General features: G+C 49.4%; 3 protein-coding genes across 3 annotated transcripts in view; 1 reads left to right on the forward strand and 2 right to left on the reverse strand.

Moving 5' to 3' along the window:
- The first annotated feature begins 10,832 nt into the window (after positions 1 to 10,832).
- On the forward strand, positions 10,833 to 51,756 carry JPH3 (junctophilin 3). The gene is made up of 4 exons (XM_014942606.1): positions 10,833 to 11,729; positions 32,518 to 32,642; positions 38,015 to 38,934; positions 50,767 to 51,756. Exons 1-4 carry the CDS (start codon positions 10,885 to 10,887, stop codon positions 50,845 to 50,847), a joined length of 1,971 nt encoding a protein of 656 aa, XP_014798092.1. The 5' UTR covers positions 10,833 to 10,884; the 3' UTR covers positions 50,848 to 51,756.
- Positions 51,757 to 56,694: 4,938 nt separating this feature from the next.
- Positions 56,695 to 85,804, reverse strand: KLHDC4 (kelch domain containing 4). The gene is made up of 12 exons (XM_014942563.1): positions 85,585 to 85,804; positions 84,129 to 84,220; positions 83,038 to 83,116; positions 81,981 to 82,079; positions 78,801 to 78,937; positions 71,247 to 71,339; positions 70,142 to 70,301; positions 62,754 to 62,835; positions 60,548 to 60,756; positions 58,845 to 59,247; positions 57,567 to 57,683; positions 56,695 to 57,283 (listed from the first exon to the last, which is right to left on the reverse strand). The coding sequence occupies exons 1-12, from the start codon at positions 85,681 to 85,683 to the stop codon at positions 57,108 to 57,110; spliced, it is 1,746 nt and encodes a 581-aa protein (XP_014798049.1). The 5' UTR covers positions 85,684 to 85,804; the 3' UTR covers positions 56,695 to 57,107.
- An 18,789-nt stretch (positions 85,805 to 104,593) lies between these two features.
- The window catches only part of LOC106888268 (large neutral amino acids transporter small subunit 1), a 40,606-nt gene continuing 2,807 nt past the window's right edge, over positions 104,594 to 142,392 (reverse strand). The window contains exons 2-10 of the mRNA XM_014942373.1: positions 131,467 to 131,592; positions 119,158 to 119,263; positions 118,371 to 118,415; positions 116,797 to 116,920; positions 115,597 to 115,700; positions 114,768 to 114,864; positions 114,272 to 114,421; positions 112,947 to 113,124; positions 104,594 to 110,904 (exon numbers count right to left, since the gene is read on the reverse strand). Of these exons, the coding sequence (XP_014797859.1) occupies positions 110,849 to 110,904; positions 112,947 to 113,124; positions 114,272 to 114,421; positions 114,768 to 114,864; positions 115,597 to 115,700; positions 116,797 to 116,920; positions 118,371 to 118,415; positions 119,158 to 119,263; positions 131,467 to 131,592 (986 nt within the window). The 3' untranslated portion in view covers positions 104,594 to 110,848. The remainder of the gene's footprint in view (positions 110,905 to 112,946; positions 113,125 to 114,271; positions 114,422 to 114,767; positions 114,865 to 115,596; positions 115,701 to 116,796; positions 116,921 to 118,370; positions 118,416 to 119,157; positions 119,264 to 131,466; positions 131,593 to 142,392) is intronic.

Here is a 142,392-nt window from a genome sequence, read left to right on the forward strand (position 1 = left end):
ACAGCCCTAGCTGGTCCTAACAACCCTCCGAAATTAATTAAAAAAACCCCAAAGCTATGAACTTTCTTTATGAAGCATCTTGATGTGGCACAGAAGATGCTTGCAGTGCAACAGTGGCTAGCGGAGAGCAATAACTGAAACATCATTGGACCCGCCGAACATAGAGAAATGAATCAAAATACTAAACGAAGATTCTGGCCAGCTTCATTAAAAATAAATGATATGAACTCATGGTAATTACTTATCTCACTGGAACATGCTGCTTAGTTTCAGGTACAGCTCAGGACAGAGGAAGAAGGATTTTAACCCCGGGGAAAAGTACGGGAGATAGAAATTGCCAGGCAGGCGTAGACCTCAGCTCCATCTTCTCGAGCATTTTGTCCAGTGTTGATGCTCCAGGGGATGGTGTAGGACCCCAACCTTGGGGCGATCTGACCCCCTTACACACCTCTCCCTGACCCAGAACAGGTCCTGAAGCACAATTTTAATATCCTTTCACTGGGGATGCTGGGGTGGGTTACCCCGGGGTTTCTCATGGCTTTTAATGCAAATCTCAGGATATTTGCATGTGATTTGATATCCCATGGAGCTCCTCGTGGTTGGGTGACATCTGCTCCTGTAGCTGAACGTTTTTTTTTTTTTTTCCTTGAAGCTCCAGCTTGTGGAATCATGTGATTTTGCAAGATTTTTAGCTTCATTTTTGAAGCAAGGTTTCCGCCCAGACTATTGCAGAAAAGTCATTCTTACAGGCTTGGAATCCAGCAGACGAGAGCTAAAAATGCCTTCTGCTTAAAAATGCCTTGATTTTAAAATGAACCTGATTAATTTTGAATGCTTTGAGTCAGGTAACACTGATGTAGATGAATGATCTGTATTAATGTAGGCACGACTTGAAGATCCAGAAGCCGGGCAGGATGGGGATGATGATGGCCTTAAAGGGGGCAACACTCTGCTTTAGCATCTGTCTTGTGAGATTTGGCACTTTTTGCCTGTTTTGGCTCTGGCTGTGGCATTGATTGAAATCCTGACCAGGAAAGGATTTTTTTTTGCAGGAGTTTGCAGTAGTTACAGGAGGCTCTTGATGCTAGTTTGCCCCTGCAATGAGTTGTTTAACTTACAATTGATGTGTTTGACTGTTAACAAAAAAAGGGGAGCTTGGAGAAAAAAAAAAAAATGCTTGAGTGCCCAATGTTTATATTTTGGGGTTTGCTATTGGCTTTTCACAGAGAGGTTTTGGCCTTCAAATCAAAAAATCCTTAAAAATTGCAATCGATGCATGAAGATTCCCTTAGAAGAGTCACTCCCAAAATTATCCCCTGAAGAGGTTCCACTTACTCTCAGCATACAGCAGAGCATCATGAATTTTCATGAATGAGTGAACAGCCAGAGCAAGATCCCTAAGTTTGCAGATACTCGCACCCAGATGATCTCTAGGATGATGTGATTTCCTGCTCAGAGCATCGCTTTGGGTCTGCGAGGTGTTTCCTGAGGAACTCAGCCTCATCCCATGCGTTTGAGCATCTCCCACCCCTCCCAGGGGATGCAGCCCTCCAAAATCCGGTGCCGGCACACGGCGCCGTTTGGGAGCGCCGGAGAATCTCAGCCCTTACTTGTGTGAGCTCTGCTGAGAAATGGGGTGAGATCACAGAGTTTGCAATGAGGATTAGAGCGCTGGAGGATTAATGGGCTAAGCATTAGCCCGATTTCACTCTGCTTTGTAAGAGGAGCACATTAGCCATAATAAAGGTGCTGAGCGATACGTTAATGTGTTTCGCATCCCTCGTGCTAAAGCTTCATCCCAATTTTGGACCCCGTCGGTGGCCGAATCCGCAAGGATTCAGCTGCCCTGGGAAAAACTATGGGCCCTGTTTCACCGGGGAATGATGCTCCCTTGACTTTCCCAGTGCTTCCCATTCCCAGGAAAGCTAGAAATTTCTTTCTTTGGTTCTTTCCTTCTGAAAAGCTGTATTTCCCCTGACTCCAGGACCTGGCTCTTTAAGAAGAATCGTGACCGGCCTGAGATGCATTATGAGCCCCATCAGAATTAGTGATGCTGAGATTTGATTGTCATTATAATGGTTTGAAGTATTTCTCCAAATGCTGGCTGGAAAAGGCAATTACAAACGAACGCAAACAGGCTCTGGGAAGTGGGAGATACAGAAACAATGAGAGGGAAGAGGGAGGGGATGCTCAGGACGGACTTGCATTTTCCTGCACATGGTGGAGAGCAAATTGAGTTTTTCCCCTTCAAAGCAAATAGCCAAAATGCCTCAGAAGCAATTGTCGGGCGAGACTAAACGTAGTTGTGGGTCTGGGAGGATGCTCCTCTCGTGGGTGTTATCTGAGCTGAATTTCCATATGTGCTTTTTTTCTGGAGTGGCTTCTCCTTAATATTAGAAGGGCAGGTGTTCATCACTGGCCAGTCGCTGAGGAAAATGGCTTAATTCCTGCAGCTGGGGTTATTTTCAGAGGTAGGGCATCAGCTCTGGGGCTCTGCCCCATTCCTAGCCCTCCTGTAGGTGTGCTGTAGGCTGTGCAAAGCCACTTGGTGCCCTCAGGAGAAGGAGGCACACACATATCTTTGCAATACCTTGGTGCACATTAACGTTTGCCAGCAAGGGAAGTAGCTTTATTCTGCTGATCTTCTCGTTGCAGAGTGTCTCTGGGGCAGGCATCATGGCAATGAGCATAGAAGGGACTCCCCATGTTTTGGATGGGGCTCATATGCCCCAGATGAGCATCCTCGCCACACGTGAACCTACCTTTCAGATGATTTTCCCTATGGAGAATGCTTGAGCAATCCCTGTTCCGTGGTATTTCAGCCTGAGTTACTTTATGTTGTTATTTGCATCCACAGGGGAGGAGGCAGATTCCCTGGCTGTGGCGTGAGGCTTTATAAATCCATCCCTTCTCTCCAGCCCCCAGCTCTTGCTCCTGCAGAGGTGCCCGGAGAGGCACAGGCTCTGCCACTGCCAGCCCTGTGCCCGTCTCTGCCTGCCTGCAAAGCCATCATCTCCCACTGCACATCATCTAAACCCAACAACTCCACTGCTTTGTTTCCTTAGATGGAAGGTCCCTGCCATTTAGCTTTTAAAAGTGCCAGCTAACCGTGCTCATAGGAGCTGTGGACTTGTAAGGATTTATTATTTGTTGAGTCCCAGCAACAGACTTAATGCTACCCAGCGCCCCGGCAGTAGCAAAGCAGCCCATGGCAGCTCTGCTCTAGTCCTCTTCTTCTCTTCTCTCTTCTCCCTTCTCCCTTCTCCTTTCCCTCTTCCCCACCCTCTCTCTTCTCCCTTCTCCTTTCCCTCTTCCCCACCTCTCCTAGAATGCCTAGACCTCACTGTGCCCATCCTGGATGGATGTATCCAGCCTCGCATTAAGCAATATGACTAACATCCATCACGTGTTCGTGCCTGCAGATTATATTTGCATACTCAAAAATCCATACTTTATTTCTTCCCCTGTGTAAGCAGTTACCAGAGCATATTTTTGGCAAATTAGCAGCCACAGCAGAAGCATCTGACTGTGTTTTTAGCGTGGCTTGGCGATAGTCAGAGGCATGGAGATCCTTGGCAGGGATGGGGGGGGGAGGCAATTTGCCGCTGATGCTGTGTCCGTGCAGCATTGTCCACGTGTGCCATCACTGATTGCCACCTTTCACGGCTGGCAACGCAGGTGGCAAGTCCTAGCCCTCCATATCATGCCAGTGTGGGATTTAGGTGAGCTTTTGGGGGATGATGGCAGCTCTCTGCCTGGCAGCTGGGGATGAGGGAGGGAATGCAAGCCACCCAGCCCAGTGCCTTGTCCTGCTTCCCAAGGGTGACTCTTGGGATGTCTTGGCAGCAAACACACACCCATGTGCACACTCAGGCACATGCAGGCAGCATGTTTGGGAGGACCTGTACATGCAGGCAGAATGTCTGGGAGGACATATTTTTACCAGCAAGGCCCCCTGACTGCTGGACATCAGCTGTGATGGCCAGCAAGGATGTCCCCATCATCACACCCTCAAGGCTGAGGTTGAATTAGCATCTTCCAGTTCCCTCTTCTCTCTCACACATCTTCTCTTTGGGATAGATGCTGCTGAGATGCTAAATGTGATTTTTTCATGGATCCACCCTGGGCCTTTCTGATATCGAATAGCTGGAAAGTGATATCTGTAAAACTTGCTCCTTGTGTTGTAATTCAAAAGACCGGCCTAATTACTGCCATTGGACGTCTTTTAATTAATATGCTGCAGATTTCAGAGATAAGAGGGGAGATGAGCATACCAGGAAGGATCCTTCCCGAGATAAACTAGCAATTTGCAAGGTCTAATGACTTCTGCTCGGGTTTTGAAAAGTGGATAGGCAATTCGGACCACTCATACCTCGTTCCCCAACGTTGCTGCGTGGCGAAGGTGAGCTGGGAGGTTTGGGTCACTGCTGTTGCCAAACACAGTCACCGTAAGAGGCAGATCTGGCTGTGCTTCAAGAATGGGGCAGAGGCTACAGAGAAACCTGCCCTTTGAAGCCTGCTGCTCCCATGTCCTGTGAAAGCCTGGGTAGCTGCCCCCACGTTGCTGATTGTTTTAGTGAACCTGGAAATACCTTGCATTGACCCATCACAGTGGGTTATTTGTGATTTTTTTTACCTCAGCGTTAGTGATGGATAAGGACTATTTTTCTCAGCGTTTGACTTCTTCCAAGGTCATGTTGTCATAATAATACGTGTGTGTCCACAGGCCTCAAAATGCTTTACAACATCCTAAATAACTGCTTGGGTTTCTCTGCGTTAAGAAGCTGAAGCGGAGCAAGGCAGGGCAGGTCTGTGCAAACCTCCCCGAGTGCTTTACCCCGTGTGTTTGCCAAGGGCTTGGTCCTGCAGGACACCCAACCGGCCGTCTCGGTGCGGGAAAAGCCTGGGAGCAGCCTTCAGCCCGTAAAGCTTGTACTTAATGGTGTTCCTGGACAGGAGCCAGAGGGCTCAGCAGCCTGCAAAATGCCAGATCCTTGGGTATGGGGGAAGTAGGGGGGGGGAAGAAAACACAGCCATTCCAACCCAAAAAATCCTGGCTTCTGTCTCCTTCCAATGCCATGGTGAAGATGGACCAGGTTTATATCTAAGTGAATGATCCTACCTTGGGCCAAGGGAAGCCCCATGTCTGTTGCTGGGCTGTGAGAAGCCCATCATCCTCTCTTGGGGCTTCACTCTGTATCGTTCAAAACCCACCTATTGCTCTGGCATGCCCTAAGGTGCTGGTTATTTGTCTGAAAGCCATGCTCCCTCAGGCATCGTTGTTGGTCTTCACCATTTCTCCATAAGCAGGAGAGGAGCATGGGTGCCAGGCAGCCCCTCAGCTCAGGGTAGCATGTGGCAAAACTAGCCACTTTCCATCCTCCAGCATTTCTCACCTTCACCTGCCGAGTGCAACACTGTTGGCCACCTCCATCTGGGCCAGAAAGGCCATTTTCTGGATGCGTCAGTTCTCCTTTCCCTCTCCATCCCTCTCTTAAGTGCAAAAGCCACCTGGTACGGAGACAAGAAGCATCAGTGAAGTGGCTTTTCTTCTTGCCAAAGGCTTCATCCCAGTGGGCTGCATGTGGGAAGAGCAAGCCATGAGTTGGTTGCCTCTTCCCAGCCATAGTGAAGACCTCATCTGCAAGAGCAAGCAGCTCCCTCCATGGTCCTGGGCCCGCAAGCACCCATGTGAGCCCCACCACCACAGCTGTATCCCCAGGAGATGAGCTGGAGCTGAGACTCCTCCTTCCCTGCTTCCCAGGAAAATCCTCAAAAAATCTTTGGCAAAGGCAAGGGAATGAACGGAGACCTGTTGGTCTTCCCAGTATCTGTAATGCTTCAGATCATCCCAGAGCACTTTGCAAATAGGAGCTAATTAGTCTTCCCAATCCCCAGCTGAATTGAATTCCAGCAGGGAACACAGCGGCACAGAGGTTGTACCCAACCATCTCACTACTGGCTTTGCCCGGGGTCCTGCTCGCCTCCCATTTCTGCAAGTGCAAACCAAGGCAAACCTTGATTTCGGGGATTTTGGCATTACGGGGACAACAGGAGGAGCCCTGCAGACTCTCTGCTCTCTTCCCAGAATGAATTTTAGCCTCCGGAGCCAAATGCTGAGAAAGCGCTGAATAACTGCAACAAATTAGATTACTTTTTGGTACCTGTCATTTCTCAAAACGTATGATCTTCTGCTGGAGCATCAGGAACGACGCTTTGGAGGCCAGTGACTTCCCGCTTTCTGCTTTCAGCCTGGCTGGCTCCAGCCAAGGATGGGGCTCCGCACGGTCCTCAAGGCAATGAAAATTCCTGCAGGAGTTTTAAAAGCCATTTGGAAACCACCCAGCCTTGCTCCAAGGGGAGCCAGCCAAAAAAGCCCAAAACCCAGGCTTAAAAACACAAGTGGCCAACAATCACATTGCCCATTTTCTTCCTTCCGTGTTTCCATCCCATCCTGACTTTCATAGTTCTCCTTGCAAGCCCCTTCCCTTTCTTGCTGTTTCTGAAAGAGGAATATTTTCACCAATCCATCTTTCAGGATGACTTCAGTTATTTCTCCCAGCCTCAGGTTATGCCCTCTCCTTATCTCTGCTCCAAAAGTGTGCACGCACCTGGCCACATCCCCACCCTCCTTGGCATCACCTTTGTCTTGCTGGAGCAATGACACCAAGAGTCAAGAAATCTTCCCTGGGGTAAAACCATGGCGAGCAAGAGCACAACCTGCTTATTCCCTCAGGCTCTGGTTTTGCTGCCGTTACAATGAATGGCAAAATTCCTATTCCCAGGGCAGGATCAGGCCCTTTTTTCGGCAGGGCGGTAGCGGTGGCTGAGATTTCTTGGCTTGGCCATCCAGCGCTCTCCCATCATCCATGATTTCCACCCAGCCCCAGCCCTGGCCGCACGGCTCCGCTGCCTGCACGATGCTGCCCTGAGCACATAATGGATGCTGCATTTTCCCCGATGCAATCACTCCATTAATCTCATGCAATTAATGCTTCAGGAAGCATTTTGCAAATATTGACAGTAAGGGAAGAGCTACAACGCAGAAATGGCTGCTGCTTTGGTTGTATTACCGTAGTAAGTCACAAATTACCTGGCTCGGGAGGGTTTTCTTTCCATGTCCAGGACTTTCTTGGCTGCTCTGTGGCCTTTTTTCCCAGTGCAAGGGGGGAGATACTTGTGGCATCTTGGAGGCATCCATAAGAGGGACCTGCATGGCTTGGGGAAGAGGTTGGCACATTTTACTCCCCAGCAATTCTCCATCCCAGCTTGTTCCCTGCTTCCCATCCCAAGGAGGGCATGTTCCCCTCTTGCACACGGTTTAAAGAGGGCGTCTGCTCTTCTGCCACGACCCTGGGAGGTGCTCAACTCTCTACATTGGCACCGAAGTCCTTGAGAACTTCCGTTCAGCACCTCAGCAGATCAGTCTGGGGACCTTTTGCATCCGACGTGCTCGTCCTGTTACACCCAGCCCCATCCCACGCTCCCCACTGCACGGGCTTCCCGTTGCGCGCTCCCTTTTCAGCTCCCTGACTCAGGAACAGCTACAGCCCGTCCATCCTGGCACGTAAAGTGGAAAATCATAAAATCCTGTTTCCTCTGCGGGGAGGAAGAGTCTCCCAGCTCCTTGTGAGATTAAGCTTTGTGCATCTATCTGCAAGTGTTAGGGGGCAGAGGTTAAGCTGAGCAGTGCAAGGGGAGGAGGTGACAGTGCTTAGCAATGCAGATCAGATGGCTCTGAGACCTTCCAGTATTCATGGCCAAATCCTGGGATATTTCGGAGTTTAAAACGTAATGAAGTCAGATGAAGGAAGCAGTGATGTTTGGGTGAGGGAGGACGGATGAAATCAGCTCCTTGGAAGGAAGCGCTTTGATCTGCTGGTGGCCTTGAAGTTGCCAGATGTCTTGGTGGCCATCAGGGAGGAAGCAATCCACCCTCCTGCCTCCAGCAGGGAAGCAATCAGGAGAGCAACGGCCCCCATGAAAGCAATACCTGGGGTTTGGGTTTTGCTCTCTGCTGGGAGTTGCTCCACGATGCTGGGAAGGGAGAAGCAGGACGAGCCAGCTGGGTGGGATGGCTCCTCAAGGCCTTGCGTCCTCTGCTCAGACAGATCAGCCTTGCCAAGGAGATGCAGTGATTGCTCCTGGCAGCCTTGCAATTCTAGGAGTAGGTTTTAAGGCCGTGCAGAGATGACAGCTTCCCGGGCACCTCTGCCTTGCTGGAGATACGCTGCAGCTGTAACCTGCTGTGACCAATTTGCCGCCCCTGCTCCAGCTGAGACGCACTGTCAGCCTGCTCTGGGAGCGCTTTGTTCTGCTCTTCTGCCGCTGCCTCTGGTTTCCAGTAAAGGGCTGGGCTTGCTTTATGGTTCTTCGATTTAATCCGTTGGGGTTTTTTTCAGCTGCAGATTTGCTAGGAGACCAGGAGGTCAAGGGACCTGCCTGGGGCCAGGGACTGAGTCAAGGGATGCAGCCGAGGGAAAGGGAGTCCAGGACTTGGGCAGGACAGGTTCTGATGGATCTCATGCAGGACCTTTTCTCCCTGTCCCCTTGCCCGCACTGACATCTTTCCCTGAAACCCCCTGAATCCATCTCTAGAGGAAACAGGAGGCTGAGCACGGGGTGAGGACATCCCAAGCTGTCTTGGGGGCTCCCTTTGCAGGGGTGCTCGGAGCGGTGGAGGAAACATCTCTCACCCAGCTGCTGCCCATCACTCCCAGTAGGTTGTCCTGCTGAGATGCCCTGGGAAGGAGCCAGAAAGGGGAGCGAGATGGTGCCAGGTCTGCAGGGGATGGATGGATGGATGTCCTGGAGGTCTCTCCCCTGCCACAGACACTGTTCCAGGGTGCCACTGGGCAAGGGGAGAGCCGTGGGTGCACAGCATCAGTTGTTGCCTGGTTTTGGGGACAGCAGAGTGGGCTGCAGCAGAGCAAGCCCGGCTCATGGCTGGCACCCAACCACAGGACATGTCTGATGTCTCCTCTGAGCTGTTTGCCAGCCGTCTTGCTGGTTGTCCCCCATCTTTCTCCCCACTAGCACTGTCACCACCTCCTCGCCCTGCCCTGCCCGGTGCCTGCCATAATCCCAGTGCTCTTCCTCCCTCCCCGGTGCTAATCCTATAAACCCTCAGAAAATCCTGCCCTCCTGGCCTTGCCTCTATGTCCTTCTTCGAGAGAGTCTTCCTGGGGTCTTCCAGCTCGGGGCTGGCATTGTTTCGGGGTGCATGAGGCTGTCACCCAGATAATGTAGCACCTCTGGGGGTTGCTTGCCTCGGAGCACCGGGAAGGATGCCCAAGCCTTGGGGGATTTGTGCAAAGCGCTGGTGGCTGTTAGATAAGAAAGCTGATGCACCCCAAAATGCACCTCAAAATATGTCCAGGTGCTGGTTTCACACTCTTGGGAAGCAGTTTCCATCCTCAGCGTGTTCCAGCACATACCTATCTCCAGAGCTACCCCTGAGGTGGTGGAAACCCCTAAGGGAGTCCTGGGGGTGGGATGGGGATGAGGAATGAAAGGGAGCAAAAGGATGCGTGGCTGTTGGGTTGGGATCACTCCTTGCAGCGAGAGCAGGGTTTATCTGGGCTGGGGACAGGGGTGGCCAGCACAGCCCATTTTAATAACCCTTTCCACTGGGCTGTTGGAAAACGTGGAGAGGGAACGCGCCTCAGCAAGGCGGAGAGGTCTCGGCGGAAAATATTTTTGCAGCCCAAAGAGCCAGCTCCAGGTGGACCCGACGGGTTGCTCGTGTCTACGAATCGCAGGCTGATTGCTAAGAGCAAAGAGCATCTTTGGGGATGGAAAGTCTCTATCAGATGGAGCTGGTGGTAATCAAACGGGGCTGTTTTGGTGTGATTCCCACAGGGTTCACTATTTCAGCAAGTCTATTTTAGGACTCCCTTGGTCTGCAGGAGCGGGGCTGGTGGTGCCGGTGCCCATCCCGCTCTTTGCATCGCCGGCCGGGGATGGGATGCAGCGGGGCAGCCCCGGGCTGGGACGGGCCCCAGCATCCCAGCAGCACCAGTGCCAGGCTGGGGTGGCACCGTGCCGTCCTTCGGGCTCATCCATCCACCCGCGAGGGCTTAGGCGGGCGGTGAATCACTGCATCTCCAGCTAGTCCAGAAAAGATTAAGCCGACCTAAGAATAAAAACAAGCCCCACGGTTCAACCACCCGGGATAAAATGAGAAAGCGTGCCAATCGCCGAGCTCCAGGAGGGGAAGGGATTATAAACCCCGGGCAGATTACCGGCACGCACTTCAGTGCACAGGGGCAAGCTCAGGTTGGGCTTCCCAGGCTGGATGGGTTTCTCGTGCCTCCATTCCCAGGGATGAGGCCCCGTCTGCTTTTCACCCTGCTAATGACCAGTTAAGCAACTCCAGTTAAGTGCCCACGCAAATGTAGGAGTTCAAACAGGGGCACGTTTCCAAGGGGAATAACCAAATGGATCTCTCCCCGTGAGGCCTTTATTTCTATAGAGCTGCTCCCTTCCGCTACGTGCTGGATGAAAGGCGCTATGTGTATGTATAATATATGTATAATAATGTATAAATGCATTGTAATATACCATCGGCTTTGATCACTGCCAGTGGCATGGACCAGATCAGAATCTGCTCCCGGATAACGATTCTCCTACCCCATATCTCCCCTCCCTACTCTTTCAAATTAGGCGTTGCTCTAAGGGGCAGTTCCTTGGAGCATCTCTCCCTGCACACTTGTGCCTTGGCTGGTTTCTAGTACTTCTGCTGGAGTGCACGCCTGCCATCCCACCAAGAGGCTATTTTTTTCCTCCCACAATGTGACATTACAATCTTTGTCACAGAGGTGGGACTGGGATCCAGAGCTACACTTCCTTGCTCCCACTCATGAAGGGCTCACGGAGGGTTGGATGCTGTTAGCGTTCCACAGGATGCCGTGCCATGAAACCCCTCTTTGCTTTTGTCTCCTCTTCCCAGGGACATACCAGGGCCAGTGGGTCGGAGGGATGCGCCAGGGTTACGGCGTGCGGCAGAGCGTTCCCTACGGCATGGCTGCGGTTATCAGGTCACCCCTGAGGACGTCCATCAACTCCCTGCGCAGCGAGCACACCAATGGCACGGCGCTGCACCCCGACTCCTCGCCGGCGGTGGCCGGCAGCCCTGCCGTCTCCCGGGGTGGCTTCGTCCTCATGGCCCACAGCGATGCCGAGATCCTCAAGAGCAAGAAGAAGGGCATCTTCCGGCGGTCGCTGCTGAGCGGGCTCAAGCTCCGTAAGTCCGAGTCCAAGAGCTCCTTGGCCAGCCAGCGGAGCAAGCAGAGCTCTTTCCGGAGCGAAGCCGGGATGAGCACGGTCAGCTCCACCGCCAGCGACATCAACTCCACCATCAGCCTGGGCGAGGGCGAAGCTGAGCTCTCCGTCATCGAAGACGACATCGACGCCACCACCACCGAGATCTACGTCGGGGAGTGGAAGAACGACAAGCGGTCGGGCTTCGGGGTGAGCCAGCGCTCGGACGGGCTGAAGTACGAGGGAGAATGGGCCAACAACAAGCGCCACGGCTACGGCTGCATGACCTTCCCCGACGGCACCAAGGAGGAGGGCAAGTACAAGCAGAACGTCCTGGTCAGCGGCAAGAGGAAGAACCTCATCCCGCTGCGGGCCAGCAAGATCCGCGAGAAGGTGGATCGGGCCGTCGAGGCGGCCGAGCGGGCGGCCACCATCGCCAAGCAGAAAGCAGAGATCGCAGCGTCCAGGTAAGGTGGTCACCGTCCCGATGCGGTATCTTGCCCCGGGGCCCTGCCCCGATGGCTGTGGTTTGATGGGAGAAGTGGGATGGGGTTTTTTCCGGTCAGAGGGGTATTTTAGGGAAGCTGCTGGAGGCAGGCAAGCGTTGAGGTGGTGCTATCTGGATCCAAAGTGGGAGCGGGCTACATCCTGGAAAGCCAAGCCGCTGGGCTTGCCCAAGCCGCATGGGTGGTGGTCAAAATGGGGTGGATCCAAGAGGAGTTGTCCCTCTGCTAACTCCAAGTGGGCTGTGGATGTGCAGCCTTCCTGAACCAGCCGTGGAGGCCACGCAGGGTCACCCAGAGTGGGGCATTTGCTGCAACCTCTGCCGGGGGGTGGTTGCGCTGCAGTGGGACTGCACTTGTGGGTCATGGTGTGGGGCTCACAGGCTGATAGCTGTCACTTAGCAGGTACTGGGTTATTCACCCCATTTTCTCCCCAGCCTCTTTAATAAGAGGGATGATACCCTTAGGGGAAGAGCTCCTGAGATGCTGTTTGCCTGTATCCTCTGTCTGACTTATAGCCAAGAGGAACCATCCCAGGGTTGGCCTGCGCTGGGAGGATTCCCAGCTATTTCTGCTCCCAAAAGAGGTTTTGAGTGGAAGAGCAGTCAAATCGCTGGCTGCAGCTGATGCCTGGGAAGGGTTTGGCCTGCCCGAGGCTCTGCTAGAAAGCAGCAGATCTGGGTGCCCAAATAACCCCTACAATCCTTAAGAATCCCCCGCTCCCCGGGCTGGCTGTAGCCATCGTGGAACTGCTCAAGGATTCAGAGCAGGGACCTGATCGGCTGAAAACCGGCAGGAGGAGGGGGGAAGAAGGGATCGTGTCTAATTTCGGTTAAAATAGGGTCCAACTCCGAGCTCAAAGCAGGGCCAACTCAAACGCCTTCTAAATGGCTCCCAAAAACGTGCCTGGAGCTTCGTGACTTGCAGCGAGCTCCCAGACAAGAGGTGAGCCGAGGAGGAAAGTCTCCTCTGCCAAATTCAGGGCTCTTCCTATCACTTTTTAGGATTGGTTTCATAGAGCGTGGCCGTTCCTTTTTGGTTTCTGAGCAAGTGCTACACGTAGCAGCCAGGCTGGGGAGAAAGGGCTGGGGATAGGGGGGAAAAAGCCAGGTACCTCCTCAGTCGCCTGCGCTGGGTTAATTGTTGGGTCTGGATCATTTGTATGCAGAGTCACACTTGAAATCTTTATCAGCATGTCTGCCGATGACTTATCTGCAATGTGAATGAGACTCCCAGGCCTGCTTTGGGAGCATATTTGGGTTTGATGATGTTTTCGAGCTGATGTTGTACCAAATTGTTGTCAAAGCTTTGGGGAAAAAAAAAAAAAAAAGAAAAAAAAGAAAAGAAAAAAAGAAATCCCTCTAGATTGCCAGGTAGGAAACAGACTGCAGAGCAGTGGAAAGACCAGATCTTTCCCTGTGATCTGGGGATGTGAATGCCTCAACACAAAGATCTGAATCCTGGAAATGTGGAGCTCTGGTCTGCCGTGGGATACTGGGTCTGAGAACCTGAGCATCCTCTCTCCCCAGGTGGCAGTGGTCCTAGAAATCCACAAAGAGTGGGAGTTGGAAGAGATACGACCCCTCCATGCTGGAAATACTTTAATGAGCTCTTGACGTATAATGTTGCACCTTCTAATTATGAGAGAGAAGGGAAAAAAATCAAATTAGATAGCAATGCGAGGGTGTGAATACCTTCCTCCCCTGTACCAGTAACGTGGTCCTGAGCTCTGCCAGAGAACAGCAGCAGTGCTGGGAGGGAGGATGCAGCCTGTGACCATGCCTGTGTGTGGAGGAGGAACAAAGCTGTGGGTTTTGGGGACTACCCAGAAGACCCCTTTAATATCAGTCAAGATGCAAAGAAATAAATCAATGGGAGGACACGGCTTTGAGGATTCTGTCAGGGGCTGAACCTGATCCCACCAGAAGATGCTCCGTGAGCAACCTGGCGTCTCCATCCTGCAGCTGGGCTCCCACCACGGCTTGCCCTCGGTCCTAACGGGTTTGTTCTTGAGTAGACACATGTGGAAGAAAGCAAGCACCGGGAAGCCAGGGCTTTGCTCTTTTCATGAGCACAGCCACAGCCTCCGTGAGGGTGTGTGAGGGCTGCTGGCGTGTTGAAAAGCCCTTTATTGATCTGCCCATCGCTCACTGGGGGAGCCAGGGACAGACGGACTCCGACGTGATGTGCCCTGTGCATTAGTGCTGGGTTACCAACCCCGGGAGGATTTGCTGCCTGTGTTAATGGCTTTCGGTGAGGAGGTGAGGTCTCCTCAGTGTTCAGAACCAAAAGCGGGCAAGGTTTCACAAACCTAGAACCAGCTAGAAAGGCCCTCGTATAATAAGTCCAATTTATTTTAAAGCTTCTAAATGAATAAACACACTACCCTGCAGTGCCCACACCAAACTGCATCATCCAAACGGGAAGAAATGCACAGAATAGGCAGTGGGGGCTTTGGTGGAGGAATCCAAGATGCTCATTTCGGTGGCTTTGGGGCTCAAGGCTGCAATTCCCCATCTAATACCAACGTGAGCTCTGGCTCACCAGCACCTGGGGATTTTATAACAGCACTGGGGTGTTTCTCTGTGTGTGCCTGTGTCTGTGTATTCTCTTCTGTCTAATAATATGGCTGAGTTCACTCTGCAGCCTTTCCCTTGGTGGGGGAAAATATGTGCCCACCCACGTATTTCATTAAATTTGTAAGAATTCAGTATTTTTGAAAACTCTACCGCTCTGTCAGATTTGGATGGAATTGGCCAACACGTTCAAATGTTATTAGTGTGGGAGTGATGGCATATAGATATATAAACAGCACAATCACATAAGTAAGCCCCATTTCCTGAGGAAAGTAGGCTAAAAACATAGTGTACTGAAGACAAGTAAATTGGATTCTTAAAGTTGTTTCAGTCTGAAGAGAGCACAATGTTATCTGTGACACAGAAAAGTAAGCTCATTTAAGGAATGGTTTTTCGGTTCGGTAGATGATTTTCCTAAATTTTCTTCGATGCAATTAAAATGAAATAACACTTTCCTTCCTCTTGTGTCTCCCATTTGCTGAAATTGTTCGTGTAAAGTCAATGGGCGAGAAGGGCTATGAATCAAGTCTGAAAAACTGCCGTTGACACCAACTATAGGTTTTCAGAGGGAGCCGGGGAGGGAGGCCTTTTTCAGCCTGTTTAAGGTGAAGGTGCAGGGTGTCCTCTTTGTGTTATGAGGTGCTTCATTCCCCCCTTAAATGAGCCAAGAGCTGTCACTCTTTCTGCTGCTGCCCTGGAAGGATGAAGGATGCACTGGAGATGCCGGCTCCCATCTCATCGGTGGTAACGTTCATACCTAAGGCAAATTGTCCATAGGCACTGGTGTGTCATGGTCAACTAAAATACAGTATCCAGGCAAGAGAGGTAGCCAGAAAGCTCATCCTTGGCTTTCAGCACAGCTGCTGGATGTGGGGGACAGATGCATGTGGAGCATCAGGGGAAGCTCAGGATCAACTCCAGCTCTCCATGACCGATGATGGCAGTTTTAATGCAAAGCAGACAGAACCTAATTCTCTCCAGGGTTTCCTTCTGCTACCATAATCCAAGGTTTTATAATTAGTGGCTGGACTACTTATAAGAGGAAGGGACGTCCCCAGTGCTAGGGATATGAGTCCCAGAGACGGGTGGCATTTGGCAAGCACTCACCTCCTCTCCAGCGCAAGCTTCATGAGGCCCCATTGTTCAGCACCTTAAATAATAGCTCCTTGGAGCCGCCAATGCCCTGGCACCCCAGAGGGGATGCTGTTCGCAGGTTAGTCCTAAGTAATGCACTTCCAGGCATAATTATAGCCAAGCCGTTCAACAACGATGAGAAAAATATAATTAAGCTCAAAAGTCTCAGGAGGAGTCGGGCTACAAATTAGCAGAGTGTCATTCAACTTCAGGAAGGGAAACTGGAGAAAAAAGAAAAAGGAAGCGAATAAAGACAACCTGGCAGTGAGGACGGGTAAAGGAAAATGTTTGGACTCAGCATGGATGCTTCTCCAGGATGCTGCAGTGAGGGTAAAGCATCCGCCTGCCATTGACATACAATGGGGAGCAGGAAGGCAAGAAAACCCCCGGAGAGCTGAACAGCAAAGTGCAGGAGGTTGTTGGAGCCAAACAGGTATTTTCTACAGAAAAATGGAAACGCGGCCCAGGCAAAACCCACAGAAAAGAATAGATTCTGCAGTTCTGATCCCAAACATTTTAAGTTGCGGTAATGTCACTACCGGCAGTACGCCGAGCCATAATAATGCTGCTTAATGCTCTCTCAGACCTGTGCCTGCAGCTTTGCAATTGTACTTAGCTGCATTTGATTTAAGGTTTCTGCTGGCTTTTCTGATGCCTGTGGGAGGTGGCTGCGGGGCTCCCGCATTAGTCTCACCCTAATCCCCGCCTCGAGCTGCCGGAGGGGCTTTCGCTGCGGATGGAGAAGGGGGAGGAAGAGGGATGTGAGTTAAGGGGAATGCCGTGGCCCCAAACGGGTTGTGTGTCCCCTTCCTTGGGTTGGGATGGCAGGGAGAAGCTGGCAGCTGACTGAAGCCAAAATGGGTCACAGTTGAACAAGCTACAGGGATGGGGCTCAGCAAACGCTTCAGGGATCACACCAACCATGTCAGGGCCTCCAGCCCCTCTTGGGACACCTCTGAGTCCAGAGAGGGTTCCTCTACTTCTGGCCCCTTGGAGAAGTGCTGTCCCTGTCCCCGCTGAGGCCATGCAAGCCACCTGGAAGCTTGGGGCTGTGCAGGAGTCACCTCTACCCATTAGTTGGGGACTATGGGGTCACTGGTGGCATCACCTGGTACTCATTGTGCAGGGAGAGCATGCGCCCTCCATCGTCTCTCCATCCTTTCCTTGAGGGGTGCAAAGAGACAGGGAGGAAACCACAGAGGGGGCGGGTGGAGGCGACTCAAAGGCTGAGATCAGCTGGGACAGGAGGTGATTCTCTTCGTTTTTTCTTTTTCCTTTTCTTTTTCTTTTTCCTTCCTGCCCTCTCTCCCCCCAGACAGCCCCTGTGCAAAGCCCAGGGCTGGCAGCCCCTAGTGGGCTTTATGGTTGACAGAGAGCTGAGCTGTGGCAGAGGACACCGACCATCCCTCCTGCCACCTCCTTCTCTCTGCCACCTCCCTCCCCTCCTCCTGCCCGGGCACGAGCTCCTGTGCCTGTTGACAGGGGTCAGGTGAATCCTAGAGATTAGGATCAGCTGTTGTTCCTCCCGTCCCTCCCTGTGTCGCTGTCAGCCGGGATGACACGGGTACCTCTGACTCATGGTGGCAACCACGGTTCCCACCTCTCATCCAGGACACTCGAGGAACGGCGGGGTCCCTGGATGGCACATCCTAGAGGGTCCCATCCTTACCCCATTGCCAGCTCTTGCAGGACCTGCCGCCTGCACCGTGAGTGTTTAAGTCCCCCTGCCATGCCAATTTAATAACTTCCTGCTCAGACAGGACTTAGGGCATTAAGCCCTTATTGCGGCCGTGTCAAAAGTCAGGGCTACCCGGCACGCTCGCCTGTCCCCGACTGCCACCCCGCTGCCTTGCAGGGGTGGAGGGGGGGCATCCCTGCACAGGCACGAGCAGGCTGGAAAATTAAGTGCCGGGGCAGATCCGGTACCGGCTCCACGGTGGCTTTTGCAGCAGGAGCAGATGGAAACGGGCAGGGATGGCCCTGGCCAGGAGCGAGGCAGGAAGGACGGGAGGGTGATTCAATCCTGGCAGCCGCCGCTTCCACGGGAAAGGGCTGCCCCAAAGAACTGGGCAGGAGGCGAGGGGGGGTGCGGGGAGCTGAAGGGTTGGCTGCCTTGTCTTCCTCCTCCTTTTCCTCCTCCTCCTCACCTCCAGCGTCACACAGCAGCCCGGATCATCTGCCTGGTCTCTAACCCAAGCCTTTGACTGGCTTAGAGCATGGGCTGAGTGGCTGGCACTGCTGTCCCACTGCAAAATCATCCCCCCCTTGGGAGATGGTGCAGAGTGATTTCAGCCTCCTGAGCTCTGCTAGATGCCCCCCCAACACAATACCCTCCTGTCTGCCCTGACCACCTGCACAGCACGGGGAAGAGGGATGGTGGAGCCTGGTCTTCATGTTGGTGCCCACTAGCTCTTGGATGGAGCAGCCCTTCATCAGATGGGAAAAAAAAAAAAGAAAAAGCCAACAACAACAACAAAAAGCCAGTCCCTGATTTTCCTTTCTGCTGCTTTTCCTATTCAACGAGCAGAAACTGCAGCGTTGCTTTTCTCAGCGATCTTTGGGAGGGAAGGGAGAGATCCTCCCCCAGCCTGCGCAGCTGCCTGGCAGGCGGGCTGGCTCCCAGCCCCATCGCTCTCCTCCATCCTCATCCTCACCCTCCACAGGGTGCAAGGAGACTGGTGGGGCTACACGCCAACCCCCAGCCAGGCCCAAGGGCTGGATGTGGGAGATGCTGACTGGAGCATCCCACCGCCTTGCTGCCCATGTCCCACCACCCAAAACCCCCTGGCTGTGTTTTGGGAGCTGCTGCATTGTGTCCCTGCCTGCACCCCAGCAATGCTGCACCCCAAAGCTTTGAGGGGAGCTGAGGGGCAGGTTTGGGGTCCCTACACTGCCCTCCAATCTCACGAGAGAGGCCTGCATGCTTTTTTTCCTCTCCCAGCTCCCGTTTTGGGTTTCCTGGCATATGTTTCTCTGGCTGTACAGCTCCCACCCCAGCCGCCCACCCGCCCGCTTCCCTGCAGCTACAGCCCCAACACCCCCATGCTCCTGTCCCCCCCCCAAAGCCCTTCTTCCTTGGAGAGAGGCGAAAGCAATATCAGGAGCACAAAATGCAGAGCTGGGCAAAAACATGGAGTATTTTCCTTGCTGATGTCCATGAGCATCTCTTCCCCCCTGCAGTCAGAGACTGGGATGCTGGGGGAACTGGCATCACCATGGGGGGAGTGCATTGGCCAGGCTGGGGGCTCCTGATCTCACCGTGCTCTCGCAGTCAGTTCAAAAAGCCTCGAGCAATGAGGTTTCTGTCGCCTGCTCCACGCAGGACAAAAGACGAGCTGTCCTGGCTTCCTAATCCAGGAAATTAAAGGATTTGACCATAGACCCCGCTAAGCGAATTTCCCCCCTGAAAATCCCAGGGGGATTTAACCCATGGATCCGACCGATTATCCCTTTAAAGTTGTGACTAAGAAAGGGCCCAATTCTCCAGGGTGCTGAGCACCCTAAAATCCTATCGTGGCAACGACGTGGCCATGCCCAGAGCTCAGCCGGCCATCCGGAAAGAGCTTCTTTTCCATTTTATCCCACCTCCACCCCTCCTTTCCAATGGTGGGCAGCAACCCTTTGCTGCCTGCTTGCTGCCAGCTGGGACACCAGAGTCTCACTGCAACCCCAGTCTGAATCCACCCCGTCCCATCCCCGTGTGTCACATGGCACATTGGTTTTCCTGGTTTGGCGTGAGGAGCAGCTCCCATGGTAGATGGGCTGGGTGCAGCCCGATGGGAGATGGGTGGGCTCCGTGCTGGCAGCACCTTGATGGGCCTCGATGGCAGAAGGGAGCATGGGACCAGGCCATATAGCTTTGTTGAATTTCTTCTGCTTAATTAAAACATGTCTTCTATCCATCCCCAAAGCAAAACCTGCCGGAGATGGGGATCCCAAGCAAGGCTGGGTGAGCGGGCACCCTGCCATGAAGCATCCTTGTGAGCCTCAGTGGCTTGATGACACCACCCTGAGCCCTGAACAGCAGTTCCTCGGGGTTGGACTCCCTTACAGAGAAGAAGTAGGCTTGTGGGCTCAAAGCTGGACACAGCAGTCACTGTGGCTGCCCCATAGCCATCCCACTGGCAGGCGGGCACGGCCAGTCCCCATCCAACACAACATCCCTGGGGAGCTTCAAACATCCGTGGCAGGTGGTGGCTCTTCCCCAACCCTTTGGTCCTGGGGACAAACCCTCTGGGAAAGCAGTGGCAGAGAATGATGATCAGAAGGTGCTTTTCCAAGGGGAGGAGGTGTGGGGCAGGATTCAGGCAGGGGTCGGTAGCCCTCCAGCTCACCTGGGTCGTATAAATGGCCTCTCTGGGGAAACAGGCTGCAGCCTCCTCTCTGTTATCTGGCTGTGTCTCTCCGTCTGATCTGTCTCTCATCACCATAACACTGAGGTGAAGCATAAATAATTAAAAGCCCAGATTCTCTCCTGGCAGAGCCAGGCTCTGAGTCCCTTCCCCTGTTGTGCTGCTGGCTGCTTAAGTGGAAATTTTCATGGGCTTTGCCTTGGAGGCAACACAGACCTGCAAACCCAGGGCCGTCTGCCGGCCTCGGGGCACGTCGGCATTTGGGGACCAGAAGGGGCACCTGCCACCCCAGCAGGTCCCCACTGGCAGCATCCCATCCAGGGGATCCCACGGGATGCTCAGGGTGCATTGGGATGACCAACACCCACCAGCTGAGGATCAGATCCAGGTGCAGGGCTGAGCAGCAAACCCAGCAGCTCATGCGTGGCCCCCCGTCTTGAGAAGCCTCATGAGAAGTGGGATATTTGAGGGTGCAGGCTGGCTTTTGGGCTTCTGGGGGCTTAAAACCCCCCAGACGACAGGGAGGAGAAACCCATGCAGGCCACAGGGATGAGGAAAGCAGCTCCTTCTTGGTGGACTCTGAAGTTTGAGGCAGGCAGGAGATGCTCGTTGCTGTGGCAACCAGGATGGTATATTTCTTTTTCCCCCCACAGTTGGCAGGGCTATGGCCAGTGCTTGCACTGCAGAGGGGTCTGCCCACCCCTACCTGGCCACCCAGGGCTGAGAACATCCCTGCAGGCACCCCTAAACCCTCTCCCTCCTGCTTGCACCCATGGGGGCTCCAGGGGTTGTGGGGGACCAGGTGACATGAGCCGTGGGGCCGGGTCAGCCCCGTGCAGTGCTCAAAACAAGCAGAAACTTCGCCAAACGCTCTTGTCCCCTCCATCCCTCCCCACAGGGACTGGAGCTGCAGATATCGGTGACAGCAGCCTGGCACTGAACATATTCCTGCAGCATTTTAACATCTGATGCTGCTTTTGGTAGGGCCAATTTGGTGGGTGCCGCTTCCAGCTGAGATTTCCGTGCAGGTCTGTGTCCAACCAAACTCTACGCAGGGCTTGGATGCATCAGGGGATGGTGGTACCTTGGGTTTGGGGCACTGCCAGGCATGGTCCTCATCCCCACTTGGTACCTTCTGGGATGGCATTAAGCAGCGGGGTTAAGGACATGTCTGTGGCATGATTTCTTTTGTTCTGGGTTGGCATTTTCACTCTGGGTTGGCATCTTCTTGTCATTTCCTGGGGGCTGCTGGTGTGCAGACACAGGAGCTGGATGTGGCGGTGGGAGACAGAGATGATGCTGCTGTGCCTGCATGTGGCTGTCTCCAACCAGCTGCTTTTGGGTCTTGTTGCCCCTTACAGCAGAGAGAAGCTTCCCTATGGTCCAACCTGGTGAGGCTGGATGTGGCAAGAGGTGGACTGAGCAGTGCACACCTCCAGCATCTCCTCCCAGCTGTGTGGAGCAAGACATGGGTGTATTTGCTTGCCAAGCATCTCCTAGGGCCCTGGTGGTAGAAATGCATTTTTCCATCGCTCAGAGGACCAGATCCTTTTAGCACATCCCTTTGAACCCTGTCACATCACCCAGAAAAGAGTCCTGCGTCCTACCCCCACAGGGCTGGAAGCAGTGGAGAAGTCCTGGAGGATGAGGCTGGATATCAACCACTTCTCCTCCGACAGCTGGAGAGCATCCGTCAGCGCTCCTGAGGCCATTTCAGCTCCATGTCTTGGCCTGACTCCAGACTGTGCTGGAACTAAAATATTAAGTTCATCTAAACGAGCTTGTTGTTGACTCTGGATGAGGTTTTTCTTTGCAGTTTGCTCTGAGTTGAGGTGGGTTTTGCTGTTGGTTGGCTATAATGGTGCATGGCCAGAGGTATGTCACGGCTCATCCCTGTCCATCAGCCCATCACCAGGGGGAAGGAGGACCATGAGCTCACCGTTGTGCTGCCTCTTTCAGGCTTTTGTGACTCCAACAGCAGAAAAAAAAAAAAATTGCCTGGAAAATTCGTTTGCCAAATGTCTGTTTTGCTTGAGGTGACCAAAACTTGTGAAACTGCCAGAGTGTTTCAGCCAAAACCTGAATGGGGTGAAGGGTCAGGAAAGGGAAAAAAAAAGGACTTTTCCTTGCGGTTCTGTTGTGCTTTGCTTCAGAATTTGGTTTGACTTGTGCTTTTTTAGATATCAAAATGAAACTGAAATTAAATGGACAAATCTGCTTTGCTTGCTTGTCATCACCTCCCTCACCTGGAATTTTTTGCTTGAACTCCCCAAATCCTCTTTTTCTGAGCACTTTCCCCTTGGCTATAGGGAAAGGCCTTAATGATTCCCAAAGGGCCGGGCTGTGCTGATGGCTCCTTGAAGGGATTTGAGGGCTTCCCTGGAGGCAGATCGGAGGCTCCCTCGGCTCCCTTCACTCATGGCCCGGTTGAGTTTCTCTGTGTTGTATTTTTCACCTTTGGCACTGAGGTTTCTGCTCCACTCTTCATCTAAGCGAGGAGGTCAGTGTGAAAAATGGGGAGGAATGGGCTGTTTTGGGCAGCCTTCTGGTGATGGAGGCCATGGTGGGATGCCAAATCCTCCAGCTTTTGAGCTGTAGCCTTGGGTAGGTCATGGTAGAAGGAGGGACCCAGTGTCCACGCTGAGCCAGGCTTTTTCTAACAGCCTTCATCCATCCCACAAAGGTGACTCCAGATTTGTGGCTGGACTGGGGACCATCATGGCCTGACCTCATCTCTACCCCTCCTCTCCAGGAGGATGGAGAAAGTTACACCGAGCCACCTATCCGGACCCACCATGGTCAAGCCTCCTACCAAAAAACTTGACATTTCCCCAGCCTAACAAGCAGGCAGGGGCTCAGGAGGGTTTTGGTGGTGGCACCTTTGGATCCAGCCTTGCTGGGAGACAGGGCGATGCAACCGGAATGCAGGATCCAGCCTGAAGTCATTACAGTCAGCAGCGTGTACAGCCAAACCCAAGGCTACACATGTCCAAGCAGGTTGAGTTACGGCTGCCCGGGGAGCTATAACTTGGCCTGTCGTGCATTTAAAGATCTCCACCCGAATGCGGCATTGATGTAGGGCTTTTCTGCTGCTCTGGTTTTTTGCATTTCACGCAGACAGTATAGATCTGCAGTGTGCGAACGATCCAGCGCTGCCCAGGTTCCTCGGAGATTTTGTTCCTCCGCTTCATTTTTCTTGGGCTTTTTCTTCTTTTTCTTTATTTTTTTTTTCTTTTCCAAGGGCTGTTAGTTTTATTTTATTTTTTTTTTCCCAACCTGTTTTGCCTCCTGCCTGAATGTGGCAGGATCGTTTGTAACGGGCTATTTTTGCGCGGGGTTAGAGGAGCGTTCGTGGCGCGGTTGTGCCTTTGGGAGGTGTGGGAGGAGGGCTGTCTGCCGGCACCCCGCGAGAGCAGGGGATGAAGAGGGGGGACATCAGGGTTTCCCATTTCCTCTCGCGCTATCCAAACGGGCAGTCACCTTTTCCATTACGTACACGTACAGTTATCCAGTAAAATCATGGAAACCCGCCCCATCCAATCCATGACAGCTGGAAAGCAGGCAGCATCCCCCCCCCCGCTCACACCTTTCATAGAATCACAGAATGATATGGGGTTGGAAGGGACCTCTGGAGATCATCTAGTCCAACCCCCCCTGCCAAAGCAGGTCTACCCAGAGCAGGTTGCACAGGAACTTATCCAGGTGGGTTTTGAATGTCTCCAGAGATTGAGACTCCACCACCTCCCTGGGCAGCCTCTTCCAGGGCTCTGCCACTTGCACAGTAAAGAAGTTCCTCCTCACGTTGAGGTGGAACTTCTTATACTCAAGTTTGTGCCCATTTCCTCTTGTCTTGTCACTGGGCACCACTGAGAAAAGACCAGCCCCGTCCTCCTGACACCCTCCCTTTAAGTGTTTGTAAGCATTGATTAGATCTCCCCTAAGTCTTCTCTTCTCTAGACTAAAAAGACCCAAGTCCCTCAGCCTGTCACTAAAAAGACCCAAGTCTTTCCCTTCCTTGAAGATGACTCTTCCCAAACCCTGCTCCGAGCAGGTTCCTGCAGGTTTTGTGTCACCACAGAAGATAACGACGCTCCCGGCACCACTGCAATTATCCCATTCCTTCCCCAGTTTATAAGAAAAGTGGGATTTCCATCCCCAGAGCTGGAACTTGCCCCTGTGTCTGATTTGGAGAGGGGACTGCCCTGAGCTTGGCTGTGTCCTGGATGCAGCTCCCTGTCCCACCGCTGCCCATCACTGCTGTGTGGAGCAAGGCCAGACCCATCTCCTTTGGTCAGGTAGTGGTGGGGATGGTGGCATCAAAGCTCTCCTTTCTAGGCAAAGCCTGTCTCCTGCGCATGGCTCTGGGCTGGCAGACACCAAAGCACCAGGACGGGCAGGTACTGCCTGGCCACTTCACTCACCTGCATCCTCCGTAGCTTCGTTACAAGTGACAGATGGCAGGAGATGAGACTCCCTCTCCAGATGTTAATTATCTTGCAAGCTGTAAATAACATCTCAGGGCAACCTGTGCCGCAGCTCAGGTGTGAAAGACCCATCAGCTTTGCCCTTGCCTGGGGAGGGGAGGCAAAAAATTAGAAGGAGACCCGCTGGGAGGGAAATCCATGGCTCTGCTTATTCTGCCTGTCCCTTGGGAGGAGAAAGATGCTGGCAGCATCCTGGGTAACGGTGGCAGAGGTGCCTTTGGGTACCAGCCCCTCCTGGCCCAGCCCTTTGAAGTTGATGGAGTTTGATTTGCTTGTGCCAATGGGCTGGCAGTGTTTATCCCTGTTTAGTGACAGGGATAACATAAACAAATCCCAGCAGCCCCACAACCTATTTGGGATGTTGGCGATAAGGCGAGCTGGAGAGGATCATGGCATCCTCATCCTCCATCAGGAAGGACCCAGCTCAGGGACCTCAGGGACCTGTGCAGGGATGGGAGCAGCCAGGATGGTCGGTGCCTGCTGTGGGCTGTGGATTGGGCCACGTTTCACCCAGGATTTTGGGGACGTGACATTTGGTTGTGACCCATCCCTGTCCCCCAAGTCACTGTGACTTTGCGCTACATGTTGTGGATTCAGTTCTCCAGTAAAACTCGTTTTGTCTACTTGAAGACAAGGCACAAGACACAAGGAAACAGCCTGGGATATTTTTTTCCCTCACTTGGATTTAAAAAAAAAAGGTATTTCAGTGCAAAAGGCAAATGACGCCTTTGTGAATTCGCTCTCCATTTGTAAGCTCCAAAAATAAGAAGGTAGGGAAGAATTTGGCACAGGTGCTGGAGCAACGAGCTAAATGGGAACTGGCCCCATCCCCGTTTCCATGAACTTCAGAGACCTCATGCATGCCGTGCCCCAGCTGGGCCACAGGCACCTGCTCTCCGTGAGGTCTCCCAGCTGGCTTGGGGCTGGCTTACCCCTGTAATGTCACATTTCCCAGTGGAAAACCGCAGGGAAACTCGGATTTGGGCTTTTGACCACAACATTTTCCGTGCTTCTCTGTATTTTGCTTTCTTGGGCAATAACAAATGCATGCATCGAGGTATTTTTTTCAGGATTAAAGGGTTTGACTATTATTTTTTGTTTGTTTGTTTAATTAAGAACTTGTCTTTTGAGATGAAACTTTCAGAGCAATTTTTCCATCCTCCCATCCCAAAATCTCCATCCAGAGCCGGGAGCCCTGGTGGTGGGCGCGGGGAAGCCAGGCTTTCTCTTTGCTATGCACAGCACCTGCTTTCTGTCTGGCTGCAAAGAGCCAGAGCAGACGTTTTTTGGCTGCATTACGTCATGTCAGAGGTCACATTAGCTGCTTTTTTGTCTTGATTAAGAATTCCAGCGATTGGTGGGGGGTGGTGGTGGAGGAAAAAGCAGACGGAGGAAGCGGGCAAGGCAAATATGCTTGCGATAAGCAGGTAAATGGGAATTTATGCACAGATAGCTAATTGGTGTGTCTAATATTCCACCCCCTGAGTACCGGCACTGTATTACTGCCTTCACAAATCACTCAAGGCAAGCCTAGTGCAATAACAACCAAGCCAGGAGAGCTGTGAAAAGAGCCAAGCTGGAATTAAGAGTGGGTTTTATCGGGGCAATAAATGCCAGATAGGGAAAATAACAAACAGGTTGTTAATTGCTGCCATCTCCCCACTCCCTGAAGGAAATGTCTAGACAGAGCCTGGCCCTGGGTCGCTCCTACCCCGGCCCTTGCGGTCAGGTTATTGCTCTTGCTTCGGTCTTTGGGGGCCGGCGCGGTGCTGGGTGGGGGGCGCTGTGCCCGGTGAGGGCTGTGCCGAGCCAAAGCCCACACCAGGGGCAAAGGGAGGCAGGATGGGATGCTGCAGCTCTCCCCAGCTCTGCCCTAAATCAGAGATGCTCCCGCAGAGGTAGAAGCCAGACAGTCTGCAGCGGCTATTAATAATTCAGGCCCAATTTGTCCCATCTCGGAGAGCCTGAAGACCAGCCGAGAGCCTCCCCTCCTTGCGGGCAGGGTTTGAGATCCTGCCCCGAGCAGGCAGAGCTTCTCATCCCTCCCCGGTGCTGGATGCAGCTATCGATCCCACGCCGGCGGGTTTGGGAGCTGGGAACACCTCTCCTTGGCTGCGGGGTGTGGAGCCATGGGATGGCCCTGGGAGGGTGATGCCAGCGCTCGCCCTGTCCCCTCGGTTCTGGGGTCTGGTTACTGGCATCCATCCCTTGGGGACTTTTGCTTTCTTGGTGTGTCTCAGCTTGATGCCATTAGGGCCAGATCCTGCTCTCCACTGTGCTGGCAGGAGCGTGAAATAACCCCCAGTGAGTCAAGAACAGCTGAGGGGCTCCCACTCATGCGAGCCTGGCTTTTGCACATGGGGTGGTTGGACCAAAAAGCTGCTTTTCCTCATCTTGTCCAACCATCCCCTCCCCAAGTGCATCCCAATGCTTCCCTGTGCACCCCCGGGCCAGCCCGGCTGCTTTTCAAGAGCGAAATGGAGCCGGGGTTGGAGGGGAGAGTGAAGCACCGAGTCTCAAACGCCCTGCAAATGCTCTCTCTGAATTTTTCCTGAAGTATTTTCTTGCAGTTAGTGTATGTTTTAATTGAATTTTGCCATTTTGAAAAATACATGAACCTCCGTAATGGAGGGAGAAAAACATTCCTCCTGTAGGAAGATAAAGATGCATTTAAAAAAAAAAAAAAATAAAAAAACAAAAACCAAAACAAAACCGAAAAGCTGCCTGATTACATATTGACCTGAGAGACAAAGTGCATCCAATGGAGCCAGCCTGGCCCCTTAGGAAAACTTGAGGCTGTTGATTATGTCCCAGGATGAGCTCACTGGCTGGTTAACTCCATCCTCGCCACTTCATCTGCCGAAGTGAAGCCGTCAGCGAAGACGGCACGTGGCCAATTTGCATGTTTTCCATTAAAACATGGACCACAGGGTTTGCTCCCTTTATAGGGTAGGAGGAGCTTAAGAAGTTGCATGGAAGAAGAAAGCTTTAATAGTAGTTTTAATGATTTTCTTTTGATCACTTTCCTACTTCATTTCTAAGCTCTGGACAGTTAGATGAGGCTGTCTATCCCTCCAGCCCCTCCATCTGAGCTAAGAAAATGCAAAACAAGGGGGAGAAGACAGCAAACCCCTTTGTAGTTACCAGGAGCTTGATTTTTTTTTTGAGCTCCCTTGCAGGTGGGTTAATTTGTAGGTTTACAGGCAATGCTGAAATCAGCCCGGTACTGAGCAAAGGGTTTAGGGCTTCCTGCAATCTCATGTGTGCTCCTGGCAAGGAGCTGGGACTATCTGGAGAGCTCAGGAGAGGTTTCCATCACCTCTTGGCATGGGATGGAGGAGGGCTGGGGGGATCTCCATCCCTGCAGCAGGATCCCGACAAACACGAGCAATAAAGCAGCATTTTTGTACTTCCCTGTCAAGCCTAAATCCCCCAGAGGAGGGGATCCCTCTGCTGAGCTTTGAGTTCACAGGGACATCAGAGAAGCAAGGAGTTTGCTTGCAAAAGAACAGAGCTCCCCTGGCAAGAGCTGCCATGTGAATTTTGGAAAACAGATCTTCTAGTCCAGAAATCTTGCCCATATGATGCTTTTTTGCATTTAAACCATGAATAATGTGGATTTCCCCCTGTGTCCAGCACACAGCTTCCTCGGTCCCCAGACATACTTTTGCTCAAAGAGTCTATTACCTATTTTTATCGAAGAAGAGCCTGTTTCTCATACGGGAATGCAAGAAAAAAGGGAACAAGGATGGCAAGTCCCTCGTCTGGTTCCACTTCATCCTTTGCAGTACCACTGCGCTCAAAGAAAATTGGATGGAGGTGAGGGACTCAGAAATGAAACGGGTTCCTTGTGACTCTGCAATCACAGGCATCGTGCTTACAACTCCCAAACAGACCCGTCTCCCTTCAGAAATGTTTTGGGGAGGGTCTGTAAACTTGCTCTAGTTTTTTCTTTCCAGCCTGAATTTTTAAGCAGTTTGTCCCACTTGTTCTCCTGCCAAAGCGATCCATTAACCTAAACACCACTCAAGCCTTGCCTGGTTTTAATTTTGCTTTGTTTCTTCCTGAGAGCATCAGGTGCCACCGATTTTGTTAAGAACTCACCCCTTTTTGGCTAAACCAGCCCCGAGCATTGGATTTGCAGCAGAAGTTCACCGAAAGCCAGGCCAGAGCAGCTGCTGACATTCCTAAAAAGCCAAGTTCTTCCTTTCAAATCAGTTTATTCCAGCTTCTTATAGATTAGCCGGTGCTGATAAACTTGGCATTACGAACCACTCGCAGGTATTATCCCTTCCCCTGTCAGTCCTGGCCAAATCACAAGAGATCTGCAAAGATTTACAGAAATCTGTTTGGTTGGGATTTTTTCCCTGCCTCCTGCCAGCTTTTCTTGCCAGTTTGACCACTTGCCCGGTCATCCTCCAAGAAGAGTGAGTCAGCTGGGCAAAAAAAATTAATAAATAAAATATCCCAAGCCAATCCCAGTGTGAACTCCCTGCCCCAACCCAAACTGGACCCTCGGGCCTCAAGAACTATAAACCACCCCCGCCATCACCCCTCTGGCTCTTCCCAGCCCCATCCTTGCCACAACACCCTCCTCCAGTTCAGCTTGGATGGTGAAGTGGATTAAAATGAGATGTAGAGGTTGCAGCCATCCTCAAAAGTCCCTTTACGCTTGTGCGTGCTGATGTTCAGAGAGCTCCAGCCACCTCCATCACCCCGGGATGTGTTGCTCCTTCTCCCCTGCTCATCTATCAATGGCAGAAGAAATCCAGATGGGCACCTTCCAGCTGTTGTGCAACTTCTAATCAGCTCAGACAAGATGAGAGGGGCACCATGCTTTTGCCAACAACAGCTTTTGTCCGGTGGGCTCATTACAGGAGGGAGGACACCACGGGAGGTAATGAAGGAGCGATGCAAGCGGATCCTTTTCATTCCTCCCACACCTGAGCATCCCCATCCTCCTCCTCTGGCTCTGATGAATCCATAGGGAAGGATCCAGCCTTATTTTGACCGTGGTTTCCAGGATGGCATCTCTGTACGGGAAAGATTTATGGCAGCGCTTATGGCAGGAGAAGAAGAGTGATTAGATCGGGCCCCGTCTATGTGTCGGGGGGAGAGACCCGCTTTACAAGGAAATAAACTCAAGCAATTAACCGGGGAATTAAGATTTAGCGCACGCTACGAGCAGCAGGCGTGTATAAAGGAGACAGCTGTTAAATTTAGTATGTGACAAAGTCATGCGAGCACTAACTGGATTACTTGCATTTATTTGGGAATACTTATGTATTTTATTATGCAACGTATAGATCACCATAATTCTGCTTTTCACTCCGACGGCGCCTCTTCTCCGAGCATCTTAGTGAGCATTACAAACAATTAAGCCTGCCTGCGCCTCTGCGCAGCGCTCAGCGTTATATCCGCTTTGTGGGTATTGACTATATTTTAGATCGTATGGCTTAATTGATGTGATTGATTTTTAACTCTTTCTGGGCCAAAGCCCCTTAGTTGCTGCCCTTCCTGGCCTGATTGTGGAGTCCACGGGGATCAACTAGTCCAGAAGTCACTGGAGTGAGTTTTCCAGGGATGGAAATTCATCCAGATCCACAGGGATGGTGATTTTGACTCGATTTGGTGAATAAAAGGGAGGTGATGAATGCTGGAGAGGGGAGCATCGCTCGGGTGGTGGCTCCACTTATGGTCTTCCAGCATAACCTCCTGCTCTGCAGACACTTTCGTGTATCCCCAGGACCTTTGGAAGTGGCACAAGCTGCTTTTCAGTGCTTCCAGCTTCCTTCCCTGGCAAGAAGTGACAAGTAACTGCCTCCAGTTGCATCTCCGGGGAGGAGTTTAGGGAGGCAGCGTGTAATCCTGCCTGCTGAGTTTGGTCCAGACACTATCAGACGTTATTAATCCTTTGTATCAGGCCAATGGGGACCAGCAGCCTGCTCTGTAAATGTGCTGCAGTACGGGAGGGACAGTCCCTTCCCTGAACAGTTTCCAGTCCCAGGAGATCGCAGAGGGGTAGATGGATGGCAGGATCTTCGGGAGCCAATACCCAGAGCACTGGGAAGCTGCCGTGGAAGATGCCAGCCGTTCTTGGCACCGGGGTGGTTTGATCGGCGGGTCTGACGCCCCAGCCTTTCCCACCGACCACGTCTGTGCCAAAAACAGGAGCGGTTTGCACCTCCTCACCCAGCAGTTTGCTGCAGCTCCTGCTCGGAGCATCCCTGCTTCTCCTAAAGGAGCTGAACTGGGTTACCTGCCAGGGGATGGCCTCAAAGAGCTGAACTGGGTTACCTGCCAGGGGATGGGGCTCTGAGATAGAATCATAGAATGGTTAGAGTTGGAAGGGACCTTAAAGATCATCAAGTTCCAACCCCCCTGCCCTGGGCAGGGACACCTCCCACTAGGGCAGGTTGCTCAAAGCCCCATCCAGCCTGGCCTTGAACCCCTCCAGGGATGGGGCATCCACAGCTTCTCTGGGCAACCTGTTCCAGTGTCTCACCACCCTCACAGGAAAGAATTTCTTCCTAATATCTAATCTAAATCTCCCCTCTTCCAATTTAAAACCATTACCCCTTGTCCTGTCACTGCACTCCCTGACACAGAGTCCCTCCCCAGCTCTCCTGTAGCTCCCTTCAGATACTGGAAGGCTGCTATGAGGTCTCCCCAGAGCCTTCTCTTCTCCAGGCTGAACAACCCCAGCTCTCTCAGCCTGTCTTCACAGGGGAGGGGCTCCATCCCTCTGATCATCTTCGTGGCCCTCTGCTAGACCCATTCCAACAGGTCCATGTCCTTCCTGTGTTGAGGACTCCAAAGCTGGACACATGCTTGTCTACTCCTCCAACCCTGCACAAGCGTTGAACAGAGTGAGCACTGGACCTAGGATGGGTAAAAAAAAAAACATTTAAAACCAATTTTTGGTGGCATCGGTCATGGAGGACCTTTGGGACCTGCACCAGCATCACTGCAGCCCCTCCAACACCTTCAATAGCTCCTGGAGAACAAGTCATATCCACTCCCCGGGCTACCCCAAAGCAGCCCATTTATCTAAATAAAGCACTTCTTCAAGCAAAGACAACTTGTCAGCACTTGAAAACAAGTGAGAAGCCAGGTCCGGGAGCAGGGACCAGGAGTCTTGGCCGGGCTCAAAGAGGTGACCACGCACAGACACACTCACACCTGGTCTCCTACCCCCGGCTCACGCTGCAATGGTGCGAGGCCAGGCACGTTACTAGCCCTATTTTCCATTTATAGGAGCCTGTCAGAAATGACACTCCTCTCTGAGCAGATGTCGAAAAATTAGAGGGAATTCAGAGAGCGGCAGGAAAAAAAAAAAAATAAAAAAAAAATGATTAAAGGAGATGGAGGGCCTGATTTTGGAGGGAAAAGAAATCAGAGGAGCTATTTATAACGCTGCCTGCACCAGGGTGGGTCGGAAAAGGCTTTTTTTTTTTTTTTTTAAAGAGCCTCGATAGCTCATCTAAGGGGAAGGGGCAAAGCAGCCTCCGAAGGAACGCTGGAGAGGGGCTGTGTGAGAGGGTGTAAATCTGGAGTGGTGGGATGAAACACCATCAAACAGGGGTGTCTGGGGAATCACCAGTAATGGGTGAGTGCAGGGGACAGTCGCCCATCCAGAGTGGAAAAAAAATAAAGAAAGGCCCTGATAAAGATGTGTTAAGGGGTGGTAGAGGCGGTACCGGTGACAAACCGCGCGTGTATTTACATCCAGCATTTTACGCAAAACGTGGTGGCGGGGGTGGAAATCTTCGCTTTTTCATCCAAAAGCAAATGGGTTTGGTTAAAAAAAAAAAAACAACAAACCAACCAACAACCACCAGCTTTAAATTCAGGCCTTCAGCCCCTCGAGGCTCCCGGGGGATGCAGGCAGGGGTTGCTGCAGAAGTCAGCGGGGTGCCTGATGGAGGGGACCAGCCTGCTTCGGGGGGATGCATCCCAGGGGGAAACAAAGCATCCTGCCCCCGTTTCCAAATCGCCTGGGTGATCTGCGGGCTGAGAAGCAGTTCATTAACGTGTTGACAATGCGTTGTCACCCGTTCCCTGAGCCCTGGCTCCCAGTGGTGACTCCGTGGCCAAAGGAGGTTGGGGCGAAGGACTTTCCTGGGGGCAATCTGGGTTTCTCCGTGCCTTGGTCCCCAGAGGGAAGCTGCCTAACGTGGTCCTTGTCTCTCCGGTTGCCTTGCAGGACCTCTCACTCCAGGGCCAAGGCGGAGGCGGCTGTGACGGCGGCGCAGAAGGCTCAGGAGGAAGCGCGGATTGCCAGGATCACTGCCAAAGAGTTTTCGCCTTCCTTCCAGCACAGGGAAAACGGTCAGTGCCTGCTGCCGTGCTGGCCGGCCCCGCGGATGCAGCTTTCACCCCGTGTCATTCTCTGCCCCACTCAGCCCTGCAGAGACCCAAAACCCCCAAAAACGAGCCCTGGGCAGAGGTTTGGTCTGTGCCCACAGCTCCTGGTCCTCACCGGGACCCTTAGGTGGGAAGCTTCCCCGTAACACCAGCTTTTGGGGGTCTTAGCACCAGGCTTTCAAAATTCAGCACTTCCACCCTGTCCAGCCCAGTCGTTACAGGGATCTCCTCTTTTCACACCAAAACACCCTCATTTTTTGAATTTGTGGTTCTCGATGGTTGCACAGAAAAAAATCCAAGAGCTCTGAAAGCAGAATGTAAGCACAGATGATCCCGGCAGCCGTCACTGGTTTTACCCCCATGGCCTTCATGGTTCATGATTTGGGGCAATAGGTATCTAATACCTACTAGAGGGTTAGATACCTATACACATAGGTATCCAATCCTTCACTTAGGGGTGCAAATCAGTCTCGTGCGCCTCCAAAGGTGTTGGGAGAATGCACATTTGAGGTTTGCTTGGTGACTCTTCCTCCCTTCCATCATTGGGGACATTTCTTGCCGCTTTGTCCCAATTTTTGCTCATCGATGAGAGGCTGGGGCTCAGTGAAGGCTCAGGGAAGAGGAAGCCGTGGTTGGGCAGGGGTCTGCAGCCAGCTGGCACACGGGGAGGATTTGCCCCACAAAGGCTGCGCCGAGCCAGGAGCGAGAGAGGCTGCGGCGAGTGGGAGTGGAAAGCTCCAAGTCCCCACAGCAATAATTAACATAGTAATTAATATATGTGAATGGTTTTATTCAAAAGTTTCCCTGCACCGAACCCTCATTAGGAGGCGTCTATCATTATTTTCTCCCCCTTCCAGTTCTCTAACTGAAGATTACTCATTCGGCTTAATTGCTCCAGGGGCTGGTGCCGGTGACTCATGGCGGCGGTGCCGTTCCCCGAGGCCGGGGAAAAGGGATCATTGCATCTTTTGGACCAGCCAGCCCATGCACGAGTCCTCACTTAACCACGGCACGGAGGCTGCGGGGGCGGCCGGGGGCATCCCACGGCTGGGCAGCCATGAGCCAGGCAGAGAGTTTGAGCTCTGGCTCCAGCCCTGAACCTGCCTGAGCCGGGGTGGCGTGTGTCACAAACCCCCACCCGGGACACGGTCACCTACAGATGGGTGTTCTGGTGTCCCCCTCACAGCCAAGACCCCCCTGCAGTGCTTTGATGGCTGGAAGAAGGCACAGCCCTGTTCAACCCCCCCTCGGTGTTTCTCCTCCTGCAGAGGTCCAATTTGTGTATCGGAGATCTGAGCTTTTTCTCAGGGCTGCGCGGTCCCAGGGGCTTCTTCAGCCCTGAGATACTCCTCATCTCCATTTCCTCTTGCCAAGACACTTTGCTGTTTTAAATCACCTCTTGAAAAGATATTTTTAGGTAATACATTTTTTACTAGCTTCTCGACGGGGACACGGTGCTTGACTTGTGTTGGGGCTTGTGTTTCTGGTGCTCACGTCTGGGTGGGTTGTGTGTGAGTGAAGCGGGGAGAGGTGGGGGGGGAGGAATTGGGGGGAGGGAAGGAGTTTCCACTTAGAGCACATTAAAAAACAAACACAGCATCCCAGACGTGTCGGGAAACCTGGGAAACCAAGTCAGGCAGATAATAGCTGTGAGCGGCCGCGTCACCCCACAGACCCCGTAACCCCAGGCTGCAAAGGGCTGGGGGCAGGAGGGGGGCTGGCTGGGGTGAACTGGTGATGCAGGAGTTGTATGTGCCCACCCCCCACCTTCCAGAGCATGGGGGGTGTGGGATGTGCCCCCCTTGCACAGCACTGGGGGTGAAGAATGTGCCCCCCCTCACACAGTGCTGTGGGTGCTACATGTCACCCACCTTTGCAGCATCTCAGGGGGGTTCGTGCCCACCTCAGCCTCATGCCCCCAGCCGTCCTGGTCCAGAGCACCCCGTGGTGCAGCCCCAGTTTGAAGAGACACAGATTCCAGACCAGCAGGCACCGGCTCCGGCTCCAGCAACCCCGCACACGCCACAGCAGTGCCACAAGGCCTTCACCTGGAAAAAAGCAAAAATATTCCTGCTCAGTACCCTGCATCACCCTTTCCCCTTGTGGTTTTGCATCTCTGGTGGCCAGGGGGATCTTCCACATCCCCACTGTGCTCACTGGGGTTGTGCCTCCCCGGTTCCTGGCTCTCCCAGACGCCCCTGGCCATGGCTGCCAGCAGGGTCAGAGGATGGGCTGGATGAAGTGACTCTCCCAAGGTGATGGCAGCGCATCAGTGGCAGAGGCAGGAGCTCGGCACGGCTCCCAAACCCCGTTCGTGGGTCCTCAGGGGCACTGGGGCACCCAGGGGGCACACGCATGGCTTTGAAGACACTGCAGCCGGGCACAGCTCTCTCCATCCTGCTGGAAATCCAGATTTGGTACTCCGCATCCTCCTTCGCGCTCTCACAACTGTTCTTCCAGGAACATCACGTGCTCCGCGACTAATTTTAGCTCAGAATAATTGTTGCACATCCTCGGGTGTGGAAAGCCAGCAAGACGGCACCGTGCATCTGTCGAGTTCCTCTGCAAATGCCTGCATCCGTGTGGGGCACCATGGCTGGAGGGGCAGCCTTGCCCCAGCATCACTGGCCCCTGCTTATCCAGAAGCCGCAGCCAGGGGCTAGGAAACTCAGGGAATTAACCCATGGTGAGGCAGAATTACTCAGCTCACTGCAGGTCCAGGTGGGGAAGATTTAGTACGAGAAGGTGCTTAATAACATGGTCTCTGGTGCAGGGTTCTGGGGTGAGGATGCTGGAGCATCAATGGGCTTTTTTGCCTCCATCGTGGGGCTCAGAGGTCTGGGGAAGATGGGGGTCAGAGCAAAGGTGCAGGAGCAGCGAGTGCAGCAAGGCTGTGGCTGGTTGTGGCCTTGGAGATCGGCTTTGGAGTCACCGGAGCTGATTGGAAGCTTTCAAGTCCCTGCACCTCCAGCCTGAAATGAACAGGGACACCCCAAGTCTTGGGTGAGCCTATTTCAATCTCTGGCTTTACAGCTTTCTCATATGAAGTTGTTTATTCCCTTCCTGCCTCAGTTTCCCATCTGTGATATTGGAGGGCGGCTGGAACAGGAACATCTCAACAACAGCCACAAAACCAGTCTGTATTTTTCCCCAGAGGCAGTTGTTCTGCGTGACAATGGAGGGGGTGAACTCCGCCTTCCCCCTTCACCACAATGTCCCACCAGTACAGGATTTCTCAAGGGCCCCAAATAAATCCCGGGAGGTTCAGTCTCCCACTGACAAAGAGGGACACGGGGGACGAACTAAGACCGAACTCTCTGGGCAAATAACACCAAAAAAATTGGCAGTCATTAGAAGGCCAATTTCCCGTTGAGAAATTGCTTCTGTAGCAAATTTCCAAGCAGCCTTGTTACTATTTACCTCCCCTGCAAGTGCTTCGATGGGGACATCTGTCCCCACGCTCCCGGCATCCCCCGCACGTATCCGGAGCACGGCGGGGTGGGATGCGGGGACGGCTGCGGGCGAAGGCACGTCCCGGCGGCAGCAGCTCCCCAAGAAGATGCCACAGAGAAAATTACTCAGCAGAAGTGGGGAGATTAGAGCAGGAGCTTCAGAGCATTTATTTTTAAACCATGGTAAGAAATTGAGTTCTTTCTTTTTGAGACTCATTTCTTGTCTAGCCATAGCAATTGCAATTAGATGCATTTCAGGGGCATTAGGCAGTTAATATATTTATCAAATTATTCACGTAATTTAGCATGTCTTTAGCTGGGAACAACTATGCCTTGAGAGAGTAGAATGAGAATTAACCACTATTAGCTTGCACCCTCTTGAAATAATTTGGTGTTTCATCCGTGATTAATAAGTTGCAGGTTTTTTTTTCTAATTGTCCGGAGAAGTGACATGTTTCTTGCCAGCTGGCCACCTCCAGCAGAAGACATTCAACTGTGTTTAAGTCTCTGTCCCTGGGGAGACATCGTCTGGGGTGTCCTCTGGGCTCAAAGGGAAGGAAGTGCATTCGGCATGGTAAAGATGAGATGTTCTTATCTTTAAAAATACTGTGTATATTGTACTCACGGAGCCCTGAGCACCCGACCTTGCTCCTGCCTAAACATGTGAGGCACGACTGCCCGTGTGCTCGCCATCACATCCAGCAAGGGGGGCTGAGTGGGGAGACCTCTGCCAGGAGGTCATGGAGACCATGTCCTCCTGGTCTGTGTGGGGCAGGAAAGCTGTTCCATGTAGGGTTTATGTTTTTTTTTTTTCTTAATGAGAGGCTTGCACATCTGCCCAGAGGGGACCATCTCCCTCTGAAGGCTTTGAGATGAGATTCCCCTTCTGAACCCGAAGACGATGTGTTTCCTGCCTGGGGAGGGGTGTGAAGGCTGTCAGCAGTGACCTGGGCACGGGGTGATCCCAGCAGTGCTGGCACATGTGAGCACAGAGCACGGGGTGAGCTGTGGGCTGCCACCAGCTCCATCTCAGGTCTCCCCTCTCGTGCCTGAAAACCGAGTTTGGAGCTGATGGGAAAAGGTGGTGAGATGGATACCCCCCAAAAAAGGTCAATGGGCAGGGAGATAACCCCCTTAGCAGGGTTGGAGTGGCAGGAATGGTGCTGGGGAGCAACGTAGGCTGCTTTCTGGTGGGGCTGCCACCTCCTGCATCCCTGCCACCCCCCCGGGGATTGCGGGGCTGCGGGCAGAGCGCGGGCAGGGTCCGGGCTCCTCTTCTAGCACCAGGCTCCCAGCAGGACCATCCCAAGTGGCTTCCCCACATCTCTGGGTCTTTTTCTCATAATACATACACGCAGTCCCTCCACGCATCTCCCCGAGTGAGCAGGGATCCTGCCGGTGGGTGGGATCCACGGGTGCAAAAGGAGCAGCCACCCCTGAGCCTGTTCGGGTCAGACGGGAGCCACGGTGGTGCCGGGTGGTTTCTAAAAGGGTTGGTAGCCCTTGGGTTTGCAGCAGCAGAGAAACACAACCTCAGCACGGAACGCCTCTGTCTTGACAACACCAGCAGCTGATGCCAGAGCATCTCCCCTGTGGGGCTGCAGCCGCTTCCACCGCGTTGCTTTGTGGATGCTGGGGGCAATGGCAGGTTTGGTGTAAATCCAGTGATGCCTTTCCTCTGAGTCTTGTAACAGAAGCCTTTTATTGTGTGACGCTGCTGCTGTCCCCATCTTGTCCCACGGTTCCCCCGCCGTCCAACGCTCGCAGCCCTATTCTTTGCCATGAAAAGCCTGGTGGGCGCCCACAGAATAGAAATAATCCTGTTGCTTTTCTCTCTCCCTCTCTCTCTCTTTTCTCTTAACGGCTGCACAAAAAAAAAAAAAGGGCTGGAATGCCAGCGACCGAAGCGCCAGAACTCGAGCGATGACATTGAGGTCCTCTCCACCGGGACGCCTCTCCAGCAAGAGAGCCCCGAGCTGTACCGCAAAGGGACCACCCCGTCCGACCTGACGCCCGACGACAGCCCACTGCAGAGCTTCCCTGCCAGTCCCTCCTCCACGCCGCCCCTGGGTCCTTCCTGCAGGAACAAGAGCGCTCACTTCTCCAGGCAGGTCTCGGTGGACGAAGAGCGGGGCGGGGAGATCCAGATGTTGCTGGAGGGACGCGGCGGGGACTACCTGCGCCCCAACAGCTGGAGCGAAGAGAAGGTCGGCGGGACTCGCGGCGTGAGAAGCGGGACGCTGCGCAGCGGTCAGCTGGGGTCGGCCTCCATCCCCGAAGACTACAGAGGTCGGAGCGGAGGACACAAACATTCGGCCTCCAACCACAAGCAAAGAGAGAGGTGGACAGATTCCCCAGCCACGGTTTCATGGACTTCCCACCACAGGTCCCACAACCACAGCTCAGGGAGCTCCAAACTGCTTGAGCTCGACGAGGAGAAGATGAGCAATTACGAGATGGAGATGAAGCCCCTCATGAGGATGGATTCTTATATGCAAGAGATTCACACCCAAAAAAGACACTATAGCAAAGGAGGACCCTGCAGGAGCATGGCTGACGACCACCGCGGGGAAGACCGGGGCTTCGGGGTTCAGAGACTGCGGTCTAAGTCCCAGAACAAAGAGAATTTCAGGCCATCTTCCTCTGCCGAGCCCACCGTGCAGAAACTGGAAAACCTGAGATTTGGGGACAAAGCAGAACCTCGGCTACTAAGGTGGGACTTAACCTTCTCCCCGCCACAGAAATCTTTACCTGTTGCACTAGAATCTGAAGAGGACAATGGGGATGCGCTCAAATCAAGTACGGTAAGTAGGCAACGTTGTGTGTTGAGATCCAGCCTGTGCTGGAAGTTGGTGTGGGGTTTTCTCTGCAGACTCGTGGTGGGAGCAGCAGGTTTTTCACTGGAGGGCGTGAGCAGCAAGTCTGAGTTGGTTTTGCAACCCAGTCCCGGGTCCAGCAATAAAAACACTGGGATTTTGAGCACTCACCTGGTGGAAAAGCTGCAGGAGTAGGCAAGGGGTTGGTGATGCTTCCTTGTGGTGAGATGATGGCAGCAGAACTTCACGCTGGCCTAAGAGTGTGGTGGGACCCTGTTGCAACACCAGGTCTTAAATGCTGGTAGCTGGGTATTGTGTCAACCTGTAGCAGCTCTCCATCACTCTGCCACTGTGTGATGGCACTGCCGGTGGAAGCAGTGGCCTTGTCACCACTGGAGACCTGACCTGGGTGGAGGAGGGAACTATGGTCATGGAGCAGGGCATGTTGCAAAGGGGTTGTGTTCCTGAGCTGACCACTGCTCAGGCTGTGCTGTACTGATCTGCACGACGCGACACAGCTCAGGTTTTTTGGTGTGTGGATGCTGCTGAGCCAGGAGGGGGTGTGAGCCCGTCGGGGGGGATGCAATATGAAAGGGTCTCGGCAAACTACAGACAAGAAGGTGCAATTCAGGCAGGGCACCAAGGCAGGGAAAGCAATGGGCAAGTACAGCAAGGGCAGTGGATTATTTGAGCTCTGCAGGTCAGGGTGATACAGCCAAACGTCACCCCGTACCACCACTCTACTGTGAAGAACACAGGTATGCTTTCTAAGCTGGAGCACAGCCTGTGGGACCTGGAGGATAACCCCTTGGGAGACATCCAGTCCTGGGCCCCTCATTTTGGGAGAGACAAGAACACGTTGGGCTTTGACAGCTGGCTCTGGGAAGAGCTGGAGGTGTTCAGGCCAGAGAAGAGGAAACGGAGCGATCTTCAGACACATAAAACAGCTACTGCGTAGTGGAAGGGAATAATCTGTTCTTGATGAACAGAATTAATGGGCTTAAATTCAAGCTTCAGAGGCAGTGGTGAGCCATCAGCCATTACTAGCGAGTTGAGGGCTGGAATAAATTGCCTGGGTGGCTGGGAGGTGGGCTAAGACCTGCTTGGACATCTGCAACTCAGATATAACTTGGTTGGAGCTGAACCTGCCTTGGGAGAAGGCTGAGCTCTGTGTTTTACTGGTGCTTTCCAAGCCCTGGTTTTTGGTGATTCCTGGACTTACCATTGATAGGAGCTTCCTCCCTTGTTCTCGCTGTTGGCTCGGACTTGCTAGGAGAGGTGATGGGGGTCTGATGGGAGCTGTGGGGAAGCCACCGCCGCTCCAAATTGCCCCTTGTCGAGTCAGGACCAAACACAGGGCAGGGCTGGAGGGGTCCCATGCTGCTGGATGTCCCACAGCCCAGGCCAGACCTACACAGGAGAAAGAGAAAACCTTTAGCAGTCAGGTGTTACAGAAGAAAGGAGCTGAATCTCCCTGTCAGGGTAGGAGACGAGGATGCTTGGTTGGTTGGGAGACTGGGATCGTGAAAATGAAATGACATTTGTCAGTCAGGCCAAAAGTTTGGGCTGGAGGCATCATGGTCTGTAACGTATGATCCCCGTTGCCCTACCTACAGCATCCCTGCTCCTCTGGCAGAGCAAAGGGACCAGCACCCTCAGCCGAGGGATGAGAATAAAGGGGTGGGAGAGAGGAGGGAGCGGTGACATCTGCAGCCCGTGAGCAGCCAGGCTGGAGGAAGGACTAAGCTACAGATCTGCCACGGTTTCCCTGCTGTGGCTGTGGATAAATCACCCCCACACACACACACACACAGCCCCGGTAGCTCTCTGCCTTCCTATTCATCTTGCAAGCTGCAGCGCAGGCTCCAGAGCACCCACACAGCAGTTAAGAAGAGCTGAACGCGGGGTGTGTTTGCTGGTGGACGGCACCGTAGGGGACATCTTGCCAGTCCAGGAGAAAAAAAGAAAAAAAAAGAGCTGCAAGTGATGCCAGCCCCAAGCACACAAGCGGGTGCTGAGGCCAGACCGGGCTGTCCTTACCTGCTAGCATCCCTGCCTCTGAAGCACTAGAGAAATGACAGGCAGCATTCGGAGCCTGACAGGCTTTCAGAGGGGGAAAGGAGTAGCAGTAATTGCACGGACATCAACCCTGTTGAAGTCTGTGGGACTTGCAGGTGGTCCAGCACCTTTGAGAACGCGGCCTCACGCGGCGGGTTAAGGAGCCGGGAGAGATATGAGTCCCAAATGAGGAATGAAACCACGGTTTCTCCTCGCTGAGAGGCAGGCGTTCCTGGGGGAGGTGGCTGGCACAAGCAGCCCTGGTGTCTCTCCCCACCCAGCCCAAATCAGAGGCGCTGCTGAGGCTCCTCATCACACACCAACCTCTCCAGCCCCGGGAAGGGGAGGGTTAGGCTTGAGCTGCGGCGCCAGAGGTAAATAGCCACTAATGCAACATAACATTACCAGCTATTTCGAGCGAGTCCTGGGCACTAACGAAGGGGCAGAGCCTGCACGGAGAGGCTCAGGGAGAAGCCATTAGGATGCGCATCATACTTTTTAAGTGCTGTAGCTGTGAAGCAGCATGTTCAGTTTTCTCACATTCATAACCGAGGGTGGAACAGATGGCGAAGGTTTGGGAGGAAGCTAATGTAATACAGAGGAAGAGATAATATGTGGATTTAAATAACCTACAATGCCAGCAACAATTTGTTCTAGCAGGAATTGCACTGTGCTAGCAGGGTTTTGTTCCATGGGGCCTGGGGGGGGGGGGCATGGGGCAGGAGCAGGGGAAGGGGGGGGAGGAGAGGGATGGGAGGTGCAGGGATTTGCATTCCAACCTCCCGCCCGACGCCGTGACCTTGCCTGCTCCTGCCATCGGGGATCTCAAAGCATTTCGAACCTCAGCAAGCATGGGGCAGGAGCAGGGGAAGGGGGTGTAGGAGAGGGATGGGAGGTGCAGGGATTTGCATTCCAACCTCCCGCCCGACGCCATGACCTTGCCTGCTCCTGCCATCGGGGATCTCAAAGCATTTCGAACCTCAGCAAGCATAGTGAGTCCCTGAGGAAGAGGAGGGGAAGGCTGAGGGGGAAGGATTTGTCCCACAGTCCCCACATCCACCTCGCTCTCAGTGACACGGGGCTCTCACTTGCTTGGCCCCGCAAAAAAACCCCACCACTGCATCCTGCTCACGCTCCAGCTCTTGTCACGCAGAATTAAGGCTCCCCAACTTCCCCGAAGCCCCATCTCTCGGGGTAGCCCGAAATACCCCTCCCCAGGCCCAGCAGCGAGCCCCGGGAAGGGCTGGCTGTGCACACGCGTGTGCGTGCACGCGTGTGTGCCCACGCCGTTTCAGCTTGCCTGACAGCCTGCTTCCCTGCCATCCGCAGCACCGCCATCTGTGAGGCTGCTCGCTGAAAAGGGCATTTCTCATCTCCCAGGCAGCTGGGCTGTTTCAGAAAGGTGCCTGCCGACCAAGGGGAAGGATGCTCTTAGCCGAGGAGGGCTATTTTTTGCCCTACCTGGAGTATCCCTGCGCAGAAGCGAGGTCAGCCTCACAGTTTAGCTTGTTTTAAAAATAATCCACCATAAACCAGCTCTGCAGCTGCCATCGGTGAGGCTGGTGGGTTGGCTCTGTGTTGGAGTGCCAGCTCCAGCTTCAAGAGCCGACGCACCTCTGGCAGTGCTTGTGAGAAGGGGATAGGGATGGAGGGCTCACAAAAATGCAGCCTTAAGTTTATCACTTCTCGCCCCACACCTCTTGCTTGTTTTGCTTGTTAGAAAAGAGGCTGGAACAGCTTGGGGGGGTTCCCTTGGTGTCCAGCCTCTCGCAGTGGGTGCCCAGGTGGGGATGCAGACCTTTAGACTTATAGGTTGCTACATGAGCTACAGGAACTTTGTTCTTCTCGGTCATTTTTCACCAATCCCTTAAAAAGAGGCTCCCAGAACCCCCCTTCATTGGTGCTGCACATCAGTAATTGAAAACTGCTCTTATAAAGGTCATTTCTTGAGGCCACCACTCGATAACATTGATGAAATTCAGCCCTGCGTGGTGTTGGCTATCAGGGGACTTTGGGGTTTCAGGGTCATCAAGCCGGCGCTACAGTCATACAAACGCTTCAAAATTACATTTAAAAGGCACCTGCTCTTTCTGTGTCTCTGTGTGCACTGACCCCTGCACGCACGGAACAAACTCACATCAAATTGTCATCCTTCGGGCAGATGAAAACGGAAACCAACGCGCCAGGACCGGTGTCGGTGTTGTTGGATTAAGGGACTTAGAGGAACGTCACCATCCTTTCTGGCCTTAAAGGCCCGCGAGGTGCAAAGCTCAAGCCTGTGCCCCAATGCTTCACAGGTTCCTAGAGCCTTTGAGAAGATCTAAAACGGGAAAGGAAAAAAGGAATTGTTGAGAGACTGGAAAGGGAAAGAGGTTTTCTAAAATACCAGCAACCCTTTTATCCATCAGCACAGAACACATCACATTTTTAGGGTTGGGGAAAAAAAAAAGAATACATCTCCTTTTCTGCAGGTGCTGAACATCTGCAGCTTCTAAAAGGGAAAAGAAGTGTTTTAGGCGCAGAGGTCCTCAGCGTGCCTGCGAGGAGGGCCAGTGCTCAGGCACAAACAGAGCCTGATTCATCTGCCTGTCCTCATTTAGCGGGAGCAATCACGGACATTTAGATGAAGACTTCTAGGGACACGCTGTGGTCTCACTAAAGGCACCCTGGAGACGTGTGTAGGCTCGAGACTTGGCCCTTTAAAATCCCCCTATCTCATCTCATCGACACAGCCTGACGGTAGGGCAGCAGCCGAAAAAAAACCCACCCCCACCCCGGCCACCCCTGACATTTTCTTCCATTGTCTCGTGATGCAGGATGAAATCCCAGTGGTCTCAGCTGTTTGCTGTCGGTGCTGCCTCTCACTGCAAACAAACTGGGGGAAATGACTGCAGCAAATGGGGTTTGCAAGAACCTCTGCTGGGTTAGGGATCGTGGAGAGACCCCCTCGTTGCCTCCAGGTACCCGCCGGGGAGGCGGGGAGGGATTCCAGCGGCTGCAGCATCTTCCTGGCTCGCTCGCTCGCTCTGCGCGAGGGGCGTATTTTCCATCAAGATATTCTGAGCAGGTTTCGCTGTCGCTGGGGAAAGCGAGGAGGAGGCAGCCAATCTGCAGAGCGCAGGGCTCTGCCGGAGCCTGCCGTGCAGCCAGGGATGAGGGAGGATGCCCAAGGAACTGGGGGGCTCAGCCCAGGCTTCCACGGAGCGAGGTGGGGGGGACACAAAGCATGGGAGCTTGCCCCAGCGATGGCACCACCCTGCTGATACAGGGACACTACCTTTTCCAGCAGCTGTGGGGTTAATCTTGAAGGGATTGACCTCAAGGCGGAGTGTTTTCTTCAGGAAAGTTAGGCACCTTTAGGTCTAAAGAGTGTAAAATGAGATAAGAATAACAGCTGGCTGTTCCCTCTGTCCCAAACCGGCACCCGCTGCTTGGATTGTGAAGCTTCACCTGCATCTGTGGCTGCCCCATCCCTGGAGGGGTTCAAGGCCAGGCTGGATGGGGCTTTGAGCAACCTGCTCTAGTGGGAGGTGTCCCTGCCCATGGCAGGGGAATTGGAACTTGATGATCTTTAAGGTCCCTTCCAACTCTAACCATTCTATGATTCTATGATCTCAGCTGGGGCTCGATGCTGTGCACAGAGATGTTCCATCTATCTGCCTTTGGACCAGCCTGCTGGGAAGAGGGCCCGGTGCCTTTTTCTTGCTTAGCCTCCTTGGGACTAAACCCTGTGGCTTGTCCCTGTGGTCTTCTCAGTCTTCCTTCTTCAGGTTTTGCCATTTACTTTTCCCCCCCCCCATTGGGAGCCTCCCCCAGGTCTCCTTACAAACACAGGCGCGTTGGGGTTTTCCTTATTTCCCTCATCTCGAGCAAACTGGTTCAAATCTCCAGTCCCAAATGGCCGTGGCACGTGCATGTGTCCGTGCAAGAATAAGCTGTAATTACGTGGGAGATGCCCACTCTCCATCACACCTCTGGAGATGAGCCGGGTCCCAGCGTCGCCGCAGGGGCTGCAGCACGAGAGGGAAGAGCCATCACATGCAGAAAGCGAAGGGTTTGGGGGTTGTCTCTCCTTAAAACAAATAATAATGGGAAGCTGTGCTTCCTCTAATCTCTTTCATGTACAGACATCGCAGGCGGTACTTGTACCAACACGAGGTAAATAATGTTCAGAGAGAAATGTGATGTTTAACTCGACAGGGTCCTTTTAAAACCCTTTTAATCTCAGGGGCCCTTTGATGTACCTGAAGAGAGCACCTCGCCGACTTTGCTTCTGTCATCCTGGATTCATTTTAGGGTTTGGAGCCCAACTCCACGTCTCCTTCTAGCTTTGAAAAAAGTTGGGGTCAGATGCCAGCTTTTGACCGCACGAGCACCAAAAATCTTAAAAACATCCCTATATCTCCAAACGTATGGCTGGCTCCTGGCTACGTAACGTGAGGACTGAACCAGCAGCAACAAAACAGTTCATTGAGAGGCACCATCTTGGGACAAATCCCTGTGTTCACTTCAGCCACCTGGGTTTTTTCTGCAGTTTTTCTCCATTCCACCCCACCGGTACCTCCTACATGGGCACATCCAGCATCTCCCAGGCTTCCTTCCTGGAGTGGAGGGAGAGGCAGTGAATATGCTGGAGAAAGCAAAGTGAATCCCTTATGCTTCTTTTGCTAAATGCTCCTTAACCGTTTCACGGCAGCCTGTTCCTGGCAATTATGTGACAATTCAGCACAAATGTCACCGAGCTGCTAAGTTTTCAGCACTTTCCGCAGTGCTGAGGCTGGAAAACAATGCATATATATTTTTTGCTGATCCAAGTCCTTAGTAATTACACTTAATAGATCCCAGAGGGATTCCTAGGTAACCTGCACTATGGTTTCCATGGCAGAGAGACAGAGCTTGTACCCTGCGATAACACATAATAATGGATTGTTAATGCTTAAATTAATTATGCTACAATTGTATTTGTAAACCAGCTGTCCCTCGTATTCCCAGTAAGACTCTTGAGTTGCTACACAACAGCTAAGGGATAAAAACAAACAAGACGGAGGGGCAGAAGTGGTGGAGCTCGGCTGCAGCCACCATCAGAGCTGCCGCGTCCCAAAACCCACAGACTGGAGGAAACCTTCGCTCGTTACTTCTACAGCTACAATTAGTGCCATTAGTCCTGTGCCAGAACAAGGGGTTATTCACATTTCAGTGTTTCCATGGGTTTGGGGCTAGATTCCATCTCTCTAAACTTCGGAGGGAATCTTAGAAGTCCCAGGAGACTATCCCTGTTGATAGAGAAGGACCCTTTCCCTTAGCTGATACTGACACTGCCCATCCCTGGCAAATGTTTTCCTCCTCCTATACAGGAGTCCAGGGATCTTATTATAAAAAAATAAAAATACAAAACCAATCCCAGCCCCAGAGTTGCCTTGTTTTGCTGATGAAATTTGCCGTTGCCCAGCGTGCTGGATGATGCTCAGGCGCACCAGAGCTTTGATTGAATTTTTCCTTTCCTGGAGCCAGGCTGGTAACGGTGCTGGGTGGAATTCGTCTCACGTCACTGGGTCTTACAGACAGCCTAGATGGTTAGCGCAGACTAGATGTCTAACATTTAGACAGCTAAAATTGGGCGAGAGGACGCTGCCAACTGGCGTCTGCTTCCCAGTAAAGCAGGTTCTGGACTTGCGGGCACCGCGCTGGGAGGCAGCAACGGCGTTTCGCAGCCGAGCCCCGGCTCCTGAGTGACAGGCAGGGTAGTTTAAACAAATCTCCGCAGTTCCTGACGGCCTGCTTTGCCACTACTATTTCAGGGCTAAAGAGAGTGTTGTAGCTTTTTTTTTTTTTAAAAAAAAAAAAAAAAGAGAAAAGATAAAAAAGGCTTCGCGTGCTGCTTGCTGTCTGTGACACACAAACCCCAGGCTGGGAAAAATCAGCTCAACCTCTGGCTTTCTAGCACCCCAGAGCCTGCGATACCGCTGGCCTCGGGGGTTTCTTTGGGCTTTTCTAAGTCTCAAGAAAGCCAAAGATGAGATAAATCCCCACCGAACTACTAAGGCAACATGCAAAGTTGCAAATCAAGGGCTATTTCTCTTTCTAAAGGTGGGTGGCTGAGGATAGAGGGCTAGCGTGTGGTGTGAAGAGTTGTAAAAGCTGCTAATTCTCAAATGCTGGCTGTAGCTGCAGTAAAAGGGAGTTCACTGACCTATTGCCAGGCTGGGCTCAGCAAAACATCTCTTCCAAAGCACAAACCCAGAAGTGATTCATCTTCTGCCCGGGCACTGAGCAGGAATCACTTCTTAGAAACAGATGACACATATCCCAGGACATCCTTGCCATCAAAGGGGAGAAGGGCAAGCGTTTCCTCTGAGCAGAGGTTAAGGCACAAAGACCTTACAAGTTAGAAATAAGCCAGACATAAGCATTTAGAAGTGCAGCAGGATTTGTAATTGGAGCTAAAACAGAAGCTTCGGAGTCGCAAAGCTGCTTATCCCACCAGCTGCCACAGGCAGGGCTCCAGCCCCTGCTAAGACACGCCGGCGTCTCACCGGGGGGAGCAGCCCTACCTGCAATCACTGCGTGGAGAGCCCTTCCTGGAGCCAGCGTGGGGAAAAAGGGTGTTAAAAAGAGGGAACTGTAAAAAAAGAAGCAGAATTTGTAGGTTGTCAGACGGTCGGATTTGAGCTGCTGGGTTTGCAGAGACCCCTGCTGGGTCATCACCCTGTTTCTGGGATGCTTTTTGCTGGCAGATGTGGAAAACTCCCCATGGGCAGTGGCAAAGCAGGCACTTTTCTCCTGCCTCTGCATTGAAGAGGGGATGCGGGATGCGAAAAGGGGCAGGCTGAACAGGGGGCTGAGCAAAACAATCATCCGTGGGAATCCAGCTGATGATGATGATGCTGAGGTGCACGTTGACTCCCCCCCCGTTTTTCTAGATGAGGGCACAACTGTGATGTAGTGATGTATAAATAAAGGGTGTGCTCCCTCCCTGGACACCATCCCACCAGCATCCTCTGATCACAAGTACCAGAGGGTTGTGATTTCGGTCTGTCCATCCCAAAGTGTCCATCTTGGTGAGGGTAAAGCTCAAACAGTGGGGAATTAAGAGGCGGTCAGTCCTGCTCTATACCTTTTGCCAGGGAGGAGAAAGCAGCCTCTAGATGATCCTGGGCTCAGGTGTACAACTTTGCCTCCTTCACTGTATGGAAACAATCTAGTAGCCTGGGCAGAGCGGGGGCAGGAATGGCAGCTGCTTCTTTGGCAGGGGAAATCAAATGGCGAGCGGACCCAGTGCCAGTGAGAGCAGTGAAGTCCTTCCCCTGGCTGCGAGGTGGAGGGAACCAAACCCATTTTGTGTCTCCGTGGTGCCCTGCCAACAGAAACAATGACAGTGATAATCGCTCACAATCTGTTATTACATTAACACCAGCTCAAAAAAAATCGTAAAACCCAATAATCTTTTGAAATGAAGCTAACCCCCCCCCCCCATCTCCTTCAATGTAAATAACACACCGCATCGCCGCGCTTGGCAGCGACAGGGAAAGTGGGGAGGGAAGCGGGGGGAGAGGAGTGGCAACAGGGGGATGGTTTCTGCTTTTGAGAGGCTTTGCGTGGTGCAGGCGGAGAGATTTGCTGGAAGCAGCCAGGCGTGGATACCTGGCTGCCAGGAGAGGCTCTCCGCAATCCCTCCCTTTGGTTGGCTTCCTTTGACCCTGTTGCTAAGCTACAAATATGCCTTTCCAGCAAGCTCCAGCATCCTCGCTCCCACCCACTCCCAAATGCGAACTGAATCAGCCTGCTCAGAAGAGAAACCATCTCTGGCCAGCAAGGAGCTTTTTTTTCTTTTTTTTTTTGCTTTTTTTTTTTTTTCCTCCAGCAGCTCTGCAGAGCCAAACCAGGACTTGCTCAGAAAGGGCACCCACCCCTGCCCCCTGTGCCAACCCAAGGGCTGTGGGGGCTTTAAGTGAGGAGGATGGGAGCCCAGAGAAAAGCGTTTCTACCGCTCCAGGCGCTGGGAGCTGGCACAGCTCCCTTGCTGCAAGAATAGACGAGGATACCAGCTACTCCGAGAAATAGCTACCACCTACCTGCACACACGCCTGCTCGCCCTGACGCCAGCCACGTTAACGCTTTAGGACAGCAAAGGCTGCGTGGCAGGGACGAGGTGGCAGGGGGGATGTTTTTCTGACCGATGCTCTGCAGAAAGATGGGTTGGAGGCTTTGCCTGCAGTCCCGACGCCGAGCGGTCTCTTCCCATCCTTCCTGGGATGCTACTAGGGTCCAACACAAGTTGCCTGGGCTGCCTTTGTGCTCAGTGGAAAGTAATGGGTGCTTCTGGGACTCAACCTCAACCCCCTAGGGTGGGTGTCTGACGTGGGCCAGCTGCCCACGGTGAGAGATGCTGCAATAGTCCACATTGCAGCACAATGACTCCACGTAGTCCCTGGGAGCTTAATTTGATCCATGTGAACCTCAGGAAAGGAGCTTTCCCAAAATGTTACCTTAACAGAGACCACCATGTGCTGCCCTGACTTTTCCCCTTCTCAAGATACCTGTACAAGCCATCGTGTTTATGGGGGAACGTCCTTTGAAGACTCCTCCAAACCATCCCCAAACAACTAAATGATCCAATAGAATATTATTTCTTTTTTTTTTTTCCTTTTCATTGGTCCAAGTCACAGGCGACAGGACGAGAGGAAATGGCCTCAAGTTGCGCCAGGGGAGGTTCAGGCTGGATATTAGGAAAAATTTTTTCACTGAAGGGTCATCAGCCATTGGAATGGGCTGCCCAGGGAGGTGGTTGAGGCACCATCCCTGGAGGTGTTCAAAAGACAAGTTGACGTAGTGCTGGGAGGTATGGTTTAGTGATAGTGATGCTTCTTGTTTGATGTGCGGGTGTCTATTTTTGTCAGTTAGGTTGACGGTTGGACAAGATGATCTTTGAGATCCCTTCCAACCTAGAAGATTCTGTGATTCTGTAAGCAACCAATTTTAGTTATTCTTTTAAGGCCAGATTTCCTGTGTGCACGCCACGGGGGAGCCCGTAAGCAACTCTTGTCTTAATCAATGGCTCGGGTGGGTTTGCACCCAGGTGTCTGCTTGGCAGATCCTGGGTCTGGAGCTCACGTTGGGACTTACCTGCCGTTCGCGCTGACACACGACCATAAACAGAGTCTGCCCCAGGGACTTTGCAGGTCTGTTGAAGCAAGTGGATGGAGAGTAAGTGTTGAGGCAGCTCGGAAAAGCAGGAGTCTGGCAGCTTTGCTGTCACTCGGGCACACAAGGGACAGTGCTGCCCGGGATGCTGCTGGCCCCAAGAAAGCCTTGGGCTCTGGGTCAATGTGGGGAGGGAGCAAAGGGGATCCTGGCAGAGCCTGGCTCATTTTGTTGGTAGAACAGGAGAGGGATTTTGTCCCCCTTTGCAGAGTCAGAGGGCTGCCTTGGGAGGACGCTGTTCTTAGATGGAAGAGCCAGGAGTGACCTGCTTATTGTCACAGGGATGGAGGCAACAGACCTGGGTTTAGTCTCTGCTTCTGCTGTTTGCTCACCCCTGAGGAGCAAATCTTTATTCACCCCATCCTCAGGAAGGCAGCAGCCTGCAACAATTCAGCGAGGGTTACCAAGCGCTTTGGGGTCGTTGGCTGGAGGCTGTAAATGGGCCATTTGGGGTCCACTCACCTGCAGACCCCCCCCGACCTTCGGTGTTGCGGACCCAGCACAACCTTCGACAGTCTTTCAATTCACCTTCTAACTCCTCTCCTTCTCTTTCTCTTCCAGGGCTCAGCTCCTATCCTGGTAGTCATGGTGATCTTACTAAATATTGGAGTCGCCATTTTGTTTATTAACTTTTTCATCTAAATCAAGACTGTCTTGTTTGCAAAAATAACAGTTACATGTATGAATGGGGGAAAAAAAAAACAAAAACAACAAACCAAACAACAACAACAAAAAGGGAAAAAAAAAATCATAACTCGAACTGTCCTACGACAATTTCCAAGTCTTTTCACAGAAGAACAACAAACGATCGAGTCTCACTCACAGTTTGCCTTTTTTCCTGGGTAATGTTTTTTGGATTTTAGCCAAAATTCTTTGCTTGTATAACACTATGCTGTGTGGCATGGCAAAATGCTATCAACACTCTGCCCCCCCAACACTGGAAAGGATGAGAAGGAATCTCAACAAAATAAAACCTCATTTCCCTTTCCCCTCACTCCTAAAAAAATATATTCGTAACAACGGTAATGAACCCCAAAATGGAGACCAGATGAGGGGACCACGGGGAGAGTTTGTTTGAAGTATGTACGGGTCCTGGGATGCTCCAGGTTGAGCTTCCCAGGGAAGTCCACAACAGCTTTAACGATAGAGTAAATGGGAGAGAAAAGCGAAATCAGGCTTTCCTTCCTTCTCCCTTCGCAGAAGGAGAAACGTTGCTGTGAGGAGGAGGAGAGGAGGAGCACGGGGAAGGCACGAACCCCGTCTAGATGTGAAAGATGGGAGAAAGGCGACGGGCCCCATTTTGTGATTTGTTTTTCTTAAAACAAAGCAGCAATTGGTGTTTTGCTAAATTTCTTGGGGCGGGGGGTGGGGGGAGGAACAGGGAACACAAGGTGCGAGCAGCAGCCCCACCACCCTCCTGCCTTCACTCCTCCTCCCCGGGCTGCTCCCCCGACACACCGTGGCAAGGCTGGAAAACCACCCAGTGCTACTTTTAATTCACGGCCAATTTCTCCTGGGTAAAAAAGTGTACCCGGATTCTCCCCCTCCCCCCAAAAAAAACCAAACCACAACCGGTGTACCCGGATTCTATCCCCCCTCCCCCCCAAAAAAAAACCAAACCACAACCAAACCTTGCAGGCACCTTCAGCAACACGAATGGAGTAGCTGCTGGTCATCGTGCCGTGCTCACCAACACGCGAGGAGCAGCCTTACTTGAGCATCCCATCCCAAAACATGCATGCACAGAGATGCCGGGGAGCAGACTGGTGGGGAGGGACCGGGGAGAGAGGGCTCAACTCTGATCCACTTAGGATACAATAAAGCGAAATAAAGCAAAATCAGAGGAAAATGGTTTTTCAAAGGCATCTGGGGAGGAGCACTGGAGCATGTCCCAGAGAGGAGGGAGAGGGTGGTGGGTTTGTCTCTTACATCTTGCTGTGGACTGTTTCAGACATCATGCTTGGGCTCTGAGCATGTAGTATTTTGCACTTTGTAATGCAGGATGTATATTCCAGCTTCCAACATGTCCCTGTAAAAAAACAAAAAAAAAAAAAAAAAAAAAAAAAAAAAAAAAAAGGAAAAACAAAAAACCAAACATCATTGGCAATGGCAGCCTCTAAGGATGTATTCTTTTCTTTTTTTTTTTTTTTCTATGTCACTTAATTTGTTCGTTTATACCATCTTTGTAATATGCCTGCCTTGATTTTCTCCCCTCCCCTGTCCCCACTGATAATATGCATACTCATTAAAGATGCCGTATCCCTGTTCTGAGCTGTTATGGTCCCAATCACCAGCGTGTGGTCTTAGCTCGATCGCTTGGAAATGACCGACGTCCCTTCGCTTCTCAAAAAAAAAAACACCCCACTGTACTGTTCCCCCCCCTCCCCGTGCCATCCTTCCCCACCACGGAGATTGGCTTTGCCGGTAACCCACCACCACCAGGTATGGTTCAAATGGTTTTCGTTTGGGATTTGGTACATCCAGGGACCAAATTCCACCCTCAGTTCGACCCACTGCAGCTCCATTCAACAGGAGGAAAGGGGTGGGGGGGAGCGTGGCAGGAATCTGGGGGTGGGATGAAACCCACAGACGGAAATATCTGGGGGGGGACACGGGGGAGGAGGGAAAAAATCCTCCTCGCCATTTCACATCCAGAGTTGTTGGGTACAGCCCTGACTTGTGGACTCAGCTTTGCTTTGCTTCTGTTTTAGCTGTTTCTCTGCTACCTTTTCAGCAGATTTCTTATTACACTGCACTGGATTGCTATATTTTTAACCAGAAATAAACTAAGGATTAGAGCATGTGCCAGTTAAATTCAGTTCTTTTTCCTTACATGGTCTTATTCCCTCCTGTCGCAGTTTTTCTTCCGCTTTTTCTTCCTTTCCCTTTTCAGGCAGAGGCTATGGGTGCACAGGGTAAATGATAACTGAAGGCAGCGAGACCCCAGTAACTTTTTTTATTTCATTTTCCACGGTAACTGTCCATCATTTTTGTACCTTTTTTTTTCTTTTTAGGTCCCTAGTCATCTTTTTTACTCAAGTGGTTGCTGCACACTTGAAATGAACCAAATAAGGCCCTATTGTGATTGCAGCCCTAGGAACTCATCCCTGTGCTTTGTAATTCTGGTTGCAACCCTTTGGAAAGACTCTCCAGGACTTTTTTCTTTTTTTTGAGTACGTTGGAGTGTGTGACACAAAGGTCCCAGCCAGGAGCAGGTTAAACAGTTACCGGCAAACACAGTACGATATTTGGATATATATATAAAACAGCACAAAAATGCCTCTCGTTATCCATCAAATAAAAGTACTAGTGATTTCATGACTAGCTTTTTCACCCTGGTGACCAACTGGTTACTCCTGCCCTTGCCCAGGTACCCACAGTTATGCCCAGACACAAATTCCACTCGGATTTTCCATCACTTTGTTCCACAGGATAAAACCTCAGTCGGGCTGAGCTCTGTTCAGCATAGAAGATACCCAGAGACTAATATTAATCGGCTCCCAAACCACATGTTTAAAAATAATGATTCCTTTATTAATCACGGGGAGCTGAGCAATTTGTCTTAGTCCTGGGCTTTTTCACATTTGCCCAAGGCCAGAAATATTCTTGAGAAGTGGCCCGGAGAGGGAGGTAATTCAGTACATTTCCCTGTCTTATGAGCCCTGGATTCCTGCATATCTACTTAAGGCATATTAAAATGTCTATCACCGTGGTATATAAATCTATGTAAATTGTCCTTACCTGCTGGTTTATGTCCACGCCGACAGCTGAAGGTTTATATTATTATTTTTAGGGGGTGGGGGGGCTACGATGGTATTTTTTACGTTCCTACAGCTGAACACGCAGCACCTGAAACACACGGAGGGGTTGGGGCTTGAGGAACCAGCCCCCTTCTGTAAAGCACCAGGAAAAGGACACGTGTGTCCCTCCCCAGGGACACCCAGGTCCTCTGGCCAGTCCCCCCTCCTCTCCCAACCTGTGCGAGCGACCGGCTGGTTTGACACCACGTCTTTGGGGACAGCAAGAAGGAAGAAACACAAAACCCCTCCGCCTGCCGCTGCCACGTCAGCTTCTCACCAGCCCATCTGGCATCTGGTTCGCTTGTACCCGAGACCTAGATTCTCCAGAGGACTCTCCAGGGCCCGATCTTTCAGAGACAAGGAGCTGTTGCAGCATCTATTTACCTTGTGCGGAGCCATGAAGCCTCAGTAGCACTGGGGGAAAAAAAAAAGAAAACCCATAAAAAAAAAAAAAAAATTCAGGCTGCAACAGAAGGGGAGGGGCAAGAGGAGAAATAATGTCATTGCGATGATGAAGGGCTTAATTGAAACCCAAGGATTGATTAATTAGATGTCCCGACAGGCTTTGGCAAGTTGAGGGAGGATGGAAAAGTAGGAATTTTTTAAAGCTGTCATAAGGCGAGGTTGGCTGCAGAGATTTGTGCTAAAGCAGAAGAGAGCAGAGGCCGGGCTGGATCTCCTGCACGTGGGTAAGTCGTTCACACAGAAGAAGAGCATTGCAGACTCTTGGCATGGGGACGAGTTCTTCCTGGTGTAGGGGAACAGGTCAACTCCTTGCACAGCCCCTGAATGAATGGCATCCATCACGTTGTCACCCATCACTGACCCTCATGGAGAGGCTCCCTGCCCAGCTCTGCCCTGAGCTCAGAGCTCCAACCGTCGCAGAAGACAACTCCGAGCACACCAAGCACTAGATACATGGCTTTTGAGTAAGATCCACCAGGACCACACTTCCCTCAGAGGCATTTCAAGCTCCTGAGTTCCTTCTGTTGCTGTGTTTTGACTAATATCATCTCATAGGCAATTGGTTTCAGCACTGCCACCAACCTGCTCTTCCAGGGTATGTGTAATCAGCTAATTACCACGCTGAACCTGGGAGTTTCAACAGCAATGAACCCCTGAGGGTACTCATCAGTGCCCAGAAGTCTGCATGTGTAACTTGGACACATTGTGAGCTGCGTCCCTTCAGAGGTACCTCAGAGGTCACACTCCACAGCATTACAGGAAACGGCACTTTGTAGATGTTGAGAGGTGCCAAGCATTGCCCAGAAGTTTGTGTTGGATGGTTGGCTTAGAAACGCTGTGGTGGGTTCCACATTCCTGTCTGGAGGCATCAGGAGAAGATAAACATTCATGCTCAGGTGTCATTTGCTCCACTCCACCGCCACCCAGCAGACTCACAATCCTTATCATCTGCCTAGCTCCTTTTAGCCCCAGTTTGGGTACACTGTTAACAACATTGATGGTTTAGCATGGCTCAGACTCACTCGTTTTACAGCGATAAGAACACCAACACCCAACCCCTTACCTCCTCCCCAAGAGCAGCTGCCCCCACCCCAGCACCAGCTGCATTTTGGTATCACTTGGTCTTGTTGGAAGGGAGAGCTGTGAGAATGACTCCTGGGAGCAGGAGGAGCATCGCTCCTCAGCCCCTTCAGTATGGAACACGTTTCAAAGCTCTTTTTCTTGCTCACCGTTCAGTAACTGTGGGTTAGTGATGAGGGATGCTGCAGCTGTTGGACCAACAGCTGTTTCCCAGCTAAAGCATTTGATGTGCTCCTGTCCCCGGTCCCCGTCCCTCGGAGACCTGCTCTTAAGAACACGTGTCTTCAGCCTGTCTCTCTGAGACACAATGTGCTCAGGGCTGTTTAGAAGTGGTTGGACCCACCCAACAAGAAAGCAGAAGCCTTGCTGATAGAAAACAAGACGGTGAATGAAGCTCTCCATCAAACACAGTTTTTATCTTGACAATTAAATCACATTGGCAGCCTGCTCTATTTAATCTTTATCGCATTCTAATTAGCCCTGCAGAACCTAGCACTGCTCTCCTGAGAGCTGGTTCCCTGGTGGTGCCCCCGTCAAAACAATACCCAGGGCACCCTGGATTTATCTGCATGAGGACAGCCAGTGCCTTCTGGTGTCACCCCAAGTCATCACTTGTTTGCTGCAGCAGACACACTTGTATCCCATCTGTTGTCCCTACGGACCACAGCACTGCTCTGCCGGAAAGAAAGCGATGCCTTGAGGAGAGGAAAAAGGGGTAAAAAAGAAAAAAAAAAATCCTTTGAGAGTGTCAACCCACTCTCTCCTGTCCTCAACACGCCATCAGGTCTCAAGGTAGGACGTTTCACTAGTTCTCAGGAGTTCACTTGTAGGACAACCACCTTCTTGGCCAACGTGCAAGAAACTGAATTGGGAGATTCCACAAGCAAAGGCAAAACCTGCTGCAGGTAACATTAAAAAGGAAGAGACTTCTGTTAACATGCATCAGGGGTTACAGTGGCTCTTGTACAAGTAAGGTGTGAAAGGATTCCAAGGTTTCTGCAGGCTGTGCAGCCACATCTCAGGAGGGCTGGTGCATCTTACAACCACTACCTGCGCACTTCACAGCAGGAACAGCAATCCCTCTTCCACAGTAGGAGAAAAGGAAGCAGAAAAGCTAGGATGGGATTAATTGAGAAAACCAAGATGATTGTAACCAAATAAGTTTATTGTAGAAACCCTTGGGAGACATACTGTGGCCCCGGTCAGGGTAGAGAATTTGGGACCAGTGAACCATTGTGATGTGCAGTTTGTCTTGAGAGACTCAAACCAACTTTTGAACAAAAACATGACAGTAATGTAACACCAGCCTCAGCAGAACAAGTGCTTGGACAGCAATCCTGTTCCTGAAGGCCCTCCCACAACCTCCAGGGGAATAGCAGCACATCCAGAGCACTAACAATGAGACTGGTCAGCCCAGAGGCACTCAGAGCAGGCAAAAGCTGGAGTGCCAGGATGCCCTCTGGACACGCTGACTGCCTGGCACAGCGGGCAGAGCTCAGCAGAGCTAACCACTGCTCCCAGCACGTTTCCTCACCCATGGAACAGCCCCAACAACATCTAGGCTGAATCTTCATAAAAAGTCTTTGCCATGGCATGTGCCACTTTTACCACCTTCTTCTCCTTGGCATCCGGGCCCATGTTGCTGCGGGCGAATTTAATCCAGTACTGCTCCGTCCTGGAGAGATAGTCCATGTGCTCCTCACCAGGCTGAACAGAGGGGTGCTGCTCCTCTCCTGGTACACAATGGAGGGAAGACAGAAAGAGAGGTCACAACCAGCAATCTGCTCTTCCATGTGTCAACCCGTCCAAGGCTACTCTAGTGTTTAAATGTAATAGAGACCTCCCAATGAAATGTCTCCTCTACCCGGGCAGTCAGTGTACTATGAAAACTTCACTTTTACTGGAAAACTCACCTGGATGGCAGTGAGGCCTTCCAGGCTGGCAGCAGAACCAGCAGGTATTGTACCAAACCCCACTTTACATCAGTATGAGTACAACATTCATCTTAATCATTACCTCCCTCATCTTCACTCTCTTCTTCAGAGCTCTCCTCTTCCTCTTCCCCTCCCTCTGCACCTTCCGTATCATCCTCCTCTTCATCCGACTCTGACTCCTCCAGCCATTCTTGTGCTTCTTTGATGAGAAAGAAAATAGAAGAAATAAGTAACAATCTGTTTCTCACTCCTACACCCAGAACCGTCATGGAGGATGCCAGGGCAAGGTCAGACAGATGAGTTCCCCTGCTGTTTTTATTGCCCTCCAGATCCCCTGTACACAGCCTGGCTCTGATGGGGAGCAGTGGGAAGAGATGAGACAGAGTCAGGAGGAAATGAACATCACAGAACAGCTATGAAAGAAAAGCTGGTTAGTGCCAATGCTGACAAGAATCAGCTCTCCTCTCTGGCACTTCAGAGCTCCATAATCATGGACAAGACTCCTTCCTTTCTGCCCTTTGCTCATTATGAATGTGCAGGCTGTGAGTTCCCAGGTCAGAGAATGTCTTTTAATGTCTCTCTACAGTCTCTACCACATGGCCTGGGCTGAATCACTTACCCACTACCATAAGAGATACGTTGCTTTAAGACAGACCCACATTTTCATTCAATAATGAGTAGAAAACCTATCAAATTCATCTTCAATGAGGTCTCTCAGATAATGGGTTTTGCAACACTAACCAACACGCTCGTGTAATGACCGTGTAGCAAGGAATTCAGGGAACTGACTTCCATGGTTGCCACATCCCCTGGGCTACCCTTCCCAGCTTGGGAACAGCCCAGCAGAGTAGTCAGACCACATGGCAAACATACTATACATTTAAGGTACAAAGAGAGAACCCCAGCAGATGCCCATATTCTTTGCAGTACCAAAGACTCTCACTACCCTGAGAAGGTGAGGACAGGCAAGAGCACACATTCCCGTCTCCTGCCAAGTGGACAAGCATGGCACAGCAAGACTTCCCAGGCCAGAACTTTCCACCAGTGAAAAGAGACACTCTGTTTACATGTCTTGGTTTGCAGAGTAGACAGACTAGAGCTCACTCGCTACAGTGATCACAGAACTCTGGACCAGACAGGTTTCTGCAGAGACTGACCAGAAGACACTCACAAACTCCCAAGCTTCTGCCCGTCCAGGAAAAAACACTACTCAAAGGTTCATCACCACCCTTGAGGAAAGTCCACAGTAGCTTAGTCTTTTTTTTTTTACCCCCCTAAAATACAGCACTACAGGAAACCATATCCTGGGGGGCTGCTATGCTGAAGGCAGAGAGAGCGAGATCCCATCCTCAGAACTTACTTGGATCCATTTCCACTAGCACCTTCCATTCTTCCATCTTGTGTAGGTCAATGCTGTAGAGGTCGCTGAGGGTGAACTGGCGATCGCCCACCTCAAACATTCCTCCATACACATAGAGAATCCCATGCTTCACTGCCAACATGGCATTGGAACGTGGGCATGGCTCCACTTGCTGGCCTAAGGCTCCATCTTCCTCCTCCTCCTCCGATTCAGACTTCTCCTTCTCTTCTGCAGGTCCAGAGATCACCTGCTTGATTGTCATGACAGTCCCATCTTCTGTCACCACTTCTTTGACTACCTCCACTGGGCCTTGTGGTTGTTGCTTCTCCATCTCCTCATCGTCAACACCCTCTGCCTCAGCCTGTCTGCCACGTCTTCGCTTCCTCTTCTCTGATTTTGGTCCCTGTTAACAGGAACAAGGAACAGAAGGAGATTGTGTGTGAATTGTGTGCACCTAATAGCGCGTACAGCAGTTAATACAAACACTATGGATGCTGCTGGGAGGCAGCAGGGAGAATTCAATTATTTTTCACTAGAATTGTAAGTCTCAAGTGATAGGTACAACCTCCCACTCAGCATGGACTTCTACAAGACGTAAAACAAGGAGCAATGAAACTCCTGGAGAACACACAACATGGAGTTTCCTCCTCTATTAACGGCAGGCCATGCTGAAGAGACAGAAAACAGCTCTTTTGCTCTCTGTCTTGCAGGTGTACACAAACACACACAGAGTCCACTAGTCCGTGACAAGAGCAAGAGAAAATAACCCAGCATTTTGTGAAATCAAAACAATTGCTGGGTGCTAAATTACAGTGTATTACCAGGAAGCACTCCAGGTCTTTGAAATACTGTGTGAAAGGGCTGGAAAACAGTCAGCTGGGCAGGCAGAAGCAAACACCTGAGTGCATGTTTGCCTGTTATTATGCGATTGACTTCTCCTTTTTGAGAACAAAGCCAGAAACAGTGGGGGTGAAAAGGAGGAAGTTCAACTAGGTCATATGCACCTCACTTTCCCCTTATGAGTGGTTCAAACAAAATCAAAGATCTGAGGGTCACACTTCTGAAGTTCTTATGAACCAAGGTTAATATTTCATCTCTTCTAGTAGCTTATCGACAATGGGGAAAAGAGGGAGGGGTTTCGATCCTAACGCAAGATCTTTTTACAGTAGCTTATACTGAACTATCTCATGTCAGATTTCCATGTCTTACCTGGAGCTGGCCTCCAGTAAAACACCATAACTATATTTTCATGCTGCTTTGTCTCATTTTGCATAACAGATCAACAGGTGGCATGCAGCCTGGCTCCCAGAGGAGGGGACCACCAGGGCTCACTGGTTTCCTCTCTCCCCAGTCTGCATCACACTGTGGGAGCAGGGCATGGAGAGCACAGGGAAGAAGAGGGGCAGCATAAAGTCACAGAATTCAGTTGGTTTGATAGTAAAAACCTGCTAGAGCTGCACAGCCCCAGCTTACTTTCTACAGCCTCTCGACCTCTTCACAATCAGTGGGTCACAGATCAAAGCAGCAGCCACACTTGGTGGCTCAGGTTCTGGGGCACCCAGAGCTACAACAGATTTCTCACAGTGTTGAGGAAGCCTCTATATCAGGCCAGAAAAGGCCCAAAAGACATATGTCCAATGATCAAGGAGAATGAAATGAATACATTTGTGTTATTTAAAAAAAACCAACAACAAAACACTAACCTTTAGCTGTCCAGGAAACCAGCGGTTTTTTCCCATGTCATAGAAATAAATATCGTTGAAGAAGTCCCCTTCAATGCTCTCTTCCTCTTCCTCATCATGCACGCCTCCAAACAGCAGGGAGCGGTTATTGGGACCGATGGCCACGGAGAAGCCAGACCTGGGAGTGGGTTTCACTCCGGATGGGTTGAGCCGACTCCATGCCCACTTGTCTGGTGGTGGATAAGAGCAAATATGAACATCAGCAAAGGAGAACCCTGATTGTTTTCAGATCTTCCAAGGCCCTTCAGTACTCCAGCAAGTACCTCAACGACCCATTTTGGACATTCTCAGGTCTGCACAGCTTGTCTTCAATAACAATGTTAATCAGAACCACTTGCATTTCCACTTCCATCACACAGCTCATCTGCACATCCCTTCTACCATTAGAAAGCTGCTGTGTCTTCAATAAAACCAAATGCAGAGAGCAATCTCCAGGGTGTGCTTTCTGGGGCAAGGAGCCTCTTGAAAGGTGTATACAACTGTTCAGGAGGGTGGAGTTCTAACAGCAACTCATTATATACAGCCTTTGAGTACCAAGAAAATGTACCTCAGTTATCCCATGGAGCCCACCCTACTTCAGTTCTCTCCACAGGACTCTTCTACTTTATCTGTCAACTTCCACCACTGCCTTAACCCCAAGAATAATTACAGTTCACTGTAAGGAGACCCAACCACACTTTTAAAAAGGGCTCAGCAGCAGGAAAAGGCTTATGCTCTAAACCCTCCACTTTTACTCCAAGCCCCTTCTACTCTGGATTTAAAGCAAATTCTTAAAACGTAGGCCAGGAGAAGCACATGCACTGGCTAGGGACCGTGTTCCCGAAGGAACCACAATTTCAACACGATAAACTATAAATAGGACATAATGCAAGCAGGGTCTGGAATCCAGACAGTATGTGACCAAATGTCCTCCCCCAAATCCCACTTTAACATGGTCAGGTTTAAAGAAATCAGTCACAACTTCAACATTTTAGAAACTCAGCTCAAAAAAAGCCAAGGATAAAATACATTCTCTCCTAAGGAAAGTGATGGAATTCCTATTTCTGGGGACATTCACAAATAAAACAACCAACCAACCAAAACCCACTCTTGATAATATCCCTGCACTAGGTAGCCTAATGAAATCACATCCCAACCCTCTCTCTTAAGAGTCTGTAAATGAGACAACTACCAAAAAGAGTTTGTCAAAACAGGAATTTCCAGTGTGGAGAATTCTGAAATCCCAAAGATTTTCTGTTGTGAAACAGAAGAACAGTGATCAAAATGTCCCAGAGAACAGGAATTTCAAGATGTTTTAATTCCCTCCCACATACAAATTAAAAAAATCCCTAAAATATCTTTTCTTCTATTTTTTTCTGAAGCTGCCTGTGCAGACCAGAGCTTTCCACATAGTTAACCAAGGAGCCTGGAGACCCTTCACTCCATCCCAGACTATCCCAGGACAACTAGGAGGTGTCAACATAAATGATGCTGTGAGCTAGAAGTGATTCTCTGACAAAAAGCATACCCCAACCTTCCTCCAGAGCTCTGCCAGTTTCTCCACCAGCTCCGATCCCCCGGGGTCTCACTATGTCAGAGCCACCATCTACACCAGCTCTGAACTCAGGTCACCTGGAGCTGAGAACCAGGACTCCCTTAAAGCCTTCCAGAAAGCTCTGCTCAGGCAAACAGTCACAGCCTCGTCTTTTCAGGCTGTAAAAGGGAGTGCGAGGAGGGGACAGAACCGCTGTGCAGCGTACAGTTTGCTGCAGCAACAAGCGCCTACTTCCCATTTCCCTTTGCAGAGCACAGCAGTGAGGAATTCTGCCCGCGTGGGTGATGGCCCATCTTCCTTCTCCAGCACACATAAACAAAAAAGGAGGATGTAATTCCTCCAATATTCCCCTGCAATTGTTTCCCTCACCCCAGCCCCTTTCTTTTTCAGCTAGAGTCACAGTATACGAGCGCATTCAGCAGCTCCTGAGAAGAAGAAATATTTTAAATCAACTCATCTGCTGTGTTTAGCCCCAAAGCAAACACTGGGCACAGCGCTTTTCATTAAAAGGGAAATTTTGTTCTAGGCTTGGGGTTTTTTTGGTCTGTTATTCAAGGGAAGAGAGAGGATTTGTATTCACAGTCCTGCAGCATCACTTCCAGCAGTGCCCTCCCAGCTGCGGCAGTAGCTTACCCTCCTCCTTGCCCGCACCTTCGGTCTTCAGCAGGAACATATCTGTATGCAGGGTGCCTTTATCAACATCTTTCTTAATTCGCTGCAGAGAACGGAAAGACAGGGATGCTCAGTGAAACAGTTTCAGTGGCTCAAAACACAGGGGGCCCAATTCTTCAGAAAGTTACCCCCACCAGAACGGCGGTACACGCTGTTCCGAACTCACCACCCCACAAATAAGCCTAATGGCAGCCTGAATCACTACATTCCTGCGCTGAAAACACCAACACTGTGACTGGGGTAAGGAGAAGTCACACAGCTAGTCACTCTGTGGCTCTGGAGCATCAGGCAGCTCACAACCATAGTGCTCAAACCAAGAATATTTCCTGTGATGAGCCACAACGAACTTCTGCCTGCAACAACCAGGCTGCAACAGATCCTGGAACTCATGGCCATATGAAGACTAACGTAGTGCAGTTGAAGGGGAGGGATTTTGGCACCCAGAGAAGAGAAATAAATTGTCACAAGGGATTAAACCCAATTGTTTTGCGAAAGAAAGGAAGGATGGGCTGCACCAAGGAAACAGGAGATGCAAGGTCCTGCCTCTTACTCTACCACAGACAGTTTCAGGTGCTCTCAAGGGACTAATTTAACATCTGTGCCTCTGCTCCTGTAGCTGTAAAAGAGAACAGATACCCACTCCACCAAAGTGGCACACGATAACTTTCCACAGGGCTTACAAGGCCCTCTGGGATTCTGCTCTTGAATGTTGAGCAGAAGCTCAGAGTGTCTGCACTCTGTCAATTGCCCAAGTTTAAGTACGGATCTGTGACAAGCACACAGACTTTCAGTCCCTGCCACCCCCCCATCTCCATCCCACTACAAGAGAAGCAGAGGTGACAGCTCTCTCTCTACATCCCAGCCCGACTACAGCTGTCATTTTTAGCATTCAGGGTCCCACAAAGCCTCAAGCAACAGTTTTTTTTTTCCTCCTAAACAGAAACAGAACAGAAGCCCCACTTCCACCCCTACTTAAGGCAACAGCAAGACACCCTCAAGAGCAGGAACAAGCCTCAGCTGAGGCAATTAAATGCATCATTTTAAATGCGATTTTTCCCTCGCTCCTTTCACTGTAAGCCCCTGTGCTCCAGTGCTCATAGCAACATGCAGCATTTGAAAGCAGCACTATGCAACACCACTGTAGGAGGTCTTTTAATAATGTCATTATCCACCCATCCCTTCATACAGAGCTCCTGCTTCCTTGTAATTCCCTTCCTCCCGGGGACAATGGCATTGCCACGCTGCGTAACTCCTGCCAGGATGCAGGCAGTGGATCCCAGCAGAAGTTGGGAGGGTTTGGTCCAGTCCTCAGAAGATGAGCAGGGCCTGGGTGAACTTGACAGCACAACAGCAAGGTGCTGTCCTGTTCTTGCTGCACGTCTGTACCCAACCCTGTGCCCTACACTGGACAGGTTTTATTATTATTGCAGAGTATCTGTTATTGCATGGCCTGGCATCCAATTCGCAGGATCCGTATCCAATTCTTAGAAAGGTAGAGGAGAGGAAATGGAAAGAAAGTGTGTTTGAGGCACTGCTCAGCAACGCTGTAACCTGGATGCCACTGACAAGCCCTGGGGAAGGCCAATAACGAAGTGCCAGAGGAAACAGAAGAACTCTGCCCACAGCGCAGCTGAAGGGAAGCTTCAGTTAATTTAAGGACCAGGGTCTGCCCGTAGGGCTGTCACGGGAAATTTGTTAGTCTGGGGCTGTGGCTCACGTGTCTTCCTGCTCTCCACATGCACGTCTGTTAGCACACTGAAAGACACACACTCTTCAAGACAAGATGCCTACACTGGAGAGATCCTCTTCTGTGCAACCACTTCAATGAAGTCAACAACTGCACAATTCCACCTACTGTCCTCGAGCAACAGAGAATCAGGCACACAAGGGACAGGAAGCCTGTAAGAACAAGCATCAGTGACAGTCCTGTTTTATGAATAAAAGGTTATACAGCGATGTCTCCCTCAGCCACTGCCAGTTCTCCAGCACACAGAAAACAAGCAAGACAAGATTTTGCATTAGTGAGTCGTTCTGAGGCACGGTTAGAGGAGATCTGGTGTTGGAGACATGGTTAGAAGGGCTGGGAGCTGCCCAGTTTGAACAGACCCACAAGAGAAAGCCACCAGAGCAGGAAGGGAAAGAAACACCTTCTAGGAAAGGTGCTGTAAGTATCGAGGACACCAATTCATAGCCTGGTGGTGCATGTATTGTGGCGTCTACAGCAGTAACTCTCAAGTCCAAAGGGCTCTGAGTCATCGTGCCAAGCAAGTGCCACGCTCTGGTAGTGTCACACTTCACTGCCTTTGTCACCCAGGTCTAGAGCAGAAGTCATCAATGAGGTGCAGGCTGTGGACAGCTGAGATAACAGCAGCCTTTTTAGTCTGTCCCTCACCTTAATCAAGCACCCCTCTAAGCCTCACCTGAGCAAAGAGCTGTCAGGGTTGGACAGGCAGAGGAGGCAGAGGAGAACAAGGGAGGGAGAAAAGAAGGGAGAGGAAGAGAGACAGGAGCCTTCACATCTTATAGCACTGAAGTGCACCCCAGCGACTGGGAAGTGCCTGTCCACTCACAATCACAGAAATGGTGGTTATTTCCTCCCCAGTCCCAGGCAGGCTGCAGGCTGTCCTTAAATGCCAGATGGAGCACACACTCATATGTGCAGGGGACACACAGGCTGAAACGTGCAGGAGCACAGTAAGATGTGTCCTCTGCTCAAAAGGAGGGGAAATAGCAAACACTGAAAGAGCAGTTGGCTTCACTATCGCACAAGCTGCAGAGAATAACTGCATTATTTTTCCTCCTGAAAACCACATGGCTCCCTGTAGTAAACACGCTACGAATGCAACATGACAAAGCTTCTTGGGCAGAGAAAACCCCAATGAGGTGGAGTGGGAGTTAGTTATTTGTTGTCAAAGAGACGCCTGTTTTCCCCAACTCACACTGGCTCAAAAGCAGACACTTCCCCAGCAAGAAGTACACGCTGCTGGAGAGATCAAGCCTCTTCACACCCAGGACACCTGCCTGCCCTGAGCAAATCGCTGTCAGACACAATAGGCTCCTGTTCCCCCCACTGTCCTTCTTGCCTTGAAGTTCCAGGTGTTTACTTTCAAGCACAAAACTGGCTTGGATATCCACAGCCTGTTGTTTGCATATAAAGGTACATTAGCAACTTACAAGAGTTTTAGGGGCTAAAAAAAACCCAGCTCCACTGACAGAGCAAAACGCCTCTTTCTCCCCCTTCAAAGAGCAAGAAAACTGAGGCACGGAGAGCTCGTCTTGAGCAGAAGGGCAATCGGGATTCCCCATGTATAGTGGGCTAAAAATGTCTGAAAAAAGACCAGCAGTGGCAAAATACATCCAATTAGCAAAAGCCCTTAGCAGACAGAACTAGAGGAAACCAGTCCCACCAGACCTTGCAATTCAGGCAGAAGCTTCAGCCCTGCCACAAGCAGTTTCCCAGCAGAATCCAACTCGGCTTAGCAAACTTGCCATTAGAAAAAAAACACCCCCAAAACCAATAACACCCCATGTGCTAGTCTTCTTTGGCATCCCAAAGCCTTGCACACATGTCACGCCAGCCCTCCTATGGCTTGTGAGCTGCTTGCACCTGCAAGGTAGAGCAGCGTTAGCCTCCAACACCTCCTGGCTGCATTTGCCTTGCCAGTCAGGCACAGCGCGCTCACGTTGCCTAGCAATAGAGGTCTCATTGCTTTATCCAGCCAAAAACGCAGCTTGCTGCGGCAAGCCCCATCCCCAGCACGAGAAACAGGCGAGGACATCTTTTAAGATCAGCAGGAGAGCAAGTCTGAGCTCCTTCTGGGATTCTGAGGTACATTTTAGGCAGAGCTGTAAACACCCACAACACCCCCTTCTCTAAGGGATCATAGAGGTTGCCTTTATCATTTCCAGGCTGAAGAAGAAAGATGAACACAGGGACACCATTCTGCTAAGAAACGTGCATTTTTAGAATATCAGGCACGCTCTCCTCAATTTGTGCACCAACATCTCAATTTAGTTTGTCCAGGGTTGTAAATTTCCTCTTTCACCATTTGCATCCTGGTTGTTCACCGCTTGGTCAGCAAAATCTAGCGGCTGGCACAGGCAAAGGCATGTCTGGGTACCAAGGGTCTTGTCCTGGCTCTGCACACAATAACTGGAGTGCCTCAGACAACTCACTTGATCTTTTCTACCTCTGTTTCCCCAGCTGTTGAAAGAGACCTTTAGTACCTGAAGGAGGCCTACAGGAGAGCTGGGGAGGGACTCTTTATCAGGGAATGTAGTGATAGGACGAGGAGAAACGGTTTTAAACTGAAGGAGGGGAGATTTAGATTAGGGATCAGGAAGAAATTCTCTACTGTGAGGGTGGTGAGGCATTGGCACAGGTTGCCCAGAGAAGTTGTGGATGCCCCATCCCTGGAGGGGTTCAAGGCCAGGCTGGATGGGGCTTTGAGCAACCTGGTCTGGTGGGAGGTGTCCCTGCCCATGGCAGGGGAGTTGGAACTTGATGATCTTTAAGGTCCCTTCCAACTCTAACCAATCCATGATTCTATGATTACTCAGGTCATATGAAGGGAATTCAGCAACACTGAATTCTGGACTGACAGACGTTACTGAACACTGACCCTCCACACTCAGCTCTGCATACACGTCCAGAAAATCAAAGCAGGGACCAAATCTCTCTGCTTCTGCCTTCCCAGCTCATGATGCCTGCTGACCAGACTGAGGACAGGCAAACTGATCAGGGAACAACCCTGGCTGGAAGCTGATAGTGTTGTTCAGGCTTCAGAGAGCCCCAAGAACCAGCTGGGTATAGGGATGCCTACAATTCCACCCATAACCATGAAGCTCCTGGGCTTACATCTCTTTCTGCCCTAGGCAATGTGCATTATACCACACCACACAGCTATTTTTGGTACAGTACTTTAAAGCAGATTTACAAGGGCTAAGGGGACCACAGGATATAATGCATCTGAACTGCCCGTCACAGGAAAGCAGCCTTACCACACCACAGCTCTCCTCCAGCAGTGTGACAGCCACATCATGCCAATACTAAAACAGAGGAGCTATTATGATTTCCACATATACATGCTTGGTAGCAGCTCTGGCCTCAGGAGGCCTCCACACAAATCTGTACCTTTTTTTACAGCACATGTGCAACTTAGTCCTGCCTCTTATTAGAGGAGGTCTCTACATGACGTGGTGAATGATGCTTTGCTTAGACACCTGCCTGGTTTCATATGCAAAAATGTCTTCATGTGCCCAAAAATCTCTTCATAGCACTCCTGAATGTAGCATCTGCCTCTCTAATTGGAGACAAGGAATAGGTCTTCTCCTTTGTCTGCCCAGCTCCAATTAAGTATTGTTTCTTCTACCTCTTACCTCTCCCAAGAGCACCCCAGCCAATGTCTCTGGGAAGAGCACACAGGCCAAACACACTTTCTTCACTCCGACGTAAACCCAGAGAGGCTCAGCTCAATGATTAGCTATGAGCAAATAGCCACACATTAACAAAGTTGTCTCCAAGAGGAGCTAAATCTTGCTGAAATAAATTTTCAGGACCATGCTAAAGGTTTGTTCCCTTTGCATCTCAAGAAAGCCACAGAGAAAATTCTGCCCAGTGCTTTGGTCAGTTTGTAGCTCAGCTGTACCGCTCCTGCCAAGTTCACTTGTGCCACAGAATACACAAGCACAGTCTCTGTTAGGTATGGCACAGAGAGGAGCAGACTTAGCTCTCTGTATTACAAAAGAAGTAGACTCATAACAGGAGTGGTTGTGCAGGAGTGGAACTGCACCAGCTCTCTCTTATCCTTGCTCGGTGCCCTGCAGCTTTGCACTCCCCCATCCCTTCTACTTCGTTTTCATTAGCTCAAAACAACCCAGAGCAGTGCGACAGAGCCCACCCTCATAGAGCAGAATAGAACCAACTGCAAACATGTGTCAACTTTTATATTTCCACAGGGCTCAGTGTGCACTTGAAATCCAGCTGCTTTCAGTAGCCATGATAGAACCACATCTAGCAGAGCATGCAGGCTCGTGCTTCCTTCCCACCATCAAGAGTGAGGAAACAGGACAGAGAAAGGAAGAGGACAAAGCCTTTTTGGGTAGAAAATGCCTCTGTATTGTTACTGCTATTTAACCAAATGCACATCTGATGAGATAGAGCCCTAAGCGCAGGCCGTGAGGAGGCACAAATGCTTCTAAATATATAGACAGACTACCTTCTCTCCCTTTTCCCTGCTTTTCTTCTTTGTTCATTTATTCACATCAGAAGAACAACGCGTCCTCCTCCCCCAGCGACGCACTGCTGGAAGCGATGCCTTTCCACTGAGACAGTAGCAGCAGGATCCGGGTCTTCTGTCTGCATTCGCAACATTAAAAGCTTTTGCAGGAGCCTTTTGCTCAATGAAATATTTACTTCCTCCCGCTCAGCGTGGAGACAGGGATACTTGGTCAATGAGGACATAGGGTCTAAAGGGCTATCCAGTATAAATTACCATGATTAACAAAGCAAGAAGCAGAGCAGAGGAAGCCTGGTGCTCATCAGAAGTCTTCTTTGGCTTATTGAGTTTGCTAACTAGTGCTGTTCCCTTAACCCTTTCACTGATGCAAGAAAATACAAGTCTCCTGGCAGCTGCTGCTTTCAACCTGCAAGTGCTAAATATGGATGAGTACTACCTGAGAATGCTTTAAGCTGGCAGTAACCACCACTGTTGCCAAAACTGCCATTTCTCCCAGTTATTTATTCCTACTTCTGTGATATCTCCTCCTTATATTGAATTAATTAGCAGAGAAAATACAAAATTCATTTTAACCAATGTAACCTCCTCAGTCGGCACACAATTGCATGAAGAGAGGGACAATTAGAAGACAAGATGCCTCTTTTGGTTTGATTCACAGCAGCCTGAACCATCCTGCGTACGAACAATCCAAGGGCACAACTGCACATTCCCCCCACGCTGGCGTAGCCACAGGCTAACAGGCACTCTCCTTACCAGTGGGTTTTGGACATCTGGCAGCTGCCTGACATGTGGAAACATCATCAGTCGGAGCAGGGAGCAGTTCTGTGATGAGATCACCAAATCTTGCACTGGAGACAAGGCTTGCGAAACCAAGCAGGGGGAAGTAGCAGTACAGAGAGCTGAGTTTTGCTCTGCCAAGCTCTAAGCCCATTGCCTTCTCCAAGCAGTAAAAACACAGGACTCCACAGCCAAAACAGGTCAAGACCATCACATCGACCCCACTTTGGCACCTTGATTTAGTTTTCACTTTCACCCCTTAGTTTTCCCCATCAACTATTCTGTTTAGCATCCCAGAAAATAGTTACCAGCTTAACACAAAGTCTCTCCTACCTGTTTGGAGTAGCCTCCATAGATGATTATGCTGCCCTCAGGAGTGGTAGCCATTTGACATCCAGATCTTGGAGCAGGCCCAATCCCTGATGGAGCCAGCTTGCTCCAGGTGAAGGAGTCCAGGTTGAAGGCATACACATCGTTGTAGTAGATATAATCTCTAGGGAGAGCAAATTGGCACACCACAGGTCACCATTTAGGACAGGATAAAATATCACTTCAGGAACAGCACCAGGAACCTCTGAAGAGATGCTGCACCTTACTCAACTCCTTGCATTTATAGTTTTTCTCCTTCCATAACCATAGCAATGTACAGAAGGTTTGTTCAGGTGAAAGTTACTATTTCAGTGCAATAATCTGCATTTTACAAAGCTCCTTTGAGCAAAACCTCTGGGCTCTTTTTTACCTGCATCATTCCTTACTACAGTAGAGGTTTCATCAACTCTACCTGGTTAATGTGATCCAAGGTAACTTAAACCAGAACACAACACATCTAGACAGCCATAGGCCTAATCTGTTTTGAGGTATGGGGGAAAATATACATACATCCCTGTTCTCTTTCTACTGCACAACTAACACACTGCCAGTGGAAAATACTCTGCAGAGGTTAAACTCCCCAGGGCACAGCCAAACCTAGGGTGGGCTGTGCAACTTGCACTGTGCTTGCAGGGACTGTCATTACGCTGCTTACTGTCTCTGAGACAATCCATAGCTCAGCTCTCTTCACAGTCCCCATGACAGTGTAACTGTGACCTCAGGTAGTATGTGAGAGCCTACTGGAGATGTTTCTAAGAAGACAAGGCTCTTTGACAAGATTCAGAGGCCAAAAGCGATGTATTGAGCTTCAGCTACAAGGACAAGTAGCTACTTCAGTGATTAGATAAGTGGTACAATAGTTTCTCAAACACTTGAAGACTTTAAATCAAGATCACTTGCCTTTCTAATATGAAAGTCTGGTTCAGTAAGAGTAGTGCTGAGGATAATCCTTCTGTTAAAGCCCAGTTTTCTGTTACTGATGAAATGTTGTTGTTTTGGGTTTGGTTTTTTTTTGGTTCGGTTTTTTAACATAGGATTCAGTACCACCAGCCATCCTGCAGTAACCCACCTTGCACTCTCATGGAAACCTCCAAAGATGATCAGTTGTCTTTTGCAAGCAACCATTCGATGCCCACTGCGTCCAGAGGGACCTCCTGATGCTCTGAAATGCAAAGAAATTCCACTTATCAGCAAAATTCCCTTCCCTGTTAGCGTATCAGTCAGTTTTTATTGAAGTCATTGGCAGCTGGGCTACTTCAGCTCTCCTGGAATGGGAAACCATGGGGAATGTCATTGCCTTGATACATAGCTATGCTTTTCTCCAGAAGGGTATGAGTGCACTTCTGTGACTCTTTGTAATTGCAACACAGGTATCTGCTTTGGTACATATATATGCTTTTCTCCAGAAGGGTATGTGTGCACTTCCTGTGACTCTTTGTAATTGCAACACAGGTATTTTGCAGTTACAGTTTTATTCCTAGTGATAAACCATCTAGGCTCTAACAGCACCCAAATTCTTGGAGTCTTTTCTGCTATCACTCAGGAGCTAATTTTTCAAAAGAGTTTGATGAATAGCAGTTAACTCCCACAACTGGAAGAAAGGCACTCCAGACTGAGATTTTTTTCCCCCCCCAAGTACCAACTAGAAACCAGAGACCAGCTCTGACATCCACCCTCCTTCAATGTCTTAGGAATTCACGTACCCATACCATCTTCACTCCTGTACCTGCAGTTACGATAACATCAAACTAGTGAGAAGACTTCATAAATTACTTAGATTTCCTCAGGAACAAAGGCATTGCAGCAAAACAAGTCATCCTTATTATCTTACACATTAAGAAGCAGCTCTGCTCACTGTTCTGCTCTTTCAAGCCTTCCTGACCTTTCAGTTAAATGTGCCACTTCCACTTCCAGGAACAAGCAACAACACCCCATCTGTCACATCCAAAAGCTTCACGCGAAGCCAGGCAGCTGGCAACGACGTTCCTGAGAGGCAATGAAGATGCACCTTCCTTCATGTTCACCCACAGACTGAGCATCGTTTGAGAGAAAACAAAAACAACTTCAAGAACTCTCAAAACAAAGGCAACTTTAGGCCAAACGGCAGAGAAACCAGGATTTTGCTTTGTGTGTTCTCTGCCCCCATGGATTAATCCATCACATTTTCACTCTCGCTGAGGAGTCTCCCAAAGTGCACGCGGTGAGCACCACTGAACTCAGCAAGACCTCTCAAATAGGCAGCATTAACACGTGTTAAAGTTGCAGAATCAGGGCCTAAATAAACAAGAAGCCCTCTCACTGCTGAAAACAACAAAACTTAAACCCACAACCCTACTGCTACGTTTTAACTGGCAGCAGGTAGCTGTAAAGAGCAGTGATAGACTTCTGTGGAGAGAGAAAATGAGGGCTCTTATTCACCATCAAAAAATGACAATCTCACACCAGTCATAATGAAAAACTCAAAGCAGAACAGCAGCGTTTGGGTAAGACTGAATTAATATTGATTGCTTGGAGTTTTTATTCTAACAGAGAGTAGGTTTTTCTAGGCATTTACTGGATTTTTAAGTACCACGTTGCAGAACAGCACCTCTAGTATTAATTTCATCAAGATCTGAAATCATCATTTTCTCTTCTGTAACAAAGCTCCCATATTAGTATTCCAGAGGATGGCACCTTTTAATATACATTTTTTCCTAACAGGAAGAAGGAATTAAAAATCAACATTAGCAATAAAATCCTGTTCTCAGATAATATCTTCTGCTTTGCTTCTCAAACAGGTTTCCTCCAAGTCAAAAATCAATTCTTAACAATAAAATGTTTATTCAAGGATATGTATGTTTTAATAAACAAGTTCCCACAAGCGTAGACATCCAGTCCAGGGCTTGTTCTGGATTCAGAGGTCTCACTGGCACTAGCACCATTGCTCTCAATCACAAGACTGTTCTTCTCCTTTTACCTGTATCATTGCTCATGGTCCAAACCAAGCATTTTTGGAAATGGTGTCACAGACTTTATGATTAATACTCTACTTCATGGGGTTGACACCAAAAAGCAGACATGTGGGAGAGAGCTGTAAATTCTCCAGACTTTTTTTAAAAATAGATTAAAAGACAAGTCTGGATAAGGACTGGCTCTGCACATGTACAGCATGAGTCTGATCAGAACTGCTCCATAAGGAATTTGCTTCTCCTTGTGGAGTTACTCTGGGACTTATAGTAACATAGCAGACCTTGAATCTGGGGGCTGAATTCAGAATTAAAGACTTACTGCACAAGGGAGTTACCTTTTCATTCATTCCTTCATCCACAGGATGCTCAGATGAATCTCGGAACCTTTCCATAATCATAAAAGTGATAATGCATAGAACATCCCATCAAAGGGGCATTTCAGGACAAAGCACTTTTATCCTCTACTACTCAAGGCAGCTGAAGTCCAGGACTTCAGTGTTCAGTTTTAGATCTTACAGTTGTGAGTGCAAACGAGTGTTCTGTTCAATGGCACACACAGAGGCGTGCCCATGTGTTTGTAGACTTGGGTAGGAAATACACAAGTAAATACGCAATTGCCACAAGGTATAAAATCCCCAAAATCAAATCCCTTGCAAAGTAAATCAACAGCCATACGTTTGGATGCTGATCTACCAAAGAAGGAGCTCACAAGGCTCACTTCTGGGCCAACAGAGAAAGTTTACTCAAAAGTACATCAAAATATCCTTCTTTTCTTTCTTTATCCTTCTTTCTGCACCTTTCTACCTCGTGTTGCAGAATTCAATCTTTCCAGTGACTGACAGCACGGGAGCAAGAAGAGCCATTAAATCACAAAGAGACCTATGCGAAAGGCAGTGACTGCAGTGACTGCTCCAGTTCTCTCTGTAAACAGTGTTACACATACTTGTGAAACACTATCCTGAAATATTTATAGCACCACATTTCACAAAATTATTATGGGAAGTATCATTAACATTCCAGTATTAAAGGGAAGGGAGCTATACAGGCCCAAAAGCAAGACAAAGAACCACCCAGAGGAGCGATCTGCCAGTTCCCAAGCACAACCTCAAAGCGTGATGCTCCCTGTCTCTCTTTGAGGGAATGCACTGGGCCACACAGAGCTGAGTAAGAACGTTCTCTCTAGGAAGGAATGAGGCAATTAGGTTAAAATATTGCTTAGCTCTAAGGCAGAGTAACCAAAAGTTCATGCACTGAGGCAACCTTGTGCATCGCACATGTGTAAGGTGGTTCCAATAAGTCAAAGTCAGTTGCTGGCAAGTCTTCTAACGGGCTGGGATTTGTTGTGTTTGGATCATCTTTGTGCATGCAAAATGCAAGTAAATACAGCTAAATATAGCTATTTTTAAGTCTGTCAAGCAGACTGGCACCACTGTGCTCTGTGCTAGGAGATAATGGAGATCCACTTCCCCAGCAGCCTTTGCAGACAGCACAGGGACGTTATTCACAGGGATAAGGTATTCAAGTTTTTCTCTTCAAAAGTGCTCTACAGTCAAGCCTCTTACAGCACCAAGATGGTCTGTGGCCAGGAAGGACAACATAATTGTCCAAAATCTAAGCTGTGGGGCTGGAATAACTAGATTTCCTAGAACTGCAAGTTCAGATCACAAGCAGGGTCATCTCAGCTATTGAATCCATGCAAACCAAAACATTCAAACCCACCTGAAACACAGCACATGTGATTCTTCCATGTGGAACAGAAACACTGTCTCTCTTGTCCAGGTATTTCTTATTGAATAATTATGTTACTCTATCATCTGCACTAAACTGAAGTCTTCCAAAACCAACTGAGTTTAGTCGACACCACTTTGTACCTCGTATGTCTATCACCAGGCATTTATTCAGGTAACACTGCTACCCCATTGGACACATGGAATTATTGCTTGGCCTGCTATATGAAGGCTTGTTGTCTCAGGGCTGGTGCCCCACCATGACCCCAACAGACCCACACAATCTGCCCCCTCCATTTAGTCTTCCCAAACACATTCACTCTCCTAACACCAGTAGGCCCCAGGCTGACCTCCACTGTCACCAGTCATCCCAGCTGGTTAATAGCAATCCAAAATAAGCCAGTGCTTGAATTCAGACAGAAATGAGAAACTATGGGAAAATGGACAGCAGCAGTGGGGTTTCCCTGGCAAGAAAAGCAAGATGCTGAAGTAAAGGAAATGCAGCACACGTTATGGTCAGAGTGTTAAAACAAGTAGGAAAAAAATCCCACGTACAACTCAATCATCTTTGCCCTTTCCTTTTCCCCTTTCCAAGCAGATTGTAATCAAGATACCATATGGAAAAGCAAAGAGGCAGCAGAAACTTGATTTTCATACTCAGTCAGGTTAGCATTAAAACAAAGACATCCCCTCCCAGCCTCCTCCACCAGATGCCTCATTAATGCAGCTCTTGGAGCTCTGCCCAAGGATGGGGAGGAGATGCACTTGGTTTTACTCAAACACTGGGACCAGGGCACAGGCGCTTTCAAAATTCCAGCAAGGCTGAAAGACAGACATGCACCCAAACAAATGGAGTAGACCCCACATGGAGCAGGGAGAGAGAAAGGGCACGTTCACCCCTATAATTTATGATGCTCACTTAGAAAACATCTATCCTTTTATCTTCTAAGAAACAATGAAGTATCAATGTCTCCAAATGCATCCTCTCACTGTAGCATGGCAGCCAAGGTGACATGTGACAGCCAACACCTGGGGATGGAGGGTAGCTCTGGGTGGCTCGAAGAGCGTGGTACCCAGAATTTGCTTCCCAGGTGGAACGAGGAACTCCTCTCACCAGTCCAGCTCCCTGCCCACTAACTGTCACAACCCATCACAGCAACATCTCTTGCCATGGTTTTAGGGGCTGGGACTGCTGGGGACGTCCTGTAACTGGCAGCACATGCAAACTTCATGCTCAGCTCCAGGGAGGGAATAGGTGCTTCTGCAGCGTAAATTACACGCAGCATCCCCAGGGCTGCTCTCCCACATGGGATAAGATGCAGGATGAGCAGAGCCTCATAACCACCTCATCTACTCTTCCCTGGCAGGTCAGGTACTGCAGCATTTGTTTTGGGAGTGGAAAACCCTAAATCAGTTCTACAGCAACGAATCTGCAAAGCCACGAGAGAACAATTTGCGCCATCAGTGGTGGAGCTAACGAAGCCTCATCTGGATTCTCTGATGGCTCACAAAAAACAATCTCCCGCCCTCGCTCTCCCTGCAGCTGGGTATTAACGCTGCTCTCCGGTGAGGAATTTTTTCAACCAAGAGTTTGGCTGAAATGTCAACCCTTTCTCTCAGCAGGGACTCTATGGCGAGCATCACTTCCTCCCCACCGCCCGCTTACATGAAACCGGTAGGGACGTAACGCATTTGAGTTCATCCCCTTTATATTTGGCTGAGATTGAGCAAGGGAATCAGAAGTTATTTTGGGGGAGCTGGGAGGGGTGCAGTCACAGTCCTTACGTCAGCTTCTGCCTAACAACAATAGGCAGATCAGCTGCACAGTGACAGGTCTTTTTAATCCTTGCACCTCTTAAAGAGCCCTCCATCATTTCGGAAGGTTTCTCTCACCCCCACTTGTCAAAGACAAGCAGGTCTCACTAGAGTAAAACCTGGCTTCCTGGAACATGACAAATTACAGCTGTTATTAGATTAACACTGCCAGGTCTGGAGCCAAGAACCACACTGATGGACAGGAATCAGCCGCTTACAAATTAAACTGTTTTCTCTCAGCCTCCCAGAGCAACTCAAAAGGACGATTCTCAGAGAGCAGTCAGCTGGTGGGATCCTGTGCTGTGAAGTATCCTTCTAACCCAGCCTGTTTTAGGCTTCTTGGGATTTATTTTTCTTTACTCCTTGGGATTTTTGTACTTTGGCCCTCTATGCTCCCCTGCACCTTCCATGTCAGAGTCCCTTCAGTGCTACATTAACACTAGTCAAACTACACCTCCAGACTTCCCGCTTGCCAGGCAATACCAATGCTCCCAGTTTGCAGGGAGGGGGACAAAACCAGACAGGCACGTTGACTCACTGTGTGGCCTCAGGCATGTGCCATGGCAAAGCCAGGGTATCCATCTCCACCCTCTCAATTACTGTGCAAGAGACAGACACAGCCAACAGGCACCCACACCCTGTAAGCGGGGTGAAAAGTGCTCAACTCAGGCAGATTTAGGGCTTCCTACCTGAAGGAAGGACTTGGAGCTCACAACCAGAAGCTCGACAGGTCAAAGAACAGATGAGGAAGTGTTCAAAAGCTGCTGCTTGCCCCAGCACCACCTCAAGAGTCAGCTGCACCGGAGTTTCAGCCCACTCACAGCTACGCTCTGACTACTCCCAGTCAGGACAATCCAACAGTCCAAGAGAAAGCCTAAATCAGAACCAAAGCCCCATCTCCTGCTGCTCAGTCCACTGGATGACCCACCAAACCTCTTCTGCTCCCATGCAAATATAAATGAGTGGCAAAACTGAGAAACCAAAGGTTAAGGAAACATCAGCAGAGGGCTTGAGGCCAGATCCACAAAAGATTATCTAGACATCTTAACTCATGTCAAAAACTACCAGGGCTTTTGGCATCTATTTACTTTGACAGGTCTTAATTATTGGCTTGTTTATCACAAGGAATCTTATCACAGCAAATGCCAGTTGGCTCTTCTAAGTACAAGCTGTCTACTCAAGCAATGGCAATATTGGGAGATCCTTGTACTGGTCTTGTAACAGCCAAGCCAGGAGGAGCCCAGGTAAATGGACCAATAAGTACTGTTTTGAAGTTGGACTTCTACACCTACCATGGGTGGGATGACAGAGGGCTGTTCATGACACTCTTTCCTTAAGTAACACCCAAGGACTCTCATGCTCCAAAAATCATGTATTAAATTAAAGAGCTTTGGTCTCGATAAACTTGGAACACATCTCCCATTTCCACTTCTTTCTGGACCTGTTGGAACGGGTCCAGCAGAGGGCCACGAAAATGATGAGGCTGAAGCACCTCTCCTACGCAGACAGGCTGAAAGAGTTGGGACTGTTCAGTCTGGAAAAGAGAAAGCTCCGGGGAGACCTTAAAACACCTTCGAGTACCTACAGAAGAGATGGGGAGGGACTCTGTCAGGGAGTGCAGTGATGAGGGGTAATGGTTTTAAACTGAAAGAAGGGAGATTTAGATTAGATACTAGGAAGAAATTCTTTACTGTGAGGGTGGTGAGAGACTGGATCAGGTTGCCCAGAGAAGTTGTGCATGCCCCATCCCTGGAGGTGTTCAAGGCCAGGCTGGATGGGGCTTTGAGCAACCTGCTCTTGTGGGAGGTGCCCCTGCCCAGGGCAGGGGGCTTGGAACCAGATGATCTTTAAGGTTCCTTCCAACTCCAACCATTCTATGATTCTAGAGGCTGTTCTCTCCAGCATTTCTAGGATGGGCACCTCTGTACTCAAGGGAGAGATAAGCAGACAGCTGGGAAATCACAGCACTACACCGGGAATCAAACTCAGATCATACTGGTACAGTTCCTCATGAGGTCAACATCACTGACTTCAGAACATCATAGAACACCAGGTCGGAAGGGACCTCGAGGATCTCCTGGTCCAGCCTTTCCTGGCAAAAGCAAAGTCTAAACAAGATGGCTCATCACTTACTTGATCTGCTCCCAGGTCTTGGTGGCCAAATGCAGGACCCAGAGATCCTTGTAATGATAGAACTGTTCTCCATTGGGAGATGCAAACTCCCCGCCAAATACCCACAGCTGCCCGCCAGCTGTGGGCACCACTGCTGCCTGCCAGGAGAAGAAGGAAGAGCTGGATCAGATAAGGGTTCAGAAACCAGAGACAGGTGAAATTTGTCAGTCAAATGTGCAGCTGTCTCCAAATACCAGAGAGCAGACAAGTGACAGTGGTTGCTGCTGCCTTGCTTGACAACAGCAGCTCTCTGGGGATGAAGGAAGGGGAATTTTAAATGAAAGTTACTGATTGCTTAGCACACCTTCCCTAGAACAAAGGAAAGATAGCCAAGGAACTGGGCTCTTCCCACCTCCTAGCATCTTGAGTTCCTGTTCTACAAATTAAAAGTTCCCTAGGAAGCATCTTGGGATTTAGTTTAACAACATTTTTTCAAATTTATCCGTTCACCAAAAGGAAACCTCTCCACAGCTAAAACTCAGCGACATTTCACACATCCTTTAGTCACATAAATAGCATCCTGCAGAAGACATACTGGGGCTGATGAACTCTAAGCCGTGGGAGAAACAGGGGCACTCCCTGCCTCCAAGACACAGCCAGGAGCCCAGCACTGGGCAGGCAGCATAATGCAGGCAAAGGGCTTTTGAAAAAGGCCATTAACAGGGCACAATTGCCCTTTCCAGTTTTCATAGATTATAAAACAACAAAGCTACAGAAGCCAAGCTGGAACACAAGTCCAAACTTGACGCTTCCCAAGACCTGAAAAGCAGTACTGCTCCCTCTGAAGGAAAAAATAAAACAACCAAAAAAACCCCACACCCAAACACAGAAGGAAATGTGTGGTATTTGGACAAGAGCGACTGCTACTGCTTTGAACAGGGCAAGTACCAGAGAGGAGAGTATCAAAGGGTGTTGTTTGGTTTGGGGTTTTTGCACAGAGTGGCACCAAAACACTGTTGCGATGCAAGCTGACAGTTAGAAGCAGGGGGAGAGTAAGACTCTACTTCATTAAAATTAGCTGCGTATGGACTAAGGAAGAAGAAAGGAATCCCAGAGAAGAAACTATGTGACTGTGCAAATTTCTTCCTTGACCTCTTGGGTTGTTTACATTATAAACAAATTCTGCCACAAGTGTTTTTTCCAGGGTACCCATCATAGATCAACATTGGTATAATGACCTCTTTCTTCAGAAGGGCTTCATTACCTACCTATCTTCCCAGCAAACAGCAAGGAAGATTTTTAATATCTGACACATGACAATGCCCTGACATAAACCAGCCTGTACATGCAACGATTAAACATGTCAGAAAATATAGGGTGTGTTTGCAAGCAGGATTTGTAGGAACATGAGGTTACCTAAACAAAGGGAATACATTCTTGATTTTCACAGGTATCTAATGCTTAAAAGCTTAAGGGGGGGTACATAAAACAGCCTGTTTGTACTTGCATGTGACCTTTTGAAGAGCTGGTTCGAAGTTCATTACATAGCCAAGCTTTTTCTTTAAAAAAACTGACAACACCCATCCATAGCTATTCTCACCTCAGCTCTGTTGAACTGGTGCAACTCAAACAGAGGATTGTGTGTCAGAGACCAGAGATGACAAATAAGACTGAAAACACACACACACAAACCCACGGACACGCTTCTGTTTACCCTTGAGCTAACGCAGAATATGCATTAAAAAGAAAATCACAAGGAAGACAACAAACCAGTCAACTAATGAGGCTGAACTGTCTCCTGTGTGACTATAATTATCAGAGAGAAAACTTATTGTGGAAGCAAGACTCCTCAGATGGGTTTCTCATTTTATTTCTGCTGTAAGCCAGCCGCAGCTCCCCGGTGCACAGCAGGCCTGCTCAGCTCACATTCAGCTGCTAGACAGCCACCTGCTGGCTACCAACACCCCAACAAGCACCTCACAACTCCACACCCACAAAACAACCTCCTCTTCACCTGGGGAAACGAGTGCTTGAATTTACAGTCTCCCCGTGGAATGCGACCTGGGAAATCAAATTCTGTTTTAAGCACCACAAGGTAGACCAAAAATTCAAGTCAGAAGCTTTCAATTCAACAGAGGACATGCAACTCCGAGCAGGACTGAGATTTAGGCGTAGCATAACAAGGGTATATAAACCTAACAGGGTACTGGATCTTACCATGGTCTAATGAGCTTTGGCCATGGGAAGGAAAGTAACATTCACATCCTGTATGGCAGCTTTTGAAATGTACCAGTCACCCAGTCACTCGCTGCGACAGGTAAGATAATCTATCAAACAGCTCGCGAGGGCCAAAGACCTGCAAAAAATACAAGTCTTTGGTCCAGTTTCTAATGTGCAGGCATTCAGCTAAAGTAAACAAAGCCAAATCCATCATCACAACCTTAACGTGACCTTCATGACACAGGCACCAGAGAGGTTAATTCTAGGGGAGTGTCATGGTATCTCAGAGAAAATGTTTACAACGTTGTTCATTGCCTTTGCAGACAAAAGAATAACAGCCCATTTGCCAAGGAGAAATAAAAATAAAAATCACAACCCAAAGGCAGGACACACAGTCAGCACTAGTGTTGTACAGCTGGTATACACTTGGCAAAGCCCAACTGCTATACTGGATATCCTACAGTAATGGGGCTTTCTCGTTGCTCGAGCAGCAGTACCTGCAATGCCCATAGATGTAGGCCTGTGGGCACTAAGAAAATAATCATGAGCAGCAACTCTGCTATCCATAGCACTTTGGTCAAGTTCAGAGTTATACCCTGACCAGCATTTTGAAAATTCAGTGCCACCCTGGGAATACAGATGATTGAGCTGCCCTGTATGTAATGCAGCAAAGAGAGTTCATTTTCAAAAAATAGTCTCCCCCTTGAGTCCTGCTGACCAAACGGATACAACCTCAAACCTTCATTCCACACTTAATATTTCCAGAGGCCACCCAGTGATCAGAAAGCACAAGCACCCTGGACAGGCTTGTACAGGACCCCTCAGCACAAGAGGTGAAGTGACACCATTGGCAGCCCATTATAAAGAGAATGCAGAGAAGCCAGAAACCCTCAGGGGGTGGGGGAAAATAATCAACTCCCATCCATTTTGAGCCCAGCATTGGAACAATTCCAGCTGCTGCTCTGGCACCCAGTACTTTACCTGGTGAGCACATCGCCGTGGTGGTGGGTTGGGGATCTCTACTTTAGACCAGCTGTTCTTCCGGATGTTGTAAATATACAGTTCGTTATACAGGTATGTCTGTTAGAGAGGAAGAGAAAATATCCATGACCACAGCTCTCCATTCGACAGGGTCAGTCTGTCCAAGTACAGGCACCCCTGAGGGCTATCTCTGAGTCTGGGGGAGAAGGAGCACAGCACCAGCTTTGCAAAACAACACCTCATCTGCCTCACTGGGCAGGGAAGAAGGATAAGAACCTCCTCCTCTAGACTGGGAGTCAGCAGCTTCTTCAGAGCAAACCACTGGACTGGACTGTTCTTTCCCAAACCCTTGGTTAAGCCTGTGATAGCTTGAGATTTCAGGACTTAAGTTGAAGATGTGCAGATTAAAGTTGCCCAAACTGCTGCTCAACTCCAGAGACAGCAACAGCTTAAGGTAGTGAAGCATGCAGAATTGGTTTAGCACATCACATTGGGTGATCAAAAGGTAGCCAAATATCATTGGCAGCCTTGAGTTTTCAAGCTACAGCACATACAACTTCTTAGGGTCATAAAGACAAGTTTGTCTCTGGGAGCACAATAAACACTTGCAACTTGCACAAATTCAGTAACAAGAGTGCCCACTTGCAAACATTTCTTATGCACACATCTCCAAGGCAGGCAACGCCTTGCCAGCAGCCAAGCTGCAGAACTATCTTGTTTTGAAAAGTAGGAGATAGAGATTCTTCAATAGTTATCAAAAATGAGGGGCAGATATGGCTGCAATTAAGTCTGGAGAGATTATGAAGCCCTGAAATATTGATGCTGAGACAATCACTCTGACTTCTTAATGGGTTCTAGCATGTCTCCTTCCTGTCAACTGTTCAGGCATGAGACAGTATCACGGCAGAATTAAAAGGCTATTTTGCTCTCATTCAGGGACAAATACATATTTTATGACTGCTGCCTTGAATTTCACTTCAAATGAGACTCATGCAAGTTACAGTAAAAGGCAGGGAGAGGGTAGAATAAAGAAGAAAAAAATGGAAGTATACATTACTTTTTGGCCATTGAAATATTCACCTCCAAATAGGATCAACTCGTCTTTCTCAGGGTGGGGAGAGAGGGAGCCGTTCAGCCTGCAAAAGAAAGAGGGATGGCCAAAACAGTACAGGTGTAAGAGCCTTGTAAAACACAGAAGCTTGCAGCCTTTAATTCAGCTAGCACTAGCACCTCTGCCCTCTAGCTACACAGGTCTCTCCATCATCTGCCAAATTATTAGGCTGTGATATCCACCCCAGGGCTCAAAACTTCTCAAAGAAATTAACTTCCTAAAAACTTCCAGCAAGAATAATTTGACACTGTCTGAAGTCTTCTCCTATTTTAGGAGCACACGTTACACTGTCATTTAACACACTTTTTGACGTGAGCTTTTGAATTTTAATGCTGATGTGTCAAGAACAAAAATTAGTTTTATGAGGGTACGTAACTATGGGTAGAACTGGACTGTCTCGGTTCAAGTCATCTGCGTCATTATTCTGCAGTCACCACTGGTAATTGCCATCTACACACCACCAAAGTGTTCTGCACCACGCACAGACAGGTCCCTACCACTCCCAAGGAAGAAATAACTGACCCCTGTAACACCCCTGTGAGATTAACAGTAACATGCTGACCTGTCCCACTACACAGAGAGGAAAATAGGTATCACACAGAAATTTAACAAGTCATGGGAAACAGAAATACAGAACCTCAAAGCATGTGGACCCCAAGCAACACTTTATCAAGTGTCTTTTATCTTATGAAACATCCTTTTGCCTATTAAGTCCTTTCAGCTTTCTAGTCCAAATGCAAAACTTCCTCTTAACTTCTATTTTTCTTCAAAGTCCTATAACCTAGTCCTGCTTTCCCTGCTTTGTGCTGATGGGATGACTAAAAAGCAGATTTTAAGTCCAAAAAAAACAACCCACCAAAACCCACTTTTAGTCCCTTTAGCCAGGGATTCAATATACTGGATACCCTATAACTCCAGATATCAGTTATGCCAAATATCGTGACTTCCACTCTCAGGAGACAACTTTACATAAATAAATTTCATTAAAAGTACCATCAACTGCTGTGTGATAGGCAAAGTATCATACAGTCTCTTACCTGGGTGATGGGGGTGGGCAAGATGACTCAATTACTTGGGTCTTTTTAGCATCTAAACTCTGGAATTCTGCAATCAGGGCTTCAAGATCCTCCTGAAAATAGAAAGCCAGATTTGAGTTCCTTGACACACACAGAGCCACCTGCAGACCACATGAAACCAGCACTCACCCTCACAATTTCCCTTTTTAAAAAAAATTGTCTGCTTAGGTTCCCTTCATTCAACTAGAAGTGAATGCTGAGTACTTCCACATATACTTGAAGGATTGGTCTCTCCTAAAACACAATTTGCTCAGAAGAGTCCTAAAATAATAGTACGCAAAGTGCATCTAGTGCACACCTGCTATACCTGCAGCAGAAACACTGCACAAATCAGTGAGTAAATAAAAATCATTTAAGCCCTAGCAAAGTGATGAGCAACTCTATGCTACAATCCAGCCAGTCCTCTTGTCTGCAATGGAAAAATGCCTAAATGGAACTAGAAACTCTTTTCTATTCCCAGCTCATATTTTAGCTGGAGAGAAACCTGCAAATATTTTTATTCATTTCAGTTTCTGTCAATTAAAAATAAAATGTGCCTCCAAACTGCAGATACACTGAGTTCAAAGGGCTGAAGGGGACTGTAGTGAAGGGCAGTTTCTGATCCACAGTCAACCCCTGTTGCTCACCACCTCCCTCCAGTTAACCTTTCTGAAGGTGTGCTCAAAGCAGAAGATTTCCAAAATCTAGGGATTTTGCCTTTGCCACATGGCATCAGCTCTCCCTGCAGCCAGCATACATGTACACTGGTAGCTTCCATGTCTTTAAGTTTTGCATTATGCTGGTAAGACCATGTTTTGACCAGGGATGGGCAGCTGTTTTGAGGCCTAAATAGAAGCATCCACTCTAGGAGAGCAAGAAACAAACTTTTTCATTTGAAGGGGAGATGAAAAAGCAAGAAGAACTCTTAAACTGCATTTTTTGTCCTTCTTTTACACCTGCTGTCACAGACTGCTCCAGCTTATCAGCAATATGGATAAAGTCTTCCTGGAAAAGGTTCATCCTCTTTTCCCCTTGAGTGCCCTGGCACACAAGCCCTGATGGCTCCCTTTGCCACACGCTGACCCGCAGGCGTGAGCACCAGCACTTTTTCACCAGGACGGCCTTAACAGCAACCCTAGAAGTTTTAGGAGATGTGCACTGACCTCAAACCCCTCCACCTGCACATCCTGACCTGCGGGCACCCAAGGGATTTAACCAAGTTACAGCCGTTTGGACACACTCCCTCCAACTTGCAACACCCCTACCTCTAACCCACTCCTCCAGCCTCCTGTGCCTCCACCGCCGGTTCCCCCTCCAGGCCCCGGTTCACAGAACGCCCCGCGACCCGCAGAGGGCACACAGGAGCGCCGCAACGCCCCAGGGGAGGCCCAGGCCCCACGGGCCGGGACTACAGAAGCCCCCCGCTCCCGCCCCTCACCTCCTCCTTCTTGGCTCGGCGGGACACCTTCTTCTCCATCTTCGCCGCCGTCTTCTCGGCCCCCTTCCCCTTCTTCTCCCGCTTCCCCTTCTTCCCCATGGCTGAAAGGCCGGGCTAGGCCGCGCGGGGAGCACCGCGCTCGCCACGCCGCGCTGGCCGCCCCAGGCCCACCGCGGGGCGGGTACCGGCGCCTGCTCCGGCCCGGCGCTTCCAGGCCTCGGCCCGCCTCCTGCCAGAGCGGCGCGGCCGCGGGGGCCCTCCGCAGGCCCGGCGGACTCGGTGCGGCCGGCATTGGCCCGCCGCTTCCCCTCCGTTTCTCTTCTCAGCTGATACCTCCGGGCCGGGGCTGAGGGTGTGCTGCGAGCAGGGGCTGCCCAGGCTCGGCCCCATGAGCCCTGCCGGGCTGGGGAGAGGCCTTAACACGGCTCCACACATCCCCTGTCACCGCCCGCAGCGTCCGGACTCCCTTTGGCTCATGTTCCCATTTATTCCTGCCCGGAGGAGACCGCTGAACCCACAAAATGGCCCCCTCCCCTCACACAAAATGGCCCCTTCCGGGGAAGCGAAGGGCCTAGGGGTTGCCTGAAGGCGTTAGCCAGGCCTGGGGGGAAGCCTTGAGCAGAAATAAAAACGAACTGCGGGTTGAAAACCTCAGGGACTGGGGAGGCTGCAGAAGTGTTTTCATTTTCAGATGCAAGGGTTTGGAAATGGGGTTTATCCAGGCCGGTCTCAGAGGTGTCAGAGCTGAAGGAAGCAGCGGGCACTGTGAGGCAGTGCCAGGCAGCTGCTTCTTTCCCTCAGTGGTGGGGAAGGAATAACAACAATTCGGCTTTTTACGTGGTGTTTCATGCAGATGCTGAGCCCAGGTAGAATTTCTGGGAAAACACCAACTTTCAACACGTAACCAGCATGTACACTGTAAATATGAGTTCAAATACATCTCTGAGCTGTGAGTCTCCCTTCATCTCCCTGCGCTTCAAAATTGCCTTTGTGATTGTTTCTCACTCCCAGGGAAGGAGTACAAACATTATGTTTTTCACTGAATTCCCACAAAAACCTGCATTGCCTAGAAGCAGGGTGGTTTCCATCTCTGTCCAAACCACCGCCTAACCCCAAACCAGCAAGGATATCCACCGAAGGTACAGCTCCATGGCCACCAAATTAACTCAAACATCCAGTACGTGCTGTGGAAATTGCAGGATGGGTCCTGTGCTTTGAACGTCCGCCTACACTCGAACCTCAGATCTTGGAAACACAGCCCCAAAGCACAAAGGGAAGAGCTGGGAAAATATTTTGAGATTGCAGACAATGTACATCCCAACGAGCACTTTGTTTGCCTGCTTGTTCCAAAAACATTGCGGTTACAACTAAAGCTGCAGCGCGTCAATGTTTACGCGCAGGAAGCGAACAGAAAGCTACGGAGAGACCAGGTCAAGTGAGTGGGGTGATTTCTCAGCCAACAGAAGATGCAGGAGCTCTGCTGACTTCCCTGGAGCTACACACAGGCCAGGAAGTCTCCCTGCTGCTTCTTGGTCTTTAAACTCAAAAAGACACCAGTGTGTGAAAACGCATCCTCTCCTGATGTCCACAGGGGTTTGGCCACCAATTCCTCTGGGGACAGAACTTCCTCTAACTCTTTTTAGGGGCACTTCGACATGAAAAAGGCTGCACCTTTGTGAAACCCGCTCTTGAAGTCTTCACCTGGCATTGGTTTACTGCGGGAGCAAGGAGTCTTCAACATCCTGCACACCGTGCTCTGCCTGCCCCCATTTGCATCGGCCTTTTCGGTGCTGCATCATGCTTGGATATGCCATAACTGAGTGTGCACAGATCCTCAGCTCTGTGAGCTCAAATTGCATTCTCAAAACTTAATTTTCCATATTTCTGAGTGTAGTTTCAGATGTTCAGGGTCATTTGGAGCTAGCCACCACATGGGGAACTGCGTGGGGTAGAACATTCTTAGTGTGAGTTCTTTGATCTCTTGAACTATATAGTCTGGTTTCTCATGGTTTATGTGAAAAAAAAGAGGATGAAAGGACAGAGAAAACTTTGCACTGCACTTTGAGAACACAAAGCACAATATAAGCATGAAACAGGGCATGAACTTCTCAGGGATAAATATACCCCTGCTCCACCATGGTGTAGAAATCCTGCTGTCGGAATTAATGGTAACTGTTAAGAAATGCATCTTCCTTGAAGGGATCTGATGGACACCTTGACTATAGATGAGACTAAAGATTGTGCCAGGAGAGCACCAATGCCCCAAATCATGAATTTAAGTCTCCAAAACTGACTAAGGTGAGCTCTGTTCATGGCTTTCCCATCACCCTGAAGGGGAAAAGGCCGCTCCGTGTTCCCTCACGGCATGCACGGGTGTACTCCTACACGTTCACACAAGCATCTCCACCCAGCTGGCACACAGATGTGCGCTCCCCAACAAGAGCCCAGTTCACACACACACACACACAGAGGCTCCCACGCACAGATGTCCTCACACTCTCTTTTCTGTTATGGCTCAGGTTTTTGTTTCCGCTTTGTTTTGAGGAATGGAGCGTAAGCTCAACTTTGCCTGTGTATGCACATTTCGTTCTGCTGCTCTGAAGTTGTCCTATACTGTTATATCTGGCAGCCCGTCTCCAGTTCTGACCTATACAAAGAGCACGTGGTTTTGCTTTTGTTATTTTTTTATAGTCTGGAATATGCTCATTCGACAGGATGGCAAATCCAGCTGTATCAGCAAAGTAAAGAATAACAGGCGTGAAAGCTTCAGAAAAGGCTCAAAAGCTTTTTCCCACAAGTCTTCTTTGTGCTCTAACACTTGATTTATTTTTCCCTTGTTAGTGCTTTCTGAAGCCAGTAGCAAGGAAGGAATTAATAACACAGATTAAGCGGCGGGACATGCTGACAGCACAGTAACTAAATCAACCAAAAAATGGATGGCAATTGTAAGAAGAGCTGGTGTGTCAGAGTGTACTGAGTCTGGCTTTATAGAAAAATGAGAATGAAGATAAACCCTGTAAACAGAGGGAACTCTGGAGCTGCTGAGTGGGGACCAGCATGGTCCCTTCAGCCATGGTGGGATCCACCCCGATGGGATTTTGGTGTAGGCCTCCAGAGCGAGAGGAGAGTGCTGCAAGGGAACACAAAATCACACCCAGCATAACACACCAGTGTTTTGGAGAAGATTCTGGAAGTTTATTGGGAGGAGGAGCAGCTGGGTTCAGCAGGCTGAGGGCTCTGAGTGCCGTGTGTGCCCTGGTACACATCAGGATGCCCAGGAAAAATTATTTTCTTTAAATTGCTCATGCAGCAGAGTTTCGTGTGACAAGTCAAAAAAACAGGTCCCTCGGTATCCTCCAGGCTCAGACTGCAATTTTTCTCCTCTGTACGTATGAAATTGGAAGGAGAAAATCACAAAGATCACAAAAAAAAATGCCCCCCTAGTCTCTGGTGGCAGCTTTTCAAAGGCACTTACCTCCAAAGGCAGAGACAGCTGAGAGTCAAGGAAGGGCACATGCATAGCCAAGGCTTATTTTGGAAAATGTCCCTCATATCAGCAAGTGTAGGGCTTTATCCTGGCAGTGCTCACAGTCCAGCAGAGGCCCCTCGGTCCCTGCTTATGCGTGTTGCAGCACCTGAAACTGGATTCGGACCAGGCAGGCGGCTGCTGCAAGTCAGTGACAGCACTTTGCTCCATTCAGGCTCATTTATAACCAGAAGCTGATAATATCTCACGGCCATTCAATTGGCTTCCTGAATTTTCTGTTTTGAAAGTGCTTCTTTAATATCTTGAAAACAGAGGAAGCAGAGGAAGGCAGAGGTTTCCCTGGAGGGAAGTACAAAGCGTGGCTTTATTCAGATACAGATCCCAAGGGACATCAATCTAAATCCATCAGCAAATTGTCACACTTGAAGCCAGAAATTCTCAGTGAATCTGGAAAGCCTGTACTTTTGCCGTTCCAGTGGGACTTCATTGGTTTTTCTGTGTTTTTGAAATGAAAACTGCAGAGAGAAAATTTAAAAAGCAAGACAGAGCAGGAGAGTGGTTTAGAAAGTCACATTTCTGATCATTAATAATGGTGCAGCAATCTTACATATTCTAGATAAGGATGTTAACAGCACTCTGGTGTTATAGCACTAATTATTAACATCAGTACCAGTAATAATGAAGATGGTGACTTCAATTAACATACAAAAAACACCTGCAGCTAAAAAAACCCACAGACACGGTAAAATAAATTCTCACCTGAATCCACAACTGATCTACAGCAAGTAAGTAAGAATGTTTCCACCACTGACCCAGAGCAAATGAGGATGCCTCTCCCCTCTCTGAGCTCAGGCTTTAAATGCAGATGCTTCCCTCTAAGCACTAAAATGAGCAGCTAATGCTTAAAATAGTCTGGTTTTAACAGCAAATTGAGCCCCTCCACACCATATTTCTGCACACGTGGAGCTTGCCCAGCCTGGCTGTGCTCACTTCGGTTTGTAATGAATTTACTCACAAAGTGCTCGGTCGAGAAGCGTGGCAGGCACAGAGCAGGAAGCATTAATATGTATTTCCTGCTGTAACGTTTCGTTCTTCAGCCTCACGCCAGGCTCGTTTGTGGGAGATGGCTCTGGGTCTGAAAACAAGGTCACTTTGCACAAGCACCTGGTTCTAGCCTTGAAGATGGAACAGAGGAGCCTTCTCAGGGTAGTAAAATACCCAGCTCAGTGATAAGGCTGATCAGCATTTTAAGCGTGGCCGTGTACTGGGAAAATTATATACTTTCTGATTTGTGTAAAGCAGCTGAAACTGCCCACAAGGGCGAGGAGCGAACACTGATCGCCTTGTCCTGCCAAGGGATCCCATTCCTGGGGCACGCACCCTCTCTTCCAGCAACCGGCCTGAGACTGTGGAATTATTCCAGCTGTTCACCCTGAACAGCTGCCACGTGAGAAAGGTCTGCCCCCACCACTTACTGAACGTGTCTTTCCAATTTACCACCAAGCTGATAAGCGCCAGAATCCAGAAATTCTTTTCAAAGAAGGGTTTTGCTAAGTTAATACAATGACACATGCATGCAAACAAATATGAGTAAGCACAGAAGGATGGGACTCTTGAAGGAGCTAATATTTTCATGCTCAGTCAGTCTCTGCAAACTTCCTCTCAGAGTGGCCAAATTCTTCTGCTCGTGTCACTGCTTTCTTTTGCCTGTCCTTTTTCAGACATCACAGATTGCTGCAGGGATCGGTCTTTGCCTCCGCTATTTCATCAGAGCAGCTTTGATGGTAGTATTTCAAGTGTGTAGGGTGCCCACGGTGTCACTGAGCCATGGCAGTATTTACCAGCCCAGCCTTGAAGCTGCTCCTGATTAAAATGCTCCAGCAGCTGCACAGAAAATCTCTGCCCAGCTATTGTCATATTGTCCAGCTGTGACACTGGCCCCCATCAATCTGTTCGAGTCAGTGTGCCGGTTCCCAGAACGGTGATGAGAAAGCAGAAATCTTAGACTGCCTTTATGTCTGTCCTGGATCTTCATTAATTAGGCTGGTGAACCATTAATTAGGCTACCTAAGCTTCTTTAGAGATGCTTAATCTTCACAGGATTCACAATATCAGGGATGGAGTCTGGCTGATACCAGCTGAAACCTTTTCCTTACCCGTCATCAGGCTTGTTTTGCTCTATTCCTAGTTTATTTATGGGAGTGTTTAGATATTTTTCCACTCATTTATGTACCAAGGTGATGCAGAAATTCTCCTCTTCAGTGCCAATATCATCGCATCAGTGCCTGGCTCACCTTCTCCTGGGGACAAGGGTTTGTAGAGAGATTGGGTCCAAGTGCACAATTCGGGGCTCAGCCCCATTCACGGCACCCCAGGTATCTTTCAATCCACTTTGTCGTTTCTTAAGGGAAGTATAAATAGTTGGGTGAACTGGGCAGAAAAGAAGTGAGTAAAAGGAAACCCCAGAAAGTCTGAGATGAGAAGTGAGGTCTGGCTGGGAAAGGTCACATTGCTCCTAAGAGCAAAGCAGCCAAAAATACCTTAAAATCCCCTGCCCTTGTGTACACCACCATTTTCCCCCCATCGTTATTCAAATTCTAAGTCTGATGCAACCCAGACTGGAATGTAGTAAGACTTGTAATGGCTTTCGTGTCCCACCAGATGTCAGCTCCTCTGCAGAGAAGGGCTCTGAGCCGGCTCCCACTGCACCATGGTGCAAGAACTGCTGAGACGTTGCATCATCTGCGGAGGTGCAGAGCTCTTGCTGGTGGGAAACGGATAACCAAGCCCAGGGCCAGGCTTCAGGATGCCAGGGGAAAAGCAGCACAATGTACTCATGCGAACGGAGGTTGTTTAGGTGAAGAAATCCTCTGTATTTCAGTTTCTCCAGTTTTCACCGATTCAGGTAGTGCCTCCCTCTTCTTAAATCCTCAGGAATTAGGTGACTGAGAAAGCATTTCCAGCGGGAACTCAGTATTAATCCGATGGTTTTGCTTGCCTAAGAACAAGTCCAAGCACATTTCTTTCACCCAGGGCAACTTATTCTGCCATGGGGTGCCTGAACAGCCCATGCTTGGTTTTTTGAGATACACCACCTCCAGAGCCGGAGAAGGCAGTGGATTTCCAGGTGCTGCTTTCTCTTGGACACAGAGGACCGGCCACTGCATACGTTTATCGGTCCTGTTTTCCCTTGGTAGGCAGATACAAGCTCACTTAAAAATAATCAGTGCTCTACTAACACCTAGCCAACACTCCCTTCCCATTACAAACCCCTTCATCACAAGATCTCAGAATATTTTAGAAGAGACGAGTGTTTCACTTTAATGGAGAAAGCAACACCAGCATCATGAGGCAAATGATATCCCCTGTAATATGAAGGCAGGCTGTGGCAGAGCAGGGTTTAGTATCTCGCCTGGCTTTTGTTGCAATCAAAAATCAGGCTAGATACAATGCTCCCATTCAAGTGCTCTCAAGCACCAGTTTTCCTCCAGGAAGGAGCACATCGTCAGGGTCAAGCACCAGTTTTCCTCCCGTCAGGGAGCACATCGGCCTGGTCTCGGTGGCTCGCTCGGCTTGCTCTCGAGGGGGGAACCTTGTAGTGATCTCATGTCTCAGGTAGGAGGAGGAGGCTGGCTTATGTATTAGCAGAGAAAGGTTTAATTTAGACAGTAGAGAAACCTGCCTGACTGCCAGGCTAGTGAGACACGAGAACAGACTGTCTTAGGGGGGGTTGTGAAATTTCCAAAGACGTGTCTAAGACCCTGTGAGGTCGATGTTGGCCAAAGGCAGTTGGAGCGAGTCGACCTGCCCAGTGGTGAGAGTGGACAGGGTTGTTTCTCACTGTTTTCCCATTCCCAACAACGTTTTACAGCTGAGGAGGTAAAGGATAGCAACTGACCCTTAGTGTTTAATTTTTACCTACCTCAGCCCTGATAACAATGACGTTGATGAAATTAATTATGCTTTATCTTCACAAAAAGCCACTGACCCCATCCGGATGGGTGAGTAGGCTTTTCCACAACTGATGGGCATTTGCTTTTCCTGGTGTTGCTGTGACAGCGATTGGGATGAGATTATCTCCTTACTGCTGTGCCTGCTGCTGCCACCTTGATTCGACAAGGCTGTACCGGTCTGAGCAACACACTGTGGAAGGATTTGGTATGTTCTCCTGCTCCAGTTCAGTCTGGTTTTGTTAGCCCCTCAGTAAAGATAGCTCCATACATCCCTTATCATGCTAAACATTTACCCTCAGGAAACAATGACCCTGGCAAGATTCCTTGCGGTTTTGCAAAGGAAAAGAAAATATTTGTTTAGTCTCAATGGCTTAAAAAAGGTACATCTGGGTGTATTAACAACTTCCATGAGCAAAAATGTTCTCCTAAAGCATTAGCCTTTAGGAGAAGGTGCTGCTGTAGTGGGGTCTGTGCTTTGGTGTGATTGTGCTGGTTGTGGTGGGTATGAGAAATGCTGCATGGAGCAGGAGACGTGGGAGACACGTGCTCCGTGGTTGCAATTATATCGAGTTGCCTCTTTCTCACTTTTCCCTGGGAACCCTCAAAAACACAGTAAACGCCCTAGAGTTGGTTATCAATTTAGGGGCCATGAAATCGTAGATAAAACTTCCTTTTTTTCCTTCCAGCAGAACACCATGTGTCATCTACAAAGCCTTATCACTATACCGTTCTCCTGCTGTGACTGTTTGGATAGATTCATACTCCAGCAATTAGTATCATTTAGTTTTTAAGAGATGATATCGCATCCACCTCTGAACATGTTTCAGGGTGTTTTATACAGACATGATGTAATAGGTGATTGTCCCATATCTGTCTATCTATCACTGACTTGGTTTTTTTTAAAGAAAAGGTTTCATTTTAACCTCAAGCTGCAATCCTAGGGAAAATAATATCCGTTAACAGTTTTACTATCATTTCTGTAATGTGTACTGTTTTCTCTCAGAAATAACCATCTTGGTTATCTGACCTGTGATGTCATTTCTCTTTCTAGAAAAGAAAGAGTCACACAGGAAGGCAAAACCCAGATCTTGGTGATATCTCACAGCGGGCTTTTCTCTGCGCTGGTTGAATGGGAAGCATAGCTTTATTATTAAGATAACCACGTGAAAAACAATCTGACATGCCACACATGATCCATTCTGCTGATGAGGCAGATGGGAATCAGGTCCCATTTGAAAACCAATATTTACTCTGATATTTGCTGCTTGCTCTGCAGCGCTGTCTGGCAAGGATCAGGAGTGCAAACTGGGTTTCTATGGTGGCTGTTGACAGTCAGGCCAGCTTCACGCTTTCCCACAAGATAAACTGTCACATTAGGGGACCCAGGTGAAAAGCAACCCAGCCACACAAGGGAGGGAGCGGGATGGTGGCCGGGCAGCTGGGGCCAGTGAGCTGCAGGATGCCCATTTGGTGCTGTTGCTCTTGCCCAGATTGTCTGCAATCAGCCAGCGGGAGTGGTGGGTTGTACTCCCATGTGAGGGGCCAGCTCTGATCAGAGGGCTGGGGCAGCTCTGCTGTGAGGACAGGCTGAGAGAGCTGGGGTTGTTCAGCCTGGAGAAGACTCCAGGGAGACCTTCTAGCAGCCTTCCAGTACCCGAAGGGGCTACAGGAAAGACAGGGAGGGACTCTTTGTCAGGGAGTGGAGCGATAGGATGAGGGGTAACAGTTTTAAACTGAAGAAGCAGAGAGTTAGATTCGATATTAGGAAGAATTTACAGTGAGGGTGGTGAGACACTGGAACAAGTTGCCCAGAGAAGCTGTGGATGCCCCATCCCTGGAGGTGTTCAAGTCCAGGCTGGACAGAGCTTTGAGCAACCTGGTCTAGTGGGAGGTGTCCCTGCCCAGGGCAGGGAGGTTGGAACTTGATGATCTTTAAGGTCCCTTCCAATGGAAACCAGTCTCTGATTCTATAATAAAATCCCTCTTCCTGGGTCTGTAGGTACAAAGTGAGAGACCAGGACAGGCTCCAGGAGGGAGAGCAGGACACAGGGGATGTATCTGTGCAACACCAGCTGCAGAAGCTGCCCATTCCCCACTGCTGCCTTCTGGGATCAGGCTCCTCCTGCTCACCTGTGGCACTGGGAGATGCTGGTCCACTAAATAGAGTGGAGTGTAGGTATTTCAAGACACCATGAAATAAAGATGCTGCACAGCCCACACAGAGCAATGAGTCCTTCTGTACCACACCACTGGCATGGAGAGGTCTGCCAGGAAGGTCATTTCTTCTGCACTGAGCTGTTAGCTCACATGAGCCATATTACAGCTTTCTGTCAGCGCAATCGGTACATATCAGACAAATAAAAGACAAAAAAAAAGCAATCTGGCAATGCTCTACACTGCAGAGCAGCTACCAGGAGAGGCTGGCGGGTTCTCCCCAGGCACAGACTTGCCTGGCAAAGGGCTCAGTTGGAGGCAGGCACGGGCTGGTGCTGGGGTTCCTCATTCCTACCAAATCCCTCACCTTTATCCACTGCACCTGGAGGGCTGCGGGGTTTGAACAAGCCAGTGGTTATTTTGTTGGGGAGAGGCAGTGAGCCGAGCACGGCCTGCGCCCGAGGCCGCCAGGGGAACCTCACCAAACCCAGCCGGGGAAAATCCTATAGCTCTGGGTGGTGACTCCATGGGTCTAAAAACACAAGGAATGTAATCCACGCGGTGCAGGGATTGGTTGGCCTTTGAGCTGTAGTATTCAGATCCCTTCACTTCCCAAGGTGCTGCAATCCAAACTGAAAGGTGGTGGCCCAATCCCTCCTGCCACCCCTTTGGGGTTATTTGTACAGGAGAGGACAGCCAGCTCCTCCGCTTGCCCCACCACCAAACCATGCACCCGGCAGGGAAGCTCTTCCTGATGCGCCTTTTGCTCTTTGCTCTAATGCAGGATCAAGATCCCTTTTTGATTCTGGGTCAGTTTTTCTCTTTGTCTCCAATTCCCCATTTCTTCCCAAGCCCTGGTTCCATCACACCTGGCTGGAGTTAAGCAGCCTTAAGATTAGTTTTTTCCTTTCGTCTCCCTGCTATTTTCTTGGAGATGGAAGAGGAGTTTCCTCCATGTCTGTGGTTTCTTCCCAACATAGACTCTGAGAGAGTTTGAACGTTCAGCCGCTGTGGGTTGCCAGTTGCAACTCCCAATCCCAGCACAGTTCTGGGGGTGAGGATGCAGCAGGACAACCCTCAATGCTTGGAGCAAACCACCCCAAAACACCAACACAGCCCTCGCCCCATGGGGTTTTGCAGCAGGAGCAGGACTGGTGCCTGGGAGGCTGTGGCACATCAAGCAGGGTGTGCAACCCACAGAAAGGCTGGAATTTGTTTAATAAGGGCAAGGAAAATCAAATAAAGCATCCTTCCTTGCCTAACCCCCTGCATGAGCCAACAGAGCTGGCTGCAGCACCCAAGAGCTCTCGCACTGAAGCCTTTTTCCCAGCACACAGGCGGAGAACAGGCTGCAAGAAGCAGGTGGTTAAATCACCCATAGTTGCCCTAAATTGTGTTTCTTTCAGGGGATCTTGTTATGCAGCAAAACAGCCCGTTTCTGAGACACCCTCAGAGTTACAGCTCTACCCTGAGCAGCTGGGTTGAGTATAAGGCTCCTTTCCTCCAAAAAAAGAGTGAGGAAGGAAGCAGAGCCCCCAGTTTCAAATCATAGAATCATAGAATGGTTCAGGTTGGAAGGGACCTTAAAAGATCATCCAGTTCCAACCCCCCTGCCATGGGCAGAGACACCTCCCACCAGACCAGGTTGCTCAGTTTTGGGAAGAAGACTGGCCAGAGCTGTGTCTCAGTGGGCACTTTCCCACCCTGTGAAATGGCTTTAAATGGCTGCAAAATGGCTCAAAATAGCTGTGAAATGGCTCCTGCCGTTTTCTTCTGATGCAACAGCCCTTGGTAGGGTCTTGCATCAGCCACCGAAGGGGCTGCAAGCCCATGGCCAGAATTAGGCAGGTGTAAAAATAGTTTTGCCGGCTTATTTTTTCTGTGCTGAGGGCAGGGAAGAAATCCAGGTGGTATTTGACCCACATAGTGAGAAGAAAATCCCATAAAGAATATTTTGCAAGATTTGAGGATTTATCTCGTTTGACTTGGGTGTAGGAGGTTCTCTCCAATTTGGTTTAATGAATAAGACAGAAAAAAGCTGTTTAACCTTTGCTCAGCAGTAATAGCACCTGCTCAGAAACTCCACTGGGTACTAGAAAAAAGACAGACTATTTTTGCTTAAGTTTTCTATTTTTTAATTTAAAGTATTAATTTTAATTAAACATGGAAGCTAAAAGAAAAAAGCTTGAGAGGTTTGAGGCTGGCAGGCTTTCTATCTAGGTAATGCCAGGCTTCTGTATTTTTCCAGAAAATATTAGTGATATATGAAGAAGACAAACATGAACAAGTGACAAAGGGATTTTTCCATCCCCAAATGTTCCTTCTAAAGAAAAAAGGTGACGAGCAATAGTCATTTTTGGTTACACAGAGGGTCTTACTGAGACTGGGATTATTGTGGCTTTAAATGGCTTTTTTCTAAGAACTGGTATTTCTATTTTGAAGCAATTATTTTCCGTATCTAAGGAAGGACTGTCCAATTAGCAGCTCATCAGCTCAGACCTTTCACTGGGGCTGCTTTCTGGGGTTCCTGCTCTCCCCCTGTGACCAGGCTGTCTCCAGCCGGCGCTGATGTCTGCAGTAATTGCCCAACCCGACGTGTCATGTGAGAGCTTAAACTCTTTACATTGTGGAAAGCCAGGGCCTCTTGGAAAAGACTATTTCAAGCAACTTTGTCAATCTGGATTTTTTTTTTCTTTTTTTTTTTCCCCCTAATGCAAACACAGTGTTGGCAAATGGCTAAACACCATTTAGCAGGGGCAGCACTGCAGATGGACGGATGGATGGAAGCATCAGGAGACTGCAGTTACCAGCAGGGAGCTCAGCCCTTCAAGCCCATCAGGACACCGGGAGAACCCTCTCAAGATCTGAACAACTGGCTGACTTCAAACATGTAAGAAATAGTGAAGCAGTGACAAGGTGGCAATGCCCAGCATGTCGGGCAAGTCATGGTCACCAGAGCATGTTCCCTTTGGGTCCCTGTGGCATGCAGCCAGCTCTCAATGTCCACATCCCAGTGACTTGCAGGCGGATTTCAGGGCTGCCAGTGCCTGGCAGAGGGGCAGGACAGTGGGGACGGCCAAGTCTGGGCATCCTTTTCAGCCCTTGCAGTAATGTCTGCAAACTGAACTCCTCCTTCCACGGCTCTGGCCGCCATGAGCTCCCCGCGGCCACACAGCCACCCCCCCCCACCCCCATCCCCAGCTGCTCTTGATACAACCCCAAAACGCTCAGCCTGATTTTCTCAAGATGTAGAAAGAATACATGTACTGTTGTTTTTATCATCTCCGTGCAATCGGTCTGCTGACTTTTGTTTCATGAAAGCCAGGGCCAGCAGCAACCTCATTTCAAGCCCTTGCAGGCCCAAATGTGGGTTTGCATATCCTTTATCACAGGGCAGCTTTACGGGGCTTTAGTCCCTATCGACTGAGCAGGAGCTTCACCGCCCGCCCTTCTCCTGGCAGAGGTAACCCATCCCCTCCAGACATCAGTTTGGGTTTGTTTTTTTTTTTCCTTTAAATAATCCCTTGTCCTTGCAGCAACACTGCTCTCAGATAAAACATGCACCGGCACCTCCGTGCGGCTCCTTACATCGCAAAACCTCCCGAATACCTGAGATGCCCGGACCTGATTTATGAGCTCTGCAAAGCCAAGGGCTGTGAGGGATGAGCTCTCCCGCCCTGGCCGCCCGCAACGGTTACACAAGGAGAGGAGCTGCTTGGGGAGAGGAGAGGGGGGAGCCCGTGATTTTCCAGGGCGAGTTAGAGCAGAAATCACCTCCCTGAAATCCAAATGCCGGGCTCCCGGAGACATTGACCAAACCCAGAGAACTGGTCCAAAGTGGAGAACGTGCTCATGTTCCCACCGTGCAGCTATGCTTTTTGGGTTTGTACAGGCGGATTGCCACATCCTTAGAATTTGCTTATGGCACTTAGCGTGCACAAAGCTCTCTGCCTTTTATTTTTATTACTCATTTTTGCGATAATACTGTTGACTGCTCTGGAGGCTACGAGATTCATAACTCGATGCCGTTACAGACAGTACCTCATTTTCAGAAGTCTGGAGAGGTCTTTCATGATACCCTGCTCCAAGCTTGCTTTGGACTGTGCAAAGAGCCTGGCATGATGTGTAGACAGAAAACGTGGTGGCAGAGCACATAGAAACACCTTCTGCTGGTCTGCTCAGAGGCAGCCGTGGATAAATGCATCCCTACCCACTGAAATTGCTTTGCAACCTGTGCATGTCCCTGCTGCTGCTGGTGGTGTGGTCTCGCTCTGAAGGACACGGTGACAAGTGATGACAAGCCATGCAGAGGAGCTGGGAGAGGAGGATGGGATCCTCGAGCTGGATCGTTTCAGCGCTTATTGCCCTGGCTGCAGAGGGGAGGTGGGAATCAGTTCCAAATGGAGGTGTTGAAAAGGGCTCTTAATACAAAAAAAGAATTATTTTTCTTACATAATCTGTCATCCTGCCTGCTTCTGCTGTCTCAGGCACTGTCCCTCTCCCCGGCATCCTTCCCCTGCTCAGCGCCCTGCCAGCTCCATCCAAACTGGGCTCCCGCTCGGCTCCTTGCCAGCCAATGGCTCCTGGTGGCCACGGTGGCTGATTGGATTGTGCTGAAAGGGCTCTCAGCTAAACCAGACCTGGGGAGCTCCCCACGGCAGGTATTTAACAAGACTAAGGCAACAGGTACATTTTCTGCTCCAGAAAACCTTGACTTTGGGGGTCAGGGTTGTGGTGGAGCTTTTCACGTGAGCACAAGCTGCCCTGCACGGTGGCCCCTGAAGGACAGCATCTGAAGGACAAGTTAGTGAATTAGGAAAGAGAGGCTCAGGCAAGAGGAGTTGTTATTTCTTACTTCCCTGGTCTCTGATTCCATGTAGGGATTCAAATGTGGATTTGTCTTTCTCATTGTGCTGCTTGGATGAAGACCAGGGGAATTTCCAGCACTTATTGCCCCATCTGATTCAGGCAGAGGTTTTTACCCGTTCTTAGCAGGTGGGCAAGATCGTCCACAGCTGGGGAAACTGAGGCACAGCCAGGCACAATGGTCGTTGGCTGGAGGAGACCCCAGATTTCCAGGTCGTCCCCCCCAACACCACTCTCTCCTCTGCCATCCGTGCCTGAGGGGAATGGCAGCCTGAGATAGGCAGAAAAATTGCCTATTCAGTAAATACTCAGAAGGGAAAAAACCTTACAAAAGTCTATAAAAAAAACCCCTCTGTTACATTTCAAGGTCTGGTGATCAGGGGGTTGGAGGCAAACTTTTGTTAAAGATCTATAACACCCACACTTCTCTAAATCAAGTGTCACTGAGTTCTGATGCCTTAAATAGGTCTCCAGCAAAATCAGGACAAACTGCCATGCTCTGAAGAGATACCTTTGTTTCGTGGCTTTTGTACACCAGGTGAAATATTAGCAACTTCTTATTTATTTAAAAAAAAAAAAAAAAAATATTTCCAAACAGAACTTCCATTGCTTCAATATTAAGGGGACAGTTTTGCTGTCAGGTATATTTTGCTGTAAGGAAGTTTGTCAACATCAGTTCTCCTTTTATTAAATTTCCTCATACCTGTATCTCGGTTTTGGTGTATTAATTTATCTGCCTCAGAGGATCCCTTTATTAGCTCTATCCCCAGTTCCTCGTCAGCTCCTTGCTTTCATTTATGTTTGCAGCCTTGAAGCGGTTCCCAGCCCATGTCACACCCCACCCTTAGTGGCTCCTTCCCAACCCAAACATATTTAGTGCCTTTCATCTTTTGCACAAATCTTCGAGTAAACAACTATTTTATTGCTTTTTGCTGGGCTTGCCTCCAATTTGCAGAGGCATTTCTATCTGCTGCTCCAAGGGCTCACCCTTCTTTGGTGGCAGACCCCCACACCTCTCTCCCTGCCACTCAAACACATAGGTGCTCCTGGGTTTGGGGAGAAAAAAGTCATATTTTTGGTTCAAGGGAGGAAAAACATCAATCTCGCTGCCTGTGTGTCCTCCAGAAGGGCTGTGTTCCCACGCCTGCCTCCTCCCATCACCGCTGCAACCTCCAGCCATCAGGACAAAAGACCAGCAGCTGCAAGACTGAAGCTGGGGAGATGGGTCTAGACAGCTCAGCGCTGCCTGGGGACCACGCTGGGTCCACATGTGGCTCCCATGCAGTGAGTCCTTCCCGGGCAAAGCCCAGCATGAGGCTTCCTCTAGCACTGCGGGGCTTGTCCTGCCCACCACGGATGAATTGATGTTCATCCTCTGGAAATGAAGACATGGATGCAGCAGTGGTACCAAAGGAAAGGACAAGTTGAGGCGAGCCAAGAGCCAACACATGGCCAAAGGACCACCTCTCCAGCAACCAGCAGTGATGATCTTTGAGGAAAAACTCACCTGAAATGTGAGGTTTAATCCCTTCCCAGGTTTGTCCTTCCAGCCTGACCTCACAAGGACAGTGCTCCTTGAGGCTGGGGCTGCACCTGGGCTCCTGCAGTTCATAACAAACCCTTTTGTCTGAGCTTTTCTTAAACTTTAATGCACATGTAAAAGTTGTCTCAACAACATCCCCTGACACTGAGTGCGTGATTAACGCTGCCCTGTGTGAAAAAACACTTCCTGCCTTTGTTTTGGCCCCTCTGCCTGAGCCCTTGCCCCGTGCTGGTGGGACCAGTGAGTCCGAATCCTCTAGGTCCACCCAGAGCAGGTTGCACAGCACCTGGGCTCCTGCAGTTCATAACAAACCCTTTTGTCTGAGCTTTTCTTAAACTTTAATGCACATGTAAAAGTTGTCTCAACAACATCCCCTGACACTGAGTGCGTGATTAACGCTGCCCTGTGTGAAAAAACACTTCCTGCCTTTGTTTTGGCCCCTCTGCCTGAGCACTCGCCCCGTGCTGGTGGGACCAGCGAGTCCGAGTCCTCTAGGTCCACCCAGAGCAGGTTGCACAGGAACTTGTCCTGGCACATTCTAAATGTCTCCGGAGAAGGAGACTCCACCCCCTCCCTGGGCAGCCTGTTCCAGTGCTCTGCCATCCTCAAAGTAAAGAAGTTCCTCCTCATGTTTAGGTGGAACTTCTTACATTCAAGTTTGTACCCATTTCCTCTTGTCCTATCCCTGGGCACCCCTAAAAAAGTCCAGCCCCATCCTCTTGACACCCTCCCTTTAAGTATTTATAAGCATTGATCAGATCCCCCCTCAGTCTTCTCTAGACTAAAAAGACCCAAGTCCCTAAGCCTCTCCTCATGAGATGCTCCAGGCCCCTAATCTTCTTTGTAGCCCTCTGCTGTACCCTCTCCAGCAGTTCCCTGTCCTTCTTGAACTGGGGAACCCAGAACTGGACCCAGTGCTCCAGATGGGGCCTCACCAGGGCAGAGCAGAGGGGCAGGATGACCTCTCTGGACCTGCTGGTCACACTCTTCCTGATGCACCCCAGGATGCCATTGGCCTTCTTGGCCACAAGGGAACATTGTTGGCTCATGATCATCCGACCAGTCGGGGCTCCTCCTGTACCCATTACTGGTACCAGCACCCTGTTTGTCACCTCCCAAACCCCGGGCATTGTTGTGCCACCAGTTGCACACACCTGCTGGTAGCACTCAATCTGGGGAGGGGGGGACCCTTTGCAGCTCTTGAAGGCTTCTGAATCCCACAGCTGGAGCTTTGCTCCCAAACACCGTCCTTTCTCTGGCTGCAGTTCCTCGGGCTGTCTCCCTGTGGAGGAAGGCTCCAGCACGGGAACTTCTCCAAGGGAGCCTGCCCGTAGCAAACACGGATGCAAATAACTCATTTGGTTCCTGTGCTACTGCCTTATCTGTCTGCTGAAGCGCTTTGCAGCCCAGCACGGGGCCCCGCGCCCCCCTGGCAGCCTTCCCGCCGGCCTCACAGCCCTTCTCCCGCCTGCGAACCTACTGGTGACTCTGTCTTATTGAGGTTTTGTATTTAATTTGCCAGAGTTTATCCTCTCCTCCGTTTTCCTTCTTTGGCCACAGCTGTCACTTTTTGAAGGATCTCTTTTAAATGGCTAATGGCACAGGCTACTCTGCTGTTTAGCCACGCCGGCTTTTGGAGATGTTTTTCTTAGATTACTCTAATTCCTCCACTAAGAGTCTCTAATGCCGTGTCAGAGAGCCTCCTGCCCCTTCTCACACACGTTATCCGTGTAGCTGTGTTCTCATTTCTGCACCCCTAACTTCTGCCTTTTTTTATATGTCTATATTTAAAGTTAAGTGTTACTGTAGCAGCTGGGCTTGGGCTTGAGCATGTAATGCTGCAGATCTCTCTTCCAGTGTTACTTTCTGACACAGCCACAATGTTTGAGTGTAAATCAAGAATTGCCTCTTTCTTGTGAAAGAGGCAATTGTGCCTTCTTTCTCTTCTCTCATTGTTCAGGGTATCAGTTGACTGTAGCACCTAAAATTCAGCATGAACTTTGTGTAGAAGATCTATTCAGCCTCTGTAAGCATCTTTGAAGTCTCCATTTAATACTAGGTTTTCTTTGCAGCCTTCCTAAGCTCCATTAGCATTTCATGCCCATTTCTTCCTCTTGGGGGGTGAAGGATTGTGTCAAGAGAATAGTCTCGGCATCATCATAGAATCATAGAATGGTTAGAGTTGGAAGGGACCTTAAAGATCATCCAGTTCCAACCCCCCTGCCATAGGCAGGGGCACATCCACTAGAGCAGGCTGGTCAAAGCCCCATCCAGCCTGGCCTTGAACACCTCCAGGGATGGGGCATCCACAACTTCTCTGGGCAACCTGTTCCAGTGTCTTACCACCCTCACAGCAGAGAATTTCTTCCCGATACCTAATCTAAATCTCCCCTCTTTCAGTTTAAAACCGTTTCCCCTCGTCCTATCACTACATTCCCTGATAAAGAGTCCCTCCCCATCTCTCCTTTAGGAAGGAAAGCTCCTGAGCTCTACCATCTGCCCACCCAAAAGCACAAATCTTCACGTAACCCCCACACCTCCACCTTTCCGTACGCCTGAGCATCCCCTCCCCTCCCGCCAGCCAGGGCTCCTGCATCTCTCTAGCATGGAAAGACACAGGGAAGAGGGATTGCAGCAGAGGAGCACTTTCCCCACATAAAGTGTGATACCTTCCTGCTGTTCAGACAATTTTTTTTGGCTGCAAGCTCTTACCAGCAGCATCTCTGTCACATAACCACGCAGATACACCCTGGGAACTGGGACATCCGTCTTCTGCTCCCACCTCTTGCCCAAAGCTCACCCACTTTCCCATACCCTTAGTTTTAACACAGGCAAAACCAGAAATGGCAACTAGAATTTTAAAAAGGAGGATGGTGATAGAGGAATGGATGTTCTCATTGCTTTGCTGCGCTCCTGGACCCGTCTGCAAGAGGAACCCAGGGCTTGGGATGTGGCATAAACAAGGCAACCTTTGGCAAAATAAAACTTTCCGAGGCAAAGACCAGCAACAAGAGAGTTGTAATTCAGCTTTCTTTGTTAAAAAAACGAAACAAAACAACAACCCAAAACATAGAACAACCCAAACATTTAACAGATTTGTTAACCACAGACATAAAAGAATCAAGAAATACTAGAAAAAAAAAATACATTGCAGGAGACATCTTCTTTTACAAGGCAATTTGATTAAGTTACTACTGGCTGACCAGCACTTGGTCAGTCGTGGAATAGCTGTGTTGACAGGAACACAAACATTGTAAATAGACAGCGCTTACTGTAGAAGTATTAAGACTAAAAGATATTTACCCCTTAAAATAAATAGAATGTCATCTACAGCAACATTTAAATTAGTAAAATATTTTTAAAGCAACCAAATATAACAAAATTGTAAATCAGATCTAGATTTTCTTCTGTATCTTAAGATCTTTTTTCTGTGTTTTTTAAAAAAAAGAACCAACAAAAATACAAACTTTAGAAGAAAGGTATCTCTGAAAAGTCAGATTATTCACCAGAAGTGAATTTCACCCTCCTTTTGTTCTGCGGGCCAGCGCAAGGTCTGGGTACCACTTAAAACTCTTCCTTTGCAAGGATTTAGGTGGGACACGGACCTCACCCCGTCCTCGGAACAAATCAGGATTTTTTTTTCCCTAGGTGTGGAATTCATCCCAGCGCAGGAGACGCAGCCCAGCCCTGCAGCCCCACATCCCACCGGCCGGGGCCTGGGACAGCATCCGAGCGCTCGCAGAGCCCCTGCGCCGGGATGAACCTCACCCAACGGGAATAATTTAGGCGTAGATATAAAGTCTCTTTTAGGCCATTTAAAAATTAATTCAGTATTTAAAAAAATATTATTCTTTTTCCTCATCAACACTTCAACAGCTGGAGGAAGCAACACCCCTTCTCACGCAAGGAAGGGGGCTAAAAGCAAAGAAATAAACCTCTGGACATCGGTTCCTTATGGGGCGACCTAACCCAAGCCACGTTTCCTACGTGCAGCTGAGCGGCACTTGGCTTTGATTCCCAGCAGCATCCCACACACACACACACACACACCCCAACCCCAGCTGCTAGTTCCAGTTCAGACCGTGTAAACTGGGAAGAAACTTCTCAAGTACAGGCAAAACCAGCATAAGGCTGGTGGCCGGCTGTAGCTCCTCAAGAAGCCACCAGAAATGGAGAGCCCCTGGAGCATCCCTCAAGGCTGAGGTCCCACAGGATGTCCTGGCATGGGCAGGGTCCCCGGGGGAGGCATGGGAGCAGATTCCCATCGCCATGGGGAGCTGGCTGCTGTGATCCCTGGTTGGCAGCCAAGTGCCACCGGCTCCAGCCATCCCAGCCCATCCCATGGCTGGAGATGCTCTTGGAGCTCCCAGGGCCAGCACAAGGCTGCGATTCACTCCGTGGGGCTCTGGCGAGGCGGTGACGCCGGCCGGGCAGACCTCAGCATGAGCCCCAGGGGGAAGCGGAGCCGTCTGGCCCCTGGGCTGCCCTTTCCCAAGCTCCAGTAGGAAGCTTTGTTCCACGTTCCAGCCCTTTCTCAATGGCCAACATCGCCTTCCCCTTTGATGTCATCAGAAATGGGAGTTGTGCAACGGCTTGATGGAAAAGCTGGCGTCCCGCAAGAATAGCCCCAAACAGCCAGAGCGTTGTGTAACAACAACATTTGGCTGTTTCCTTCTTTTTTTTTAATTTATTTTAAAATTATTTTATTTATTTTTTTTATTGAAGCCGGAGAACACTGTAGCCTCGGCTGAAGGCACGGGCACCTTCCCAGACTAAGAGGAAGCCTTCCCTGTGATTGCCCACAGCCGGACTGGGACTCTGCCACTTCAACCATCTCTCTGTGGTTGGGGAAGGGCTCTGCTGTGACCCCACTGCCCCTCAAGGGCTCCACACCGGGGGCAGACCCACAGAGGAGGAGCCCAAGGAGAAGCCCCCATTTATTCCCCTGCCTGAGCCGCCCACAGGGAGAGGGCTCGGAGAACAAAGCCGCTTCTCCTGAGATTTAATCCAGTCGAAGGGTCTTTTAAAGTTTGTTCGACAGCGACAGAGTCCCTTTGAACTTGGCATTCACACGGGGTGCCATTAAAAACAAAAGCCTGTTTACCAGAACACCGTATCTGAGATGGAAAACACTGCAAATACTGCAGGAAGTTAATAACATTAAAAAAAAAAAAAGAGAAAAAAAGAAATAATAATAATAACCCACCTAAGATTACTTAAATACCCCCTATTTTTGTCCAGGAAGGTTTTTCAGGGCTGGTTCCCCTCTCAGTTGGGAAGAAAGTTTCTCATTTAGAAAGAGGAACCCAAGGGGCAAGGAAGCGCCCGCCGCCAGCTCCTGCAGGCCCCTGCCCTACTGTTTAGCAATCCCTGCGGGATGCTATTCCATGAACACCCCTAACAACAGGCTGCCTGGGAGCCTAAATACTTAAAAACAAACTAAGAAGAGCAATAACTGAAGTGGGGGGGTTAGTACAAGGACTGAGGGACTACTAGGGCACAGCCATCACTTGCAGAGCTGCACAGCCACGGCTCCACGGTTGGACTTGATGATCTTAAAGGGCTTTTCTGACCTAAATGACTCTATGATTCCACCAACACAACTGCTCTGGCTGTATTTGCTGAATACTGTCATATGAAATAGATTCACATGGTACCTCGTTTAATTGTAGCTACTGTTTAGGAAAGCAAACGCACAGTCACTGCGGCTGTACGTGTCCTTTGCGGGAAGGGTTTGTCTCCCTTGGTGGTTCCCAACAGGCATGACTGATCACGGGCTCAAAAGAGCACAAACAAACAGAGAAACAACAGAAAAATCCCACATCCAGTGCTGGGAACGATGAGAAATTTTCTGTGCAGTCTCTGTTGCTCCCCTTGTTCTCTGTGACACATCTCATCCCACATTTGAGGAAAACAAGCAGCAAGGAGGTCTTTCACAGGGATGTATTCTCTCTTTTTTCCATAGCAAAATCCAGCTGAACATGGCAAGCCCCTGAGGGCAACAGACACTCCTGGTCACTGATCTGAGTTACAAGCTTTACTGCTGATGCTGCTAGCAGCAGATTCACTCCTAAGAGTGAAAATTACTTTAGTTGTGTTTTCTTTATAAAATGAAATTCAGTTTTACTCCCTTACATCCAGGGAAAAAAAACCAAACCCAACCTCTTATAGCCATGTCACCAAGCTCCGGTGGAGGGGAACCATCAGGCTCAACGGATCAGGGATAAAAGAAATCAGATTTTTGAAAGGTAATCTTTGAGATGTGAGCTGTGGCTGACCAAATTTAACATTTTTGTCATTCTGTGCTGGTACCTGGTTCAGTTTCTTCCTATACCCCCATTGCCATGGAGATGCTGGTGAGATCACCAGCAACCATATGGTACCAATGCCAGAGCCAGCAGGTTAGTACAAAAGAAAGATCTTTAGCAGCAAGTGATAAAATCATGAAAATTCATCAAGAGCAAGCGAGTTAAGGATTTAATTAAGATCAGTTAATTAATTAAAAAAAAAAAATATTTCTCAGTGTGACATCTCCTCTTTAAAACCAGCGTGAAAGGTTCACCAAGAGGATATTGCGTAGTGATCGTCTTCATCACTGATGAAAGTCATTTAAAGAAGTGTCCAAACCAAGCAAACCCCACGCTTTTGGGAGATTTGGACCTATTTCTGAGCTCTCTGTGGCTTGGACTTGAGTGCTAATTTCCATTAGATAGAGGTGGCTGAGAATTAAAATCCCTTTCCTTTGCATCACAATTAATTCTGCTGGTACATGTTAGCACTGCGCTGAACCCAGACCCTGCAGGAAACCAGCCCTGAGACCATTGCAGCCAAAAAGCTGCAGGCCAAGTGGAAGGTGACAGACTGAGGTTCTGCCTTGATGATACAGGTCCAGCACAAGCAGCGATTTCCCATCACTGCCCTGCCAAAACATCTCAGCCTTCAGCTGGAAGAGGGATTCCAAAAAATTAAGAGTTCAGATTTTACGGTTCATGACCTTATTTATGCAAATGTGTCTCCACAGGCACTGGATCTGAGATGCTCCAATTCATTCATTGCACAGGTCCCTGAACAGCCAGGCACTGGCCACAACTTTGGGTTCTTCTGCACTGTAGATACACCCAAACCAGCTGCAATTCTCCACAGGGTAACTTTGCTCCAGGAGAGCTCCACACCGACACGTGTGAAGCGGCACCTGGGCTGGTCTGGGTGTCTCTACACTGCGCTGCCGTGGAAGAAGCAACCCGACAGCAAAGGTTTTCAGCGTGATGATTGTCTCACCTATTCCTCCTGCACTGCCTCAAAGCAAAGACGTGTGGTTGGCAAAGCAAGAGCAAAGAGCTGCACGGAGACACTCGTTGACGTAGCCACGGTCACTGTCACACACACTTGAACAGAAGCTGCCACCTGCTATAACAGACACACCTTTTTTTTTTTTCTTTTTTTTTTTTTTTGCTAAAGAACTTCTTAGAAAGACAAAAGCATGAGCTAGTACCATTGGTGTCCTTAATGCCTCTTCATCCAAAGTAACTCTATGCTAAGAGGAGAATCCAGTAGAAAGCATTAGCTCTTGGAGGATCCTGGCTTCCAAACAGCTTAGTTCACAAAAATATTGAGGAGAAAAAGTAGTTCAACAACCCATTTGCACAAAGCACAAGCACAAAGAAGATCTGTAACAGCTCACTTGTGGGAAAAAGATGCTTTTGATTTCCAGCTGACTATCACCTCGAGCACAGAGGCATCACGAGCAAATTGTTCCAAGAACTGCAGTTGTGCTGAAAAGGTGATACTTTTGACCAAATAAAGCAATGTGTTCCTTAGTGGACAGCTTTGATTACTCGGGAACTAGAGGAATTTTGGGTGGGCTCAGGGGATGGGGCTGCACCACCCACGACAGCAGCTTTCACATGCGGATGGTGGTTCATGCTCAAAGACCACTCCCTGAACGGGAGGGAGGTGGTGAGGGATGTTGGCTGGGTGACCAAGCCAAGCCTGATGCTGCAGTTTTGCATGAAGGAGGAACAGGCCCCCAGTCTCTGCTTCCTAGAGCAAAACAGACCATCTACCTCCAGGCATCTGGGGACATCTGCCCCTTTCTGCACCCCCAGACCCAGCTGGTCCCATCTCCACTGCGTGTTCTAGAGGAGACACAGCATAACAAAGGGCACGGTGACAGGCGATGCACAGACCAACTCCAGGGAACGGGCCAAGGGAATCCCACCTATATTTTCTCTTTGCAAATGGTTTAGGGGCAAACATGAATCACACTGAGGGCAATGGAGAGGGCCATTTGAAGAGCATGATGTTGCTCATGCCATGCTGGATAGCCTATCTACAGAAACACATGGAATGAGCAAGCCAAGGATGTTCTGCTAATTGCAATTCCCTGGGTTTATCAGGAGGAACTCCACCCTCAGGCCTGCACCTGCCCCAGTGCTAATTCACAGGGCCACGGGAGGATTGGCTCAATAGTAGGGAGATGGCTTGGATCTGAGAGTTAAAAGCCAGGCAGTGGCAGGGAACCCAGAGTGCTCTTGTTAGGAACGCAATGAAAGTCAGATGAGGCCTCCTCACATCGTTTCTCTGACACTAATTCTGCTCTGCCTTGTCTCACTTAAGTCACTGCCCGTGGACAGAGTCCAACACATCCAGCAGCACGTATTTTGGTATGACTTTGTGTGTGTGTGAGCGTGTGAGCCAACATCAGCCAACCTTTGCTTCCCAACCACCCTCCCTTGACCAGGTAAGGCAGGTGGACCAGTCTGAGGACCGCCCTGCGGCTCTGCGACAGGCCCAGTCCTGGACACAGCCACGTCCGTAGGGCTGGCAACATTCAAACCGAGCTCACGAGCAGATCCCCCATCATTTGGGGGATCCCAGACCCCAACCAAGTAATCCTACACAGAGCTGAAGTGCAGCCCTCAGTATCACACACACACACAGAGGCTGAGAGGACTCGCTGCTGCCTGGCAGGCAGGACCCCTGTGGAGCTGCCGGCAGGAATTCCTCCTCCTGGCCCACGCTCGTACCAAGAACTTCTCATCGCAGGGTTGCTCATCTGCCGGGCTGAAGGGTGGTGATGGAGGAGCTGGAGGAGGCAAGGCAGAGCTGGGGGGCATGGTGTCAGACACGAAGCAGCTCCGACGGGGGGTGCTCCAGTGCCTGGGTTTCGTTTACGAGGGATCAGAAGCGTTTTCTCCTTGTGGTGTCGTCTTAAAATAATATTGTGCGTTTCCTCGAGCTGAATGTCTCTGCTTTTCCCGCTTAGGATTCTTGCGGAACCACTTCCATCAGTTTCTGGCACAGGACTGTTGCGGAGACTATGGGGAAGAAAGAGAAGTATAGGTCAGAGAGGGCACGCAGAGAGCCCAACGTGTATCTCGGTCTCAGTTCATGACGCTCTGCCCCAAAAGGGCTGACCCATTTGCCTCCCCACCGTGGTTCTGAGCAAGATAAGTCCAAAGGCAATTTAAGACTTGAAAGCAAATGAGCCACGGGCTACTCTCTACTCACACCCAGAACTTAAACTCGTAACACCAGCAGCTCTGCCCCGGCAGCAGGGATGCTGCACTGCCCCCAGAGAGGCTCCAGTACTTTGTGATGCCAGTTTCTAATTGCATGGTGACACGGTAACGACGTTTGGATGCCAGGACTGCAAGCAGCCAGAGTCAGGCACAGTAGCAGGAATGGGTGCAAAAAATGTGAGGCGATGCTTTTATTTCCAGTTTTGAAAACCTGGGCTGTAGGTGCACGCAGCTTCTTTAAAGGCTCAAGTACCCAGGACAAACCCAAATCAGCAGACTGAGCACCAGGCAGAGTCCACTGCCCTGCAGAGAGCAGGGGAAGAGCAAAGGAAGCATTTCAGATGCAAGTTGGCACAGGAAAGGCGCCAAAGTGAAGTCACGTTATTTTTCCACCCGTCGGTTTCGGTGGCTGGTACCCAAACACACCTGTGCTTTCTGCTGCTTCACGGCCTGTTTGGAGATCACGAGATAGTCTGGCTGTCTCATGGCTGGCTAGGAGACAGGTAAAGCTAACACTAATTCTGACTACACTCAAAGTCAAACTCAGATCAGTTGGAGGTGATGAAATTATCTGCAATATATGAATATACACATGTGTTTAAAGCTCATATGTTTCTAACTGGGCATTTGCAGGATTATCATTCTGTGTTCCCAGAATATTTTCTATATTCTCCTTACAAGCCTGTGGTGGCGGAAAACAATTAATATGGTAATTTGCCACCCAGGCACTGCAAAAATGGCTTTTCCAGGAACTGAGCCTAATACTCAGAATAAAAAAGTGAGTGACGCGTGTTTAAAGTTCTTATGTTTCTAACCAGACATTTGCAGGATTATCATTCTGTGTTCTCAGAATATTTTCTATATTCTCATTACAAGCCTTTGGTGGCGGAAAACAATTAATATGGTAATTTGCCACCCAGGCACTGCAAAAATGGCTTTTCCAGGAACTGAGCCTAATACTCAGAATAAAAAAGTGAGTGAGTGTGTGTGTGAGAGAGAGGAGGAAAAAAAAAAAAAGAATAACAAGTGCTGAGCACTGTTGAAAGCCTTTTTCTTCTTCATAAAAAGCATCCAGCTAAGGCTGGGCATTTCTACTCGTCTGCTTTTCTAGGTCAGGCTGTTGTACGAGAGCTGGGAGGCAGATGGTGGAGTTTAGTTACTTGGACAACACGGACTGACTTTCTTGATTCAGTTGTTCAGACAGAGGTTACAGGTGCCAAGCGCAGCCTCCCCACCCCTTTGGAACACACCGTGGGGTCATGGTCAGCTGCTGGAAAACCTTGTATGAAGATACCTTAGAAATAAACCTTGTAAGATAAAACATCCAGGGGATTTTCCCCTCCCTCTGCTCTGCTGCCACATTTTGATGCCAAGGTCTGGATCAGCAACGTTAGCACTGGCTAAGAGATGGATTGGGGCTAATTCTGAATTTTCAGCAGTCAAATTGAGGCCAACTGTGCCCAGACTGTTACGCTGTTATTTCTTTTCCCTTCCTACACCACTAGAGAGGGATTCTCTGCTGATAAAAGACTTGACCCTGTGCTTTCACAGGAGGCGGGAGAAAGGCAGCCGTGTGCTCCGCTGCGTAACAACCACCTGTTTGCCAAGATAAAAAACCATAAATGGTATTTGGCCCAAACTTTGCAATTATTGCAAGCCAGCGTGTGTTTTGGGTGCTTGGTAGATAAGGTAATCATCAGGTTAGAACTCGCTACCATTACGGAATAATCGATCAGAGCCAAGATCCTGGAAGCTTCCACTAGAGGAAGGAGAGCCAGTGGTACCAGCTGTAGCACGCTCACCGGGAAGCTGCTATTTTTAGGGCTGGTTGTACTTACAGATGCCTTGGAGAACCCACTTGGGCTTGTTTTGCCACCAGACTCCGAAGAAGTAAACAGGGATCCCGCTGAAGATGATCGCAAAGCCAATCGCACATTCCTTCGGCGTCATCCAGAAGGAAACGGCGATGAGGAACAAGCAGGCCAGGATGAAGAAAATGGGCAGGCAGATGTTCACCTAAAGAAGGGCCCAAAGGACAGGTTAGAAGTTGTATCAGGGGAACAGGGGACACTTTCCAGTGAATTTTATCTAGCCATACGGCCTGAGGAGGGAAGGAGTCCATATTGCACCATGGACCGTTATGTGGACAGTGCTCCTGTCTGTCCCAGTGCTCTGAACAAGGGGACCATGACCTTCACGAGGAGGGTATCTATTCCGGCAGTGCTCTCCAGCAATCCTGGAGAAACTGGAAGTAGGCAACACCTAACACACACGTTTAATACCAGCCAAACAGAGTAAGGAGATGTGGCCGGCCAAGACGGCGTAAACCTTCCTCAGCACCCATTTTTTTTTCACCCCAATTCCGCACTTGAATGATTCCTTATAAAAAGCACCCGCACCCACAGCATGGAATCCAGCAGCACCCATGGCAGGAGCCGCAGCATCTTCCCTGCAGTTTCTCAGGGCACTCAGCCACGCTGCTCTGAGCAGGGCACACGCTGAGAGCAGCCCAGCTTTCAGAAGGAAAAAAAAAAACCAACAAAAAACCCAAAGGAAACACCCCGCAAAGAGTTACGGTGCAGGTCCGTGAGTTTGTTTCTCTCTGGCTGGCTGTTGCCTGGCAGAGACCTGAGCGCGCAGGGGGACGAGCGAGAAACATGCCTTTAAGGAAGGCAGACATGCTTGTGGCTGACATGATCTTGGCCTCCTCCCAGATGGGACACGGTGCTGCCAAGCTGGCCAAGGACAAAGAGAACAAAGTTCTCCTCTCTGCAGGCGTGGGTTTGCCTGCTTTATTAAAAAACTATTTTAAGTGAATTCCATGACGGTACAGAGCGTTTCACCGAGAGCCGCAGCCTGGGGTTTGTCCTGGGGAATATGTTAGTCACCCAGAGCTCCCCACTGGGCCACCCCACCAGAACACCCCGCATCTCTGACACCCAGAGCCTCCTTCACTCCGATGTCCTCCTGCACCGATTCGTGTTCGGCAGATTTCCGTGCAGCAGGAACACCTGCCTCAGCCACAACACAGCATTTTCCCTGCACTCTGGCAATCCCAGTCCCTCTTCCATACAGGACAGAGCAGCCATACTTGCAGAACCTCCCCTGGTGCTGAGAAGGGGCTCGGGGAGGACCCACCACGCCATGACCACGCTGCTCTCACCTTGATGGGCCTTTCCAGCTCTGGCTTCTTGTAACGCAGCCACATCATGCCGATGATGGCCAGAGCCACGCACAGCCAGTTGAAAAAGCTGAAGAAGTTGATGACTGAGAAGATGTTGTTGGAGAAGGCATACAGCAGGGTCATGACGCACTGCAGCCAAAAAAAAATACAAAGCCATTAGCAAAGAGAGTAAGGAAAACCATGGATGTTACAACACTTAATACAGGTATTTTAGAAGAACTATCTGCCAGGGCAAGAATCACATTGATTATTTTTTTCCTTATTTAAGCCATTTTCAATTGGTGCCTGGAGCAATTTCAAAACAGAAGTGGAATATGAGGATATGATGAGAAGGAGAAGGTTCTATCCTCTCCTGTAGGCGCGTGCAGGAATGACTGTGTGGTGCCCAAGTAACCCCCCTCCAACCACTCTGATGGGATCCTACCCCCAGCCCATTTCTCAATACCAGGACATCACCACAGACTCGGGTACTTACCGTGAAGATGAGGGATGGCACAGGAGTGAGAAGCCTGGGGTGAATCATAGACAGGATTGAAGGCAAGTGTCCTTCTCGGGATCCCACGAAGAACAGCCTGAGGTGAGGAGAGAGAACAGTTATCACCTTCAGCCCCAGGCTGGGGTTTGTCTTCAGCAAAAATCAAGTGGGGACAGCCCAAGCCCTGCCTAGACAGGCTCCACACAGGTTTTCCACCTTCGTGGTGCCTTGCACGATGCCAGGTGTGCCCTTTTCCTACGCACTGGTTTAGTGCCTGGGTCAGACCCCAGCACGAGCCACTCTGCACATACACCATTGATAGTCCCTGTCTCAGAAGGAAGGCTGGAGATGGACAAAGAATGCAAGAAAAGATGTATTTATAGCCTCCTTTTCAGAGACATCAATTAAGTGACTTTCCTGAGACAACCCAGGAGATATGTGTCAGAGCTGGAACTTCCACAGTCCCCGTCCTTTCTCCTCTTTCTGGAGGGATTCTCAGCCCTGAAGTTTCCGAAGTTTCTGCTTTTCATTAAAGCCACTTTCTCAGGCAACATCACTGAGCCCCAGGCCTGTGTTTGTTTATGTTCTAATAACTTCAGCAGGACTTCGCCCGAGGAAGAGAAGACTAAGACCACTGAAAGGGTTTCCTTTAAACTGGATATGGTTTTGAAGTCTTTAAAAATTATTTTTTTTTTGCCTTCCCCACATGGTCTCCAGACCCTTTAAACTTTATGTCTACCCACAGCCACTCTTTGGAGGACAACTCCAAACGAAGATGCATTAAGCATGGCTTGTAAACAAAAACCACAAAATTGAGTAAGAAACCTACCGGGAAGAAGTGAAGAGAGATCCATTAACAGATCCAAAGCACGACAAGCCAACAAAGACAGGTATGATCCAGGACATGACACCAAGGTGGTAGTTCCCAAAATCCTACACGGGGGGCAACAAGACAGACAGTTCACGCCCAAAATGCCCAAAAGAATTCACAGCTGCCTACAAAGATTTAATAGTTATAGACATCTGAACAAACGACATGGCTTAGTGCTGAAGGTGTTATGGAGTTTTCCATATTCATCCTGAAGAATCATATCATGGAATTGCAAAAAACCATAAAACAAAACAAAACAGCAGAAAATGCTTCCCCCAGAATCGGGACACAAGATTATCAGAAAAGCTACCCAAAAGTTCAAGACCAAACAGAATCTGGGAGGAGATTCAGACAGGCAGCTATTGCCAACTGCTGAGTAAGGACTTGGGACACAGCCCCTTAGAGATGCAGAGACCTGGAGCTGGAGTTTGGTATCACAAACTGACCCGCGCTCCTTCGCTGCAGTTTTATGCCAACACTAGGACATTGATTCCAAGACTCTCAAAGACACACAACTAGAGCAACGCAGCAGAGCCTGGCATCTCCAACAGCTCAGCCCAGGCTGGAGCGGGGCTGGGGACTAACCCAAAGGATGGAGCACTGTCACCTGAATGGCCCAGACCAGCTTATCCTGAACCAGGAGATCCCCCTTCAGGCACCCAACAATCCTGGTCACACTCAGTTCACAAGGTCATACCACGCTGCTCACTTCGGAAGCAATCAGGGTTTCTGACCGCCGTGGCATTTTAATTAATAGAAGTATTATTTTTCTCTCTTAATTAAAACAAGGAAGATACAGAGAGAGAACAATCTAGTGCAGTATTGACTGGAATGACCTTTTCCCATAAATACCATGCTCTGGTAACTGATGATAAGTCATGAGGCCAGCAGCAACCTTGCATATTTACGAATTAAGAGCAGCGTTAACTGTCTGCCCACCCTTACTATTGTCTGTGATTAATCCCACTCGGTATCACACTGTTCTTCCCTCCTCCCGTCACAGTTGCTCTTTATCTCCTGTCAACCATCAGCATTTTTTTGTACGCAGCCACGATCAGCACGGAACAAACTAGGGGACCGTACGCAGAGATTGTGAGTTCGATTTAACCAGCCCTGGAAAAGAGCTGATGAGTCACATCAGAAATGCACGGGTCTTACCACAGCCACGGCTTCGGACGTCAGCATCTGCTCCGTCGACAGGGTCGTGAAGTAAGCCAAGTTTGTCAGCACATAAACCAAAGTGACTACAGGTAGCGAGATGATGATAGCCAGAGGCAGGTTTCTAGGAAGAGAATATCAATTGTAACGGAGCGCTGCGGGCTGGGGGGGAGAACTGCCCACACCAGGGATCGGTGCCTCATGCTCCAGCCCTCCTGCTCTTCTTTGGCTCTTCAGCAATTCCACTTTCCCAGCCACGGGCTGCTCCCCTGGGAGAGGAAAGGACAGCCACAGGGGAACAGCCTGGGGGCTGAGAGACGTAGAGGGAAGGATTATGGCAGAAGGGACCTTTTGACATGGTGCTGGGGGACATGGTTTAGTGATGGGTTTTTTTGTCAGAGTTAGGTTGATGGTTGGACTAGATGATCTTGAAGGTCCCTTCCAACCTAGATGATTCTATTTTGCGTGGAAAGACTCCAGCCATCTGGGCAAGCAGTAATTCAAGATCACTGCAAAGGCAATTAATTAAAAATACCCCTCCGTGTCTGTTGCTAGCCAGTGGCATTAGCACATTCCTTCTCTTCTGGGCAAAGGAGAAGCATTTGTGCTGGTGGGTTTCTCACGGGAGGTGGAAAGATCAGGGATTTAGCGGGCAGTTTTTAGGCTCTAACTCTGTGCAGCTGGCTGGACTGATGAAACTCAAAGAAAATGAGTTTTCAGACACAGTCTGAGAGGGTCTGTAAAGACGAGGCTGTGTTGGTACAAATCTGCCTTTCCAAATAATCTAACTTCATTTGCGAACGGAAACTGAAAAAGGGAACTCTGCTTGATGCCACGTATAATTGGTCTAGTGGAGCTCAAAGCCCCAGGAGGAGAGAGTCAAATACCATGACTGCATTCAGAGGACAAGAAAATAATTGCAAACTGCAAAAACCTTTTTATAACTGTGTTTGTCAAGGAAAGGGCATATCAAATCTTATGCTTCCCGGCAGGCGCTAATCACTGCCTGGGTCAGCCAGGAATGGGTTCTTGCACCAAGTGACCCTGAAGTTCATATCCACCGTGCCTCACAGGCACCTTCCCTGGGACCAAAAATGATTTCTCAGCGATGTCCCGCTTTGGTGTGGCCCACCCTCACCTCACCAGGTCCCCTGCATAACCCCGAAAGGCACGAGCAGCGCAGAAAGCGGCTATTGCTCAAGAGAACAGGAAGGGCACATGACAAACATATGCACAAACAAATACTCTTGTGGAAGTTTATCCAAGACTGTAATAAAGCCACGAGTCCTTCTTCCTCGCCTATGATTCAGAGAGGTGCCATGCCAAGGAAGCAGGACTTTCCGACACCACTGATAATATTAGCAGTACAGGAAGGCAGCACGAGCAACAGCCCTTCTCATACAGGGATTATTATTCCCCTTCCTCTATTCCAGGGAGGAACAACACCATTTATTTATCTCATTTTCTATTTCCCCAGAAAAAGACCTTGACTTCTGGGCTGATTAGCAACCCCTGTTACACACACAAGGAAGGGGCGTTCCTATGGGGGAAATTATCACGGGACACACACCTACCTGTAGGGATTTATCATCTCTTCTGTAACAAAATTCAAGTAATTCCTGTAATTTAAAAGAACAGTAGTTAATCCTGGTCTGTCCATTCATCTTACTCATCTGCAAGGGAGCTTCAGGAGGGTTGGAGCACCTGACACCTGCAGTAAAACTTATGATGGCTGACGCCCAGTCCGCAAGCCCTGGATGGTGCTGGTGGATGTAGCACACCATACTTTTTGCCAGCTTTGTGGATGTAGCACACCTTTTGCCAGCTTCCTTGCAAAAGGAGGGATGACGGCAGGTGAAAAGCTGGACCCACAAGTGACAGGGCCACTCTCCAAGCGATAAGGATGGCTGCAACTGACCTGTCTTCAAAGCAAACTGAGCAGTCTCCTTGTGCTTGGAAGTGCTCAAAGAAGCCCTCCAGGAGCTTCAGTTTGGTGCTCAAAGTAATCTGTTGGCATGTAGCACACCTCTCTTCTGCTGGCCAGATCCACCCTGCTGCTTCCTCTTAACACCACCTAGAAGCATCATGGTACATCATCACCTGCCTCTTCTAAACCCTATAACCACCTCCACCTCTTTGTGCTTCTATGTCCTGGCTGGAAGCAGGGTGTGAAGTATGCCTATCAACATTACTAGGCAAACCCAAAGCATCTGCCTCATTGCCCAGGTTACAAGAAAGATGGGAAGTTCTGCACCACGCTCTTCCTGCAAACACAATCTGGGGACAAAAGGAATTACAGATTCCAGATTACAGTATTTAGCGCTGAAAAAAAAAAAAAAAAGAGAGAGAGCTGCATCTTACCATCCTCCATAGGCAAAGAGACCACTGTACAAAGCTAACACGATGTTCCCCACGCCTACTTTTGTGCCTTCAAAGGAGTGCTCAGGAGTCAGGTTTGTCACATCACCTGCAGAAAACAAAACCAAGAATGGATCAATGCAGATGGGCTGTGAACCCCAAAGGCTTTTGTGGGTGCTGAAACTGAGAAACCTGGAGGAAAAAGCTGCTCTTTGGATACTTAATTATCATGCTGAAGCATTTCAGGTTACACTAGGGAGCCCGAGTACATATTTCTATTGGGCTGGTTCCTCTAGTTTTACAGTGTTTTTAATTCTTCCACCAAATCAGCCCCAAATATACTTGTTTCAAACAACTGGCCATTACTGAGTCCTCAAAACTTTCTCACACTGCAACGTGCTATCACCGAGGTAATCTCCCAGATACCTTCTCCCCACGAAGAAAACATTCTGGGGACCTTCCTGCTGGAAGATGCTATGCAAACAGATATTGTCACATTGTCCTCTCAACTGAAAGCTGCTTTCATTCGATAAAATATCCAGGATTTCCTCCGCTTCCACCAGCCACCCAATAAAGCAGAAACCCAGGATTTCCTCTCGTCCCACCAGCCACCTGATAAAGCAGAGGGTTATGGCAATCCCTTTGATTGTGGGAAGTCAGGTTCTTTGGGGTTTGAATATCAGAAGTTAGCTTCTTTAGGACTTGAATATCAAAAGTTCCTGTTATGTATCTGCTTTTGAAATAATAAGCCATAAATAGACGACTCAATTGTACCTTCGGTAAGAACTCTCCCAAAGCAGTCGAGGGTTTATTTATTTTGCTTTAAAACGACCCGCAGTTGTTTTGTTCCCTGTCTTTTGATGTGGAGCCTGGGTGCAGGTCTGGGATGCTGAAGCCACGCTCCCCTCCCCGAACCTGGCTGGGGGGACAGAAGTGGGGAGCGAGGCAGGATTCAGCAGGGCTCCTTTGCATCCAGGGCGCCCTGTTGAAGCCCATGTGATTCCTCTTAGGGCATAGATCTTCACTAATCGCCCGAGCAACTGCATCACATGGCAGTCAGCAGGGCCTGGAGCTTAACCCTTCAACTCAGCACAAGGTACCCAGGTCCTGCATCTGGGGAAAGGAGAGGGACCTTAACATACCAGGCATTTTTCCTCTGGATGGCCTCTCTTCCCTTCTCACACTGGAAACTTCCACTCCCCTATGCCACCAAAAGCCACTTCTGCAGAGGCTGGGTAACAAATGTGCATGCACAGACCTTTTAATGCCTCGGTCTCTCTTTCCAGCTGTGGGAAAGGGGAAGTTTTCCTGATGGCACTATTGGTCTGCTGGGGCATCTTTCATTCATTAGGCTTCACAAGGGACTGCTCCAAATCTGTGCCAGTGACACGGAGCTTCCCTGCACGTGTGGGAGAGCTAAATCTTGTCTTTCCCCCCCTCTACCTGACCCTCCAGCTTTGTTCCCAGCCTTTCCATCCTGGGCATTGCTTCCTTCACCTCCTTTTCCCCCTCCTGCTGAATCCTAACCAGGGAAAAAAGAATTTCCCTAACACAGTGTGCAGAATGCTCTCTGCTCACAAAGTTCCCCAGGAAACCAGCATCCCTCTGCCGCCTTCTCTGGCCAGTTCCTGTCCCATGCAAAGAGACTGACATAAAGCTGCGAGTTTAACCTTAATTCCTAGTTTATAGGTTCAGTCATATAGTCTTAATTTAGCATTAATGGCTTGGGCTGGCTGAATAAAAAGGCTGAGCAGGAGGTGGGTGTGCACGATATCACATTCTGCTGGATCCCTCAGGCTCAGCTTTCCTGAGTTTATTTTCTGCCCCTCCTGAATAATTACCAGTCTAGTTCTTTCCAGGTCTTTTGTTATGGGAATAAGATACACTTTTTGTTAACAGTGACTGTAATTAGCTACTGGAACAGCACACAGATGGACTAGGAGACGAGCAGAGCTCTCAAAGCATTTCAAACATCCATCAGGAGATCTCTTCTCAAAGGTCTCATGCTCTGCCAGTAACCCAGCTCCTGCCCAGGCCAAGGCATCACCACCTTTACCAGGTCAGGAGGATGCTCTGATCCAGGAGGAGCCAGGGCACAAGCAGCATTGTGCTGTGGGTTCACACCTCCACTTCTTGTCCACAGCTGGACACCAGCTTCCACCAAAAGTCCCTTTTGGTTTGTCACAGGCAAAAAGCTCTCAGGCCAAACATTCATTTTTCTTCCCAAACCTCACAGAGAAACCATGTGCTGGTGCCACCAAGGAAGGGCTGATCTGCTGCCCTGGCCCAGCTGGCCAGGAGGGGAGGAGAACATCGGTGGTCCCCAGACGAAACCACATGCCTGGATTCAGGATGTGCCACCCGCTTGGGAACCAAGCATCTTCAGCCTCTGGGCAAGGAAGGGTCCAAGCCCAACTGGGTGGCCTGCTGGGCTGTAGAGACATTGGCTTTGTGTCAGGAGGACCGCCTGCCCTCCAGGACACATGAGTAAAGAGGAGGGAAAGGCAGGAGAGTTCCGCAAGCAGCACTGAGGCAAAGAAATGAAGACAAAGCCTGGCATTTCATTACTCTGTGGGTGGGCTGGGGGGTGATGGACGGAGGGATGGGTGGGTGGGACATGACTAATTACTCACAAACCTCTTCTTGCACCCGCCGTGGCACGCACCACACCTAACCCATCGCTTTGAAGCCCTGAAATGTAGCTCCCGGCAAAGGAGTCAGCGTGGAAGCAGCCAGGAGAGGAGAGCAGGCAGGAAAGGGAAGGGGCTTTCTGTTCCTCCTCAGCACTTGGGGAGCTGACACCTCGCTGCCCTCTCCCCACCTCACCCAGCAAGAGTTCCACCTCTCCAAAAACTTGTAGGGAGTTGCTAAACTTCACGTCTCCGTGCTCCCCCTTGTACAATGGGTTTAGCAACACGTCAGAACACGATTAAACAACCAGAAGAGCTGAGATCTGTCTCTTCCCACTCCAAGGGGACAAGCTTGTATTCCCAGGTGTCTGCTTGATACCCCTTTCCCACAGTGTTTGCTTCTTCCATGCTTTATTGCTTCCTGGTTCCTTAACAAACACCCCCCAAAGATCACATCCCAGCAGAGCAATGTCCTCTCCCTCCATTACTACAGCAAGGCTCTTGTCCCACCCTGCCAGCCACCAGAAAAATAACCAATTGTGCCCACCAGCGATGCCTTTACAGACATAACTGGCACCATGTCCTGTGCCTTGCAGCAAGAAAGCCAAGCTCCAGCAGCGATGCTGGAAAGGCATCCCAGTCATCTTCCCACATGGGCCAAGCTGTAAAATGCAGTGGGTGAGCTCTGACTGCACCCGCAAACCCTTGGAACAGAAATCCATCACACAGAGGCCCCAGAGGTGCACCAGAGGCTGAGAAAGCCTCCAGGAAGCACCATGTGTCCTCCTTATTCTTATGCTTACCCCCTGGTGCTTGTGGAGACTGGGGACACTGGGTAGGATGGTCCAGCACCATCATTCTTACCTCCTTCCTCTAATACAAATACTCATTAGGACCTGCTGTTCAAAATAGAGGTATGAACCCATGAACCTCAGTTCCAGATGCTGCTTCTTTCAAGCCTGAAGGTGCAATTCAAGCCTCTGGACTCTGGAAGTTTGAATTGCAGACTTTGGATGAAATCAAGGGTTACAAATCTGCAGGTGAGGCTGCCAAGCCTGGCCTCGACCTGCTCCCACAAAGCCAGAGGTCCATTAACGAGAACATCCCAGGCAAAGCCATGCTCTGCCCACCCTCCCAGCTCCCCGTCCCCCCCAGCCACTCTCTAGGCACTGCCCTGCCCGTGCCCGGCACCCCGGCCATCGGAAACCTGGTTTGAACTGGTTGTTCAACTGCACTCTGCTCTACAATTAACCAAATTAAGGTAACAAGCTCTGACATAAACCCCATTTGCTGATCTTGCCAGCTGCCAAGACTCTGGTAATTGCGCCGGGAAGCGATGGGTCACCCGGGGCCTTTCTGTGGGAGGGACCTATTTCGGGTCCACGCGCGGCGTGTTCAGACCCTTTCTTTGAAAAATGTTCATTTGCTCCCCAGTCATGTCCATTCCGGTTTTACTAGCACAGCAATCTTCTCTTGCAGAATGCATTTAATGATAATTAAATATTTTTCAACTTGCCTAAACAGCGAGGAGAGGGAACACAGCCATCGAGAGAGCTCAGCGAGAGAAGGAGGGGGCTCTCAGCACGTCTCCCTCGTGGAGGAAACCAAGCCAGGGAGAAATGTGTTGGATATATGAAAAATCCCAGAGGAGAAGATCCACTCAGCTGTTGAGCCATTTCCTGAGAAAAGCAGCAATAGTTCAATCGACTGAGTCAGAAAAACAAGACGGCAAGAAACAGAGGGGCCAGGGTGAGGAGAGCATCTCTTCAGCAGCTCGTGGCTCCCCAGGAAATGCACGCTCGGTAGCCACATCAGGTCCTTCCTCCTCTCTGATCACTGCCACCCCGCAGACAGCTTTGCATTAAGCAGTTTTGAACAGTAGCTGTTAAACTTGGGTCCCACAGCAGATGAGTTCATGTATCTGAAAGACATCTGGTCTCTCTAGTCCAGAAACCCTGGACCAGCAGAGAGGGCATCCAAGGAGGAGCCAGAGCTCCCGAGTTACGTCCTTGGTTCCCACCACCAGCTGTGGACAGGCTGTGACACTTCCCCTCATTTCAACGACTTCCTTCTGTTTTTTTGGAAAAGTTTCCCTCTCCTCCCAGTGCTGGGAAGCTTTGGCAATATTATTTCTCCCCCAGGGTGAACCCAAGGATCTGGGCTCCTGGATTCGCTCCACCCCACACACGACTCAAGCTTCACAGCTCCTCCTTTTGCAGGACACTACTTGGGCCAGAGAGTGTTTTGTTCCCTTTCCCATCTCCTCTGCACCATGCAGATATCACCAAAATAACTTTTTACCCTCCTCCTAAGCCAACACCTCCTGATCTTTGCAACCTTCATGTCTCCCAGGATAACGTTTGCTGATGAGAAATAAAGCAGCAGATCCAGCAGCAGCGACATGAGCCCTGGGGTGATGGCACAACATGCAAAATCCTGTGTCTTCTCCAGGAGCCAGAAAGCACAGAGGCAGCACAGAGAGCCTGGATGAACAGGGTCCCTTTGATCCTTCGGGACAGCATGAAAAACTGTCTTCTAAACACCCCCACGTTAGGGCAGATTAACAGCAAGGTGCAAACCCCAAACAAACCACCCAGCAGGTTTCCATAAGCTTGCTTTTTTTTCTTTTCCTTTTCATATCTGCACACCAGGTTCAGCCTGCATCCATAGAAACCTCTGATTGAGAACGACAAACAAGAATGAGCCACCTGACCAGGCTCTGGAAGGGCTAACCAGAGCCAACCAGCTTGACGTACGTGCAAGAGAGCCAAGAACATTCGGGGAGGGCAGATCCTCCTGCCTGTCACCCACACCTCTAGCAGCACAGGCGAGGCCCTTAACTTCAGCCCAGCAGCTGAAGGCTGTGGGAAAGGATCGATACAAAATGCAGACAATAGCACATGTGTAGACACGCACAATCAGAGCTACCCACTGCTCTGGGACACCTTAGGCATGAACGACTGCTGCTGCTGCTACCAAAGACCTCAGAGAGATGTGATCCAGACAGAAGTGCAAAGAAGCAAATACCAAAGCATTAGCTGCTCTCTAGTTAAATACGTGTGCGTCGCTGGGATAGCTGCACTGGGAAAAACAAGAAGCCAACAGAGCCTCTGGTGTCAGCTGCCTTAAGAGCTGCTCAGCCCACACCGGTGGTGAGCAGGGTCTCCTGCGGCAAGTCCGAGATGTGCTCCTCAGCCTCCAGTGCCACCTGCCTTCATCCAGTTGGCATCTGGCAGTTCAATCAGGGAACCAAATATTAGCACCACGCGACAACCCACAAATCCTTGGATAAAGCAGCTTTTCAGACGTCGAGGCATGTTTCCACCCTGAAGAGTTAATGCAGCCACGAGCCTCCATACGCGACGTTAAACAAACAACACTCCATCCCTAAAGGCCAAACTTTCAGCATGTGCACACAGAGGCACTCACAGTCATCAGAGCAAGAAGCACAGGTCACTGACCCACTCCTTCTGTATTTTGATTTTGGGTTTTTTTTTTTGTGGGTTGCTATTGTTGTTATAATTAAATGCATTTTATATTTCTTTTTGGACAGGTGACTTTGCATTTGTAAAATAAATGCAGAAGCCCCAGCACACTGAACTCTATCCTTGAACCTATAAACTGCCAAAAATTTTCTGGGCAGAAAGGGCAAGAAAAGAATTGTTTGAGCAGAAACGAACCACTGCTGACTCCAAAGCAGAGCGGGCGAGCTGCCCAGCGCGCCAACCTGCCATGCCCTCCTGGCCCCAGCATCTGCATTCACCTTTGGCAGGGGAAGAAATCAAAGATTAGAGCGCGAGAGGCCCATAAAACATAATTGTGTCGTATCAGCTCTCCGGCATTAAGATGCCTGATTCATCTCCAACATGTGGTTGATATGATTTAGAGGTGCAGGATGCTGGCAGCTTTCCCAGCTTCCTTGTTCGTGCTCTCCGTCGGTGCAGTCTTCCACTCTCCATGTGCTCTGCCAACGAGAGGGTGAGTACGGGAAGCACAATAGCTTGCCTTCAAAGCTCACGGCTGGAAAATCATGTTATAGCGGCATTTCTGAATGCCAGCCTAACAAGAAACAGCATGGGCAGCTGCAGGGCACGCTTTTCTTGCAATCTTTTTGGGCACGGGCCTCAGCCCCAACTTGCAGGGACACACTGAAAAGCTTGAGGGACTTTATTATCCATAGGCTTTGCCTCCTGCCTGCCAAAGAGGATCCACCGTGCGAGTTAGTCATGGGCTGGCTGGGTGAACACTTTGGCTTTGGGTTCCAAACTCATCTCAGACACCTACAGCTCTGCCATCGGTGGATTCTCGTGTCCCAGGTGGTGTCCTAGCACCAGTCCCTCGGGTGAGGTGGTCCCTCTGGGCACAGGGAGCAGTGCAATGGCTACCTGCTGCGTGCCACGACCCATGGCTTGCACGAGGATATTCCTGCATCTGCCCTCAGCTAAGAAGTCACAACTGATGTGGCAGGAAATAATAAAAAGGAAATAAATTGAACACAAACTCCTCAACATCCACCTGCTGATCAGGTCCACCCTCAGGTTCACCCTATGGACACGAGGGTTTACGGGATCAGGTCAAAGGAAAGCTCGTGGCAGATTCCTTTAGCTGTGGCAGTGCTCATCCACCTCTGGATGGCCGAGAGTGAGTAAGTGTAGGTTCAAACCCAAGCTAATTCAAACAACCACTGCTCTTGTTTCCTCTTAGTGTCCATGTGCCATTGTGTTTTGAGACCTGAGGGAGCCTCAGACTGTAATTACCAGCCACAAAATTAAGTTTTCCTGCCCCATCAGCCAGAGCCCTCTGGAGCAGCCCTGCCCTCCCCAGGCTCACAGCTGTATCCTTGCCTTTGCCTCTCCCGCAGCTCATCCCGCTCCACATCTGGCTCAAGGGGCTTTTTTTGAGATGTTCAACTGACGTTGCCAATGGCAGCAGAGAAGAAAATCTGGGAGGAAAGGAAGAGTGAGTAAACTCCCCCCCCTCCGCCTCAGGTCTTTCTTAATCACAGGATTTTTCAATTTTTCAGAAAAACAAAAAAGGCAAACAAAACTGTTTTGACAGAGAACTACCAAAGCAACCCTCACAGAGAAAGACAGAGACCAAACGGCAGTTTTCTGGCCAAAGACAAAGGGATCTGATAACTGAAAGCAGTACCCAGATGTGCTCACACCCCCACAGCACCAAGGGGTTGCCTCGCACCTGGAGTACTTAGGTAATATTTTTAGGAGGCTCCGCAGACATGCTAAGCACAAATTAATGACTGAAGGTTTCAATTTTCATTTCGGCCCTTTCAGAAACCCTGCCCATGTGGAGTTCAGAATTTGCCAGCCACAACGACACCTCTAAATACCTTTTTACAAAGAGCAAATGATATTGGGGTGGGGGGCTGCCAGTGCTGGGTGATGCTGTACACATTTATCTAAAGAAAAAAAAAAAAAAAAAAGATTAAAACCAAACCTCTCTGCCTAGTTTAAGTTCTCCGTGGCAAATGTCTGGAGTGAAACCTGCCTATTTTGTCCTTAATTCACCCCGTGCTCATTCAGCAGATGCAACACCACTGGATCTCTGACAAGCCCAATGAAGGGAGTTAGAATAATGCTGCTGCCATCAAACCAGCACCCGAGGCACCGCGGGCCAGAAATTTAAGATTAGAAATCAGGCATTAAGAGGGAAAAGGGACAATAAATTCAATAAAAATAATTCAATAAAGCGGGCGTTAAATTCTATTTCTCCAAGTCCCAAGTGCCCAATTCTTTTTTCTTTTTCTTTTTTTTTTCTTCTATTAAGCAGAAGTGCAGGTGAGGAATGGCAGCGAGGGCTGGAGCCCGGCACCGCAGCGTTCCCTGAACACACAGCAGCCAGGAACAGCACCTCGCTGCTCCAGCCACCCAAGGGCAGATAAACATTTACAGAAACCCCAGGACATCAGCAACAGAAAATAATATATCTGAAACATGCCTGTAATATGGGGTTTTTTTTATAATTTTTTTACACTGAAACCTTTCCTGAATTTCCTTGCACGTAAAAAGCATAAGTGTGTCCTTAAAGATCAGCATATTTTTTTTACCGTTTCATGCCTGGGTTATTTTTTAAGGCACTGTGAGGTGCGGGGTGGTCGGGTAGGAAGAGCACAGCTGCAGGTCTCACCACAGACCTCTCTGTCACACCCAGTGCAGAAAACATCCCTTAAACCTGTGCAGCCACAGCCCCAAACTGGCTGCACTATCTAGTCCCAGGCATCCCTTTCACCAGGTCATGAATATGGCCCAGAAATATCATTTTTGGCAGGAGGGAAAGCAATTTCTCAGAGCTGGTAAAACAGCAGAACTAAAGATAAACCTAGTTTTTATAACAGTGGAGTGAAAAAATCCTGATCCTGTCTATGCTATAAGTTATTTATACTACCTAAGTCCTACAGGCTGGTGGGCTGTACAGTTGGGGGTCCATATATAAGGTTTTACACACTAATATACTAAGTCCAGGATGCTGAACTTTTAAAGCAACACAACCATAGCCCCACAAAGGCTTTTGAAAGTGTCACTTTTGTATTAGTAAAATAATTGCATCCCAAGCGGGTCACTAGACTGAGCCAACTTTCGAGCAGTTGAAGGGCTGTCTGAGTAGGAAACCAACTCCTACCCTCCTTTTGAAGTTTCATGAAAGAAGTGATGCAAACCAGCTGTCCAGAGACAGATCACAAGGAAACGCTACTTTCTGTGTGCGGTAATATTGCCACATATTTCTTTGTCTTGAGATGTTGCTGCTTTTCTGAAAATAACGAAAATGTCCAATGAAAGGATAAAAAGAAAAAAAAAGCCCAAAGCTGAAGGCGGGAGGTCAATACGGGGAAAGACGCTTCTGTGAAGTCTCGGAAGTTCCCACATTTGAGTAAGAGACTGTGGTGTTGCTCCTCTTCTCTGTTTATGGATACTGTAAACATGAACCAGCAATGGGACAGTAACCATTAAAGCCAGTTAATCAGCACTGCCCAGACACTCTCTGGAGTGCCATGGGAACACACAATCCCTTCACCACTGAAACCCCAGCCCCAGACAAACCAACTTGGGGTATATTCCACCCCAATAAAGGCTGAATTTACCGAGAAAGTGGTGGTAGGAGTCCTTTTTGTCCAAAAAGGGTTGGAACTGGTACAAAAGAAAACAAAACAAGGGCACCCAGAGGAGCAGTAAAGGCAGGGCACTGCGGTTACGTGTGGGACCCAGGATCACCCACCTACTCAGAGGTTAAACAGCCTTTTAGAAAACAGTTACCCACGTAAAAGCCTCGGTCAGCACACTTAAAAAGACTGGGGCTGTAGTATTTTGCCTGGAGAAGATCCAGGAACTCTGTACTGTCCCACTACAACACAGCCCAGCCCCACAGAGCACGGACACGGTGGCTTCCAGGAAGCCTTGGTCCAAGGCAGGTTTGTCTCACTTAAACCATTCCTGGGAGGCATTTATTAACCTGTTCTTCTGACTCTCCAGTGAGGAAGCCTCCCTAGACAACCTACTTGAGCTCTGCATTACAGTTAAAAGTGTTTTTCTAATGGCTAATTTAAATTTCCCTTGCCTCAGCTTGCACCCATCATTTCTTGTCCGAGACAAGACAGAATAGTGCAGCGTTTCCCCATTTTCAATAGGCTTTAAGTGATGCTAGTATATTTTCCTTGAAGGAAAAAGAAGGGGGAAAAAAGGTTTCTTGATGTATCCCTGCTACGTAAAAGCACCAAGTTACCTGGCATGATTTAAAGAAAAGTTGAGAAAGTTGCAAGGCGTATGTGGAAGCTAAGGAAGGGCATATGAAAGGAGCTTGCACGTTCTTAAGGACTTATGAGAGAGCTTGCAACTTCCATAAGGAGATTAAGAAAATCCACATTAGACCACAGGCAGAATCCCAGGCAGTATGTTGTCAAACAGAAGCAAGCAGCAGTGTGTCACTTAGGGCAAGGCGTAAACGTGGGCTTTGTGAGGAGCATCCTCTATAGATCCCAAGGTTGCCACTCTGAACCAGCCTGCTCTACGTTGAGTGTTGTGAGCCCAGACGGGAAGAAAAGGTCTTTCCCTTCAGATGTTATCATTTAATTACTGCTTTTGATCCTGTTACCTTTCACTCTGCCTGCAGTGGCCAGGTGGCTTAGCAGGAAACTCAATGTCACACGAAATGAGCTATACTGCAAGATGCACACAAGTCATAGTCGTGCCTCTCCAGACCTACAAAAACTTGAAACTGTGCTTCGTAGGAGGTAAGAGAGTGAAGAAGAGACAGCAGAGTATAGGACGGGGGGGTTTGTACACAAAACTGAAATCTCGTATTGGTTACAGGTATAAGTCAATGGAAATATCATGTATTTATACCTGAGGAACCAGGGCAGAAAGTGATTCACCCTCAACCAAAGAAAAAAACAACAGTACAGAGGGAGGGAAGGTGATTCTGAAGAAGCAAATTAAGATCATTACCTGCAAGCAAAAAACAACTGTAATGACCTTTTACTGGTAAAATGTCGAAGAACCAACAGAGATTTATGTTTACTTATCCTTTTCCTTCTAAGAGAGGAAAAGAAGTTCAGCAAAGCAGCCTGGGGAGATATAAAGAGGAAGGAGGTATATTTTGTGATAAGCCTCAAACAATGTTCCTGTTGAGCTTAGGCGCTGAGCTGCAATAAAATAAAACCTCTGATAAAGCAAGAAATTCTGCAAAGACAGCACTGGCTCCCATAGCCGAGACAGGAATTAAGCAGACCCACGTGCACACACGAACATACACTGGCCAGTACAGAGGGAGGAGAAACTGTCTATAGACTTTTATCCACATTTAACAAATAAGGCCTGTACTGTTCCCTAAGGGAAGTTTATTTTCACAAAACTTTTGCACAAAAAAAGCACACAGTAAATCTTATCTATGTGGATTAGTTAGCCAGATGGGTTTGGAACAAAGTATTTCCCTACATTTGAGAGGATTTTAGGTGTGCGTGAAGAGAACAAGCAGAACCACCAGAAAATTTGCTTTATCTTCCCATTCTTATCTTCTTTTTTGGATGCTAGTTGACAGACGTGCGTGCTCAGGTCAGCTGAGAGCCCTAATATCAACTGCTCATCATGTGGTTTCTGCAGCCTCACCTGACCCAGCCATCCCTGTCTGACCCCATGGACCCCACCAAGCTATTCCATACCTGCAGCAGGAAGAAGGGAAAGGTGCAGGGGTAGTTTGGGAAAGAAGGAAAATTACTGGGGGTTGGTTTGGACAAGCAGATAATTCTCTACTAGGAAATGGCCACGACCAGACACCAGTTACAGAAAAGGCTTCTGAGATGTCTAGCACCAAAATTTTCATTCTCTGTGGGCTTGGCAGCTCTGCCATCTCAAAGTGAGAGGATGCAGAGTGACTGAATGAAGTGGAAAAGACCTTGGGTGGTATATGCTGGGTTCCAGCAGCGTGAAATCCAGCGTCACTTCAGCCAGGTAAATACAAAGTCTCATAAATAAAATACACAAAAGCACTCGGCTCTTTGCAAAGCGTGAGCTGGAAATGCCACCCAAGCGACGCACGAGAACAAAAGACGCTTGTAAAGCACTTCTGCTGGCTCTGAAACGCTTGGGTCAGGACTCTTGGGCTTTTACCCCTAATTCCCAGATTCTGCTTTAACTGCGCACCACCTCCGAAAGGAAAAAGGGAAGATACTCACCCTTCGCAAGCTGCACGAAGCCAAGAATGATGATCAGAGCCAGCGCCAGCAGTTTTGCCGCCGCGAAGGCATCCTGGACACGAGTGGCTGCTTTCACGCTGTAGCAGTTCACGGCAGTGAGGAGCACTGAGGGGAAGGGACAAGAGGAGAGACATCAGTTTTCAGTGAAACATTTAAAACACAAACCAAATTGGCATTTGATTTTTTTTTTTTTTTTTTTTTTTTGCTAAAACTGAAGCAAACACGAAGAGTCTCTTCCTAAAATAGAAAGGTTTGAAAAGCAAGGCTCCGCCGGCGCCCACGTTTCTCTGTTCCATCTTTTGTTCTGGCAACAGGTGGTTTGAACAGTGGACGCCCTCCTCGGGACGAGGAACGGCCCTGCTGGATTGGAAAATACATTTCTGAGGGCACATAAATAAAAAAAGCAGTCGCTGCAGCCACCAGCATGAGCTGCCATCCCTGTTAAGTCGACCCAATGCAATGCTGTGGCTGAGTGAAAGCACCATAGAAATGTCAGGACAAATTTCCAGAGCTGATGTATAGTTATTGGTGGAACAATAGCACCCAGAAGGCTGTCGAGGTCACACCGCGCCGCCCCACTGTGTGAACATAAAGGGAGAGACGTCCCTGTCCTGACCCGTTCGTCGAGCTGGGAGACAAACAAGGCCCCCGGGGCAGTGGCACAGACGGGAAGAGAAGCCAGATGGAAGGAAACCCTCATCCTCTGCTTGACCCTTTCGACCAGTGGTGCCAGAAGGATGCAGAGATGCTCACTGGGGCTGCAAAAGGCAGTGGTGGAAGTGAGGGCTGCGCAGGGTGGCTGTGGCTGCTCTTGAACTCGATTATCCTGCCGCCTCACGCAGCATTTTGCTCACCCAGAAGCTCCCACCACCCACAAGTTGCTCTGTGGTTAATGCAGCTAATGAAGCCTAAATTCCTACCTTTTTTTTGGCCCTGTTTCCCCATCACTCTCCTCTGCATCGCCCGCTCCTGCCGCTAATTCAGTGTGACACTCCTACCAGGTGAGGGACAGCATCAACTAGGGCTTGTCTAGAGGCACAGAGCTGCTGACTGGCCAAGTTTCACCTGCTTCAGAGAAAATAATGGCTAAAACCTTTACTGCTCTTCCAAATCACTTACTATTTTCGTGCCCTGCTCACTCCCCAGAGCCTGTTGTTTGTTATAGAGACGGGCAAATGTCAGGCAGAGAATGACAGTGTCCCACGTGCTGGATGCCCTCCCCTCCTCCTCGTCTCCCTTGCACTGAGCCACCCCTCGCTGCCCCCACGCCAGCTTGTCACCAGCCCCCGGAGCAGACCGGTCACTGAGTGATTTGGGGAGGAGCAGATCTCAACCTCCCCTCGTGAGCTGGAGGCTTTTCCCTGTGGTATCCTTTCCCGCTCAGGTTGCAGCTTGTATTTTTACTCCGCAGGAGCCAGGCAAGATTTTCTAAAGCTGGTGCAGGGCAGAGCGAGGCAAATCACTGCTGCTGTTACAGGACGTGCTAGAATAAAACCTGGCCACTGCGCTCCTCCATCTGCCCATTTCCTTTCCCGGCTGGCCTCTGCCCTCATGGAAAGGCTCTTTCCCACATCCTGCAGCTCATTTTCACAGGACCCCACTGCCTCGACCAGAGCCAAACAGCTGCTCCTCAAAATATTCAGCTCAGATGCAGATCACCCTCTCCTGAGCGTTACGGACTAGATCTACACTCAAGAGTTTAAAGCCCAGAGCATTTGATGTAGGGATTTCAACCTTAATTGAACCCCCAGAGATATGAGGGGGATCAGTAGCACCTTCATCAGGTCACTGGTCTCTCCAGGAGACTGCCAGTGGAGACTCTGGCCACAAGCCCCATGAACAGGGGGAGAAGGTAATGGATAAAGGTGGGAGACAAAAATACCAGTACTTGGATGGCTTGGTTACTGCCCAGCAAAAGCACCCAGACCCTCAACACATGCCGAGCACCACAGGGAAAACCACAACGTGCCCCTACTCTGAAGCAAGGTCACCTCCCAGCTACAGACCAGTACACAGTTGAGTGTACGCTAAGAGTGCACGTGAAGGACACGAGCACCAGCACACCATGGACTCACTAGCCCACCTCTGACATGAGATGGTCACACGGGATCAGCACTGCCTTCCTTTGCTCCCCAGCTTGCGGCAGGACCACATGGCAAAGCTGCTCCCATCTCACCAGCTTGGAGCAAAGGCAGGTTCCTGCAGCCTCCCAGGAAGGGCAGGATAAACTGCAAACTGAGAAATAAAACCACGGGAGGAGGAAGGAGTATTTGGGCATTTGAAGGGTCTCACTGCCTCACTGCCACCCTGCGTCCTGCCCCACCTGTGAGAAAGAACTGCACTAGTAAGAGTTCAGGGAGCACATGGAGCCCACAGCAGAGCTGGGAATAGCCTTCCCAGAACATATGGGCATGAACAGGCTCAGACGTACCCACGGGCTGGCTTCAGGGAGCCTCGGTCTTCAGGGACAGCAGTATCTGGGTCCAACAGCAATGATTAGACTTTGGGTTCCCGCTCGAGCGAGCGGCGAGAGGGACAGGAGTTCCAGTGACTCAGAGCTCCCACAGGCAAGAAGGGACACGAGTTGCATCATTCATTCAGAGGGGTGGGAGAGCCCACAACGGCCACAGCTCGACAGCAACAGGCACCAGGCTGAGAGGATTTAAGTGTGCATCTATCGCCCAGCTAAAGGCTGCTTGTAGGGCACCTTTAGGCAGGGAAGAGCAAAGCCAGCCCCACTGCAGCATCCCAGGATACGATGCCTGCTTTCAGGATCACCGGCTCCCCATCCCTCCCAAACCACTCTGATCTAGTGTCATCTCCATACAAGAGCATTTAAAGTCTGCAGAAATGAGAGAGTTGGACATCCTCGCAAAGAAAAGTACCTATTATCCTACAAGAACGAAAGGCAGAAGTGAATACAGAATTTCAGATATCATGCCTTTCAAACCCCTTTGGGGTTATCTGGGCACTTGGGATGGGTGAGACCGAAATGACCCAGAGCTGTCCTTCATTGGGAAGGACACCCCCGTGGGCTCTCACACAGGTCACAGGACAGCACGAGCTGGGTTTTGGCTGAGCTGCCTTGGCACCCAGCCAAAAGCAAGTGACAAGGAACCGTGCTGACAGACCTGCCCCACCACCTCCCCCAGACATAACCCCCTGTCCTAGGGTCCCTCCACCCCATCCTGTTTGGGGCAGATATGGTGGATCTAATTAGAAAGACACAGCGTTCCTGGGCTTGGAGGCTTTTCAGCATCAAGCATCAGGCCCAGCGTTATCGGCAGTTTGCAGGGTCACAGCTCCATCACCCTGCAGCAAGATTGTGATATATCTGCTCCAACCGGGACGTTAAAAAGAGAGGTTGTCCACATATACAGAGAAGGAGAAAATAAAGGTTAGAAAGGTCAGCTTACAGCATTTCTGTCCTACAGGGAGTGGTGAAGGGGAGAGAAGAAACCACAGTGAACTATCACTAAGCACAGATCACAATTCAGCTGCTAAAAGCACCTCCAGTGAATCCTAACAGGGAGGATGGGGAGGGAGCAGAGGATCCAGGATTCACTTCCACCAGTGATTATGCTAAAAATAAATCTCTCCTTGTTTACAGAGGGATATTTAAAGGATGAGCTAACGCATCCAAAAGCACACTTTTCCCGTTAGTGAAGACAGCCCTCAGAGGTGTGACAGTGACATTCCCTTCCCCATTTAGGCATTCTGTTTCTTTGACAATAGCTGCTTCAGCCCCCACATTAAATACTGACTTACTCAGGGCTGTTGCTCATGTTCGGGTTCGGTACAGAGTCTGCTGGACGGACCGTGGGACAGCAGTGATGGACATAAAAGGCAAAAGCTTTCTACACAGCCCAAAGCTGAAAAGCAATGGGAGCTCCTGTATTCAGCCCTTAAAAACATATCGATAAACAGGCTTCATAAAAATAAGAAAACACTTAGGGCCAGAGACCCTGAAAAGGGCTGGGAGCTTCTTCCCCACCAGCAGTGATTCAGAGCCCTTCAAGTCACAATCTGCTTCGCATTTCCCACCGTGTAATAATATTTGTCTTTCCCAAAGGAGGGTGGTGGAGTTACTACAGTTACATGCTTTCAACACAGCTAAAAAAACCCCAGTCTCTCCCACCAGAAAGAAAAAAAACTACAGACGCCGAGACGGAAAGACAGACCGAGTACTTTTTCAGTAAAACTCCAAGACAAATTCCAGTGGCTGCTCAACTTCCCAGGAGACCAGAGGGCCAGGGTTTCTTAAAGCAGATAGATTTATTCCTTTGATCCGAGATGCTACCCTGCAAAGCAGGGGCCGAGGGCCGGCTCCTGGCACCGCTCCGTTCACCTCGGATGAACCGCTCCACATGAACAACGGGGGAAAAAGCTGCGCAGCCACAGCTTTACTATAAACCAGGGAAAGGATACAGCGCAGGGAAAGATCAGACAGCACTGCCCTGGTTTCTGCAGCACCTTTCCCAAGGCTACAGCCTCTGGTCGTTGTCAGCAGGAAGCCACACAGCAGGGCAGACCTTCGGCGTCACCCATGGGGGCAGTTCTCAGGAGTCATTCTAGGAATATGGGTTTCAGCACGACCTGACGTGACACAGTCTGTCTGATCCAGCAGCCCCTCTCCAAAGGCTTTACATAATTGGGATAATAGGAGCTGGAAAGCCACGGTGATTGCAGATGTAGGAGGGGGTACTTTTATTTATTTACTTATTACTTCTGGCAGAAGTAGGAAAGATAGTGGGTTTTGGCTGCTGCAGAGAGAACATGTAGAGCCCTTCGCCTCTTCTGGTGAGAAGGTGAGCTTCATTTCAAGATACTCAAGCCACAAGGGAAGCCAGAGGCTTTCAAAAAGGATTTTTGCTTTGTGAAGCCAACAGCGGGTCCGGCTTCAATTATTTACTCTGTCCTAGTAGTCCCAAGTGGCTTCAGGCATGTCACTGAACCTGCTCCGCTGGCACTCACCTGCAGAGTCAGGGAATTTCCCCATTGCTGATAGGGACCAAGGCTAAACTGACTCAAACAACACAGGACCCAGAACCTTTCCCCCCCCCTTCACATTTTGTGGGCATATTCCTTTGATCTCCCAGTCCTAAGTTCCAAGATCTCTCCCAAATATCATTTCTAGATGAGAGTAGGAATAAATCCTCACAAAGCAGACATGGAAAGGGATCACGCCAATCCCCACACAGAACAAGACCGTGCTGAACACGCTATATGTAACAACAACTCCTGTGCCTACAAAGGAAAGGCAGGATGTAGTAAAACTGCCTGGCGGCCATGTGGCTCTGCCCGAAAAAAACAGTATTTGAATGGAGCCCTAACGCAGGTAACCCAGGGCTTGGCATTTATGATGCAACAGTCTTGGCAACCACCCTATAGGGAAAAAAAGGTAGGGCCACAGCTTTCCGGGGTGATGGAACGTGGCCATGGATCGGAAATGGATTTGAAAAAAGAAAAAGCAAACGAGCAGCCGATAAGCCACTCCACACACTCATCCTCACTCCCAGGGGAAAAAAAGGTCCAATTCCATCAGTGTATGTAACCTGCTGATGAGCTAAGGGGAGTTTGCTCAACCCAAGAACTTCAGCAGCTTTTCAGGTGAAACATTTCTGAAATGGGTATAGGAATTCTTGAGGTACTGGCACTGCTGCATTCATGCTGCATGTGAGATTACACACCTTGGGAGCTTTGCACAACGTCACTTTGGTCCTTTATTTCATGTTCTATAGGTTTCCCTGGTCTTGACCTGGAGTGCTTCCTATATAATTCTGTGTATATCTCTATAACAAGGAATAAGTGTGTCTAAGTACCTTGCTTCAAAGCAGTAAACTCAATTAAATTGCTCCAAGTTACCCATGGACTGCTAGTCGTGGTATTACAGGCCAAAAAACCCCCACTTCACATTCAGGTGGCTGTGATGCTGCAATGTTTTCCAATAATCTCAGGTGTCTATTTCTAATAGCACTATCAAATGTGAGAAATACATACAAGGACATACACTGGTTAGGGAAATTTCAGTTTGATACATATTGAGATAAGACTTGTGCCCTGCAAGGTTGCAAGGAGAAAAAGCAGAAGGAATGCAGATATTTCTTCAAAGACAAGTCCCTGGAGAAACTTAACAGCCAGGGCAACCAGTCTGTAGAGGGGACATACTTAGTGGCACATGAGGCTGTTGGAGAGGAGCACTTGGCCCCAAAGCAAATGTTTCTATATTAAAATCAACTTATAACAATAAACATACCTGGCAAAAGTTTACAGTTTCAATTTTTCTTCCCAAAACATTGATGTTGAGGAGTCAGGGAGCGGGCACATCCACAAACAACAGCTGAAAGGAGAAGGCAAAGGCTGCCCTAGCACTAGAGTTTAAGAAGAGGGATCATCTCAGATGCCCTAACTGAGACCACGAACTCCAGATGTCTCCAAGAAACGGCCGCAGACACCCAGGACGTGTCACAGCTCCATCTCTCTGCTGGATTTCAGTCCCAAGGAGCCCCTGGTGCTGAAATGGGCCGGGAGCCAGAGGAGTTAGCGCAAAGCAGGATGATGCCAGCATTTCATCGTGTACCGCAGCTCCCAGGAGCATCCACACCCTCAAATTTCCCGAATTCTGCAAGAATAAATTGACAAGCACTTGCTTGCCACCTCTCTCTCAAGAGCTCTGCCAAGCAGTGCAGCTCAGTCAGGGCCAACAGGCAGCACCAGGAGGATCTGGAGAAGAGCTCAGTGAAGAATGTCATGGTTTGCAGATACCGCAGGGGCTGGACCTCAAGCCTATGTAAATACACCTATGACTTCAGTATCAAGGTACAGTAACAACAGTGACACAGACCACACTATTCAAATTGTGTGGTACATGAAAAGGTAAAAAGACTTCTATCAATGCTAGGGGAGCTAACTCCTAGGTGGTGGTAGAAATTACTATTTTGTCTCCCTAGACAGAAGTTTGTGTTTTTACTGTTGAAGTTCCTAGATTACCTCACACAGCAATTCCACAAAACAGGTGATTTTAGCACAGGAAGACAAACCAAATGTAGACTTTGCAATGGAAGAAAGAGGTATCTTTCGTCCATTCCCAGCAAATTAAAAGGACCCCATCACTATAGTGAGCCAAACAACTTTCCCACCATGCCCACCTCATATGAAGTGTCTCCCTAACAGCAAAAAATACTTGCTAATATTTTTTGTACACATTAAGCCCAACAGACAAGTCACCATCTTTGCCAGATAGTCAGCTACTGGACCTGCAAAACACGGCATCTTACCTGGTCCCAAAAAGAAAAGCACCTTCCCACAGTTGTACTGAATTATGTTCCACAAATCCAGGGGAAGGTGGCTGAACTTCAGCACTGAGTGCTAAATCCTGGGTCATGAGCTTCGTGAAAAATTCCAGGCAGGTTTTAGTCTGAATCATACCACCTATGCCGTGCAGAGGGTCAGAATTTGGCTCTGTGTGTTGACTGGCAAGAAAGTGCTTTCTCATCCATTGCAGCTGATCCACTGGCCTCATCTGACACCAGGACTACGAGCCTACTGGAATACTTGAAATACCCAGTGATGTTGCTTTGAATTAGGCTGATCATGCCGAGTTTCTCTGAAAAAGCCTTCCCCATTTGTCCATGTCAGAAAAGAAAGGCTCTGAGGGATCTCAGTGGTAGTGTAAATCAGTCAAATACAATAACATTTAATGGGACATTTCTTGTGAAAGCCAAGAGAGGGGTGCCAAGAAATGCAATAGTTGCTTGCTGCGTTACAAGAGTTCTCCAAACCTTCACCCATTTCAAGAGTCCTGCTAGTGTCAGAGGCTATTTTCATTAATGCTACTCTCTCTAATTAAACATGGATTTAAAAAAGCAATCTCAGTCTTGCAGCATTAGCCATACAGCAGGGATTCTACAAAGACCCCTTCCTTCCACTCTGATCAAACAAATGCATATTTACTGATACACCTCAGTAATTTAATCCACCTTTCTGGAGGAGAAAAAGCAAAAAAAGTCTTCAAAGCTTCACACCCTGCTTGTCCTGGCAAATTAATTCCAAGTAGCGATGCCGCAGAATAAACCCATCTTAAACAGACAAGCACGAGATGTATTTTGTGCTTACCTTGCTCACCATCTAATACCTGATGGGTTCAAAATCTACCCATAGCCTTGCTTTAAACAGCTGGTCGAACATCCGAACTGTCAGATTTAAAGTAAAACCTTAATACTAAATAAAGATGTTCCTGCTTTCAACATAGGCGATTTCTACTGACGCTGAATATTCACTTATGGAGGATGGCTATAATTTGGCAAGCATTCAAGGCACGTGTTTATACTCTTGCCAAATCCTGGATTTGATGCCTTTCTCCTCCTCTAACCCGCGATGTACTCAGAGGGGTGTCAGGCACTTGGGCTTCCATATGACATGTGCTATTAGATACGACTCAATTCTGCACTGACTCCTACTAATTCTTCCACTATTAGGCTGTTCATAACAAAAGAGACGAATGAGAAATATGTGATCACTTTAATGGAATTCCACGCTTGCAGCAGGAGCGCCCAAAATAATATTTCAGGAGCGGCAAAGGAAGTCTAAAGAATTTTTAAAGAAGATTTTAAAACACTGTATCTGTGGAGGTAGCAGATAGTGATGCAGAAATATTGGGGTTATTAGTGCCAGATTAGCATATATAATTAACAAGTGATAAAAGGCTTCAGAAGCTAACAATCAAATCACTGATTTGACACTGAAGATCAAGAGTAAAATTATATGCAACGCGCAGAGCTTCTCAAGCTTCTGTGGAGCAGCTTATATTGTCAAGAAATAGGAGAAAGATAGAATAATCTGTTTTACGTAGCACACAGGGGGTGTGTGGCAGGCTGCAGCTACCAATGTGTATAGAAAGAACAGCCCAAGCTCTTGGGGAACACCAAGCAAGAACCAGCTTGGGTCTGGAAGCAGCACTATCCCTTATCTCCTTTATCTACCAGGAATTTACTGTACCACAATTCAAAGACCTCCCACGTGTAGAAAAACCTGCAAATTCACAGGTGGAAATCAGGAATATGCATGTTATCTTTAACTGGATAGCTTGAAATTTTCCATCCGTGAGCCACCTCTAGAACACACACTGTGTATTACGTTATGCTCTGTGAATTTTTAGTAACTTTTGTTGAGATTTACCAGTTCAGATTTAAGAAGTGTAACACAGGTGGCAGCCAATTGTAAAAGAGAACGTGACCCGCCACAGCACTACAAGCCATCAGAGATGCACTTTCAGTCGGATGCTGTTCCACATCACTGTTCAGGCCACCACCTGGACATCACCTCTTCAATGGGATAAAAAAGACAGGATTAAACAGTTTTTACATGATGCTCCTTCTGCTATGTGAAGAGGGTCCTGCAACATATATACACAACGAGTTCTTTCAAAACTACACTTGCTACCTAAATATTGTTAGAAAGTGTGCATTTAATTCAAAGTGAAAACAAATTGGAGAAAATTGCAGAAAAAGAAGTATATTGGAAGTGCAGTGCAAATGTGTGTTCCACTGTGAGGCCTCCTCAAGAGGAAGAAAAAAGAGGAACCAACAACAAACACAATGGATTTTCATTTATCTACATAGCCTCAAACGTGCACCTGAAACATAGAGCACAGAATCCTCAGCAGCTTCATTCTTTGCCATGTACAATACTGATACTGTAATGGAGATATCACCAAATATGAAAAGTTAGGACCAAGTCACTGTCCCTATAGCCTCTATAGAAGTGGTAAAATTGGTTTAGATGAGATCCCATTTGGGGGAATTGAAATAACTGTTGTGTTTTCATGCATATGCACAAATTCTCAGCTTCATTAACTTTCTCTTTTTCTGTTTAAAAAACGCTTGGATACCAGATGGACGTTATGTTTTTTTACCCCTTAGCATTTGCTTTTACGATTTATCAGTCCTAAAAGCATCAGCCATCCAATCTTACAGACAAAATAACACAAAGTTGATGAGTTACCTAAGTAACCCGCAGCTTGAAAAGCATTAAGCCAAACTACCTGCAAATTCTTACAACCAGGGAGCACGAGCTGTTTTGTGGTGAACATCAAATAAGCCACACTAACGATGAAAAGCTTGACCCACCTTGCTGCAGGAAGACTTCCCTGTAGTGAGGTCCCACACTTTTATTTGGCAACCATAACGAGCTTTCATGTTATCTTATGGAATAGGTAGCCTTACATACCAATTACCTGTAGATTACAATCTTGATAGCAGAAAATGCCTATTTGTAGTTAAATTCTATTTACCACCCACCTTGTTTTTTTCAGCACCTTAAGGGGAACAAAATTCCCTATTCCAACCATTTTTCCTTTCTTTCACGACTGTGATTTATTTAGTTTATCTTAATGCCTAAGAATTCCGTTTCTATACTTCATGGTGGCAAATATGGAACAACACATTATTTATTCAACTGTTTAACAGCAGCAACACTCAAAGTGGAAACAAATAACTTTTGTTCTTTCTCCTCTTACTAGAAGCCATGCAGTCAATTGAATTTTATGTTGAGATACAAACTTTGCAAAGAATACAGCCGGTACTGTTCTAGATGGCTGGATTTTGGCTACATAATAAGTCAACTGTATTCCAGCCAGGGGCCCCAGGTTTCCCTATTGCTTCCTAAACTCTTCTTCCCTTCTTTGAGATAACTCATTAATGTAATGTTCTAGAGCATATGCACATTCTAATAGGCTATTTTTCCTATCCTAGGGCTCTTTGAAAAAAAAAAGTCATCTTACTGGGTAGGGTATGTTTGGAAGAACCATGTAACGAAGCCGCTTGTTAGTCCGTAGAAGTTTTGTGCGACTCGCTAAGTTCTTGCACCAGATTTACTTCATTTATTGTTCCTAGTTCATGATGTGGT

This window comes from Calidris pugnax, unplaced genomic scaffold (genome assembly GCF_001431845.1).
Source record: "Calidris pugnax isolate Ruff unplaced genomic scaffold, ASM143184v1 scaffold28, whole genome shotgun sequence".
Taxonomy (NCBI): domain Eukaryota; kingdom Metazoa; phylum Chordata; class Aves; order Charadriiformes; family Scolopacidae; genus Calidris; species Calidris pugnax.

Coding starts and splice junctions, on each gene's coding strand:
- KLHDC4 (XM_014942563.1), bottom strand. CDS start 85,683: ATGGGGAAGAAGGGGAAGCGGGAGAAGAAGGGGAAGGGGGCCGAGAAG. Junction 84,221..85,584: donor GCCGAGCCAAGAAGGAGGAG/GTGAGGGGCGGG, acceptor TTCTATTTTCAG/GAGGATCTTGAAGCCCTGAT. Junction 59,248..60,547: donor GGTTTCCTGGACAGCTAAAG/GTTAGTGTTTTG, acceptor TCCTGTTAACAG/GGACCAAAATCAGAGAAGAG.
- JPH3 (XM_014942606.1), top strand. CDS start 10,885: ATGCTGTTAGCGTTCCACAGGATGCCGTGCCATGAAACCCCTCTTTGC. Junction 11,730..32,517: donor GCAGAGATCGCAGCGTCCAG/GTAAGGTGGTCA, acceptor GTTGCCTTGCAG/GACCTCTCACTCCAGGGCCA. Junction 38,935..50,766: donor ATGCGCTCAAATCAAGTACG/GTAAGTAGGCAA, acceptor TTTCTCTTCCAG/GGCTCAGCTCCTATCCTGGT.